Below are 144,179 nucleotides of genomic sequence, written 5' to 3'. Positions count from 1 at the left end.
CTCCTGAAACTATAACTACAACGTCTGCAAGCACTACAGCTTCTACAATAAGTACAACTGAAAGCACCTCCACTGTAGTGCCTACAAGTACCAGAGCAACAACGCCAGCATTAACAACCACATCTTCACCAACTACATCAACCACAGCAACAGTTCAAACTACAACTATGACTACCACTGCTGGATCAAGCACACTTGCATCAACATCTTCTCAAGCTCTAACAACTTCAACTGCTGGAACAACACCAGCAGTATCAACTACGACTCCATCTACTGCTACATCCACGAGAACTCCTGAAACTATAACTACAACGTCTGCAAGCACTACAGCTTCTACAATAAGTACATCTGAAAGCACCTCCACTGTAGTGCCTACAAGTACCAGAGCAACAACGCCAGCATTAACAACCACATCTTCACCAACTGCATCAACCACAGCAACAGTTCAAACTACAACTATGACTACCACTGCTGGATCAAGCACACCTGCAACAACATCTCCTCAAGCTCTAAAAACTTCAAGTGCAGAAACAACACCAGCAGTTTCAACTATGACTCCATCTACTGCTACATCCACAAGAACTCCTGAAACTGTAACTACAACTTCTGCAAGCACTACAGCTTCTTCAACAAGTACAACTGAAAGTACCTCCACTGTAGTGCCTACAAGTACCAAAGCAACAACGCCAGCATTTACAACAACATCTTCACCAACTGGATCAACCACAGCAACAGTTCAAACTACAACTATGGCGACCACTGCTGGATCAAGCACACCTGCATCAACATCTTCTCAAGCTCTAAAATCTTCAACAGCTGGAACAACACCAGCAGTATCAACTACGACTCCATCTACTGCTACATCCACGAGAACTCCTGAAACTGTAACTACAACTTCTGCAAGCACTACAGCTTCTACAACAAGTACAACTGAAAGAACCTCCACTGAAGTGCCTACAAGTACCAGAGCAACAATGCCAGCATTAACAACCACATCTTCACCAACTGGATCAACCACAGCAACAGTTCAAACTACAACTATGACTACCACTGCTGGATCAAGCACACTTGCATCAACATCTTCTCAAGCTCTAACAACTTCAACTGCTGGAACAACACCAGCAGTATCAACTACGACTCCATCTACTGCTACATCCACGAGAACTCCTGAAACTATAACTACAACGTCTGCAAGCACTACAGCTTCTACAATAAGTACAACTGAAAGCACCTCCACTGTAGTGCCTACAAGTACCAGAGCAACAACGCCAGCATTAACAACCACATCTTCACCAACTACATCAACCACAGCAACAGTTCAAACTACAACTATGACTACCACTGCTGGATCAAGCACACTTGCATCAACATCTTCTCAAGCTCTAACAACTTCAACTGCTGGAACAACACCAGCAGTATCAACTACGACTCCATCTACTGCTACATCCACGAGAACTCCTGAAACTATAACTACAACGTCTGCAAGCACTACAGCTTCTACAATAAGTACAACTGAAAGCACCTCCACTGTAGTGCCTACAAGTACCAGAGCAACAACGCCAGCATTAACAACCACATCTTCACCAACTGCATCAACCACAGCAACAGTTCAAACTACAACTATGACTACCACTGCTGGATCAAGCACACTTGCATCAACATCTTCTCAAGCTCTAAAATATTCAACAGCTGGAACAACACCAGCAGTATCAACTATGACTCCAACTACTGCTACATCCACGAGAACTCCTGAAACTGTAACTACAACTTCTGCAAGCACTACAGCTTCTACAACAAGTACAACTGAAAGAACCTCCACTGAAGTGCCTACAAGTACCAGAGCAACAATGCCAGCATTAACAACCACATCTTCACCCACTGCATCAACCACAGCAACAGTTCAAACTACAACAATGGCGACCACTGCTGGATCAAGCACACTTGCATCAACATCTTCTCAAGCTCTAAAATCTTCAACAGCTGGAACAACACCAGCAGTATCAACTCTGACTCCATCTACTGCTACATCCACAAGAACTCCTGAAACTGTATCCTCCACGTCTGCAAGCACTACAGCTTCTCCAACAAGTACAACTGAAAGCACCTCCACTGTAGTGCCTACAAGTACCAGAGCAACAACGCCAGCATTTACAACCACATCTTCACCAACTGGATCAACCACAGCAACAGTTCAAACTACAACTATGACTACCACTGCTGGATCAAGCACACCTGCAACAACATCTCCTCAAGCTCTAACAACTTCAACTGCAGAAACAACACCAGCAGTTTCAACTATGACTCCATCTACTGCTACATCCACAAGAACTCCTGAAACTGTAACTACAACTTCTGCAAGCACTACAGCTTCTTCAACAAGTACAACTGAAAGTACCTCCACTGTAGTGCCTACAAGTACCAGAGCAACAACGCCAGCATTTACAACCACATCTTCACCCACTGCATCAACCACAGCAACAGTTCAAACTACAACTATGACTACCACTGCTGGATCAAGCACACTTGCATCAACATCTTCTCAAGCTCTAAAATCTTCAACAGCTGGAACAACACCAGCAGTATCACCTACGACTCCATCTACTGCTACATCCACAAGAACTCCTGAAACTGTATCTACCACGTCTGCAAGCACTACAGCTTCTCCAACAAGTACAACTGAAAGCACCTCCACTGTAGTGCCTACAAGTACCAGAGCAACAACGCCAGCATTAACAACCACATCTTCACCAACTGCATCAACCACAGCAAAAGCTGAAACGACAACTATGACGACCACTGCTGGATCAAGCACACCTGCAACAACATCTCCTCAAGCTCTAACATCTTCAACTGCAGCAACAACACCAGCAGTATCAACTCTGACTCCATCTACTGCTACATCCACAAGAACTCCTGAAACTGTAACTACCACGTCTGCAAGCACTACAGCTTCTCCACAAAGTACAACTGAAAGCACCTTCACTGTAGTGCCTACAAGTACCAAAGCAACAACGCCAGCATATACAACCACATCTTCACCAACTGGATCAACCACAGCAACAGTTCAAACTACAACTATGACTACCACTGCTGGATCAAGCACACTTGCATCAACATCTTCTCAAGCTCTAACAACTTCAACTGCTGGAACAACACCAGCAGTATCAACTACGACTCCATCTACTGCTACATCCACGAGAACTCCTGAAACTATAACTACAACGTCTGCAAGCACTACAGCTTCTACAATAAGTACAACTGAAAGCACCTCCACTGTAGTGCCTACAAGTACCAGAGCAACAACGCCAGCATTAACAACCACATCTTCACCAACTACATCAACCACAGCAACAGTTCAAACTACAACTTTGACTACCACTGCTGGATCAAGCACACTTGCATCAACATCTTCTCAAGCTCTAACAACTTCAACTGCTGGAACAACACCAGCAGTATCAACTACGACTCCATCTACTGCTACATCCACGAGAACATCTGAAACTATAACTACAACGTCTGCAAGCACTACAGCTTCTACAATAAGTACAACTGAAAGCACCTCCACTGTAGTGCCTACAAGTACCAGAGCAACAACGCCAGCATTAACAACCACATCTTCACAAACTGCATCAACCACAGCAACAGTTCAAACTACAACTATGACTACCACTGCTGGATCAAGCACACCTGCAACAACATCTCCTCAAGCTCTAACAACTTCAACTGCAGAAACAACACCAGCAGTTTCAACTATGACTCCATCTACTGCTACATCCACAAGAACTCCTGAAACTGTAACTACAACTTCTGCAAGCACTACAGCTTCTTCAACAAGTACAACTGAAAGTACCTCCACTGTAGTGCCTACAAGTACCAGAGCAACAACGCCAGCATTTACAACCACATCTTCACCCACTGCATCAACCACAGCAACAGTTCAAACTACAACTATGACTACCACTGCTGGATCAAGCACACTTGCATCAACATCTCTTCAAGCTCTAAAATCTTCAACAGCTGGAACAACACCAGCAGTATCACCTACGACTCCATCTACTGCTACATCCAAGAGAACTCCTGTAACTGTAACTACAACTTCTGAAAGCACTACAGCTTCTGCAACAAGTACAACTGAAAGCACCCCCACTGTAGTGCCTACAAGTACCAGAGCAACAACGCCAGCATTAACAACCACATCTTCACCAACTGCATCAACCACAGCAACAGTTCAAACCACAAATATGACTACCACTGCTGGATCAAGCACACCTGCAACATCTCCTCAAGCTCTAACATCTTCAACTGCTGGAACAACACCAGCAGTATCAACTCTGACTCCATCTACTGCTACATCCACAAGAACTCCTGAATCTGTAACTAGCACGTCTGCAAGCACTACAGCTTCTCCAAAAAGTACAACTGAAAGCACCTCCACTGTAGTGCCTACAAGTACCAAAGCAACAACGCCAGCATTTACAACAACATCTTCACCAACTGGATCAACCACAGCAACAGTTCAAACTACAACTATGGCGACCACTGCTGGATCAAGCACACCTGCATCAACATCTTCTCAAGCTCTAAAATCTTCAACAGCTGGAACAACACCAGCAGTATCAACTACGACTCCATCTACTGCTACATCCACGAGAACTCCTGAAACTGTAACTACAACTTCTGCAAGCACTACAGCTTCTGCAACAAGTACAACTGAAAGCAGCCCTACTGTAGTGCCTACAAGTACCAGAGCAACAACGCCAGCATTTACAACCACATCTTCACCCACTGCATCAACCACAGCAACAGTTCAAACTACAACTATGACTACCACTGCTGGATCAAGCACACTTGCATCAACATCTTCTCAAGCTCTAAAATCTTCAACAGCTGGAACAACACCAGCAGTATCACCTACGACTCCATCTACTGCTACATCCACAAGAACTCCTGAAACTGTATCTACCACGTCTGCAAGCACTACAGCTTCTCCAACAAGTACAACTGAAAGCACCTCCACTGTAGTGCCTACAAGTACCAGAGCAACAACGCCAGCATTAACAACCACATCTTCACCAACTGCATCAACCACAGCAAAAGCTGAAACGACAACTATGACTACCACTGCTGGATCAAGCACACCTGCAACAACATCTCCTCAAGCTCTAACATCTTCAACTGCAGCAACAACACCAGCAGTATCAACTCTGACTCCATCTACTGCTACATCCACAAGAACTCCTGAAACTGTAACTACCACGTCTGCAAGCACTACAGCTTCTCCACAAAGTACAACTGAAAGCACCTTCACTGTAGTGCCTACAAGTACCAGAGCAACAACGCCAGCATTAACAACCACATCTTCACCAACTACATCAACCACAGCAACAGTTCAAACTACAACTATGACTACCACTGCTGGATCAAGCACACTTGCATCAACATCTTCTCAAGCTCTAACAACTTCAACTGCTGGAACAACACCAGCAGTATCAACTACGACTCCATCTACTGCTACATCCACGAGAACTCCTGAAACTATAACTACAACGTCTGCAAGCACTACAGCTTCTACAATAAGTACAACTGAAAGCACCTCCACTGTAGTGCCTACAAGTACCAGAGCAACAACGCCAGCATTAACAACCACATCTTCACCAACTACATCAACCACAGCAACAGTTCAAACTACAAATATGACTACCACTGCTGGATCAAGCACACTTGCATCAACATCTTCTCAAGCTCTAACAACTTCAACTGCTGGAACAACACCAGCAGTATCAACTACGACTCCATCTACTGCTACATCCACGAGAACTCCTGAAACTATAACTACAACGTCTGCAAGCACTACAGCTTCTACAATAAGTACAACTGAAAGCACCTCCACTGTAGTGCCTACAAGTACCAGAGCAACAACGCCAGCATTAACAACCACATCTTCACCAACTGCATCAACCACAGCAACAGTTCAAACTACAACTATGACTACCACTGCTGGATCAAGCACACCTGCAACAACATCTCCTCAAGCTCTAACAACTTCAACTGCAGAAACAACACCAGCAGTTTCAACTATGACTCCATCTACTGCTACATCCACAAGAACTCCTGAAACTGTAACTACAACTTCTGCAAGCACTACAGCTTCTTCAACAAGTACAACTGAAAGTACCTCCACTGTAGTGCCTACAAGTACCAGAGCAACAACGCCAGCATTTACAACCACATCTTCACCCACTGCATCAACCACAGCAACAGTTCAAACTACAACTATGACTACCACTGCTGGATCAAGCACACTTGCATCAACATCTTCTCAAGCTCTAAAATCTTCAACAGCTGGAACAACACCAGCAGTATCACCTACGACTCCATCTACTGCTACATCCACAAGAACTCCTGAAACTGTATCTACCACGTCTGCAAGCACTACAGCTTCTCCAACAAGTACAACTGAAAGCACCTCCACTGTAGTGCCTACAAGTACCAGAGCAACAACGCCAGCATTAACAACCACATCTTCACAAACTGCATCAACCACAGCAAAAGCTGAAACGACAACTATGACGACCACTGCTGGATCAAGCACACCTGCAACAACATCTCCTCAAGCTCTAACATCTTCAACTGCAGCAACAACACCAGCAGTATCAACTCTGACTCCATCTACTGCTACATCCACAAGAACTCCTGAAACTGTAACTACCACGTCTGCAAGCACTACAGCTTCTCCACAAAGTACAACTGAAAGCACCTTCACTGTAGTGCCTACAAGTACCAAAGCAACAACGCCAGCATTTACAACCACATCTTCACCAACTGGATCAACCACAGCAACAGTTCAAACTACAACTATGACTACCACTGCTGGATCAAGCACACTTGCATCAACATCTTCTCAAGCTCTAACAACTTCAACTGCTGGAACAACACCAGCAGTATCAACTACGACTCCATCTACTGCTACATCCACGAGAACTCCTGAAACTATAACTACAACGTCTGCAAGCACTACAGCTTCTACAATAAGTACAACTGAAAGCACCTCCACTGTAGTGCCTACAAGTACCAGAGCAACAACGCCAGCATTAACAACCACATCTTCACCAACTACATCAACCACAGCAACAGTTCAAACTACAACTATGACTACCACTGCTGGATCAAGCACACCTGCATCAACATCTTCTCAAGCTCTAAAATCTTCAACAGCTGGAACAACACCAGCAGTATCAACTACGACTCCATCTACTGCTACATCCACGAGAACTCCTGAAACTGTAACTACAACTTCTGCAAGCACTACAGCTTCTGCAACAAGTACAACTGAAAGCAGCCCTACTGTAGTGCCTACAAGTACCAGAGCTACAACGCCAGCATTTACAACTACATCTTCACCCACTGCATCAACCACAGCAACAGTTCAAACTACAACTATTGCGACCACTGCTGGATCAAGCACACTTGCATCAACATCTTCTCAAGCTCTAACAACTTCAACTGCTGGAACAACACCAGCAATATCAACTACGACTCCATCTACTGCTACATCCACGAGAACTCCTGAAACCATAACTACAACTTCTGCAAGCACTACAGCTTCTACAAAAAGTACAACTGAAAGCACCTACACTGTAGTGCCTACAAGTACCAGAGCAACAACGGCAGCATTTACAACCACATCTTCACCCACTGCATCAACCACAGCAACAGTTCAAACTACAACTATGACTACCACTGCTGGATCAAGCACACTTGCATCAACATCTCCTCAAGCTCTAACATCTTCAACAGCTGGAACAACACTAGCAGTATCAACTACGACTCCAACTACTGCTACATCCACGAGAACTCCTGAAACTGTAACTACAACTTCTGCAAGCACTACAGCTTCTTCAACAAGTACAACTGAAAGCACCTCCACTGTAGTGCCTACAAGTACCAGAGCAACAACGCCAGCATTAACAACCACATCTTCACCAACTGCATCAACCACAGCAACAGTTCAAACTACAACTATGGCGACCACTGCTGGATCAAGCACACTTGCATCAACATCTTCTCAAGCTCTAACAACTTCAACTGCTGGAACAACACCAGCAGTTTCAACTATGACTCCATCTACAGCTACATCCACGAGAACTCCTGAAACTGTAACTACAACGTCTGCAAGCACTATATCTTCTCCAACAAGTACAACTGTAAGCACCTCCACTGTAGTGCCTACAAGTACCAGAGCAACAACGCCAGCATTAACAACCACATCTTCACCAACTGCATCAACCACAGAAACAGTTCAAACTACAACTATGACTACCACTGCTGGATCAAGCACACCTGCAGCAACATCTCCTCAAGCTCTAACATCTTCAACTGCAGCAACAACACCAGCAGTATCAACTCTGACTCCATCTACTGCTACATCCACAAGAACTCCTGAAACTGTAACTACCACGTCTGCAAGCACTACAGCTTCTCCACAAAGTACAACTGAAAGCACCTCCACTGTAGTGCCTACAAGTACCAAAGCAACAACGCCAGCATTTACAACCACATCTTCACCAACTGGATCAACCACAGCAACAGTTCAAACTACAACTATGGCGACCACTGCTGGATCAAGCACACTTGCATCAACATCTTCTCAAGCTCTAAAATCTTCAACAGCTGGAACAACACCAGCAGTATCAACTACGACTCCATCTACTGCTACATCCACGAGAACTCCTGAAACTGTAACTACAACTTCTGCAAGCACTACAGCTTCTCCAACAAGTACAACTGAAAGCAGCCCTACTGTAGTGCCAACAAGTACCAGAGCAACAACGCCAGCATTAACAACCACATCTTCACCCACTGCATCAACCACAGCAACAGTTCAAATTACAACTATGGCGACCACTGCTGGATCAAGCACATTTGCATCAACATCTTCTCAAGCTCTAACAACTTCAACTGCTGGAACAACACCAGCAGTATCAACTACGACTCCATCTACTGCTACATCCACGAGAACTCCTGAAACTATAACTACAACTTCTGCAAGCACTACAGCTTCTACAACAAGTACAACTGAAAGCACCTACACTGTAGTGCCTACAAGTACCAGAGCAACAACGCCAGCATTAACAACCACATCTTCACCAACTGGATCAACCACAGCAACAGTTCAAACTACAACTATGACTACCACTGCTGGATCAAGCACACTTGCAACAACATCTCCTCAAGCTCTAACATCTTCAACTGCTGGAATAACACCAGCAGTATCAACTCTGACTCCATTTACTGCTACATCCACAAGAACTCCTGAATCTGTAACTACCACGTCTGCAAGCACTACAGCTTCTCCAAAAAGTAGAACTGAAAGCACCTCCACTGTAGTGCCTACAAGTACCAAAGCAACAACGCCAGCATTTACAACCACATCTTCACCAACTGGATCAACCACAGTAACAGTTCAAACTACAACTATGGCGAACACTGCTGGATCAAGCACACTTGCATCAACATCTTCTCAAGCTCTAAAATCTTCAACAGCTGGAACAACACCAGCAGTATCAACTACGACTCCATCTACTGCTACGTCCACGAGAGCTCCTGAAACTGTAACTACAACTTCTGCAAGCACTACAGCTTCTCCAACAAGAACAACTGAAAGCAGTCCTACTGTAGTGCCTACAAGTACCAGAGCAACAACGCCAGCATTAACAACCACATCCTCACCAACTGCATCAACCACAGCAACAGTTCAAACTACAACTATGACTACCACTGCTGGATCAAGCACACCTGCAACAACATCTCCTCAAGCTCTAACATCTTCAACTGCAGCAACAACACCAGCAGTATCAACTCTGACTCCATCTACTGCTACGTCCACAAGAACTCCTGAAACTGTATCTACCACGTCTGCAAGCACTACAGCTTCTCCAACAAGTACAACTGAAAGCACCTCCACTGTAGTGCCTACAAGTACCAGAGCAACAACGCCAGCATTAACAACCACATCTTCACCCACTGCATCAACCACAGCAACAGTTCAAACTACAACTATGACTACCACTGCTGGATCAAGCACACTTGCATCAACATCTTCTCAAGCTCTAAAATCTTCAACTGCTGGAAGAACACCAGCAGTATCAACTACGACTCCAACTACTGCTACATCCACGAGAACTCCTGAAACTGTAACTACAACTTCTGCAAGCACTACAGCTTCTTCAACAAGTACAACTGAAAGCACCTCCACTGTAGTGCCTACAAGTACCAGAGCAACAACGCCAGCATTAACAACCACATCTTCACCAACTGCATCAACCACAGCAACAGTTCAAACTACAACTATGGCGACCACTGCTGGATCAAGCACACTTGCATCAACATCTTCTCAAGCTCTAACAACTTCAACTGCTGGAACAACACCAGCAGTTTCAACTATGACTCCATCTACTGCTACATCCACGAGAACTCCTGAAACTGTAACTACAACGTCTGCAAGCACTATATCTTCTCCAACAAGTACAACTGTAAGCACCTCCACTGTAGTGCCTACAAGTACCAGAGCAACAACGCCAGCATTAACAACCACATCTTCACCAACTGCATCAACCACAGAAACAGTTCAAACTACAACTATGACTACCACTGCTGGATCAAGCACACCTGCAGCAACATCTCCTCAAGCTCTAACATCTTCAACTGCAGCAACAACACCAGCAGTATCAACTCTGACTCCATCTACTGCTACATCCACAAGAACTCCTGAAACTGTAACTACCACGTCTGCAAGCACTACAGCTTCTCCACAAAGTACAACTGAAAGCACCTCCACTGTAGTGCCTACAAGTACCAAAGCAACAACGCCAGCATTTACAACCACATCTTCACCAACTGGATCAACCACAGCAACAGTTCAAACTACAACTATGGCGACCACTGCTGGATCAAGCACACTTGCATCAACATCTTCTCAAGCTCTAAAATCTTCAACAGCTGGAACAACACCAGCAGTATCAACTACGACTCCATCTACTGCTACATCCACGAGAACTCCTGAAACTGAAACTACAACTTCTGCAAGCACTACAGCTTCTCCAACAAGTACAACTGAAAGCAGCCCTACTGTAGTGCCAACAAGTACCAGAGCAACAACGCCAGCATTAAAAACCACATCTTCACCCACTGCATCAACCACAGCAACAGTTCAAATTACAACTATGGCGACCACTGCTGGATCAAGCACATTTGCATCAACATCTTCTCAAGCTCTAACAACTTCAACTGCTGGAACAACACCAGCAGTATCAACTACGACTCCATCTACTGCTACATCCACGAGAACTCCTGAAACTATAACTACAACTTCTGCAAGCACTACAGCTTCTACAACAAGTACAACTGAAAGCACCTACACTGTAGTGCCTACAAGTACCAGAGCAACAACGCCAGCATTAACAACCACATCTTCACCAACTGGATCAACCACAGCAACAGTTCAAACTACAACTATGACTACCACTGCTGGATCAAGCACACTTGCAACAACATCTCCTCAAGCTCTAACATCTTCAACTGCTGGAATAACACCAGCAGTATCAACTCTGACTCCATTTACTGCTACATCCACAAGAACTCCTGAATCTGTAACTACCACGTCTGCAAGCACTACAGCTTCTCCACAAAGTACAACTGAAAGCACCTTCACTGTAGTGCCTACAAGTACCAAAGCAACAACGCCAGCATTTACAACCACATCTTCACCAACTGGATCAACCACAGCAACAGTTCAAACTACAACTATGACTACCACTGCTGGATCAAGCACACTTGCATCAACATCTTCTCAAGCTCTAACAACTTCAACTGCTGGAACAACACCAGCAGTATCAACTACGACTCCATCTACTGCTACATCCACGAGAACTCCTGAAACTATAACTACAACGTCTGCAAGCACTACAGCTTCTACAATAAGTACAACTGAAAGCACCTCCACTGTAGTGCCTACAAGTACCAGAGCAACAACGCCAGCATTAACAACCACATCTTCACCAACTACATCAACCACAGCAACAGTTCAAACTACAACTATGACTACCACTGCTGGATCAAGCACACCTGCATCAACATCTTCTCAAGCTCTAAAATCTTCAACAGCTGGAACAACACCAGCAGTATCAACTACGACTCCATCTACTGCTACATCCACGAGAACTCCTGAAACTGTAACTACAACTTCTGCAAGCACTACAGCTTCTGCAACAAGTACAACTGAAAGCAGCCCTACTGTAGTGCCTACAAGTACCAGAGCTACAACGCCAGCATTTACAACTACATCTTCACCCACTGCATCAACCACAGCAACAGTTCAAACTACAACTATTGCGACCACTGCTGGATCAAGCACACTTGCATCAACATCTTCTCAAGCTCTAACAACTTCAACTGCTGGAACAACACCAGCAATATCAACTACGACTCCATCTACTGCTACATCCACGAGAACTCCTGAAACCATAACTACAACTTCTGCAAGCACTACAGCTTCTACAAAAAGTACAACTGAAAGCACCTCCACTGTAGTGCCTACAAGTACCAGAGCAACAACGCCAGCATTAACAACCACATCTTCACCCACTGCATCAACCACAGCAACAGTTCAAACTACAACTATGACTACCACTGCTGGATCAAGCACACTTGCATCAACATCTCCTCAAGCTCTAACATCTTCAACAGCTGGAACAACACTAGCAGTATCAACTACGACTCCAACTACTGCTACATCCACGAGAACTCCTGAAACTGTAACTACAACTTCTGCAAGCACTACAGCTTCTTCAACAAGTACAACTGAAAGCACCTCCACTGTAGTGCCTACAAGTACCAGAGCAACAACGCCAGCATTAACAACCACATCTTCACCAACTGCATCAACCACAGCAACAGTTCAAACTACAACTATGGCGACCACTGCTGGATCAAGCACACTTGCATCAACATCTTCTCAAGCTCTAACAACTTCAACTGCTGGAACAACACCAGCAGTTTCAACTATGACTCCATCTACTGCTACATCCACGAGAACTCCTGAAACTGTAACTACAACGTCTGCAAGCACTATATCTTCTCCAACAAGTACAACTGTAAGCACCTCCACTGTAGTGCCTACAAGTACCAGAGCAACAACGCCAGCATTAACAACCACATCTTCACCAACTGCATCAACCACAGAAACAGTTCAAACTACAACTATGACTACCACTGCTGGATCAAGCACACCTGCAGCAACATCTCCTCAAGCTCTAACATCTTCAACTGCAGCAACAACACCAGCAGTATCAACTCTGACTCCATCTACTGCTACATCCACAAGAACTCCTGAAACTGTAACTACCACGTCTGCAAGCACTACAGCTTCTCCACAAAGTACAACTGAAAGCACCTCCACTGTAGTGCCTACAAGTACCAAAGCAACAACGCCAGCATTTACAACCACATCTTCACCAACTGGATCAACCACAGCAACAGTTCAAACTACAACTATGGCGACCACTGCTGGATCAAGCACACTTGCATCAACATCTTCTCAAGCTCTAAAATCTTCAACAGCTGGAACAACACCAGCAGTATCAACTACGACTCCATCTACTGCTACATCCACGAGAACTCCTGAAACTGAAACTACAACTTCTGCAAGCACTACAGCTTCTCCAACAAGTACAACTGAAAGCAGCCCTACTGTAGTGCCAACAAGTACCAGAGCAACAACGCCAGCATTAACAACCACATCTTCACCCACTGCATCAACCACAGCAACAGTTCAAATTACAACTATGGCGACCACTGCTGGATCAAGCACATTTGCATCAACATCTTCTCAAGCTCTAACAACTTCAACTGCTGGAACAACACCAGCAGTATCAACTACGACTCCATCTACTGCTACATCCACGAGAACTCCTGAAACTATAACTACAACTTCTGCAAGCACTACAGCTTCTACAACAAGTACAACTGAAAGCACCTACACTGTAGTGCCTACAAGTACCAGAGCAACAACGCCAGCATTAACAACCACATCTTCACCAACTGGATCAACCACAGCAACAGTTCAAACTACAACTATGACTACCACTGCTGGATCAAGCACACTTGCAACAACATCTCCTCAAGCTCTAACATCTTCAACTGCTGGAATAACACCAGCAGTATCAACTCTGACTCCATTTACTGCTACATCCACAAGAACTCCTGAATCTGTAACTACCACGTCTGCAAGCACTACAGCTTCTCCAAAAAGTAGAACTGAAAGCACCTCCACTGTAGTGCCTACAAGTACCAAAGCAACAACGCCAGCATTTACAACCACATCTTCACCAACTGGATCAACCACAGTAACAGTTCAAACTACAACTATGGCGAACACTGCTGGATCAAGCACACTTGCATCAACATCTTCTCAAGCTCTAAAATCTTCAACAGCTGGAACAACACCAGCAGTATCAACTACGACTCCATCTACTGCTACGTCCACGAGAGCTCCTGAAACTGTAACTACAACTTCTGCAAGCACTACAGCTTCTCCAACAAGAACAACTGAAAGCAGTCCTACTGTAGTGCCTACAAGTACCAGAGCAACAACGCCAGCATTAACAACCACATCCACACCAACTGCATCAACCACAGCAACAGTTCAAACTACAACTATGACGACCACTGCTGGATCAAGCACACCTGCAACAACATCTCCTCAAGCTCTAACATCTTCAACTGCAGCAACAACACCAGCAGTATCAACTCTGACTCCATCTACTGCTACGTCCACAAGAACTCCTGAAACTGTATCTACCACGTCTGCAAGCACTACAGCTTCTCCAACAAGTACAACTGAAAGCACCTCCACTGTAGTGCCTACAAGTACCAGAGCAACAACGCCAGCATTAACAACCACATCTTCACCCACTGCATCAACCACAGCAACAGTTCAAACTACAACTATGACTACCACTGCTGGATCAAGCACACTTGCATCAACATCTTCTCAAGCTCTAAAATCTTCAACTGCTGGAAGAACACCAGCAGTATCAACTACGACTCCAACTACTGCTACATCCACGAGAACTCCTGAAACTGTAACTACAACTTCTGCAAGCACTACAGCTTCTTCAACAAGTACAACTGAAAGCACCTCCACTGTAGTGCCTACAAGTACCAGAGCAACAACGCCAGCATTAACAACCACATCTTCACCAACTGCATCAACCACAGCAACAGTTCAAACTACAACTATGGCGACCACTGCTGGATCAAGCACACTTGCATCAACATCTTCTCAAGCTCTAACATCTTCAACTGCAGCAACAACACCAGCAGTATCAACTCTGACTCCATCTACTGCTACATCCACAAGAACTCCTGAAACTGTAACTACCACGTCTGCAAGCACTACAGCTTCTCCACAAAGTACAACTGAAAGCACCTCCACTGTAGTGCCTACAAGTACCAAAGCAACAACGCCAGCATTAACAACCACATCTTCACCAACTGGATCAACCACAGCAACAGTTCAAACTACAACTATGGCGACCACTGCTGGATCAAGCACACTTGCATCAACATCTTCTCAAGCTCTAAAATCTTCAACAGCTGGAACAACACCAGCAGTATCAACTACGACTCCATCTACTGCTACATCCACGAGAACTCCTGAAACTGAAACTACAACTTCTGCAAGCACTACAGCTTCTCCAACAAGTACAACTGAAAGCAGCCCTACTGTAGTGCCAACAAGTACCAGAGCAACAACGCCAGCATTAACAACCACATCTTCACCCACTGCATCAACCACAGCAACAGTTCAAATTACAACTATGGCGACCACTGCTGGATCAAGCACATTTGCATCAACATCTTCTCAAGCTCTAACAACTTCAACTGCTGGAACAACACCAGCAGTATCAACTACGACTCCATCTACTGCTACATCCACGAGAACTCCTGAAACTATAACTACAACTTCTGCAAGCACTACAGCTTCTACAACAAGTACAACTGAAAGCACCTACACTGTAGTGCCTACAAGTACCAGAGCAACAACGCCAGCATTAACAACCACATCTTCACCAACTGGATCAACCACAGCAACAGTTCAAACTACAACTATGACTACCACTGCTGGATCAAGCACACTTGCAACAACATCTCCTCAAGCTCTAACATCTTCAACTGCTGGAATAACACCAGCAGTATCAACTCTGACTCCATTTACTGCTACATCCACAAGAACTCCTGAATCTGTAACTACCACGTCTGCAAGCACTACAGCTTCTCCACAAAGTACAACTGAAAGCACCTTCACTGTAGTGCCTACAAGTACCAAAGCAACAACGCCAGCATTTACAACCACATCTTCACCAACTGGATCAACCACAGCAACAGTTCAAACTACAACTATGACTACCACTGCTGGATCAAGCACACTTGCATCAACATCTTCTCAAGCTCTAACAACTTCAACTGCTGGAACAACACCAGCAGTATCAACTACGACTCCATCTACTGCTACATCCACGAGAACTCCTGAAACTATAACTACAACGTCTGCAAGCACTACAGCTTCTACAATAAGTACAACTGAAAGCACCTCCACTGTAGTGCCTACAAGTACCAGAGCAACAACGCCAGCATTAACAACCACATCTTCACCAACTACATCAACCACAGCAACAGTTCAAACTACAACTATGACTACCACTGCTGGATCAAGCACACCTGCATCAACATCTTCTCAAGCTCTAAAATCTTCAACAGCTGGAACAACACCAGCAGTATCAACTACGACTCCATCTACTGCTACATCCACGAGAACTCCTGAAACTGTAACTACAACTTCTGCAAGCACTACAGCTTCTGCAACAAGTACAACTGAAAGCAGCCCTACTGTAGTGCCTACAAGTACCAGAGCTACAACGCCAGCATTTACAACTACATCTTCACCCACTGCATCAACCACAGCAACAGTTCAAACTACAACTATTGCGACCACTGCTGGATCAAGCACACTTGCATCAACATCTTCTCAAGCTCTAACAACTTCAACTGCTGGAACAACACCAGCAATATCAACTACGACTCCATCTACTGCTACATCCACGAGAACTCCTGAAACCATAACTACAACTTCTGCAAGCACTACAGCTTCTACAAAAAGTACAACTGAAAGCACCTACACTGTAGTGCCTACAAGTACCAGAGCAACAACGGCAGCATTTACAACCACATCTTCACCCACTGCATCAACCACAGCAACAGTTCAAACTACAACTATGACTACCACTGCTGGATCAAGCACACTTGCATCAACATCTCCTCAAGCTCTAACATCTTCAACAGCTGGAACAACACTAGCAGTATCAACTACGACTCCAACTACTGCTACATCCACGAGAACTCCTGAAACTGTAACTACAACTTCTGCAAGCACTACAGCTTCTTCAACAAGTACAACTGAAAGCACCTCCACTGTAGTGCCTACAAGTACCAGAGCAACAACGCCAGCATTAACAACCACATCTTCACCAACTGCATCAACCACAGCAACAGTTCAAACTACAACTATGGCGACCACTGCTGGATCAAGCACACTTGCATCAACATCTTCTCAAGCTCTAACAACTTCAACTGCTGGAACAACACCAGCAGTTTCAACTATGACTCCATCTACAGCTACATCCACGAGAACTCCTGAAACTGTAACTACAACGTCTGCAAGCACTATATCTTCTCCAACAAGTACAACTGTAAGCACCTCCACTGTAGTGCCTACAAGTACCAGAGCAACAACGCCAGCATTAACAACCACATCTTCACCAACTGCATCAACCACAGAAACAGTTCAAACTACAACTATGACTACCACTGCTGGATCAAGCACACCTGCAGCAACATCTCCTCAAGCTCTAACATCTTCAACTGCAGCAACAACACCAGCAGTATCAACTCTGACTCCATCTACTGCTACATCCACAAGAACTCCTGAAACTGTAACTACCACGTCTGCAAGCACTACAGCTTCTCCACAAAGTACAACTGAAAGCACCTCCACTGTAGTGCCTACAAGTACCAAAGCAACAACGCCAGCATTTACAACCACATCTTCACCAACTGGATCAACCACAGCAACAGTTCAAACTACAACTATGGCGACCACTGCTGGATCAAGCACACTTGCATCAACATCTTCTCAAGCTCTAAAATCTTCAACAGCTGGAACAACACCAGCAGTATCAACTACGACTCCATCTACTGCTACATCCACGAGAACTCCTGAAACTGTAACTACAACTTCTGCAAGCACTACAGCTTCTCCAACAAGTACAACTGAAAGCAGCCCTACTGTAGTGCCAACAAGTACCAGAGCAACAACGCCAGCATTAACAACCACATCTTCACCCACTGCATCAACCACAGCAACAGTTCAAATTACAACTATGGCGACCACTGCTGGATCAAGCACATTTGCATCAACATCTTCTCAAGCTCTAACAACTTCAACTGCTGGAACAACACCAGCAGTATCAACTACGACTCCATCTACTGCTACATCCACGAGAACTCCTGAAACTATAACTACAACTTCTGCAAGCACTACAGCTTCTACAACAAGTACAACTGAAAGCACCTACACTGTAGTGCCTACAAGTACCAGAGCAACAACGCCAGCATTAACAACCACATCTTCACCAACTGGATCAACCACAGCAACAGTTCAAACTACAACTATGACTACCACTGCTGGATCAAGCACACTTGCAACAACATCTCCTCAAGCTCTAACATCTTCAACTGCTGGAATAACACCAGCAGTATCAACTCTGACTCCATTTACTGCTACATCCACAAGAACTCCTGAATCTGTAACTACCACGTCTGCAAGCACTACAGCTTCTCCAAAAAGTAGAACTGAAAGCACCTCCACTGTAGTGCCTACAAGTACCAAAGCAACAACGCCAGCATTTACAACCACATCTTCACCAACTGGATCAACCACAGTAACAGTTCAAACTACAACTATGGCGAACACTGCTGGATCAAGCACACTTGCATCAACATCTTCTCAAGCTCTAAAATCTTCAACAGCTGGAACAACACCAGCAGTATCAACTACGACTCCATCTACTGCTACGTCCACGAGAGCTCCTGAAACTGTAACTACAACTTCTGCAAGCACTACAGCTTCTCCAACAAGAACAACTGAAAGCAGTCCTACTGTAGTGCCTACAAGTACCAGAGCAACAACGCCAGCATTAACAACCACATCCTCACCAACTGCATCAACCACAGCAACAGTTCAAACTACAACTATGACTACCACTGCTGGATCAAGCACACCTGCAACAACATCTCCTCAAGCTCTAACATCTTCAACTGCAGCAACAACACCAGCAGTATCAACTCTGACTCCATCTACTGCTACGTCCACAAGAACTCCTGAAACTGTATCTACCACGTCTGCAAGCACTACAGCTTCTCCAACAAGTACAACTGAAAGCACCTCCACTGTAGTGCCTACAAGTACCAGAGCAACAACGCCAGCATTAACAACCACATCTTCACCCACTGCATCAACCACAGCAACAGTTCAAACTACAACTATGACTACCACTGCTGGATCAAGCACACTTGCATCAACATCTTCTCAAGCTCTAAAATCTTCAACTGCTGGAAGAACACCAGCAGTATCAACTACGACTCCAACTACTGCTACATCCACGAGAACTCCTGAAACTGTAACTACAACTTCTGCAAGCACTACAGCTTCTTCAACAAGTACAACTGAAAGCACCTCCACTGTAGTGCCTACAAGTACCAGAGCAACAACGCCAGCATTAACAACCACATCTTCACCAACTGCATCAACCACAGCAACAGTTCAAACTACAACTATGGCGACCACTGCTGGATCAAGCACACTTGCATCAACATCTTCTCAAGCTCTAACAACTTCAACTGCTGGAACAACACCAGCAGTTTCAACTATGACTCCATCTACTGCTACATCCACGAGAACTCCTGAAACTGTAACTACAACGTCTGCAAGCACTATATCTTCTCCAACAAGTACAACTGTAAGCACCTCCACTGTAGTGCCTACAAGTACCAGAGCAACAACGCCAGCATTAACAACCACATCTTCACCAACTGCATCAACCACAGAAACAGTTCAAACTACAACTATGACTACCACTGCTGGATCAAGCACACCTGCAGCAACATCTCCTCAAGCTCTAACATCTTCAACTGCAGCAACAACACCAGCAGTATCAACTCTGACTCCATCTACTGCTACATCCACAAGAACTCCTGAAACTGTAACTACCACGTCTGCAAGCACTACAGCTTCTCCACAAAGTACAACTGAAAGCACCTCCACTGTAGTGCCTACAAGTACCAAAGCAACAACGCCAGCATTTACAACCACATCTTCACCAACTGGATCAACCACAGCAACAGTTCAAACTACAACTATGGCGACCACTGCTGGATCAAGCACACTTGCATCAACATCTTCTCAAGCTCTAAAATCTTCAACAGCTGGAACAACACCAGCAGTATCAACTACGACTCCATCTACTGCTACATCCACGAGAACTCCTGAAACTGAAACTACAACTTCTGCAAGCACTACAGCTTCTCCAACAAGTACAACTGAAAGCAGCCCTACTGTAGTGCCAACAAGTACCAGAGCAACAACGCCAGCATTAACAACCACATCTTCACCCACTGCATCAACCACAGCAACAGTTCAAATTACAACTATGGCGACCACTGCTGGATCAAGCACATTTGCATCAACATCTTCTCAAGCTCTAACAACTTCAACTGCTGGAACAACACCAGCAGTATCAACTACGACTCCATCTACTGCTACATCCACGAGAACTCCTGAAACTATAACTACAACTTCTGCAAGCACTACAGCTTCTACAACAAGTACAACTGAAAGCACCTACACTGTAGTGCCTACAAGTACCAGAGCAACAACGCCAGCATTAACAACCACATCTTCACCAACTGGATCAACCACAGCAACAGTTCAAACTACAACTATGACTACCACTGCTGGATCAAGCACACTTGCAACAACATCTCCTCAAGCTCTAACATCTTCAACTGCTGGAATAACACCAGCAGTATCAACTCTGACTCCATTTACTGCTACATCCACAAGAACTCCTGAATCTGTAACTACCACGTCTGCAAGCACTACAGCTTCTCCAAAAAGTAGAACTGAAAGCACCTCCACTGTAGTGCCTACAAGTACCAAAGCAACAACGCCAGCATTTACAACCACATCTTCACCAACTGGATCAACCACAGTAACAGTTCAAACTACAACTATGGCGAACACTGCTGGATCAAGCACACTTGCATCAAAATCTTCTCAAGCTCTAAAATCTTCAACAGCTGGAACAACACCAGCAGTATCAACTACGACTCCATCTACTGCTACGTCCACGAGAGCTCCTGAAACTGTAACTACAACTTCTGCAAGCACTACAGCTTCTCCAACAAGAACAACTGAAAGCAGTCCTACTGTAGTGCCTACAAGTACCAGAGCAACAACGCCAGCATTAACAACCACATCCTCACCAACTGCATCAACCACAGCAACAGTTCAAACTACAACTATGACGACCACTGCTGGATCAAGCACACCTGCAACAACATCTCCTCAAGCTCTAACATCTTCAACTGCAGCAACAACACCAGCAGTATCAACTCTGACTCCATCTACTGCTACGTCCACAAGAACTCCTGAAACTGTATCTACCACGTCTGCAAGCACTACAGCTTCTCCAACAAGTACAACTGAAAGCACCTCCACTGTAGTGCCTACAAGTACCAGAGCAACAACGCCAGCATTAACAACCACATCTTCACCCACTGCATCAACCACAGCAACAGTTCAAACTACAACTATGACTACCACTGCTGGATCAAGCACACTTGCATCAACATCTTCTCAAGCTCTAAAATCTTCAACTGCTGGAAGAACACCAGCAGTATCAACTACGACTCCAACTACTGCTACATCCACGAGAACTCCTGAAACTGTAACTACAACTTCTGCAAGCACTACAGCTTCTTCAACAAGTACAACTGAAAGCACCTCCACTGTAGTGCCTACAAGTACCAGAGCAACAACGCCAGCATTAACAACCACATCTTCACCAACTGCATCAACCACAGCAACAGTTCAAACTACAACTATGGCGACCACTGCTGGATCAAGCACACTTGCATCAACATCTTCTCAAGCTCTAACATCTTCAACTGCAGCAACAACACCAGCAGTATCAACTCTGACTCCATCTACTGCTACATCCACAAGAACTCCTGAAACTGTAACTACCACGTCTGCAAGCACTACAGCTTCTCCACAAAGTACAACTGAAAGCACCTCCACTGTAGTGCCTACAAGTACCAAAGCAACAACGCCAGCATTAACAACCACATCTTCACCAACTGGATCAACCACAGCAACAGTTCAAACTACAACTATGGCGACCACTGCTGGATCAAGCACACTTGCATCAACATCTTCTCAAGCTCTAAAATCTTCAACAGCTGGAACAACACCAGCAGTATCAACTACGACTCCATCTACTGCTACATCCACAAGAACTCCTGAAACTGTAACTACAACTTCTGCAAGCACTACAGCTTCTCCAACAAGTACAACTGAAAGCAGCCCTACTGTAGTGCCAACAAGTACCAGAGCAACAACGCCAGCATTAACAACCACATCTTCACCCACTGCATCAACCACAGCAACAGTTCAAATTACAACTATGGCGACCACTGCTGGATCAAGCACATTTGCATCAACATCTTCTCAAGCTCTAACAACTTCAACTGCTGGAACAACACCAGCAGTATCAACTACGACTCCATCTACTGCTACATCCACGAGAACTCCTGAAACTATAACTACAACTTCTGCAAGCACTACAGCTTCTACAACAAGTACAACTGAAAGCACCTACACTGTAGTGCCTACAAGTACCAGAGCAACAACGCCAGCATTAACAACCACATCTTCACCAACTGGATCAACCACAGCAACAGTTCAAACTACAACTATGACTACCACTGCTGGATCAAGCAGACTTGCATCAACATCTCCTCAAGCTCTAAAATCTTCAACTGCAGCAACAACACCAGCAGTATCAACTCTGACACCATCTACTGCTACATCCACAAGAACTCCTGAAACTGTATCTACCACGTCTGCAAGCACTACAGCTTCTCCAACAAGTACAACTGAAAGCACCTCCACTGTAGTGCCTACAAGTACCAGAGCACCAACGCCAGCATTTACAACCACATCTTCACCCACTGCATCAACCACAGCAAAAGTTCAAACTACAACTATGGCGACCACTGCGGGATCAAGCACACTTGCATCAACATCTTCTCAAGCTCTAACAACTTCAACTGCTGGAACAACACCAGCAGTATCAACTACGACTCCATCTACTGCTACATCCACAAGAACACGTGAAACTGTAACTACAACTTCTGCAAGCACTACAGCTTCTCCAACAAGTACAACTGAAAGCACCTCCACTGTAGTGCCTACAAGTACCAGAGCAACAACGCCAGCATTAGCAACCACATCTTCACCCACTGCATCAACCACAGCAACAGTTCAAACTACAACTATGACTACCACTGCTGGATCAAGCACACTTGCATCAACATCTTCTCAAGCTCTAAAATCTTCAACTGCTGGAAGAACACCAGCAGTATCAACTACGACTCCATCTACTGCTACATCCACAAGAACTCCTGAAACTATAACTACAACTTCTGCAAGCACTACAGTTTCTCCAACAAGTACAACTGAAAGCACCTCCACTGTAGTGCCTAAAAGTACCAGAGCAACAACGGCAGCATTTACAACCACATCTTCACCCACTGCATCAACGACAGCAACAGTTCAAACTACAAATATGACTACCAGTGCTGGATCAAGCACACTTGCAACAACATCTTCTCAAGCTCTAACATCTTCAACAGCCGGAACAAAAGTAGCAGTATCAACTACGACTCCAACTACTGCTACATCCACGAGAACTCCTGAAACTGTAACTACAACTTCTGCAAGCACTACAGCTTCTCCAACAAGTACAACTGAAAGCACCTCCACTGTAGTGCCTACAAGTACCAAAGCAACAACGCCAGCATTAACAACCACATCTTCACCCACTGCATCAACCACAGCAACAGTTCAAACTACAACTATGACTACCACTATTGGATCAAGCACACCTGCAACAACATCTCCTCAAGCTCTAACATCTTCAACTGCAGCAACAACACCAGCAGTATCAACTCTGACTCCATCTACTGCTACATCCACAAAAACTCCTGAAACTGTAACTACCACGTCTGCAAGCACTACAGCTTCTCCAACAAGTACAACTGAAAGCACCCCTACTGTAGTGCCTACAAGTACCAGAGCTACAACGCCAGCATTTACAACCACATCTTCACCCACTGCATCAACCACAGCAACAGTTCAAACTACAACTATTGCGACCACTGCTGGATCAAGCACACTTGCATCAACATCTTCTCAAGCTCTAACAACTTCAACTGCTGGAACAACACCAGCAGTTTCAACTATGACTCCATCTACTGCTACATCCACGAGAACTCCTGAAACTGTAACTACAACGTCTGCAAGCACTATATCTTCTCCAACAAGTACAACTGTAAGCACCTACACTGTAGTGCCTACAAGTACCAGAGCAACAACGCCAGCATTAACAACCACATCTTCACCAACTGCATCAACCACAGAAACAGTTCAAACTACAACTATGACTACCACTGCTGGATCAAGCACACCTGCAGCAACATCTCCTCAAGCTCTAACATCTTCAACTGCAGCAACAACACCAGCAGTATCAACTCTGACTCCATCTACTGCTACATCCACAAGAACTCCTGAAACTGTAACTACCATGTCTGCAAGCACTACAGCTTCTCCACAAAGTACAACTGAAAGCACCTCCACTGTAGTGCCTACAAGTACCAAAGCAACAACGCCAGCATTTACAACCACATCTTCACCAACTGGATCAACCACAGCAACAGTTCAAACTACAACTATGGCGACCACTGCTGGATCAAGCACACTTGCATCAACATCTTCTCAAGCTCTAAAATCTTCAACAGCTGGAACAACACCAGCAGTATCAACTACGACTCCATCTACTGCTACATCCACGAGAACTCCTGAAACTGTAACTACAACTTCTGCAAGCACTACAGCTTCTCCAACAAGTACAACTGAAAGCAGCCGTACTGTAGTGCCAACAAGTACCAGAGCAACAACGCCAGCATTAACAACCACATCTTCACCCACTGCATCAACCACAGCAACAGTTCAAATTACAACTATGGCGACCACTGCTGGATCAAGCACATTTGCATCAACATCTTCTCAAGCTCTAACAACTTCAACTGCTGGAACAACACCAGCAGTATCAACTACGACTCCATCTACTGCTACATCCACGAGAACTCCTGAAACTATAACTACAACTTCTGCAAGCACTACAGCTTCTACAACAAGTACAACTGAAAGCACCTACACTGTAGTGCCTACAAGTACCAGAGCAACAACGCCAGCATTAACAACCACATCTTCACCAACTGGATCAACCACAGCAACAGTTCAAACTACAACTATGACTACCACTGCTGGATCAAGCACACTTGCAACAACATCTCCTCAAGCTCTAACATCTTCAACTGCTGGAATAACACCAGCAGTATCAACTCTGACTCCATTTACTGCTACATCCACAAGAACTCCTGAAACTGTAACTACAACTTCTGCAAGCACTACAGCTTCTTCAACAAGTACAACTGAAAGCACCTCCACTGTAGTGCCTACAAGTACCAGAGCAACAACGCCAGCATTAACAACCACATCTTCACCAACTGCATCAACCACAGCAACAGTTCAAACTACAACTATGACTACCACTGCTGGATCAAGCACACTTGCATCAACATCTCCTCAAGCTCTAACAACTTCAACTGCTGGAACAACACCAGCAGTATCAACTACGACTCCATCTACTGCTACATCCACGAGAACTCCTGAAACTGTAACTACAACTTCTGCAAGCACTACAGCTTCTCCAAGAAGTTCAACTGAAAGCAGTCCTACTGTAGTGCCTACAAGTACCAGAGCAACAACGCCAGGATTAACAACCACATCCTCACCAACTGCATCAACCACAGCAACAGTTCAAACTACAACTATGGTGACCACTGCTGGATCAAGCACACTTGCATCAACATCTTCTCAAGCTCTAAAATCTTCAACAGCTGGAACAACACCAGCAGTATCAACTACGACTCCATCTACTGCTACATCCATGAGAACTCCTGAAACTGTAACTACAACTTCTGCAAGCACTACAGCTTCTCCAACAAGTACAACTGAAAGCAGCCCTACTGTAGTGCCAACAAGTACCAGAGCAACAATGCCAGCATTAACAACCACATCTTCACCAACTGCATCAACCACAGCAACAGTTCAAACTACAACTATGACTACCACTGCTGGATCAAGCACACCTGCAACAACATCTCCTCAAGCTCTAACATCTTCAACTGCTGGAACAACACCAGCAGTATCAACTACGACTCCATCTACTGCTACATCCACGAGAACTCCTGAAACTGTAACTACAACTTCTGCAAGCACTACAGCTTCTCCAACAAGTACAACTGAAAGCACCTCCACTGTAGTGCCTACAAGTACCAGAGCAACAACGCCAGCATTAACAACCACATCTTCATCCACTGCATCAACCACAGCAACAGTTCAAACTACAACTATGACTACCACTACCACTGCTGGATCAAGCACACCTGCAACAACATCTCCTCAAGCTCTAACATCTTCAACTGCTGGAACAACACCAGCAGTATCAACTACGACTCCATCTACTGCTACATCCACAAGAACTCTTGAAACTGTATCTACCACGTCTGCAAGCACTACAGATTCTCCAACAAGTACAACTGAAAGCACCTCCACTGTAGTGCCTACAAGTACCAGAGCAACAACGCTAGCATTTACAACCACATCTTCACCCACTGCATCAACCACAGCAACAGTTCAAACTACAACTATGGCGAACACTGCTGGATCAAGCACACTTGCAACAACATCTTCTCAAGCTCTAAAATCTTCAACAGCTGGAACAACACCAGCAGTATCACCTACGACTCCATCTACTGCTACATCCACGAGAACTCCTGAAACTGTAACTACAACTTCTGCAAGCACTACAGCTTCTGCAACAAGTACAACTGAAAGCACCTCCACTGTAGTGCCTACAAGTACCAGAGCAACAACGCCAGCATTAACAACCACATCTTCACCAACTGCATCAACCACAGCAACAGTTCAAACTACAACTATGACTACCACTGCTGGATCAAGCACACCTGCAACATCTCCTCAAGCTCTAACATCTTCAACTGCTGGAACAACACCAGCAGTATCAACTCTGACTCCATCTACTGCTACATCCACAAGAACTCCTGAATCTTTAACTAGCACGTCTGCAAGCACTACAGCTTCTCCAAAAAGTACAACTGAAAGCACCTCCACTGTAGTGCCTACAAGTACCAAAGCAACAACGCCAGCATTTACAACCACATCTTCACCAACTGGATCAACCACAGCAACAGTTCAAACTACAACTATGGCGACCACTGCTGGATCAAGCACACCTGCATCAACATCTTCTCAAGCTCTAAAATCTTCAACAGCTGGAACAACACCAGCAGTATCAACTACGACTCCATGTACTGCTACATCCACGAGAACTCCTGAAACTGTAACTACAAGTTCTGCAAGCACTACAGCTTCTACAACAAGTACAATTGAAAGCACCTCCACTTTAGTGCCTACAAGTACCAGAGCAACAACGCCAGCATTAACAACCACATCTTCACCAACTGCATCAACCACAGCAACAGTTCAAACTACAACTATGGCGACCACTGCGGGATCAAGCACACTTGCATCAACATCTTCTCAAGCTCTAACAACTTCAACTGCTGGAACAACACCAGCAGTATCAACTACGACTCCATCTACTGCTACATCCACAAGAACAACTGAAACTGTAACTACAACTTCTGCAAGCACTACAGCTTCTCCAACAAGTACAACTGAAAGCACCTCCACTGTAGTGCCTACAAGTACCAGAGCAACAACGCCAGCATTAACAACCACATCTTCACCCACTGCATCAACCACAGCAACAGTTCAAACTACAACTATGACTACCACTGCTGGATCAAGCACACTTGCATCAACATCTTCTCAAGCTCTAAAATCTTCAACTGCTGGAAGAAAACCAGCAGTATCAACTACGACTCCATCTACTGCTACATCCACAAGAACTCCTGAAACTATAACTACAACTTCTGCAAGCACTACAGCTTCTCCAACAAGTACAACTGAAAGCACCTCCACTGTAGTGCCTACAAGTACCAGAGCAACAACGGCAGCATTTACAACCACATCTTCACCCACTGCATCAACCACAGCAACAGTTCAAACTACAACTATGGTGACCACTGCTGGATCAAGCACACTTGCATCAACATCTCCTCAAGCTCTAACATCTTCAACTGCAGCAACAACACCAGCAGTATCAACTCTGACTCCATCTACTGCTACATCCACAAGAACTCCTGAAACTGTATCTACCACGTCTGCAAGCACTACAGCTTCTCCAACAAGTACAACTGAAAGCACCTCCACTGTAGTGCCTACAAGTACCAGAGCAACAACGCCAGCATTTACAACCACATCTTCACCCACTGCATCAACCACAGCAACAGTTCAAACTACAACTATGGCGACCACTGCTGGATCAAGGACACTTGCATCAACATCTTCTCAAGCTCTAAAATCTTCAACAGCTGGAACAACACCAGCAGTATCAACTACGACTCCAACTACTGCTACATCCACGAGAACTCCTGAAACTGTAACTACAACTTCTGCAAGCACTACAGCTTCTACAACAAGTACAACTGAAAGCACCTCCACTGTAGTGCCTACAAGTACCAGAGCAACAACGCCAGCATTAACAACCACATCTTCACCAACTGCATCAACCACAGCAACAGTTCAAACTACAACTATGACTACCACTGCTGGATCAAGCACACTTGCATCAACATCTCCTCAAGCTCTAACAACTTCAACTGCTGGAACAACACCAGCAGTATCAACTACGACTCCATCTACTGCTACATCCACAAGAACTCCTGAAACTGTAACTACAACTTCTGCAAGCACTACAGCTTCTCCAAGAAGTACAACTGAAAGCAGTCCTACTGTAGTGCCTACAAGTACCAGAGCAACAACGCCAGGATTAACAACCACATCCTCACCAACTGCATCAACCACAGCAACAGTTCAAACTACAACTATGACGACCACTGCTGGATCAAGCACACCTGCAACAACATCTCCTCAAGCTCTAACATCTTCAACTGCAGCAACAACACCAGCAGTATCAACTCTGACTCCATCTACTGCTAAATCCACAAGAACTCCTGAAACTGTAACTACCACGTCTGCAAGCACTACAGCTTCTCCACAAAGTACAACTGAAAGCACCTCCACTGTAGTGCCTACAAGTACCAAAGCAACAACGCCAGCATTTACAACCACATCTTCACCCACTGGATCAACCACAGCAACAGTTCAAACTACAACTATGGTGACCACTGCTGGATCAAGCACACTTGCATCAACATCTTCTCAAGCTCTAAAATCTTCAACAGCTGGAACAACACCAGCAGTATCAACTACGACTCCATCTACTGCTACATCCATGAGAACTCCTGAAACTGTAACTACAACTTCTGCAAGCACTACAGCTTCTCCAACAAGTACAACTGAAAGCAGCCCTACTGTAGTGCCAACAAGTACCAGAGCAACAATGCCAGCATTAACAACCACATCTTCACCAACTGCATCAACCACAGCAACAGTTCAAACTACAACTATGACTACCACTGCTGGATCAAGCACACCTGCAACAACATCTCCTCAAGCTCTAACATCTTCAACTGCTGGAACAACACCAGCAGTATCAACTATGACTCCATCTACTGCTACATCCACGAGAACTCCTGAAACTGTAACTACAACTTCTGCAAGCACTACAGCTTCTCCAACAAGTACAACTGAAAGCACCTCCACTGTAGTGCCTACAAGTACCAGAGCAACAACGCCAGCATTAACAACCACATCTTCATCCACTGCATCAACCACAGCAACAGTTCAAACTACAACTATGACTACCACTGCTGGATCAAGCACACCTGCAACAACATCTCCTCAAGCTCTAATATCTTCAACTGCAGCAACAACACCAGCAGTATCAACTCTGACTCCATCTACTGCTACATCCACAAGAACTCTTGAAACTGTATCTACCACGTCTGCAAGCACTACAGATTCTCCAACAAGTACAACTGAAAGCACCTCCACTGTAGTGCCTACAAGTACCAGAGCACCAACGCCAGCATTTACAACCACATCTTCACCCACTGCATCAACCACAGCAACAGTTCAAACTACAACTATGGCGACCACTGCTGGATCAAGCACACTTGCATCAACATCTTCTCAAGCTCTAAAATCTTCAACAGCTGGAACAACACCAGCAGTATCAACTATGACTCCAACTACTGCTACATCCACGAGAACTCCTGAAACTGTAACTACAACTTCTGCAAGCACTACAGCTTCTACAACAAGTACAACTGAAAGAACCTCCATTGAAGTGCCTACAAGTACCAGAGCAACAACGCCAGCATTAACAACCACATCTTCACCCACTGCATCAACCACAGCAACAGTTCAAACTACAACAATGGCGACCACTGCTGGATCAAGCACACTTGCATCAACATCTTCTCAAGCTCTAAAATCTTCAACAGCTGGAACAACACCAGCAGTATCAACTCTGACTCCATCTACTGCTACATCCACAAGAACTCCTGAAACTGTATCTACCACGTCTGCAAGCACTACAGCTTCTCCAACAAGTACAACTGAAAGCACCTCCACTGTAGTGCCTACAAGTACCAGAGCAAAAACGCCAGCATTTACAAACACATCTTCACCAACTGCATCAACCACAGCAACAGTTCAAACTACAACTAAGGCGACCACTGCTGGATCAAGCACACTTGCATCAACATCTCCTCAAGCTCTAACATCTTCAACTGCAGCAACAACACCAGCAGTATCAACTCTGACTCCATCTACTGCTACATCCACAAGAACTCCTGAAACTGTAACTACCACGTCTGCAAGCACTACAGCTTCTCCACAAAGTACAACTGAGAGCACCTCCATTGTAGTGCCTACAAGTACCAAAGCAACAACGCCAGCATTTACAACCACATCTTCACCCACTGCATCAACCACAGCAACAGTTCAAACTACAACTATGGCGACCACTGCTGGATCAAGCACACTTGCATCAACATCTTCTCAAGCTCTAACAACTTCAACTGCTGGAACAACACCAGCAGTATCAACTACGACTCCATCTACTGCTACGTCCACGAGAACTCCTGAAACTGTAACTACAACTTCTGCAAGCACTACAGCTTCTCCAACAAGAACAACTGAAAGCAGTCCTACTGTAGTGCCTACAAGTACCAGAGCAACAATGCCAGCATTAACAACCACATCCTCACCACCTGCATCAACCACAGCAACAGTTCAAACTACAACTATGACGACCACTGCTGGATCAAGCACACCTGCAACAACATCTCCTCAAGCTCTAAAATCTCCAACTGCTGGAACAACACCAGCAGTATCACCTACGACTCCATCTACTGCTACATCCACAAGAACTCCTGAAACTGTAACTACAACTTCTGAAAGCACTACAGCTTCTCCAACAAGTACAACTGAAAGCACCTCCACTGTAGTGCCTACAAGTACCAAAGCAACAACGCCAGTATTTACAACCACATCTTCACCAACTGGATCAACCACAGCAACAGTTCAAACTACAACTATGGCGACCACTGCTGGATCAAGCACACTTGCATCAACATCTCCTCAAGCTCTAACATCTTCAACTGCAGCAACAACACCAGCAGTATCAACCACGACTCCATCTACTGCTACATCCACAAGAACTCCTGAAACTGTATCTACCACGTCTGCAAGCACTACAGCTTCTCCAACAAGTACAACTGAAAGCACCTCCACTGTAGTGCCTACAAGTACCAGAGCAACAACGCCAGCATTTAAAACCACATCTTCACCCACTGCATCAACCACAGCAACAGTTCAAACTACAACTATGGCGACCACTGCTGGATCAAGGACACTTGCATCAACATCTTCTCAAGCTCTAAAATCTTCAACAACTGGAACAACACCAGCAGTATCAACTACGACTCCAACTACTGCTACATCCACGAGAACTCCTGAAACTGTAACTACAACTTCTGCAAGCACTACAGCTTCTTCAACAAGTACAACTGAAAGCACCTCCACTGTAGTGCCTACAAGTACCAGAGCAACAACGCCAGCATTAACAACCACATCTTCACCAACTGCATCAACCACAGCAACAGTTCAAACTACAACTATGACTACCACTGCTGGATCAAGCACACTTGCATCAACATCTCCTCAAGCTCTAACAACTTCAACAGCTGGAACAACACCAGCAGTATCAACTACGACTCCATCTACTGCTACATCCACGAGAACTCCTGAAACTGTAACTACAACTTCTGCAAGCACTACAGCTTCTCCAAGAAGTACAACTGAAAGCAGTCCTACTGTAGTGCCTACAAGTACCAGAGCAACAACGCCAGGATTAACAACCACATCCTCACCAACTGCATCAACCACAGCAACAGTTCAAACTACAACTATGACGACCACTGCTGGATCAAGCACACCTGCAACAACATCTCCTCAAGCTCTAACATCTTCAACTGCAGCAACAACACCAGCAGTATCAACTCTGACTCCATCTACTGCTAAATCCACAAGAACTCCTGAAACTGTAACTAACACGTCTGCAAGCACTACAGCTTCTCCACAAAGTACAACTGAAAGCACCTCCACTGTAGTGCCTACAAGTACCAAAGCAACAACGCCAGCATTTACAACCACATCTTTACCAACTGGATCAACCACAGCAACAGTTCAAACTACAACTATGGTGACCACTGCTGGATCAAGCACACTTGCATCAACATCTTCTCAAGCTCTAAAATCTTCAACAGCTGGAACAACACCAGCAGTATCAACTACGACTCCATCTACTGCTACATCCATGAGAACTCCTGAAACTGTAACTACAACTTCTGCAAGCACTACAGCTTCTCCAACAAGTACAACTGAAAGCAGCCCTACTGTAGTGCCAACAAGTACCAGAGCAACAACGCCAGCATTAACAACCACATCTTCATCCACTGCATCAACCACAGCAACAGTTCAAACTACAACTATGACTACCACTGCTGGATCAAGCACACCTGCAACAACATCTCCTCAAGCTCTAATATCTTCAACTGCAGCAACAACACCAGCAGTATCAACTCTGACTCCATCTACTGCTACATCCACAAGATCTCTTGAAACTGTATCTACCACGTCTGCAAGCACTACAGATTCTCCAACAAGTACAACTGAAAGCACCTCCACTGTAGTGCCTACAAGTACCAGAGCACCAACGCCAGCATTTACAACCACATCTTCACCCACTGCATCAACCACAGCAACAGTTCAAACTACAACTATGGCGACCACTGCTGGATCAAGCACACTTGCATCAACATCTTCTCAAGCTCTAAAATCTTCAACAGCTGGAACAACACCAGCAGTATCAACTCTGACTCCATCTACTGCTACATCCACAAGAACTCCTGAAACTGTATCTACCACGTCTGCAAGCACTACAGCTTCTCCAACAAGTACAACTGAAAGCACCTCCACTGTAGTGCCTACAAGTACCAGAGCAAAAACGCCAGCATTTACAAACACATCTTCACCCACTGCATCAACCACAGCAACAGTTCAAACTACAACTATGGCGACCACTGCTGGATCAAGCACACTTGCATCAACATCTTCTCAAGCTCTAAAATCTTCAACAGCTGGAACAACACCAGCAGTATCAACTCTGACTCCATCTACTGCTACATCCACAAGAACTCCTGAAACTGTATCTACCACGTCTGCAAGCACTACAGCTTCTCCAACAAGTACAACTGAAAGCACCTCCACTGTAGTGCCTACAAGTACCACAGCAAAAACGCCAGCATTTACAAACACATCTTCACCCACTGCATCAACCACAGCAACAGTTCAAACTACAACTATGGCGACCACTGCTGGATCAAGCACACTTGCATCAACATCTTCTCAAGCTCAAAAATCTTCAACAGCTGGAACAACACCAGCAGTATCAACTATGACTCCAACTACTGCTACATCCACGAGAACTCCTGAAACTGTATCTACAAGTTCTGCAAGCACTACAGCTTCTGCAACAAGTACAACTGAAAGCACCTCCACTTTAGTGCCTATAAGTACCAGAGCAACAACGCCAGCATTAACAACCACATCTTCACCAACTGCATCAACCACAGCAACAGTTCAAACTACAACTATGACTACCACTGCTGGATCAAGCACACCTACAACAACATCTCCTCAAGCTCTAATATCTTCAACTGCAGCAACAACACCAGCAGTATCAACTCTGACTCCATCTACTGCTACATCCACAAGAACTCCTGAAACTGTATCTACCACGTCTGCAAGCACTACAGCTTCTCCAACAAGTACAACTGAAAGCACCTCCACTGTAGTGCCTACAAGTACCAGAGCACCAACGCCAGCATTTACAACCACATCTTCACCCACTGCATCAACCACAGCAACAGTTCAAACTACAACTATGGCGACCACTGCTGGATCAAGCACACTTGCATCAACATCTTCTCAATCTCTAAAATCTTCAACAGCTGGAACAACACCAGCAGTATCAACTACGACTCCAACTACTGCTACATCCACGAGAACTCCTGAAACTGTAACTACAACTTCTGCAAGCACTACAGCTTCTCCAACAAGTACAACTGTAAGCACCTCCACTGTAGTGCCTACAAGTACCAAAGCAACAACGCCAGCATTAACAACCACATCTTCACCCACTGCATCAACCACAGCAACAGTTCAAACTACAACTATGACTACCACTATTGGATCAAGCACACCTGCAACAACATCTCCTCAAGCTCTAACATCTTCAACTGCAGCAACAACACCAGCAGTATCAACTCTGACTCCATCAACTGCTACATCCACAAAAACTCCTGAAACTGTAACTACCACGTCTGCAAGCACTACAGCTTCTCCAACAAGTACAACTGAAAGCACCCCTACTGTAGTGCCTACAAGTACCAGAGCTACAACGCCAGCATTTACAACCACATCTTCACCCACTGCATCAACCACAGCAACAGTTCAAACTACAACTATTGCGACCACTGCTGGATCAAGCACACTTGCATCAACATCTTCTCAAGCTCTAACAACTTCAACTGCTGGAACAACACCAGCAATATCAACTACGACTCCATCTACTGCTACATCCACGAGAACTCCTGAAACTATAACTACAACTTCTGCAAGCACTACAGCTTCTACAAAAAGTACAACTGAAAGCACCTACACTGTAGTGCCTACAAGTACCAGAGCAACAACGCCAGCATTTACAACCACATCTTCACCCACTGCATCAACCACAGCAACAGTTCAAACTACAACTATGACTACCACTGCTGGATCAAGCACACTTGCATCAACATCTCCTCAAGCTCTAACATCTTCAACAGCTGGAACAACACTAGCAGTATCAACTACGACTCCAACTACTGCTACATCCATGAGAACTCCTGAAACTGTAACTACAACTTCTGCAAGCACTACAGCTTCTTCAACAAGTACAACTGAAAGCACCTCCACTGTAGTGCCTACAAGTACCAGAGCAACAACGCCAGCATTAACAACCACATCTTCACCAACTGCATCAACCACAGCAAAAGTTCAAACTACAACTATGGCGACCACTGCTGGATCAAGCACACTTGCATTAACATCTTCTCAAGCTCTAACAACTTCAACTGCTGGAACAACACCAGCAGTTTCAACTATGACTCCATCTACTGCTACATCCACGAGAACTCCTGAAACTGTAACTACAACGTCTGCAAGCACTATATCTTCTCCAACAAGTACAACTGTAAGCACCTCCACTGTAGTGCCTACAAGTACCAGAGCAACAACGCCAGCATTAACAACCACATCTTCACCAACTGCATCAACCACAGAAACAGTTCAAACTACAACTATGACTACCACTGCTGGATCAAGCACACCTGCAGCAACATCTCCTCAAGCTCTAACCTCTTTAACTGCAGCAACAACACCAGCAGTATCAACTCTGACTCCATCTACTGCTACATCCACAAGAACTCCTGAAACTGTAACTACCACGTCTGCAAGCACTACAGCTTCTCCACAAAGTACAACTGAAAGCACCTCCACTGTAGTGCCTACAAGTACCAAAGCAACAACGCCAGCATTTACAACCACATCTTCACCAACTGGATCAACCACAGCAACAGTTCAAACTACAACTATGGCGTCCACTGCTGGATCAAGCACACTTGCATCAACATCTTCTCAAGCTCTAAAATCTTCAACAGCTGGAACAACACCAGCAGTATCAACTACGACTCCATCTACTGCTACATCCACGAGAACTCCTGAAACTGTAACTACAACTTCTGCAAGCACTACAGCTTCTCCAACAAGTACAACTGAAAGCAGCCCTACTGTAGTGCCAACAAGTACCAGAGCAACAACGCCAGCATTAACAACCACATCTTCACCCACTGCATCAACCACAGCAACAGTTCAAATTACAACTATGGCGACCACTGCTGGATCAAGCACATTTGCATCAACATCTTCTCAAGCTCTAACAACTTCAACTGCTGGAACAACACCAGCAGTATCAACTACGACTCCATCTACTGCTACATCCACGAGAACTCCTGAAACTATAACTACAACTTCTGCAAGCACTACAGCTTCTACAACAAGTACAACTGAAAGCACCTACACTGTAGTGCCTACAAGTACCAGAGCAACAACGCCAGCATTAACAACCACATCTTCACCAACTGGATCAACCACAGCAACAGTTCAAACTACAACTATGACTACCACTGCTGGATCAAGCACACTTGCAACAACATCTCCTCAAGCTCTAACATCTTCAACTGCTGGAATAACACCAGCAGTATCAACTCTGACTCCATTTACTGCTACATCCACAAGAACTCCTGAATCTGTAACTACCACGTCTGCAAGCACTACAGCTTCTCCAAAAAGTAGAACTGAAAGCACCTCCACTGTAGTGCCTACAAGTACCAGAGCAACAACGCCAGCATTAACAACCACATCTTCACCAACTGCATCAACCACAGCAACAGTTCAAACTACAACTATGGCGACCACTGCTGGATCAAGCACACTTGCATTAACATCTTCTCAAGCTCTAACAACTTCAACTGCTGGAACAACACCAGCAGTTTCAACTATGACTCCATCTACTGCTACATCCACGAGAACTCCTGAAACTGTAACTACAACGTCTGCAAGCACTATATCTTCTCCAACAAGTACAACTGTAAGCACCTCCACTGTAGTGCCTACAAGTACCAGAGCAACAACGCCAGCATTAACAACCACATCTTCACCAACTGCATCAACCAAAGAAACAGTTCAAACTAAAACTATGACTAGCACTGCTGGATCAAGCACACCTGCAGCAACATCTCCTCAAGCTCTAACCTCTTTAACTGCAGCAACAACACCAGCAGTATCAACTCTGACTCCATCTACTGCTACATCCACAAGAACTCCTGAAACTGTAACTACCACGTCTGCAAGCACTACAGCTTCTCCACAAAGTACAACTGAAAGCACCTCCACTGTAGTGCCTACAAGTACCAAAGCAACAACGCCAGCATTTACAACCACATCTTCACCAACTGGATCAACCACAGCAACAGTTCAAACTACAACTATGGCGTCCACTGCTGGATCAAGCACACTTGCATCAACATCTTCTCAAGCTCTAAAATCTTCAACAGCTGGAACAACACCAGCAGTATCAACTACGACTCCATCTACTGCTACATCCACGAGAACTCCTGAAACTGTAACTACAACTTCTGCAAGCACTACAGCTTCTCCAACAAGTACAACTGAAAGCAGCCCTACTGTAGTGCCAACAAGTACCAGAGCAACAACGCCAGCATTAACAACCACATCTTCACCCACTGCATCAACCACAGCAACAGTTCAAATTACAACTATGGCGACCACTGCTGGATCAAGCACATTTGCATCAACATCTTCTCAAGCTCTAACAACTTCAACTGCTGGAACAACACCAGCAGTATCAACTACGACTCCATCTACTGCTACATCCACGAGAACTCCTGAAACTATAACTACAACTTCTGCAAGCACTACAGCTTCTACAACAAGTACAACTGAAAGCACCTACACTGTAGTGCCTACAAGTACCAGAGCAACAACGCCAGCATTAACAACCACATCTTCACCAACTGGATCAACCACAGCAACAGTTCAAACTACAACTATGACTACCACTGCTGGATCAAGCACACTTGCAACAACATCTCCTCAAGCTCTAACATCTTCAACTGCTGGAATAACACCAGCAGTATCAACTCTGACTCCATCTACTGCTACATCCACAAGAACTCCTGAATCTGTAACTACCACGTCTGCAAGCACTACAGCTTCTCCAAAAAGTAGAACTGAAAGCACCTCCACTGTAGTGCCTACAAGTACCAAAGCAACAACGCCAGCATTTACAACCACATCTTCACCAACTGGATCAACCACAGCAACAGTTCAAACTACAACTATGGCGAACACTGCTGGATCAAGCACACTTGCATCAACATCTTCTCAAGCTCTAAAATCTTCAACAGCTGGAACAACACCAGCAGTATCAACTACGACTCCATCTACTGCTACGTCCACGAGAGCTCCTGAAACTGTAACTACAACTTCTGCAAGCACTACAGCTTCTCCAACAAGAACAACTGAAAGCAGTCCTACTGTAGTGCCTACAAGTACCAGAGCAACAACGCCAGCATTAACAACCACATCCTCACCAACTGCATCAACCACAGCAACAGTTCAAACTACAACTATGACGACCACTGCTGGATCAAGCACACCTGCAACAACATCTCCTCAAGCTCTAACATCTTCAACTGCAGCAACAACACCAGCAGTATCAACTCTGACTCCATCTACTGCTACATCCACAAGAACTCCTGAAACTATAACTACCACGTCTGCAAGCACTACAGCTTCTACAACAAGTACAACTGAAAGCACCTACACTGTAGTGCCTACAAGTACCAGAGCAACAACGCCAGCATTAACAACCACATCTTCACCCACTGCATCAATCACAGCAACAGTTCAAACTACAACTATGACTACCACTATTGAATCAAGCACACCTGCAACAACATCTCCTCAAGCTCTAACATCTTCAACTGCAGCAACAACACCAGCAGTATCAACTCTGACTCCATCTACTGCTACATCCACAAAATCTCCTGAAACTGTAACTACCACATCTGCAAGCACTACAGCTTCTCCAACAAGTACAACTGAAAGCACCTCCACTGTAGTGCCTACAAGTACCAAAGCAACAACGCCAGCATTAACAACCACATCTTCACCCACTGCATCAACCACAGCAACAGTTCACACTACAACTATGACTACCACTGCTGGATCAAGCACACTTGCATCAACATCTTCTCAAGCTCTAAAATCTTCAACTGCTGGAAGAACACCAGCAGTATCAACTACGACTCCATCTACTGCTACATCCACAAGAACTCCTGAAACTATAACTACAACTTCTGCAAGCACTACAGCTTCTCCAACAAGTACAACTGAAAGCACCTCCACTGTAGTGCCTATAACTACCAGAGAAACAACGGCAGCATTTACAACCACATCTTCACCCACTGCATCAACGACAGCAACAGTTCAAACTACAAATATGACTACCAGTGCTGGATCAAGCACACTTGCAACAACATCTTCTCAAGCTCTAACATCTTCAACAGCTGGAACAACACTAGCAGTATCAACTACGACTACAACTACTGCTACATCCACGAGAACTCCTGAAACTGTAACTACAACTTCTGCAAGCACTACAGCTTCTCCAACAAGTACAACTGAAAGCACCTCCACTGTAGTGCCTACAAGTACCAAAGCAACAACGCCAGCATTAACAACCACATCTTCACCCACTGCATCAACCACAGCAACAGTTCAAACTACAACTATGACTACCACTATTGGATCAAGCACACCTGCAACAACATCTCCTCAAGCTCTAACATCTTCAACTGCAGCAACAACACCAGCAGTATCAACTCTGACTCCATCTACTGCTACATCCACAAAAACTCCTGAAACTGTAACTACCACGTCTGCAAGCACTACAGCTTCTCCAACAAGTACAACTGAAAGCACCTCCACTGTAGTGCCTACAAGTACCAAAGCAACAACGCCAGCATTAACAACCACATCTTCACCAACTGCATCAACCACAGCAACAGTTCAAACTACAACTATGGCGACCACTGCTGGATCAAGCACACTTGCATCAACATCTCCTCAAGCTCTAACATCTTCAACTGCAGCAACAACACCAGCAGTATCAACTCTGACTCCATCTACTGCTACATCCACAAGAACTCCTGAAACTGTAACTACCACGTCTGCAAGCACTACAGCTTCTCCACAAAGTACAACTGAGAGCACCTCCATTGTAGTGCCTACAAGTACCAAAGCAACAACGCCAGCATTTACAACCACATCTTCACCCACTGCATCAACCACAGCAACAGTTCAAACTACAACTATGACTACCACTGCTGGATCAAGCACACTTGCATCAACATCTTCTCAAGCTCTAACAACTTCAACTGCTGGAACAACACCAGCAGTATCAACTACGACTCCATCTACTGCTACGTCCACGAGAGCTCCTGAAACTGTAACTACAACTTCTGCAAGCACTACAGCTTCTCCAACAAGAACAACTGAAAGCAGTCCTACTGTAGTGCCTACAAGTACCAGAGCAACAACACCAGCATTAACAACCACATCTTCACCAACTGGATCAACCACAGCAACAGTTCAAATTACAACTATGGCGACCACTGCTGGATCAAGCACATTTGCATCAACATCTTCTCAAGCTCTAACAACTTCAACTGCTGGAACAACACCAGCAGTATCAACTACGACTCCATCTACTGCTACATCCACGAGAACTCCTGAAACTATAACTACAACTTCTGCAAGCACTACAGCTTCTACAACAAGTACAACTGAAAGCACCTACACTGTAGTGCCTACAAGTACCAGAGCAACAACGCCAGCATTAACAACCACATCTTCACCAACTGGATCAACCACAGCAACAGTTCAAACTACAACTATGACTACCACTGCTGGATCAAGCACACTTGCAACAACATCTCCTCAAGCTCTAACATCTTCAACTGCTGGAATAACACCAGCAGTATCAACTCTGACTCCATTTACTGCTACATCCACAAGAACTCCTGAATCTGTAACTACCACGTCTGCAAGCACTACAGCTTCTCCAAAAAGTAGAACTGAAAGCACCTCCACTGTAGTGCCTACAAGTACCAAAGCAACAACGCCAGCATTTACAACCACATCTTCACCAACTGGATCAACCACAGCAACAGTTCAAACTACAACTATGGCGAACACTGCTGGATCAAGCACACTTGCATCAACATCTTCTCAAGCTCTAAAATCTTCAACAGCTGGAACAACACCAGCAGTATCAACTACGACTCCATCTACTGCTACGTCCACGAGAGCTCCTGAAACTGTAACTACAACTTCTGCAAGCACTACAGCTTCTCCAACAAGAACAACTGAAAGCAGTCCTACTGTAGTGCCTACAAGTACCAGAGCAACAACGCCAGCATTAACAACCACATCCTCACCAACTGCATCAACCACAGCAACAGTTCAAACTACAACTATGACGACCACTGCTGGATCAAGCACACCTGCAACAACATCTCCTCAAGCTCTAACATCTTCAACTGCAGCAACAACACCAGCAGTATCAACTCTGACTCCATCTACTGCTACATCCACAAGAACTCCTGAAACTATAACTACCACGTCTGCAAGCACTACAGCTTCTACAACAAGTACAACTGAAAGCACCTACACTGTAGTGCCTACAAGTACCAGAGCAACAACGCCAGCATTAACAACCACATCTTCACCCACTGCATCAATCACAGCAACAGTTCAAACTACAACTATGACTACCACTATTGAATCAAGCACACCTGCAACAACATCTCCTCAAGCTCTAACATCTTCAACTGCAGCAACAACACCAGCAGTATCAACTCTGACTCCATCTACTGCTACATCCACAAAATCTCCTGAAACTGTAACTACCACATCTGCAAGCACTACAGCTTCTCCAACAAGTACAACTGAAAGCACCTCCACTGTAGTGCCTACAAGTACCAAAGCAACAACGCCAGCATTAACAACCACATCTTCACCCACTGCATCAACCACAGCAACAGTTCACACTACAACTATGACTACCACTGCTGGATCAAGCACACTTGCATCAACATCTTCTCAAGCTCTAAAATCTTCAACTGCTGGAAGAACACCAGCAGTATCAACTACGACTCCATCTACTGCTACATCCACAAGAACTCCTGAAACTATAACTACAACTTCTGCAAGCACTACAGCTTCTCCAACAAGTACAACTGAAAGCACCTCCACTGTAGTGCCTATAACTACCAGAGAAACAACGGCAGCATTTACAACCACATCTTCACCCACTGCATCAACGACAGCAACAGTTCAAACTACAAATATGACTACCAGTGCTGGATCAAGCACACTTGCAACAACATCTTCTCAAGCTCTAACATCTTCAACAGCTGGAACAACACTAGCAGTATCAACTACGACTACAACTACTGCTACATCCACGAGAACTCCTGAAACTGTAACTACAACTTCTGCAAGCACTACAGCTTCTCCAACAAGTACAACTGAAAGCACCTCCACTGTAGTGCCTACAAGTACCAAAGCAACAACGCCAGCATTAACAACCACATCTTCACCCACTGCATCAACCACAGCAACAGTTCAAACTACAACTATGACTACCACTATTGGATCAAGCACACCTGCAACAACATCTCCTCAAGCTCTAACATCTTCAACTGCAGCAACAACACCAGCAGTATCAACTCTGACTCCATCTACTGCTACATCCACAAAAACTCCTGAAACTGTAACTACCACGTCTGCAAGCACTACAGCTTCTCCAACAAGTACAACTGAAAGCACCTCCACTGTAGTGCCTACAAGTACCAAAGCAACAACGCCAGCATTAACAACCACATCTTCACCAACTGCATCAACCACAGCAACAGTTCAAACTACAACTATGGCGACCACTGCTGGATCAAGCACACTTGCATCAACATCTCCTCAAGCTCTAACATCTTCAACTGCAGCAACAACACCAGCAGTATCAACTCTGACTCCATCTACTGCTACATCCACAAGAACTCCTGAAACTGTAACTACCACGTCTGCAAGCACTACAGCTTCTCCACAAAGTACAACTGAGAGCACCTCCATTGTAGTGCCTACAAGTACCAAAGCAACAACGCCAGCATTTACAACCACATCTTCACCCACTGCATCAACCACAGCAACAGTTCAAACTACAACTATGACTACCACTGCTGGATCAAGCACACTTGCATCAACATCTTCTCAAGCTCTAACAACTTCAACTGCTGGAACAACACCAGCAGTATCAACTACGACTCCATCTACTGCTACGTCCACGAGAGCTCCTGAAACTGTAACTACAACTTCTGCAAGCACTACAGCTTCTCCAACAAGAACAACTGAAAGCAGTCCTACTGTAGTGCCTACAAGTACCAGAGCAACAACACCAGCATTAACAACCACATCTTCACCAACTGGATCAACCACAGCAACAGTTCAAATTACAACTATGGCGACCACTGCTGGATCAAGCACATTTGCATCAACATCTTCTCAAGCTCTAACAACTTCAACTGCTGGAACAACACCAGCAGTATCAACTACGACTCCATCTACTGCTACATCCACGAGAACTCCTGAAACTATAACTACAACTTCTGCAAGCACTACAGCTTCTACAACAAGTACAACTGAAAGCACCTACACTGTAGTGCCTACAAGTACCAGAGCAACAACGCCAGCATTAACAACCACATCTTCACCAACTGGATCAACCACAGCAACAGTTCAAACTACAACTATGACTACCACTGCTGGATCAAGCACACTTGCAACAACATCTCCTCAAGCTCTAACATCTTCAACTGCTGGAATAACACCAGCAGTATCAACTCTGACTCCATTTACTGCTACATCCACAAGAACTCCTGAATCTGTAACTACCACGTCTGCAAGCACTACAGCTTCTCCAAAAAGTAGAACTGAAAGCACCTCCACTGTAGTGCCTACAAGTACCAAAGCAACAACGCCAGCATTTACAACCACATCTTCACCAACTGGATCAACCACAGCAACAGTTCAAACTACAACTATGGCGAACACTGCTGGATCAAGCACACTTGCATCAACATCTTCTCAAGCTCTAAAATCTTCAACAGCTGGAACAACACCAGCAGTATCAACTACGACTCCATCTACTGCTACGTCCACGAGAGCTCCTGAAACTGTAACTACAACTTCTGCAAGCACTACAGCTTCTCCAACAAGAACAACTGAAAGCAGTCCTACTGTAGTGCCTACAAGTACCAGAGCAACAACGCCAGCATTAACAACCACATCCTCACCAACTGCATCAACCACAGCAACAGTTCAAACTACAACTATGACGACCACTGCTGGATCAAGCACACCTGCAACAACATCTCCTCAAGCTCTAACATCTTCAACTGCAGCAACAACACCAGCAGTATCAACTCTGACTCCATCTACTGCTACATCCACAAGAACTCCTGAAACTATAACTACCACGTCTGCAAGCACTACAGCTTCTACAACAAGTACAACTGAAAGCACCTACACTGTAGTGCCTACAAGTACCAGAGCAACAACGCCAGCATTAACAACCACATCTTCACCCACTGCATCAATCACAGCAACAGTTCAAACTACAACTATGACTACCACTATTGAATCAAGCACACCTGCAACAACATCTCCTCAAGCTCTAACATCTTCAACTGCAGCAACAACACCAGCAGTATCAACTCTGACTCCATCTACTGCTACATCCACAAAATCTCCTGAAACTGTAACTACCACATCTGCAAGCACTACAGCTTCTCCAACAAGTACAACTGAAAGCACCTCCACTGTAGTGCCTACAAGTACCAAAGCAACAACGCCAGCATTAACAACCACATCTTCACCCACTGCATCAACCACAGCAACAGTTCACACTACAACTATGACTACCACTGCTGGATCAAGCACACTTGCATCAACATCTTCTCAAGCTCTAAAATCTTCAACTGCTGGAAGAACACCAGCAGTATCAACTACGACTCCATCTACTGCTACATCCACAAGAACTCCTGAAACTATAACTACAACTTCTGCAAGCACTACAGCTTCTCCAACAAGTACAACTGAAAGCACCTCCACTGTAGTGCCTATAACTACCAGAGAAACAACGGCAGCATTTACAACCACATCTTCACCCACTGCATCAACGACAGCAACAGTTCAAACTACAAATATGACTACCAGTGCTGGATCAAGCACACTTGCAACAACATCTTCTCAAGCTCTAACATCTTCAACAGCTGGAACAACACTAGCAGTATCAACTACGACTACAACTACTGCTACATCCACGAGAACTCCTGAAACTGTAACTACAACTTCTGCAAGCACTACAGCTTCTCCAACAAGTACAACTGAAAGCACCTCCACTGTAGTGCCTACAAGTACCAAAGCAACAACGCCAGCATTAACAACCACATCTTCACCCACTGCATCAACCACAGCAACAGTTCAAACTACAACTATGACTACCACTATTGGATCAAGCACACCTGCAACAACATCTCCTCAAGCTCTAACATCTTCAACTGCAGCAACAACACCAGCAGTATCAACTCTGACTCCATCTACTGCTACATCCACAAAAACTCCTGAAACTGTAACTACCACGTCTGCAAGCACTACAGCTTCTCCAACAAGTACAACTGAAAGCACCTCCACTGTAGTGCCTACAAGTACCAAAGCAACAACGCCAGCATTAACAACCACATCTTCACCAACTGCATCAACCACAGCAACAGTTCAAACTACAACTATGGCGACCACTGCTGGATCAAGCACACTTGCATCAACATCTCCTCAAGCTCTAACATCTTCAACTGCAGCAACAACACCAGCAGTATCAACTCTGACTCCATCTACTGCTACATCCACAAGAACTCCTGAAACTGTATCTACCACGTCTGCAAGCACTACAGCTTCTCCACAAAGTACAACTGAGAGCACCTCCATTGTAGTGCCTACAAGTACCAAAGCAACAACGCCAGCATTTACAACCACATCTTCACCCACTGCATCAACCACAGCAACAGTTCAAACTACAACTATGACTACCACTGCTGGATCAAGCACACTTGCATCAACATCTTCTCAAGCTCTAACAACTTCAACTGCTGGAACAACACCAGCAGTATCAACTACGACTCCATCTACTGCTACGTCCACGAGAGCTCCTGAAACTGTAACTACAACTTCTGCAAGCACTACAGCTTCTCCAACAAGAACAACTGAAAGCAGTCCTACTGTAGTGCCTACAAGTACCAGAGCAACAACACCAGCATTAACAACCACATCCTCACCAACTGCATCAACCACAGCAACAGTTCAAACTACAACTATGACGACCACTGCTGGATCAAGCACACCTGCAACAACATCTCCTCAAGCTCTAACATCTTCAACTGCAGCAACAACACCAGCAGTATCAACTCTGACTCCATCTACTGCTACATCCACAAGAACTCCTGAAACTGTAACTACCACGTCTGCAAGCACTACAGCTTCTCCACAAAGTACAACTGAAAGCACCTCCACTGTAGTGCCTACAAGTACCAGAGCAACAACGCCAGCATTTACAACCACATCTTCACCCACTGCATCAACCACAGCAACAGTTCAAACTACAACTATGGCGACCACTGCTGGATCAAGGACACTTGCATCAACATCTTCTCAAGCTCTAAAATCTTCAACAGCTGGAACAACACCAGCAGTATCAACTACGACTCCAAGTACTGCTACATCCACGAGAACTCCTGAAACTGTAACTACAACTTCTGCAAGCACTACAGCTTCTACAACAAGTACAACTGAAAGCACCTCCACTGAAGTGCCTACAAGTATCAGAGCAACAACGCCAGCATTAACAACCACATCTTCACCCAGTGCATCAACCACAGCAACAGTTCAAACTACAACTATGGCGACCACTGCTGAATCAAGCACACTTGCATCAACATCTTCTCAAGCTCTAAAATCTTCAACAGCTGGAACAACACCAGCAGTATCAACTACGACTCCATCTACTGCTACATCCACGAGAACTCCTGAAACTGTAACTACAGCTTCTGCAAGCACTACAGCTTCTACAACAAGTACAACTGAAAGCACCTACACTGTAGTGCCTACAAGTACCAGAGCAACAACGGCAGCATTTACAACCACATCTTCACCCACTGCATCAACCACAGCAACAGTTCAAACTACAACTATGACTACCACTGCTGGATCAAGCACACTTGCATCAACATCTCCTCAAGCTCTAACATCTTCAACTGCTGGAACAACACCAGCAGTATCAACTACGACTCCATCTACTGCTACATCCACGAGAACTCCTGAAACTATAACTACAACTTCTGCAAGCACTACAGCTTCTACAACAAGTACAACTGAAAGCACCTACACTGTAGTGCCTACAAGTACCAGAGCAACAACGCCAGCATTAATAACCACATCTTCACCAACTGGATCAACCACAGCAACAGTTCAAACTACAACTATGACTACCACTGCTGGATCAAGCACACTTGAATCAACATCTTCTCAAGCTCTAAAATCTTCAACAGCTGGAACAACACCAGCAGTATCAACTACGACTCCATCTACTGCTACATCCACGAGAACTCCTGAAACTGTAACTACAACTTCTGAAAGCACTACAGCTTCTCCAACAAGTACAACTGAAAGCACCTCCACTGTAGTGCCTACAAGTACCAAAGCAACAATGCCTGCATTTACAACCACATCTTCACCAACTGGATCAACCACAGCAACAGTTCAAACTACAACTATGGCGACCACTGCTGGATCAAGCACGCCTGCATCAACATCATCTCAAGCTCTAAAATCTTCAACAGCTGGAACATCACCAGCAGTATCAACTACGACTCCATCTACTGCTACATCCACGAGAACTCCTGAAACTGTAACTACAACTTCTGCAAGCACTACAGCTTCTCCAACAAGTTCAACTGAAAGCAGCCCTACTGTAGTGCCAACAAGTACCAGAGCAACAACGCCAGCATTAACAACCAAATCTTCATCCACTGCATCAACCACAGCAATAGTTCAAACTACAACTATGGCGACCACTGCTGGATCAAGCACACTTGCATCAACATCTTCTCAAGCTCTAAAATCTTCAACAGCTGGAACAACACCAGCAGTATCAACTACGACTCCATCTACTGCTACATCCACGAGAACTCCTGAAACTGTAACTACAGCTTCTGCAAGCACTACAGCTTCTACAACAAGTACAACTGAAAGCACCTACACTGTAGTGCCTACAAGTACCAGAGCAACAACGGCAGCATTTACAACCACATCTTCACCCACTGCATCAACCACAGCAACAGTTCAAACTACAACTATGACTACCACTGCTGGATCAAGCACACTTGCATCAACATCTCCTCAAGCTCTAATATCTTCAACAGCTGGAACAACACTAGCAGTATCAACTACGACTCCAACTACTGCTACATCCACGAGAACTCCTGAAACTGTAACTACAACTTCTGCAAGCACTACAGCTTCTTCAACAAGTACAACTGAAAGCACCTCCACTGTAGTGCCTACAAGTACCAGAGCAACAACGCCAGCATTAACAACCACATCTTCACCAACTGCATCAACCACAGCAACAGTTCAAACTACAACTATGACTACCACTATTGGATCAAGCACACCTGCAACAACATCTCCTCAAGCTCTAACATCTTCAACTGCAGCAACAACACCAGCAGTATCAACTCTGACTCCATCTACTGCTACATCCACAAGAACTCCTGAAACTGAATCTACCACGTCTGCAAGCACTACAGCTTCTCCAACAAGTACAACTGAAAGCACCTCCACTGTAGTGCCTACAAGTACCAGAGCAACAACGCCAGCATTTACAACCACATCATCACCCACTGCATCAATCACAGCAACAGTTCAAACTACAACTATGGCGACCACTGCTGGATCAAGCACACTTGCATCAACATCTGCTCAAGCTCTAAAATCTTCAACAGCTGGAACAACACCAGCAGTATCAACTACAACTCCATCTACTGCTACATCCACAAGAACTCCTGAAACTGTAACTACAACTTCTGCAAGCACTACAGCTTCTACAACAAGTACAACTGAAAGCACCTCCACTGTAGTGCCTACAAGTACCAGAGCAACAACGGCAGCATTTACAACCACATCTTCACCCACTGCATCAACCACAGCAACAGTTCAAACTACAACTATGACTACCACTGCTGGATCAAGCACACATGCATCAACATCTCCTCAAGCTCTAACATCTTCAATAGCTGGAACAACACTAGCAGTATCAACTACGACTCCAACTACTGCTACATCCACGAGAACTCCTGAAACTGTAACTACAACTTCTGCAAGCACTACAGCTTCTTCAACAAGTACAACTGAAAGCACCTCCACTGTAGTGCCTACAAGTAACAGAGCAACAACGCCAGCAGTAACAACCACATCTTCACCAACTGCATCAACCACAGCAACAGTTCAAACTACAACTATGACTACCACTATTGGATCAAGCACACCTGCAACAACATCTCCTCAAGCTCTAACATCTTCAACTGCAGCAACAACACCAGCAGTATCAACTCTGACTCCATCTACTGCTACATCCACAAGAACTCCTGAAACTGAATCTACCACGTCTGCAAGCACTACAGCTTCTCCAACAAGTACAACTGAAAGCACCTCCACTGTAGTGCCTACAAGTACCAGAGCAACAACGCCAGCATTTACAACCACATCTTCACCCACTGCATCAACCACAGCAACAGTTCAAACTACAACTATGACTACCACTGCTGGATCAAGCACACATGCATCAACATCTCCTCAAGCTCTAACATCTTCAATAGCTGGAACAACACTAGCAGTATCAACTACGACTCCAACTACTGCTACATCCACGAGAACTCCTGAAACTGTAACTACAACTTCTGAAAGCACTACAGCTTCTCCAACAAGTACAACTGAAAGCACCTCCACTGTAGTGCCTACAAGTACCAAAGCAACAACGCCAGTATTTACAACCACATCTTCACCAACTGGATCAACCACAGCAACAGTTCAAACTACAACTATGGCGACCACTGCTGGATCATGCACACTTGCATCAACATCTTCTCAAGCTCTAACAACTTCAACTGCTGGAACAACACCAGCAGTATCAACCACGACTCCATCTACTGCTACATCCACAAGAACTCCTGAAACTGTAACTACAACTTCTGCAAGCACTACAGCTTCTACAACAAGTACAACTGAAAGCACCTCCACTGAAGTGCCTACAAGTATCAGAGCAACAACGCCAGCATTAACAACCACATCTTCACCCAGTGCATCAACCACAGCAACAGTTCAAACTACAACTATGGCGACCACTGCTGGATCAAGCACGCCTGCATCAACATCATCTCAAGCTCTAAAATCTTCAACAGCTGGAACATCACCAGCAGTATCAACTACGACTCCATCTACTGCTACATCCACGAGAACTCCTGAAACTGTAACTACAACTTCTGCAAGCACTACAGCTTCTCCAACAAGTTCAACTGAAAGCAGCCCTACTGTAGTGCCAACAAGTACCAGAGCAACAACGCCAGCATTTACAACCACATCTTCACCCACTGCATCAACCACAGCAACAGTTCAAACTACAACTATGGCGACCACTGCTGGATCAAGCACACTTGCATCAACATCTTCTCAAGCTCTAAAATCTTCAACAGCTGGAACAACACCAGCAGTATCAACTACGACTCCATCTACTGCTACATCCACGAGAACTCCTGAAACTGTAACTACAGCTTCTGCAAGCACTACAGCTTCTACAACAAGTACAACTGAAAGCACCTACACTGTAGTGCCTACAAGTACCAGAGCAACAACGGCAGCATTTACAACCACATCTTCACCCACTGCATCAACCACAGCAACAGTTCAAACTACAACTATGACTACCACTGCTGGATCAAGCACACTTGCATCAACATCTCCTCAAGCTCTAACATCTTCAACAGCTGGAACAACACTAGCAGTATCAACTACGACTCCAACTACTGCTACATCCACGAGAACTCCTGAAACTGTAACTACAACTTCTGCAAGCACTACAGCTTCTTCAACAAGTACAACTGAAAGCACCTCCACTGTAGTGCCTACAAGTACCAAAGCAACAACGCCAGCATTAACAACCACATCTTCACCAACTGCATCAACCACAGCAACAGTTCAAACTACAACTATGACTACCACTATTGGATCAAGCACACCTGCAACAACATCTCCTCAAGCTCTAACATCTTCAACTGCAGCAACAACACCAGCAGTATCAACTCTGACTCCATCTACTGCTACATCCACAAGAACTCCTGAAACTGAATCTACCACGTCTGCAAGCACTACAGCTTCTCCAACAAGTACAACTGAAAGCACCTCCACTGTAGTGCCTACAAGTACCAAAGCAACAACGCCAGCATTAACAACCACATCTTCATCCACTGCATCAACCACAGCAACAGTTCACACTACAACTATGACTACCACTGCTGGATCAAGCACACTTGCATCAACATCTTCTCAAGCTCTAAAATCTTCAACTGCTGGAAGAACACCAGCAGTATCAACTACGACTCCATCTACTGCTACATCCACAAGAACTCCTGAAACTATAACTACAACTTCTGCAAGCACTACAGCTTCTCCAACAAGTACAACTGAAAGCACCTCCACTGTAGTGCCTATAACTACCAGAGAAACAACGGCAGCATTTACAACCACATCTTCACCCACTGCATCAACGACAGCAACAGTTCAAACTACAAATATGACTACCAGTGCTGGATCAAGCACACTTGCAACAACATCTTCTCAAGCTCTAACATCTTCAACTGCAGCAACAACACCAGCAGTATCAACTCTGACTCCATCTACTGCTACATCCACAAAAACTCCTGAAACTGTAACTACCACGTCTGCAAGCACTACAGCTTCTCCAACAAGTACAACTGAAAGCACCTCCACTGTAGTGCCTACAAGTACCAAAGCAACAACGCCAGCATTAACAACCACATCTTCACCAACTGCATCAACCACAGCAACAGTTCAAACTACAACTATGGCGACCACTGCTGGATCAAGCACACTTGCATCAACATCTCCTCAAGCTCTAACATCTTCAACTGCAGCAACAACACCAGCAGTATCAACTCTGACTCCATCTACTGCTACATCCACAAGAACTCCTGAAACTGTAACTACCACGTCTGCAAGCACTACAGCTTCTCCACAAAGTACAACTGAGAGCACCTCCATTGTAGTGCCTACAAGTACCAAAGCAACAACGCCAGCATTTACAACCACATCTTCACCCACTGCATCAACCACAGCAACAGTTCAAACTACAACTATGGCAACCACTGCTGGATCAAGCACACTTGCATCAACATCTTCTCAAGCTCTAACAACTTCAACTGCTGGAACAACACCAGCAGTATCAACTACGACTCCATCTACTGCTACGTCCACGAGAGCTCCTGAAACTGTAACTACAACTTCTGCAAGCACTACAGCTTCTCCAACAAGAACAACTGAAAGCAGTCCTACTGTAGTGCCTACAAGTACCAGAGCAACAACACCAGCATTAACAACCACATCCTCACCAACTGCATCAACCACAGCAACAGTTCAAACTACAACTATGACGACCACTGCTGGATCAAGCACACCTGCAACAACATCTCCTCAAGCTCTAACATCTTCAACTGCAGCAACAACACCAGCAGTATCAACTCTGACTCCATCTACTGCTACATCCACAAGAACTCCTGAAACTGTAACTACCACGTCTGCAAGCACTACAGCTTCTCCACAAAGTACAACTGAAAGCACCTCCACTGTAGTGCCTACAAGTACCAGAGCAACAACGCCAGCATTTACAACCACATCTTCACCCACTGCATCAACCACAGCAACAGTTCAAACTACAACTATGGCGACCACTGCTGGATCAAGGACACTTGCATCAACATCTTCTCAAGCTCTAAAATCTTCAACAGCTGGAACAACACCAGCAGTATCAACTACGACTCCAAGTACTGCTACATACACGAGAACTCCTGAAACTGTAACTACAACTTCTGCAAGCACTACAGCTTCTACAACAAGTACAACTGAAAGCACCTCCACTGAAGTGCCTACAAGTATCAGAGCAACAACGCCAGCATTAACAACCACATCTTCACCCAGTGCATCAACCACAGCAACAGTTCAAACTACAACTATGGCGACCACTGCTGAATCAAGCACACTTGCATCAACATCTTCTCAAGCTCTAAAATCTTCAACAGCTGGAACAACACCAGCAGTATCAACTACGACTCCATCTACTGCTACATCCACGAGAACTCCTGAAACTGTAACTACAGCTTCTGCAAGCACTACAGCTTCTACAACAAGTACAACTGAAAGCACCTACACTGTAGTGCCTACAAGTACCAGAGCAACAACGGCAGCATTTACAACCACATCTTCACCCACTGCATCAACCACAGCAACAGTTCAAACTACAACTATGACTACCACTGCTGGATCAAGCACACTTGCATCAACATCTCCTCAAGCTCTAACATCTTCAACTGCTGGAACAACACCAGCAGTATCAACTACGACTCCATCTACTGCTACATCCACGAGAACTCCTGAAACTATAACTACAACTTCTGCAAGCACTACAGCTTCTACAACAAGTACAACTGAAAGCACCTACACTGTAGTGCCTACAAGTACCAGAGCAACAACGCCAGCATTAATAACCACATCTTCACCAACTGGATCAACCACAGCAACAGTTCAAACTACAACTATGACTACCACTGCTGGATCAAGCACACTTGAATCAACATCTTCTCAAGCTCTAAAATCTTCAACAGCTGGAACAACACCAGCAGTATCAACTACGACTCCATCTACTGCTACATCCACGAGAACTCCTGAAACTGTAACTACAACTTCTGCAAGCACTACAGCTTCTACAACAAGTACAACTGAAAGCACCTCCACTGAAGTGCCTACAAGTATCAGAGCAACAACGCCAGCATTAACAACCACATCTTCACCCAGTGCATCAACCACAGCAACAGTTCAAACTACAACTATGGCGACCACTGCTGAATCAAGCACACTTGCATCAACATCTTCTCAAGCTCTAAAATCTTCAACAGCTGGAACAACACCAGCAGTATCAACTACGACTCCATCTACTGCTACATCCACGAGAACTCCTGAAACTGTAACTACAGCTTCTGCAAGCACTACAGCTTCTACAACAAGTACAACTGAAAGCACCTACACTGTAGTGCCTACAAGTACCAGAGCAACAACGGCAGCATTTACAACCACATCTTCACCCACTGCATCAACCACAGCAACAGTTCAAACTACAACTATGACTACCACTGCTGGATCAAGCACACTTGCATCAACATCTCCTCAAGCTCTAACATCTTCAACTGCTGGAACAACACCAGCAGTATCAACTACGACTCCATCTACTGCTACATCCACGAGAACTCCTGAAACTATAACTACAACTTCTGCAAGCACTACAGCTTCTACAACAAGTACAACTGAAAGCACCTACACTGTAGTGCCTACAAGTACCAGAGCAACAACGCCAGCATTAATAACCACATCTTCACCAACTGGATCAACCACAGCAACAGTTCAAACTACAACTATGACTACCACTGCTGGATCAAGCACACTTGAATCAACATCTTCTCAAGCTCTAAAATCTTCAACAGCTGGAACAACACCAGCAGTATCAACTACGACTCCATCTACTGCTACATCCACGAGAACTCCTGAAACTGTAACTACAACTTCTGAAAGCACTACAGCTTCTCCAACAAGTACAACTGAAAGCACCTCCACTGTAGTGCCTACAAGTACCAAAGCAACAATGCCTGCATTTACAACCACATCTTCACCAACTGCATCAACCACAGCAACAGTTCAAACTACAACTATGGCGACCACTGCTGGATCAAGCACGCCTGCATCAACATCATCTCAAGCTCTAAAATCTTCAACAGCTGGAACATCACCAGCAGTATCAACTACGACTCCATCTACTGCTACATCCACGAGAACTCCTGAAACTGTAACTACAACTTCTGCAAGCACTACAGCTTCTCCAACAAGTTCAACTGAAAGCAGCCCTACTGTAGTGCCAACAAGTACCAGAGCAACAACGCCAGCATTAACAACCAAATCTTCATCCACTGCATCAACCACAGCAACAGTTCAAACTACAACTATGGCGACCACTGCTGGATCAAGCACACTTGCATCAACATCTTCTCAAGCTCTAAAATCTTCAACAGCTGGAACAACACCAGCAGTATCAACTACGACTCCATCTACTGCTACATCCACGAGAACTCCTGAAACTGTAACTACAGCTTCTGCAAGCACTACAGCTTCTACAACAAGTACAACTGAAAGCACCTACACTGTAGTGCCTTCAAGTACCAGAGCAACAACGGCAGCATTTACAACCACATCTTCACCCACTGCATCAACCACAGCAACAGTTCAAACTACAACTATGACTACCACTGCTGGATCAAGCACACTTGCATCAACATCTCCTCAAGCTCTAACATCTTCAACAGCTGGAACAACACTAGCAGTATCAACTACGACTCCAACTACTGCTACATCCACGAGAACTCCTGAAACTGTAACTACAACTTCTGCAAGCACTACAGCTTCTTCAACAAGTACAACTGAAAGCACCTCCACTGTAGTGCCTACAAGTACCAGAGCAACAACGCCAGCATTAACAACCACATCTTCACCAACTGCATCAACCACAGCAACAGTTCAAACTACAACTATGACTACCACTATTGGATCAAGCACACCTGCAACAACATCTCCTCAAGCTCTAACATCTTCAACTGCAGCAACAACACCAGCAGTATCAACTCTGACTCCATCTACTGCTACATCCACAAGAACTCCTGAAACTGAATCTACCACGTCTGCAAGCACTACAGCTTCTCCAACAAGTACAACTGAAAGCACCTCCACTGTAGTGCCTACAAGTACCAGAGCAACAACGCCAGCATTTACAACCACATCATCACCCACTGCATCAACCACAGCAACAGTTCAAACTACAACTATGGCGACCACTGCTGGATCAAGCACACTTGCATCAACATCTGCTCAAGCTCTAAAATCTTCAACAGCTGGAACAACACCAGCAGTATCAACTACAACTCCATCTACTGCTACATCCACAAGAACTCCTGAAACTGTAACTACAACTTCTGCAAGCACTACAGCTTCTACAACAAGTACAACTGAAAGCACCTCCACTGTAGTGCCTACAAGTACCAGAGCAACAACGGCAGCATTTACAACCACATCTTCACCCACTGCATCAACCACAGCAACAGTTCAAACTACAACTATGACTACCACTGCTGGATCAAGCACACATGCATCAACATCTCCTCAAGCTCTAACATCTTCAATAGCTGGAACAACACTAGCAGTATCAACTACGACTCCAACTACTGCTACATCCACGAGAACTCCTGAAACTGTAACTACAACTTCTGAAAGCACTACAGCTTCTCCAACAAGTACAACTGAAAGCACCTCCACTGAAGTGCCTACAAGTACCAAAGCAACAACGCCAGTATTTACAACCACATCTTCACCAACTGGATCAACCACAGCAACAGTTCAAACTACAACTATGGCGACCACTGCTGGATCAAGCACACTTGCATCAACATCTTCTCAAGCTCTAACAACTTCAACTGCTGGAACAACACCAGCAGTATCAACCACGACTCCATCTACTGCTACATCCACAAGAACACCTGAAACTGTAACTACAACTTCTGCAAGCACTACAGCTTCTCCAACAAGTACAACTGAAAGCACCTCCACTGTAGTGCCTACAAGTACCAAAGCAACAACGCCAGCATTAACAACCACATCTTCATCCACTGCATCAACCACAGCAACAGTTCACACTACAACTATGACTACCACTGCTGGATCAAGCACACTTGCATCAACATCTTCTCAAGCTCTAAAATCTTCAACTGCTGGAAGAACACCAGCAGTATCAACTACGACTCCATCTACTGCTACATCCACAAGAACTCCTGAAACTATAACTACAACTTCTGCAAGCACTACAGCTTCTCCAACAAGTACAACTGAAAGCACCTCCACTGTAGTGCCTATAACTACCAGAGAAACAACGGCAGCATTTACAACCACATCTTCACCCACTGCATCAACGACAGCAACAGTTCAAACTACAAATATGACTACCAGTGCTGGATCAAGCACACTTGCAACAACATCTTCTCAAGCTCTAACATCTTCAACAGCTGGAACAACACTAGCAGTATCAACTACGACTACAACTACTGCTACATCCACGAGAACTCCTGAAACTGTAACTACAACTTCTGCAAGCACTACAGCTAATCCAACAAGTACAACTGAAAGCACCTCCACTGTAGTGCCTACAAGTACCAAAGCAACAACGCCAGCATTAACAACCACATCTTCACCCACTGCATCAACCACAGCAACAGTTCAAACTACAACTATGACTACCACTATTGGATCAAGCACACCTGCAACAACATCTCCTCAAGCTCTAACATCTTCAACTGCAGCAACAACACCAGCAGTATCAACTCTGACTCCATCTACTGCTACATCCACAAAAACTCCTGAAACTGTAACTACCACGTCTGCAAGCACTACAGCTTCTCCAACAAGTACAACTGAAAGCACCTCCACTGTAGTGCCTACAAGTACCAAAGCAACAACGCCAGCATTAACAACCACATCTTCACCAACTGCATCAACCACAGCAACAGTTCAAACTACAACTATGGCGACCACTGCTGGATCAAGCACACTTGCATCAACATCTCCTCAAGCTCTAACATCTTCAACTGCAGCAACAACACCAGCAGTATCAACTCTGACTCCATCTACTGCTACATCCACAAGAACTCCTGAAACTGTAACTACCACGTCTGCAAGCACTACAGCTTCTCCACAAAGTACAACTGAGAGCACCTCCATTGTAGTGCCTACAAGTACCAAAGCAACAACGCCAGCATTTACAACCACATCTTCACCCACTGCATCAACCACAGCAACAGTTCAAACTACAACTATGGCGACCACTGCTGGATCAAGCACACTTGCATCAACATCTTCTCAAGCTCTAACAACTTCAACTGCTGGAACAACACCAGCAGTATCAACTCTGACTCCATCTACTGCTACGTCCACGAGAGCTCCTGAAACTGTAACTACAACTTCTGCAAGCACTACAGCTTCTCCAACAAGAACAACTGAAAGCAGTCCTACTGTAGTGCCTACAAGTACCAGAGCAACAACGCCAGCATTAACAACCACATCCTCACCAACTGCATCAACCACAGCAACAGTTCAAACTACAACTATGACGACCACTGCTGGATCAAGCACACCTGCAACAACATCTCCTCAAGCTCTAACATCTTCAACTGCAGCAACAACACCAGCAGTATCAACTCTGACTCCATCTACTGCTACATCCACAAGAACTCCTGAAACTATAACTACCACGTCTGCAAGCACTACAGCTTCTCCACAAAGTACAACTGAAAGCACCTCCACTGTAGTGCCTACAAGTACCAGAGCAACAACGCCAGCATTTACAACCACATCTTCACCCACTGCATCAACCACAGCAACAGTTCAAACTACAACTATGGCGACCACTGCTGGATCAAGGACACTTGCATCAACATCTTCTCAAGCTCTAAAATCTTCAACAGCTGGAACAACACCAGCAGTATCAACTACGACTCCAAGTACTGCTACATCCACGAGAACTCCTGAAACTGTAACTACAACTTCTGCAAGCACTACAGCTTCTACAACAAGTACAACTGAAAGCACCTCCACTGAAGTGCCTACAAGTATCAGAGCAACAACGCCAGCATTAACAACCACATCTTCACCCACTGCATCAACCACAGCAACAGTTCAAACTACAACTATGACTACCACTATTGGATCAAGCACACCTGCAACAACATCTCCTCAAGCTCTAACATCTTCAACTGCAGCAACAACACCAGCAGTATCAACTCTGACTCCATCTACTGCTACATCCACAAAAACTCCTGAAACTGTAACTACCACGTCTGCAAGCACTACAGCTTCTCCAACAAGTACAACTGAAAGCACCTCCACTGTAGTGCCTACAAGTACCAAAGCAACAACGCCAGCATTAACAACCACATCTTCACCAACTGCATCAACCACAGCAACAGTTCAAACTACAACTATGGCGACCACTGCTGGATCAAGCACACTTGCATCAACATCTCCTCAAGCTCTAACATCTTCAACTGCAGCAACAACACCAGCAGTATCAACTCTGACTCCATCTACTGCTACATCCACAAGAACTCCTGAAACTGTAACTACCACGTCTGCAAGCACTACAGCTTCTCCACAAAGTACAACTGAGAGCACCTCCATTGTAGTGCCTACAAGTACCAAAGCAACAACGCCAGCATTTACAACCACATCTTCACCCACTGCATCAACCACAGCAACAGTTCAAACTACAACTATGGCGACCACTGCTGGATCAAGCACACTTGCATCAACATCTTCTCAAGCTCTAACAACTTCAACTGCTGGAACAACACCAGCAGTATCAACTCTGACTCCATCTACTGCTACGTCCACGAGAGCTCCTGAAACTGTAACTACAACTTCTGCAAGCACTACAGCTTCTCCAACAAGAACAACTGAAAGCAGTCCTACTGTAGTGCCTACAAGTACCAGAGCAACAACGCCAGCATTAACAACCACATCCTCACCAACTGCATCAACCACAGCAACAGTTCAAACTACAACTATGACGACCACTGCTGGATCAAGCACACCTGCAACAACATCTCCTCAAGCTCTAACATCTTCAACTGCAGCAACAACACCAGCAGTATCAACTCTGACTCCATCTACTGCTACATCCACAAGAACTCCTGAAACTATAACTACCACGTCTGCAAGCACTACAGCTTCTCCACAAAGTACAACTGAAAGCACCTCCACTGTAGTGCCTACAAGTACCAGAGCAACAACGCCAGCATTTACAACCACATCTTCACCCACTGCATCAACCACAGCAACAGTTCAAACTACAACTATGGCGACCACTGCTGGATCAAGGACACTTGCATCAACATCTTCTCAAGCTCTAAAATCTTCAACAGCTGGAACAACACCAGCAGTATCAACTACGACTCCAAGTACTGCTACATCCACGAGAACTCCTGAAACTGTAACTACAACTTCTGCAAGCACTACAGCTTCTACAACAAGTACAACTGAAAGCACCTCCACTGAAGTGCCTACAAGTATCAGAGCAACAACGCCAGCATTAACAACCACATCTTCACCCAGTGCATCAACCACAGCAACAGTTCAAACTACAACTATGGCGACCACTGCTGAATCAAGCACACTTGCATCAACATCTTCTCAAGCTCTAAAATCTTCAACAGCTGGAACAACACCAGCAGTATCAACTACGACTCCATCTACTGCTACATCCACGAGAACTCCTGAAACTGTAACTACAGCTTCTGCAAGCACTACAGCTTCTACAACAAGTACAACTGAAAGCACCTACACTGTAGTGCCTACAAGTACCAGAGCAACAACGGCAGCATTTACAACCACATCTTCACCCACTGCATCAACCACAGCAACAGTTCAAACTACAACTATGACTACCACTGCTGGATCAAGCACACTTGCATCAACATCTCCTCAAGCTCTAACATCTTCAACTGCTGGAACAACACCAGCAGAATCAACTACGACTCCATCTACTGCTACATCCACGAGAACTCCTGAAACTATAACTACAACTTCTGCAAGCACTACAGCTTCTCCAACAAGTTCAACTGAAAGCAGCCCTACTGTAGTGCCAACAAGTACCAGAGCAACAACGCCAGCATTAACAACCAAATCTTCATCCACTGCATCAACCACAGCAATAGTTCAAACTACAACTATGGCGACCACTGCTGGATCAAGCACACTTGCATCAACATCTTCTCAAGCTCTAAAATCTTCAACAGCTGGAACAACACCAGCAGTATCAACTACGACTCCATCTACTGCTACATCCACGAGAACTCCTGAAACTGTAACTACAGCTTCTGCAAGCACTACAGCTTCTACAACAAGTACAACTGAAAGCACCTACACTGTAGTGCCTACAAGTACCAGAGCAACAACGGCAGCATTTACAACCACATCTTCACCCACTGCATCAACCACAGCAACAGTTCAAACTACAACTATGACTACCACTGCTGGATCAAGCACACTTGCATCAACATCTCCTCAAGCTCTAATATCTTCAACAGCTGGAACAACACTAGCAGTATCAACTACGACTCCAACTACTGCTACATCCACGAGAACTCCTGAAACTGTAACTACAACTTCTGCAAGCACTACAGCTTCTTCAACAAGTACAACTGAAAGCACCTCCACTGTAGTGCCTACAAGTACCAGAGCAACAACGCCAGCATTAACAACCACATCTTCACCAACTGCATCAACCACAGCAACAGTTCAAACTACAACTATGACTACCACTATTGGATCAAGCACACCTGCAACAACATCTCCTCAAGCTCTAACATCTTCAACTGCAGCAACAACACCAGCAGTATCAACTCTGACTCCATCTACTGCTACATCCACAAGAACTCCTGAAACTGAATCTACCACGTCTGCAAGCACTACAGCTTCTCCAACAAGTACAACTGAAAGCACCTCCACTGTAGTGCCTACAAGTACCAGAGCAACAACGCCAGCATTTACAACCACATCATCACCCACTGCATCAATCACAGCAACAGTTCAAACTACAACTATGGCGACCACTGCTGGATCAAGCACACTTGCATCAACATCTGCTCAAGCTCTAAAATCTTCAACAGCTGGAACAACACCAGCAGTATCAACTACAACTCCATCTACTGCTACATCCACAAGAACTCCTGAAACTGTAACTACAACTTCCGCAAGCACTACAGCTTCTACAACAAGTACAACTGAAAGCACCTCCACTGTAGTGCCTACAAGTACCAGAGCAACAACGGCAGCATTTACAACCACATCTTCACCCACTGCATCAACCACAGCAACAGTTCAAACTACAACTATGACTACCACTGCTGGATCAAGCACACATGCATCAACATCTCCTCAAGCTCTAACATCTTCAATAGCTGGAACAACACTAGCAGTATCAACTACGACTCCAACTACTGCTACATCCACGAGAACTCCTGAAACTGTAACTACAACTTCTGCAAGCACTACAGCTTCTTCAACAAGTACAACTGAAAGCACCTCCACTGTAGTGCCTACAAGTAACAGAGCAACAACGCCAGCAGTAACAACCACATCTTCACCAACTGCATCAACCACAGCAACAGTTCAAACTACAACTATGACTACCACTATTGGATCAAGCACACCTGCAACAACATCTCCTCAAGCTCTAACATCTTCAACTGCAGCAACAACACCAGCAGTATCAACTCTGACTCCATCTACTGCTACATCCACAAAAAGTCCTGAAACTATAACTACCACGTCTGCAAGCACTACAGCTTCTCCAACAAGTACAACTGAAAGCACCCCTACTGTAGTGCCTACAAGTACCAGAGCAACAACGCCAGCATTTACAACCACATCTTCACCCACTGCATCAACCACAGCAACAGTTCAAACTACAACTATGGCGACCACTGCTGGATCAAGCACACTTGCATCAACATCTTCTCAAGCTCTAACAACTTCAACTGCTGGAACAACACCAGCAGTATCAACTACGACTCCATCTACTGCTACATCCACGAGAACTCCTGAAACTGTAACTACAACTTCTGCAAGCACTACAGCTTCTTCAACAAGTACAACTGAAAGTACCTCCACTGTAGTGCCTACAAGTACCAGAGCAACAACGCCAGCATTTACAACCACATCTTCACCCACTGCATCAACCACAGCAACAGTTCAAACTACAACTATGACTACCACTGCTGGATCAAGCACACTTGCATCAACATCTTCTCAAGCTCTAACAACTTCAACTGCTGGAACAACACCAGCAGTTTCAACTATGACTCCATCTACTGCTACATCCATGAGAACTCCTGAAACTGTAACTACAACGTCTGCAAGCACTATATCTTCTCCAACAAGTACAACTGTAAGCACCTCCACTGTAGTGCCTACAAGTACCAGAGCAACAACGCCAGCATTAACAACCACATCTTCACCAACTGCATCAACCACAGAAACAGTTCAAACTACAACTATGACTACCACTGCTGGATCAAGCACACCTGCAGCAACATCTCCTCAAGCTCTAACCTCTTTAACTGCAGCAACAACACCAGCAGTATCAACTCTGACTCCATCTACTGCTACATCCACAAGAACTCCTGAAACTGTAACTACCACGTCTGCAAGCACTACAGCTTCTCCACAAAGTACAACTGAAAGCACCTCCACTGTAGTGCCTACAAGTACCAAAGCAACAACGCCAGCATTTACAACCACATCTTCACCAACTGGATCAACCACAGCAACAGTTCAAACTACAACTATGGCGACCACTGCTGGATCAAGCACACTTGCATCAACATCTTCTCAAGCTCTAAAATCTTCAACAGCTGGAACAACACCAGCAGTATCAACTACGACTCCATCTACTGCTACATCCACGAGAACTCCTGAAACTGTAACTACAACTTCTGCAAGCACTACAGCTTCTCCAACAAGTACAACTGAAAGCACCTCCACTGTAGTGCCTACAAGTAACAGAGCAACAACGCCAGCAGTAACAACCACATCTTCACCAACTGCATCAACCACAGCAACAGTTCAAACTACAACTATGACTACCACTATTGGATCAAGCACACTTGCAACAACATCTCCTCAAGCTCTAACATCTTCAACTGCAGCAACAACACCAGCAGTATCAACTCTGACTCCATCTACTGCTACATCCACAAAAAGTCCTGAAACTATAACTACCACGTCTGCAAGCACTACAGCTTCTCCAACAAGTACAACTGAAAGCCCCCCTACTGTAGTGCCTACAAGTACCAGAGCAACAACGCCAGCATTTACAACCACATCTTCACCCACTGCATCAACCACAGCAACAGTTCAAACTACAACTATGGCGACCACTGCTGGATCAAGCACACTTGCATCAACATCTTCTCAAGCTCTAACAACTTCAACTGCTGGAACAACACCAGCAGTATCAACTACGACTCCATCTACTGCTACATCCATGAGAACTCCTGAAACTGTAACTACAACTTCTGCAAGCACTACAGCTTCTTCAACAAGTACAACTGAAAGTACCTCCACTGTAGTGCCTACAAGTACCAGAGCAACAACGCCAGCATTTACAACCACATCTTCACCCACTGCATCAACCACAGCAACAGTTCAAACTACAACTATGACTACCACTGCTGGATCAAGCACACTTGCATCAACATCTTCTCAAGCTCTAACAACTTCAACTGCTGGAACAACACCAGCAGTTTCAACTATGACTCCATCTACTGCTACATCCACGAGAACTCCTGAAACTGTAACTACAACGTCTGCAAGCACTATATCTTCTCCAACAAGTACAACTGTAAGCACCTCCACTGTAGTGCCTACAAGTACCAGAGCAACAACGCCAGCATTAACAACCACATCTTCACCAACTGCATCAACCACAGAAACAGTTCAAACTACAACTATGACTACCACTGCTGGATCAAGCACACTTGCAGCAACATCTCCTCAAGCTCTAACCTCTTTAACTGCAGCAACAACACCAGCAGTATCAACTCTGACTCCATCTACTGCTACATCCACAAGAACTCCTGAAACTGTAACTACCACGTCTGCAAGCACTACAGCTTCTCCACAAAGTACAACTGAAAGCACCTCCACTGTAGTGCCTACAAGTACCAAAGCAACAACGCCAGCATTTACAACCACATCTTCACCAACTGGATCAACCACAGCAACAGTTCAAACTACAACTATGGCGACCACTGCTGGATCAAGCACACTTGCATCAACATCTTCTCAAGCTCTAAAATCTTCAACAGCTGGAACAACACCAGCAGTATCAACTACGACTCCATCTACTGCTACATCCACGAGAACTCCTGAAACTGTAACTACAACTTCTGCAAGCACTACAGCTTCTCCAACAAGTACAACTGAAAGCAGCCCTCCTGTAGTGCCAACAAGTACCAGAGCAACAACGCCAGCATTAACAACCACATCTTCACCCACTGCATCAACCACAGCAACAGTTCAAATTACAACTATGGCGACCACTGCTGGATCAAGCACATTTGCATCAACATCTTCTCAAGCTCTAACAACTTCAACTGCTGGAACAACACCAGCAGTATCAACTACGACTCCATCTACTGCTACATCCACGAGAACTCCTGAAACTATAACTACAACTTCTGCAAGCACTACAGCTTCTACAACAAGTACAACTGAAAGCACCTACACTGTAGTGCCTACAAGTACCAGAGCAACAACGCCAGCATTAACAACCACATCTTCACCAACTGGATCAACCACAGCAACAGTTCAAACTACAACTATGACTACCACTGCTGGATCAAGCACACTTGCAACAACATCTCCTCAAGCTCTAACATCTTCAACTGCTGGAATAACACCAGCAGTATCAACTCTGACTCCATTTACTGCTACATCCACAAGAACTCCTGAATCTGTAACTACCACGTCTGCAAGCACTACAGCTTCTCCAAAAAGTAGAACTGAAAGCACCTCCACTGTAGTGCCTACAAGTACCAAAGCAACAACGCCAGCATTTACAACCACATCTTCACCAACTGGATCAACCACAGCAACAGTTCAAACTACAACTATGACTACCACTGCTGGATCAAGCACACATGCATCAACATCTCCTCAAGCTCTAACATCTTCAATAGCTGGAACAACACTAGCAGTATCAACTACGACTCCAACTACTGCTACATCCACGAGAACTCCTGAAACTGTAACTACAACTTCTGCAAGCACTACAGCTTCTTCAACAAGTACAACTGAAAGCACCTCCACTGTAGTGCCTACAAGTAACAGAGCAACAACGCCAGCAGTAACAACCACATCTTCACCAACTGCATCAACCACAGCAACAGTTCAAACTACAACTATGACTACCACTATTGGATCAAGCACACCTGCAACAACATCTCCTCAAGCTCTAACATCTTCAACTGCAGCAACAACACCAGCAGTATCAACTCTGACTCCATCTACTGCTACATCCACAAAAAGTCCTGAAACTAAAACTACCACGTCTGCAAGCACTACAGCTTCTCCAACAAGTACAACTGAAAGCACCCCTACTGTAGTGCCTACAAGTACCAGAGCAACAACGCCAGCATTTACAACCACATCTTCACCCACTGCATCAACCACAGCAACAGTTCAAACTACAACTATGGCGACCACTGCTGGATCAAGCACACTTGCATCAACATCTTCTCAAGCTCTAACAACTTCAACTGCTGGAACAACACCAGCAGTATCAACTACGACTCCATCTACTGCTACATCCACGAGAACTCCTGAAACTGTAACTACAACTTCTGCAAGCACTACAGCTTCTTCAACAAGTACAACTGAAAGTACCTCCACTGTAGTGCCTACAAGTACCAGAGCAACAATGCCAGCATTTACAACCACATCTTCACCCACTGCATCAACCACAGCAACAGTTCAAACTACAACTATGACTACCACTGCTGGATCAAGCACACTTGCATCAACATCTTCTCAAGCTCTAACAACTTCAACTGCTGGAGCAACACCAGCAGTTTCAACTATGACTCCATCTACTGCTACATCCACGAGAACTCCTGAAACTGTAACTACAACGTCTGCAAGCACTATATCTTCTCCAACAAGTACAACTGTAAGCACCTCCACTGTAGTGCCTACAAGTACCAGAGCAACAACGCCAGCATTAACAACCACATCTTCACCAACTGCATCAACCACAGAAACAGTTCAAACTACAACTATGACTACCACTGCTGGATCAAGCACACCTGCAGCAACATCTCCTCAAGCTCTAACCTCTTTAACTGCAGCAACAACACCAGCAGTATCAACTCTGACTCCATCTACTGCTACATCCACAAGAACTCCTGAAACTGTAACTACCACGTCTGCAAGCACTACAGCTTCTCCACAAAGTACAACTGAAAGCACCTCCACTGTAGTGCCTACAAGTACCAAAGCAACAACGCCAGCATTTACAACCACATCTTCACCAACTGGATCAACCACAGCAACAGTTCAAACTACAACTATGGCGACCACTGCTGGATCAAGCACACTTGCATCAACATCTTCTCAAGCTCTAAAATCTTCAACAGCTGGAACAACACCAGCAGTATCAACTACGACTCCATCTACTGCTACATCCACGAGAACTCCTGAAACTGTAACTACAACTTCTGCGAGCACTACAGCTTCTCCAACAAGTACAACTGAAAGCAGCCCTACTGTAGTGCCAACAAGTACCAGAGCAACAACGCCAGCATTAACAACCACATCTTCACCCACTGCATCAACCACAGCAACAGTTCAAATTACAACTATGGCGACCACTGCTGGATCAAGCACATTTGCATCAACATCTTCTCAAGCTCTAACAACTTCAACTAATGGAACAACACCAGCAGTATCAACTACGACTCCATCTACTGCTACATCCACGAGAACTCCTGAAACTATAACTACAACTTCTGCAAGCACTACAGCTTCTACAACAAGTACAACTGAAAGCACCTACACTGTAGTGCCTACAAGTACCAGAGCAACAACGCCAGCATTAACAACCACATCTTCACCAACTGGATCAACCACAGCAACAGTTCAAACTACAACTATGACTACCACTGCTGGATCAAGCACACTTGCAACAACATCTCCTCAAGCTCTAACATCTTCAACTGCTGGAATAACACCAGCAGTATCAACTCTGACTCCATTTACTGCTACATCCACAAGAACTCCTGAATCTGTAACTACCACGTCTGCAAGCACTACAGCTTCTCCAAAAAGTAGAACTGAAAGCACCTCCACTGTAGTGCCTACAAGTACCAAAGCAACAACGCCAGCATTTACAACCACATCTTCACCAACTGGATCAACCACAGCAACAGTTCAAACTATAACTATGGCGAACACTGCTGGATCAAGCACACTTGCATCAACATCTTCTCAAGCTCTAAAATCTTCAACAGCTGGAACAACACCAGCAGTATCAACTACGACTCCATCTACTGCTACGTCCACGAGAGCTCCTGAAACTGTAACTACAACTTCTGCAAGCACTACAGCTTCTCCAACAAGAACAACTGAAAGCAGTCCTACTGTAGTGCCTACAAGTACCAGAGCAACAACGCCAGCATTAACAACCACATCCTCACCAACTGCATCAACCACAGCAACAGTTCAAACTACAACTATGACGACCACTGCTGGATCAAGCACACCTGCAACAACATCTCCTCAAGCTCTAACATCTTCAACTGCAGCAACAACACCAGCAGTATCAACTCTGACTCCATCTACTGCTACATCCACAAGAACTCCTGAAACTATAACTACCACGTCTGCAAGCACTACAGCTTCTACAACAAGTACAACTGAAAGCACCTACACTGTAGTGCCTACAAGTACCAGAGCAACAACGCCAGCATTAACAACCACATCTTCACCCACTGCATCAATCACAGCAACAGTTCAAACTACAACTATGACTACCACTATTGGATCAAGCACACCTGCAACAACATCTCCTCAAGCTCTAACATCTTCAACTGCAGCAACAACACCAGCAGTATCAACTCTGACTCCATCTACTGCTACATCCACAAAATCTCCTGAAACTGTAACTACCACGTCTGCAAGCACTACAGCTTCTCCAACAAGTACAACTGAAAGCACCTCCACTGTAGTGCCTACAAGTACCAGAGCAACAACGCCAGCATTAACAACCACATCTTCACCAACTGCATCAACCACAGCAACAGTTCAAACTACAACTATGGCGACCACTGCTGGATCAAGCACACTTGCATCAACATCTCCTCAAGCTCTAACATCTTCAACTGCAGCAACAACACCAGCAGTATCAACTCTGACTCCATCTACTGCTACATCCACAAGAACTCCTGAAACTGTAACTACCACGTCTGCAAGCACTACAGCTTCTCCACAAAGTACAACTGAGAGCACCTCCATTGTAGTGCCTACAAGTACCAAAGCAACAACGCCAGCATTTACAACCACATCTTCACCCACTGCATCAACCACAGCAACAGTTCAAACTACAACTATGGCGACCACTGCTGGATCAAGCACACTTGCATCAACATCTTCTCAAGCTCTAACAACTTCAACTGCTGGAACAACACCAGCAGTATCAACTACAACTCCATCTACTGCTACATCCACAAGAACTCCTGAAACTGTAACTACAACTTCCGCAAGCACTACAGCTTCTACAACAAGTACAACTGAAAGCACCTCCACTGTAGTGCCTACAAGTACCAGAGCAACAACGGCAGCATTTACAACCACATCTTCACCCACTGCATCAACCACAGCAACAGTTCAAACTACAACTATGACTACCACTGCTGGATCAAGCACACATGCATCAACATCTCCTCAAGCTCTAACATCTTCAATAGCTGGAACAACACTAGCAGTATCAACTACGACTCCAACTACTGCTACATCCACGAGAACTCCTGAAACTGTAACTACAACTTCTGCAAGCACTACAGCTTCTTCAACAAGTACAACTGAAAGCACCTCCACTGTAGTGCCTACAAGTAACAGAGCAACAACGCCAGCAGTAACAACCACATCTTCACCAACTGCATCAACCACAGCAACAGTTCAAACTACAACTATGACTACCACTATTGGATCAAGCACACCTGCAACAACATCTCCTCAAGCTCTAACATCTTCAACTGCAGCAACAACACCAGCAGTATCAACTCTGACTCCATCTACTGCTACATCCACAAAAAGTCCTGAAACTATAACTACCACGTCTGCAAGCACTACAGCTTCTCCAACAAGTACAACTGAAAGCACCCCTACTGTAGTGCCTACAAGTACCAGAGCAACAACGCCAGCATTTACAACCACATCTTCACCCACTGCATCAACCACAGCAACAGTTCAAACTACAACTATGGCGACCACTGCTGGATCAAGCACACTTGCATCAACATCTTCTCAAGCTCTAACAACTTCAACTGCTGGAACAACACCAGCAGTATCAACTACGACTCCATCTACTGCTACATCCACGAGAACTCCTGAAACTGTAACTACAACTTCTGCAAGCACTACAGCTTCTTCAACAAGTACAACTGAAAGTACCTCCACTGTAGTGCCTACAAGTACCAGAGCAACAACGCCAGCATTTACAACCACATCTTCACCCACTGCATCAACCACAGCAACAGTTCAAACTACAACTATGACTACCACTGCTGGATCAAGCACACTTGCATCAACATCTTCTCAAGCTCTAACAACTTCAACTGCTGGAACAACACCAGCAGTTTCAACTATGACTCCATCTACTGCTACATCCATGAGAACTCCTGAAACTGTAACTACAACGTCTGCAAGCACTATATCTTCTCCAACAAGTACAACTGTAAGCACCTCCACTGTAGTGCCTACAAGTACCAGAGCAACAACGCCAGCATTAACAACCACATCTTCACCAACTGCATCAACCACAGAAACAGTTCAAACTACAACTATGACTACCACTGCTGGATCAAGCACACCTGCAGCAACATCTCCTCAAGCTCTAACCTCTTTAACTGCAGCAACAACACCAGCAGTATCAACTCTGACTCCATCTACTGCTACATCCACAAGAACTCCTGAAACTGTAACTACCACGTCTGCAAGCACTACAGCTTCTCCACAAAGTACAACTGAAAGCACCTCCACTGTAGTGCCTACAAGTACCAAAGCAACAACGCCAGCATTTACAACCACATCTTCACCAACTGGATCAACCACAGCAACAGTTCAAACTACAACTATGGCGACCACTGCTGGATCAAGCACACTTGCATCAACATCTTCTCAAGCTCTAAAATCTTCAACAGCTGGAACAACACCAGCAGTATCAACTACGACTCCATCTACTGCTACATCCACGAGAACTCCTGAAACTGTAACTACAACTTCTGCAAGCACTACAGCTTCTCCAACAAGTACAACTGAAAGCACCTCCACTGTAGTGCCTACAAGTAACAGAGCAACAACGCCAGCAGTAACAACCACATCTTCACCAACTGCATCAACCACAGCAACAGTTCAAACTACAACTATGACTACCACTATTGGATCAAGCACACTTGCAACAACATCTCCTCAAGCTCTAACATCTTCAACTGCAGCAACAACACCAGCAGTATCAACTCTGACTCCATCTACTGCTACATCCACAAAAAGTCCTGAAACTATAACTACCACGTCTGCAAGCACTACAGCTTCTCCAACAAGTACAACTGAAAGCACCCCTACTGTAGTGCCTACAAGTACCAGAGCAACAACGCCAGCATTTACAACCACATCTTCACCCACTGCATCAACCACAGCAACAGTTCAAACTACAACTATGGCGACCACTGCTGGATCAAGCACACTTGCATCAACATCTTCTCAAGCTCTAACAACTTCAACTGCTGGAACAACACCAGCAGTATCAACTACGACTCCATCTACTGCTACATCCATGAGAACTCCTGAAACTGTAACTACAACTTCTGCAAGCACTACAGCTTCTTCAACAAGTACAACTGAAAGTACCTCCACTGTAGTGCCTACAAGTACCAGAGCAACAACGCCAGCATTTACAACCACATCTTCACTCACTGCATCAACCACAGCAATAGTTCAAACTACAACTATGACTACCACTGCTGGATCAAGCACACTTGCATCAACATCTTCTCAAGCTCTAACAACTTCAACTGCTGGAACAACACCAGCAGTTTCAACTATGACTCCATCTACTGCTACATCCACGAGAACTCCTGAAACTGTAACTACAACGTCTGCAAGCACTATATCTTCTCCAACAAGTACAACTGTAAGCACCTCCACTGTAGTGCCTACAAGTACCAGAGCAACAACGCCAGCATTAACAACCACATCTTCACCAACTGCATCAACCACAGAAACAGTTCAAACTACAACTATGACTACCACTGCTGGATCAAGCACACTTGCAGCAACATCTCCTCAAGCTCTAACCTCTTTAACTGCAGCAACAACACCAGCAGTATCAACTCTGACTCCATCTACTGCTACATCCACAAGAACTCCTGAAACTGTAACTACCACGTCTGCAAGCACTACAGCTTCTCCACAAAGTACAACTGAAAGCACCTCCACTGTAGTGCCTACAAGTACCAAAGCAACAACGCCAGCATTTACAACCACATCTTCACCAACTGGATCAACCACAGCAACAGTTCAAACTACAACTATGGCGACCACTGCTGGATCAAGCACACTTGCATCAACATCTTCTCAAGCTCTAAAATCTTCAACAGCTGGAACAACACCAGCAGTATCAACTACGACTCCATCTACTGCTACATCCACGAGAACTCCTGAAACTGTAACTACAACTTCTGCAAGCACTACAGCTTCTCCAACAAGTACAACTGAAAGCAGCCCTCCTGTAGTGCCAACAAGTACCAGAGCAACAACGCCAGCATTAACAACCACATCTTCACCCACTGCATCAACCACAGCAACAGTTCAAATTACAACTATGGCGACCACTGCTGGATCAAGCACATTTGCATCAACATCTTCTCAAGCTCTAACAACTTCAACTGCTGGAACAACACCAGCAGTATCAACTACGACTCCATCTACTGCTACATCCACGAGAACTCCTGAAACTATAACTACAACTTCTGCAAGCACTACAGCTTCTACAACAAGTACAACTGAAAGCACCTACACTGTAGTGCCTACAAGTACCAGAGCAACAACGCCAGCATTAACAACCACATCTTCACCAACTGGATCAACCACAGCAACAGTTCAAACTACAACTATGACTACCACTGCTGGATCAAGCACACTTGCAACAACATCTCCTCAAGCTCTAACATCTTCAACTGCTGGAATAACACCAGCAGTATCAACTCTGACTCCATTTACTGCTACATCCACAAGAACTCCTGAATCTGTAACTACCACGTCTGCAAGCACTACAGCTTCTCCAAAAAGTAGAACTGAAAGCACCTCCACTGTAGTGCCTACAAGTACCAAAGCAACAACGCCAGCATTTACAACCACATCTTCACCAACTGGATCAACCACAGCAACAGTTCAAACTACAACTATGACTACCACTGCTGGATCAAGCACACATGCATCAACATCTCCTCAAGCTCTAACATCTTCAATAGCTGGAACAACACTAGCAGTATCAACTACGACTCCAACTACTGCTACATCCACGAGAACTCCTGAAACTGTAACTACAACTTCTGCAAGCACTACAGCTTCTTCAACAAGTACAACTGAAAGCACCTCCACTGTAGTGCCTACAAGTAACAGAGCAACAACGCCAGCAGTAACAACCACATCTTCACCAACTGCATCAACCACAGCAACAGTTCAAACTACAACTATGACTACCACTATTGGATCAAGCACACCTGCAACAACAACTCCTCAAGCTCTAACATCTTCAACTGCAGCAACAACACCAGCAGTATCAACTCTGACTCCATCTACTGCTACATCCACAAAAAGTCCTGAAACTAAAACTACCACGTCTGCAAGCACTACAGCTTCTCCAACAAGTACAACTGAAAGCACCCCTACTGTAGTGCCTACAAGTACCAGAGCAACAACGCCAGCATTTACAACCACATCTTCACCCACTGCATCAACCACAGCAACAGTTCAAACTACAACTATGGCGACCACTGCTGGATCAAGCACACTTGCATCAACATCTTCTCAAGCTCTAACAACTTCAACTGCTGGAACAACACCAGCAGTATCAACTACGACTCCATCTACTGCTACATCCACGAGAACTCCTGAAACTGTAACTACAACTTCTGCAAGCACTACAGCTTCTTCAACAAGTACAACTGAAAGTACCTCCACTGTAGTGCCTACAAGTACCAGAGCAACAATGCCAGCATTTACAACCACATCTTCACCCACTGCATCAACCACAGCAACAGTTCAAACTACAACTATGACTACCACTGCTGGATCAAGCACACTTGCATCAACATCTTCTCAAGCTCTAACAACTTCAACTGCTGGAGCAACACCAGCAGTTTCAACTATGACTCCATCTACTGCTACATCCACGAGAACTCCTGAAACTGTAACTACAACGTCTGCAAGCACTATATCTTCTCCAACAAGTACAACTGTAAGCACCTCCACTGTAGTGCCTACAAGTACCAGAGCAACAACGCCAGCATTAACAACCACATCTTCACCAACTGCATCAACCACAGAAACAGTTCAAACTACAACTATGACTACCACTGCTGGATCAAGCACACCTGCAGCAACATCTCCTCAAGCTCTAACCTCTTTAACTGCAGCAACAACACCAGCAGTATCAACTCTGACTCCATCTACTGCTACATCCACAAGAACTCCTGAAACTGTAACTACCACGTCTGCAAGCACTACAGCTTCTCCACAAAGTACAACTGAAAGCACCTCCACTGTAGTGCCTACAAGTACCAAAGCAACAACGCCAGCATTTACAACCACATCTTCACCAACTGGATCAACCACAGCAACAGTTCAAACTACAACTATGGCGACCACTGCTGGATCAAGCACACTTGCATCAACATCTTCTCAAGCTCTAAAATCTTCAACAGCTGGAACAACACCAGCAGTATCAACTACGACTCCATCTACTGCTACATCCACGAGAACTCCTGAAACTGTAACTACAACTTCTGCGAGCACTACAGCTTCTCCAACAAGTACAACTGAAAGCAGCCCTACTGTAGTGCCAACAAGTACCAGAGCAACAACGCCAGCATTAACAACCACATCTTCACCCACTGCATCAACCACAGCAACAGTTCAAATTACAACTATGGCGACCACTGCTGGATCAAGCACATTTGCATCAACATCTTCTCAAGCTCTAACAACTTCAACTAATGGAACAACACCAGCAGTATCAACTACGACTCCATCTACTGCTACATCCACGAGAACTCCTGAAACTATAACTACAACTTCTGCAAGCACTACAGCTTCTACAACAAGTACAACTGAAAGCACCTACACTGTAGTGCCTACAAGTACCAGAGCAACAACGCCAGCATTAACAACCACATCTTCACCAACTGGATCAACCACAGCAACAGTTCAAACTACAACTATGACTACCACTGCTGGATCAAGCACACTTGCAACAACATCTCCTCAAGCTCTAACATCTTCAACTGCTGGAATAACACCAGCAGTATCAACTCTGACTCCATTTACTGCTACATCCACAAGAACTCCTGAATCTGTAACTACCACGTCTGCAAGCACTACAGCTTCTCCAAAAAGTAGAACTGAAAGCACCTCCACTGTAGTGCCTACAAGTACCAAAGCAACAACGCCAGCATTTACAACCACATCTTCACCAACTGGATCAACCACAGCAACAGTTCAAACTATAACTATGGCGAACACTGCTGGATCAAGCACACTTGCATCAACATCTTCTCAAGCTCTAAAATCTTCAACAGCTGGAACAACACCAGCAGTATCAACTACGACTCCATCTACTGCTACGTCCACGAGAGCTCCTGAAACTGTAACTACAACTTCTGCAAGCACTACAGCTTCTCCAACAAGAACAACTGAAAGCAGTCCTACTGTAGTGCCTACAAGTACCAGAGCAACAACGCCAGCATTAACAACCACATCCTCACCAACTGCATCAACCACAGCAACAGTTCAAACTACAACTATGACGACCACTGCTGGATCAAGCACACCTGCAACAACATCTCCTCAAGCTCTAACATCTTCAACTGCAGCAACAACACCAGCAGTATCAACTCTGACTCCATCTACTGCTACATCCACAAGAACTCCTGAAACTATAACTACCACGTCTGCAAGCACTACAGCTTCTACAACAAGTACAACTGAAAGCACCTACACTGTAGTGCCTACAAGTACCAGAGCAACAACGCCAGCATTAACAACCACATCTTCACCCACTGCATCAATCACAGCAACAGTTCAAACTACAACTATGACTACCACTATTGGATCAAGCACACCTGCAACAACATCTCCTCAAGCTCTAACATCTTCAACTGCAGCAACAACACCAGCAGTATCAACTCTGACTCCATCTACTGCTACATCCACAAAATCTCCTGAAACTGTAACTACCACGTCTGCAAGCACTACAGCTTCTCCAACAAGTACAACTGAAAGCACCTCCACTGTAGTGCCTACAAGTACCAGAGCAACAACGCCAGCATTAACAACCACATCTTCACCAACTGCATCAACCACAGCAACAGTTCAAACTACAACTATGGCGACCACTGCTGGATCAAGCACACTTGCATCAACATCTCCTCAAGCTCTAACATCTTCAACTGCAGCAACAACACCAGCAGTATCAACTCTGACTCCATCTACTGCTACATCCACAAGAACTCCTGAAACTGTAACTACCACGTCTGCAAGCACTACAGCTTCTCCACAAAGTACAACTGAGAGCACCTCCATTGTAGTGCCTACAAGTACCAAAGCAACAACGCCAGCATTTACAACCACATCTTCACCCACTGCATCAACCACAGCAACAGTTCAAACTACAACTATGGCGACCACTGCTGGATCAAGCACACTTGCATCAACATCTTCTCAAGCTCTAACAACTTCAACTGCTGGAACAACACCAGCAGTATCAACTACGACTCCATCTACTGCTACGTCCACGAGAGCTCATGAAACTGTAACTACAACTTCTGCAAGCACTACAGCTTCTACAACAAGAACAACTGAAAGCAGTCCCACTGTAGTGCCTACAAGTACCAGAGCAACAACGCCAGCATTAACAACCACATCCTCACCAACTGCATCAACCACAGCAACAGTTCAAACTACAACTATGACGACCACTGCTGGATCAAGCACACCTGCAACAACATCTCCTCAAGCTCTAAAATCTTCAACTGCTGGAACAACACCAGCAGTATCACCTACGACTCCATCTACTGCTACATCCACGAGAACTCCTGAAACTGTAACTACAACTTCTGAAAGCACTACAGCTTCTCCAACAAGTACAACTGAAAGCACCTCCACTGTAGTGCCTACAAGTACCAAAGCAACAACGCCAGTATTTACAACCACATCTTCACCAACTGGATCAACCACAGCAACAGTTCAAACTACAACTATGGCGACCACTGCTGGATCAAGCACACTTGCATCAACATCTTCTCAAGCTCTAACAATTTCAACTGCTGGAACAACACCAGCAGTATCAACCACGACTCCATCTACTGCTACATCCACAAGAACACCTGAAACTGTAACTACAACTTCTGCAAGCACTACAGCTTCTCCAACAAGTACAACTGAAAGCACCTCCACTGTAGTGCCTACAAGTACCAAAGCAACAACGCCAGCATTAACAACCACATCTTCACCCACTGCATCAACCACAGCAACAGTTCACACTACAACTATGACTACCACTGCTGGATCAAGCACACTTGCATCAACATCTTCTCAAGCTCTAAAATCTTCAACTGCTGGAAGAACACCAGCAGTATCAACTACGACTCCATCTACTGCTACATCCACAAGAACTCCTGAAACTATAACTACAACTTCTGCAAGCACTATAGCTTCTCCAACAAGTACAACTGAAAGCACCTCCACTGTAGTGCCTATAACTACCAGAGAAACAACGGCAGCATTTACAACCACATCTTCACCCACTGCATCAACGACAGCAACAGTTCAAACTACAAATATGACTACCAGTGCTGGATCAAGCACACTTGCAACAACATCTTCTCAAGCTCTAACATCTTCAACAGCTGGAACAACACTAGCAGTATCAACTACGACTACAACTACTGCTACATCCACGAGAACTCCTGAAACTGTAACTACAACTTCTGCAAGCACTACAGCTTCTCCAACAAGTACAACTGAAAGCACCTCCACTGTAGTGCCTACAAGTACCAAAGCAACAACGCCAGCATTAACAACCACATCTTCACCAACTGCATCAACCACAGCAACAGTTCAAACTACAACTATGGCAACCACTGCTGGATCAAGCACACTTGCATCAACATCTCCTCAAGCTCTAACATCTTCAACTGCAGCAACAACACCAGCAGTTTCAACTCTGACTCCATCTACTGCTACATCCACAAGAACTCCTGAAACTGTAACTACCACGTCTGCAAGCACTACAGCTTCTCCACAAAGTACAACTGAGAGCACCTCCATTGTAGTGCCTACAAGTACCAAAGCAACAACGCCAGCATTTACAACCACATCTTCACCCACTGCATCAACCACAGCAACAGTTCAAACTACAACTATGGCGACCACTGCTGGATCAAGCACACTTGCATCAACATCTTCTCAAGCTCTAACAACTTCAACTGCTGGAACAACACCAGCAGTATCAACTACGACTCCATCTACTGCTACGTCCACGAGAGCTCCTGAAACTGTAACTACAACTTCTGCAAGCACTACAGCTTCACCAACAAGAACAACTAAAAGCAGTCCCACTGTAGTGCCTACAAGTACCAGAGCAACAACGCCAGCATTAACAACCACATCCTCACCAACTGCATCAACCACAGCAACAGTTCAAACTACAACTATGACGACCACTGCTGGATCAAGCACACCTGCAACAACATCTCCTCAAGCTCTAACATCTTCAACTGCAGCAACAACACCAGCAGTATCAACTCTGACTCCATCTACTGCTACATCCACAAGAACTCCTGAAACTGTAACTACCACGTCTGCAAGCACTACAGCTTCTCCACAAAGTACAATTGAAAGCACCTCCACTGTAGTGCCTACAAGTACCAGAGCAACAACGCCAGCATTTACAACCACATCTTCACCCACTGCATCAACCACAGCAACAGTTCAAACTACAACTATGGCGACCACTGCTGGATCAAGGACAGTTGCATCAACATCTTCTCAAGCTCTAAAATCTTCAACAGCTGGAACAACACCAGCAGTATCAACTACGACTCCAAGTACTGCTACATCCACGAGAACTCCTGAAACTGTAACTACAACTTCTGCAAGCACTACAGCTTCTACAACAAGTACAACTGAAAGCACCTCCACTGAAGTGCCTACAAGTATCAGAGCAACAACGCCAGCATTAACAACCACATCTTCACCCAGTGCATCAACCACAGCAACAGTTCAAACTACAACTATGGCGACCACTGCTGAATCAAGCACACTTGCATCAACATCTTCTCAAGCTCTAAAATCTTCAACAGCTGGAACAACACCAGCAGTATCAACTACGACTCCATCTACTGCTACATCCACGAGAACTCCTGAAACTGTAACTACAGCTTCTGCAAGCACTACAGCTTCTACAACAAGTACAACTGAAAGCACCTACACTGTAGTGCCTACAAGTACCAGAGCAACAACGGCAGCATTTACAACCACATCTTCACCCACTGCATCAACCACAGCAACAGTTCAAACTACAACTATGACTACCACTGCTGGATCAAGCACACTTGCATCAACATCTCCTCAAGCTCTAACATCTTCAACTGCTGGAACAACACCAGCAGTATCAACTACGACTCCATCTACTGCTACATCCACGAGAACTCCTGAAACTATAACTACAACTTCTGCAAGCACTACAGCTTCTACAACAAGTACAACTGAAAGCACCTACACTGTAGTGCCTACAAGTACCAGAGCAACAACGCCAGCATTAATAACCACATCTTCACCAACTGGATCAACCACAGCAACAGTTCAAACTACAACTATGACTACCACTGCTGGATCAAGCACACTTGAATCAACATCTTCTCAAGCTCTAAAATCTTCAACAGCTGGAACAACACCAGCAGTATCAACTACGACTCCATCTACTGCTACATCCACGAGAACTCCTGAAACTGTAACTACAACTTCTGAAAGCACTACAGCTTCTCCAACAAGTACAACTGAAAGCACCTCCACTGTAGTGCCTACAAGTACCAAAGCAACAATGCCTGCATTTACAACCACATCTTCACCAACTGGATCAACCACAGCAACAGTTCAAACTACAACTATGGCGACCACTGCTGGATCAAGCACGCCTGCATCAACATCATCTCAAGCTCTAAAATCTTCAACAGCTGGAACATCACCAGCAGTATCAACTACGACTCCATCTACTGCTACATCCACGAGAACTCCTGAAACTGTAACTACAACTTCTGCAAGCACTACAGCTTCTCCAACAAGTTCAACTGAAAGCAGCCCTACTGTGGTGCCAACAAGTACCAGAGCAACAACGCCAGCATTAACAACCAAATCTTCATCCACTGCATCAACCACAGCAACAGTTCAAACTACAACTATGGCGACCACTGCTGGATCAAGCACACTTGCATCAACATCTTCTCAAGCTCTAAAATCTTCAACAGCTGGAACAACACCAGCAGTATCAACTACGACTCCATCTACTGCTACATCCACGAGAACTCCTGAAACTGTAACTACAGCTTCTGCAAGCACTACAGCTTCTACAACAAGTACAACTGAAAGCACCTACACTGTAGTGCCTACAAGTACCAGAGCAACAACGGCAGCATTTACAACCACATCTTCACCCACTGCATCAACCACAGCAACAGTTCAAACTACAACTATGACTACCACTGCTGGATCAAGCACACTTGCATCAACATCTCCTCAAGCTCTAACATCTTCAACAGCTGGAACAACACTAGCAGTATCAACTACGACTCCAACTACTGCTACATCCACGAGAACTCCTGAAACTGTAACTACAACTTCTGCAAGCACTACAGCTTCTTCAACAAGTACAACTGAAAGCACCTCCACTGTAGTGCCTACAAGTACCAGAGCAACAACGCCAGCATTAACAACCACATCTTCACCAACTGCATCAACCACAGCAACAGTTCAAACTACAACTATGACTACCACTATTGGATCAAGCACACCTGCAACAACATCTCCTCAAGCTCTAACATCTTCAACTGCAGCAACAACACCAGCAGTATCAACTCTGACTCCATCTACTGCTACATCCACAAGAACTCCTGAAACTGAATCTACCACGTCTGCAAGCACTACAGCTTCTCCAACAAGTACAACTGAAAGCACCTCCACTGTAGTGCCTACAAGTACCAGAGCAACAACGCCAGCATTTACAACCACATCATCACCCACTGCATCAACCACAGCAACAGTTCAAACTACAACTATGGCGACCACTGCTGGATCAAGCACACTTGCATCAACATCTGCTCAAGCTCTAAAATCTTCAACAGCTGGAACAACACCAGCAGTATCAACTACAACTCCATCTACTGCTACATCCACAAGAACTCCTGAAACTGTAACTACAACTTCTGCAAGCACTACAGCTTCTACAACAAGTACAACTGAAAGCACCTCCACTGTAGTGCCTACAAGTACCAGAGCAACAACGGCAGCATTTACAACCACATCTTCACCCACTGCATCAACCACAGCAACAGTTCAAACTACAACTATGACTACCACTGCTGGATCAAGCACACATGCATCAACATCTCCTCAAGCTCTAACTTCTTCAATAGCTGGAACAACACTAGCAGTATCAACTACGACTCCAACTACTGCTACATCCACGAGAACTCCTGAAACTGTAACTACAACTTCTGCAAGCACTACAGCTTCTTCAACAAGTACAACTGAAAGCACCTCCACTGTAGTGCCTACAAGTAACAGAGCAACAACGCCAGCAGTAACAACCACATCTTCACCAACTGCATCAACCACAGCAACAGTTCAAACTACAACTATGACTACCACTATTGGATCAAGCACACCTGCAACAACATCTCCTCAAGCTCTAACATCTTCAACTGCAGCAACAACACCAGCAGTATCAACTCTGACTCCATCTACTGCTACATCCACAAGAACTCCTGAAACTGAATCTACCACGTCTGCAAGCACTACAGCTTCTCCAACAAGTACAACTGAAAGCACCTCCACTGTAGTGCCTACAAGTACCAGAGCAACAACGCCAGCATTTACAACCACATCATCACCCACTGCATCAACCACAGCAACAGTTCAAACTACAACTATGGCGACCACTGCTGGATCAAGCACACTTGCATCAACATCTGCTCAAGCTCTAAAATCTTCAACAGCTGGAACAACACCAGCAGTATCAACTACAACTCCATCTACTGCTACATACACAAGAACTCCTGAAACTGTAACTACAACTTCTGCAAGCACTACAGCTTCTACAACAAGTACAACTGAAAGCACCTCCACTGTAGTGCCTACAAGTACCAGAGCAACAACGGCAGCATTTACAACCACATCTTCACCCACTGCATCAACCACAGCAACAGTTCAAACTACAACTATGGCGACCACTGCTGGATCAAGGACACTTGCATCAACATCTTCTCAAGCTCTAAAATCTTCAACAGCTGGAACAACACCAGCAGTATCAACTACGACTCCAAGTACTGCTACATCCACGAGAACTCCTGAAACTGTAACTACAACTTCTGCAAGCACTACAGCTTCTACAACAAGTACAACTGAAAGCACCTCCACTGAAGTGCCTACAAGTATCAGAGCAACAACGCCAGCATTAACAACCACATCTTCACCCAGTGCATCAACCACAGCAACAGTTCAAACTACAACTATGGCGACCACTGCTGAATCAAGCACACTTGCATCAACATCTTCTCTAGCTCTAAAATCTTCAACAGCTGGAACAACACCAGCAGTATCAACTACGACTCCATCTACTGCTACATCCACGAGAACTCCTGAAACTGTAACTACAGCTTCTGCAAGCACTACAGCTTCTACAACAAGTACAACTGAAAGCACCTACACTGTAGTGCCTACAAGTACCAGAGCAACAACGGCAGCATTTACAACCACATCTTCACCCACTGCATCAACCACAGCAACAGTTCAAACTACAACTATGACTACCACTGCTGGATCAAGCACACTTGCATCAACATCTCCTCAAGCTCTAACATCTTCAACTGCTGGAACAACACCAGCAGTATCAACTACGACTCCATCTACTGCTACATCCACGAGAACTCCTGAAACTATAACTACAACTTCTGCAAGCACTACAGCTTCTACAACAAGTACAACTGAAAGCACCTACACTATAGTGCCTACAAGTACCAGAGCAACAACGCCAGCATTAATAACCACATCTTCACCAACTGGATCAACCACAGCAACAGTTCAAACTACAACTATGACTACCACTGCTGGATCAAGCACACTTGAATCAACATCTTCTCAAGCTCTAAAATCTTCAACAGCTGGAACAACACCAGCAGTATCAACTACGACTCCATCTACTGCTACATCCACGAGAACTCCTGAAACTGTAACTACAACTTCTGCAAGCACTACAGCTTCTGCAACAAGTACAACTGAAAGCACCTCCACTGTAGTGCCTACAAGTACCAGAGCAACAACGCCAGCATTAACAACCACATCTTCACCAACTGCATCAACCACAGCAACAGTTCAAATGACAACTATGACTACCACTGCTGGATCAAGCACACCTGCAACATCTCCTCAAGCTCTAACATCTTCAACTGCTGGAACAACACCAGCAGTATCAACTCTGACTCCATCTACTGCTACATCCACAAGAACTCCTGAAACTGTAACTACAACTTCTGCAAGCACTACAGCTTCTCCAACAAGTACAACTGAAAGCACCTACACTGTAGTGCCTACAAGTACCAGAGCAACAACGCCAGCATTAACAACCACATCTTCACCAACTGGATCAACCACAGCAACAGGTCAAACTACAACTATGACTACCACTGCTGGATCAAGCACACTTGCAACAACATCTTCTCAAGCTCTAAAATCTTCAACAGCTGGAACAACACCAGCAGTATCACCTACGACTCCATCTACTGCTACATCCACGAGAACTCCTGAAACTGTAACTACAACTTCTGCAAGCACTACAGCTTCTGCAACAAGTACAACTGAAAGCACCTCCACTGTAGTGCCTACAAGTACCAGAGCAACAACGCCAGCATTAACAACCACATCTTCACCAAAGGCATCAACCACAGCAACAGTTCAAACGACAACTATGACTACCACTGCTGGATCAAGCACACCTGCAACATCTCCTCAAGCTCTAACAACTTCAACTGCAGAAACAACACCAGCAGTTTCAAATATGACTCCATCTACTGCTACATCCACAAGAACTCCTGAAACTGTAACTACAACTTCTGCAAGCACTACAGCTTCTTCAACAAGTACAACTGAAAGTACCTCCACTGTAGTGCCTACAAGTACCAGAGCAACAACGCCAGCATTTACAACCACATCTTCACCCACTGCATCAACCACAGCAACAGTTCAAACTACAACTATGACTACCACTGCTGGATCAAGCACACTTGCAACAACATCTTCTCAAGCTCTAAAATCTTCAACAGCTGGAACAACACCAGCAGTATCAACTACGACTCCATCTACTGCTACATCCACGAGAACTCCTGAAACTGTAACTACAACTTCTGCAAGCACTACAGCTTCTGCAACAAGTACAACTGAAAGCACCTCCACTGTAGTGCCTACAAGTACCAGAGCAACAACGCCAGCATTAACAACCACATCTTCACCAAAGGCATCAACCACAGCAACAGTTCAAACGACAACTATGACTACCACTGCTGGATCAAGCACACCTGCAACATCTCCTCAAGCTCTAACATCTTCAACTGCTGGAACAACACCAGCAGTATCAACTCTGACTCCATCTACTGCTACATCCACAAGAACTCCTGAATCTTTAACTAGCACGTCTGCAAGCACTACAGCTTCTCCAAAAAGTACAACTGAAAGCACCTCCACTGTAGTGCCTACAAGTACCAAAGCAACAACGCCAGCATTTACAACCACATCTTCACCAACTGGATCAACCACAGAAACAGTTCAAACTACAACTATGGCGACCACTGCTGGATCAAGCACACTTGCATCAACATCTTCTCAAGCTCTAAAATCTTCAACAGCAGGAGCAACACCAGCAGTATCAACTACGACTCCATCTACTGCCACATCCACGAGAACTCCTGAAACTGTAACTACAACTTCTGCAAGCACTACAGCTTCTACAACAAGTACAACTGAAAGCACCTCCACTTTAGTGCCTACAAGTACCAGAGCAACAACGCCAGCATTAACAACCACATCTTCACCAACTGCATCAACCACAGCAACAGTTCAAACTACAACTATGGCGACCACTGCGGGATCAAGCACACTTGCATCAACATCTTCTCAAGCTCTAACAACTTCAACTGCTGGAACAACACCAGCAGTATCAACTACGACTCCATCTACTGCTACATCCACAAGAACAACTGAAACTGTAACTACAACTTCTGCAAGCACTACAGCTTCTCCAAGAAGTACAACTGAAAGCAGTCCTACTGTAGTGCCTACAAGTACCAGAGCAACAACGCCAGCATTAACAACCACATCCTCACCAACTGCATCAACCACAGCAACAGTTCAAACTACAACTATGACGACCACTGCTGGATCAAGCACACCTGCAACAACATCTTCTCAAGCTCTAACATCTTCAACTGCAGCAACAACACCAGCAGTATCAACTCTGACTCCATCTACTGCTAAATCCACAAGAACTCCTGAAACTGTAACTACCACGTCTGCAAGCACTACAGCTTCTCCACAAAGTACAACTGAAAGCACCTCCACTGTAGTGCCTACAAGTACCAAAGCAACAACGCCAGCATTTACAACCACATCTTTACCAACTGGATCAACCACAGCAACAGTTCAAACTACAACTATGGTGACCACTGCTGGATCAAGCACACTTGCATCAATATCTTCTCAAGCTCTAAAATCTTCAACAGCTGGAACAACACCAGCAGTATCAACTACGACTCCATCTACTGCTACATCCATGAGAACTCCTGAAACTGTAACTACAACTTCTGCAAGCACTACAGCTTCTCCAACAAGTACAACTGAAAGCAGCCCTACTGTAGTGCCAACAAGTACCAGAGCAACAATGCCAGCATTAACAACCACATCTTCACCAAAGGCATCAACCACAGCAACAGTTCAAACGACAACTATGACTACCACTGCTGGATCAAGCACACCTGCAACATCTCATCAAGCTCTAACATCTTCAACTGCTGGAACAACACCAGCAGTATCAACTCTGACTCCATCTACTGCTACATCCACAAGAACTCCTGAATCTTTAACTATCACGTCTGCAAGCACTACAGCTTCTCCAAAAAGTACAACTGAAAGCACCTCCACTGTAGTGCCTACAAGTACCAAAGCAACAACGCCAGCATTTACAACCACATCTTCACCAACTGGATCAACCACAGCAACAGTTCAAACTACAACTATGGCGACCACTGCTGGATCAAGCACACTTGCATCAACATCTTCTCAAGCTCTAAAATCTTCAACAGCAGGAGCAACACCAGCAGTATCAACTACGACTCCATCTACTGCCACATCCACGAGAACTCCTGAAACTGTAACTACAACTTCTGTAAGCACTACAGCTTCTACAACAAGTACAACTGAAAGCACCTCCACTTTAGTGCCTACAAGTACCAGAGTAACAACGGCAGCATTTACAACCACATCTTCACCCACTGCATCAACCACAGCAACAGTTCAAACTACAACTATGACTACCACTGCTGGATCAAGCACACATGCATCAACATCTCCTCAAGCTCTAACTTCTTCAATAGCTGGAACAACACTAGCAGTATCAACTACAACTCCAACTACTGCTACATCCACGAGAACTCCTGAAACTGTAACTACAACTTCTGCAAGCACTACAGCTTCTTCAACAAGTACAACTGAAAGCACCTCCACTGTAGTGCCTACAAGTAACAGAGCAACAACGCCAGCAGTAACAACCACATCTTCACCAACTGCATCAACCACAGCAACAGTTCAAACTACAACTATGACTACCACTATTGGATCAAGCACACCTGCAACAACATCTCCTCAAGCTCTAACATCTTCAACTGCAGCAACAACACCAGCAGTATCAACTCTGACTCCATCTACTGCTACATCCACAAAAAGTCCTGAAACTGTAACTACCACGTCTGCAAGCACTACAGCTTCTCCAACAAGTACAACTGAAAGCACCCCTACTGTAGTGCCTACAAGTACCAGAGCAACAACGCCAGCATTTACAACCACATCTTCACCCACTGCATCAACCACAGCAACAGTTCAAACTACAACTATGGCGACCACTGCTGGATCAAGCACACTTGCATCAACATCTTCTCAAGCTCTAACAACTTCAACTGCTGGAACAACACCAGCAGTATCAACTACGACTCCATCTACTGCTACATCCACGAGAACCCCTGAAACTGTAACTACAACTTCTGCAAGCACTACAGCTTCTTCAACAAGTACAACTGAAAGTACCTCCACTGTAGTGCCTACAAGTACCAGAGCAACAACGCCAGCATTTACAACCACATCTTCACCCACTGCATCAACCACAGCAACAGTTCAAACTACAACTATGACTACCACTGCTGGATCAAGCACACTTGCAACAACATCTTCTCAAGCTCTAAAATCTTCAACAGCTGGAACAACACCAGCAGTATCACCTACGACTCCATCTACTGCTACATCCACGAGAACTCCTGAAACTGTAACTACAACTTCTGCAAGCACTACAGCTTCTGCAACAAGTACAACTGAAAGCACCTCCACTGTAGTGCCTACAAGTACCAGAGCAACAACGCCAGCATTAACAACCACATCTTCACCAACTGCATCAACCACAGCAACAGTTCAAATGACAACTATGACTACCACTGCTGGATCAAGCACACCTGCAACATCTCCTCAAGCTCTAACATCTTCAACTGCTGGAACAACACCAGCAGTATCAACTCTGACTCCATCTACTGCTACATCCACAAGAACTCCTGAAACTGTAACTACAACTTCTGCAAGCACTACAGCTTCTCCAACAAGTACAACTGAAAGCACCTACACTGTAGTGCCTACAAGTACCAGAGCAACAACGCCAGTATTAACAACCACATCTTCACCAACTGGATCAACCACAGCAACAGGTCAAACTACAACTATGACTACCACTGCTGGATCAAGCACACTTGCAACAACATCTTCTCAAGCTCTAAAATCTTCAACAGCTGGAACAACACCAGCAGTATCAACTACGACTCCATCTACTGCTACATCCACGAGAACTCCTGAAACTGTAACTACAAGTTCTGCAAGCACTACAGCTTCTGCAACAAGTACAACTGAAAGCAGCCCTACTGTAGTGCCTACAAGTACCAGAGCAACAACGCCAGCATTAACAACCACATCTTCACCAACTGCATCAACCACAGCAACAGTTCAAACTACAACTATGACTACCACTGCTGGATCAAGCACACCTGCATCAACATCTTCTCAAGCTCTAACATCTTCAACTGCAGGAACAACACCAGCAGTATCAACTATGACTCCATCTACTGCTACATCCACAAGAACTCCTGAAACTGTAACTACAACTTCTGCAAGCACTACAGCTTCTCCAACAAGTACAACTGAAAGCACCTCCACTGTAGTGCCTACAAGTACCAGAGCAACAACGCCAGCATTTACAACCACATCTTCACCAACTGGATCAACCACAGCAACAGTTCAAACTACAACTATGACTACCACTGCTGGATCAAGCACACCTGCAACAACATCTCCTCAAGCTCTAACAACTTCAACTGCAGAAACAACACTAGCAGTTTCAACTATGACTCCATCTACTGCTACATCCACAAGAACTCCTGAAACTGTATCTACCACGTCTGCAAGTACTACAGCTTCTCCAACAAGTACAACTGCAAGCACCTCCACTGTAGTGCCTACAAGTACCAGAGCAACAACGCCAGCATTTACAACCACATCTTCACCAACTGGATCAACCACAGCAACAGTTCAAACTACAACTATGACGACCACTGCTGGATCAAGCACACCTGCAACAACATCTCCTCAAGCTCTAACAACTTCAACTGCAGAAACAACACCAGCAGTTTCAAATATGACTCCATCTACTGCTACATCCACAAGAACTCCTGAAACTGTAACTACAACTTCTGCAAGCACTACAGCTTCTTTAACAAGTACAACTGAAAGTATCTCCACTGTAGTGCCTACAAGTACCAGAGCAACAACGCCAGCATTTACAACCACATCTTCACCCACTGCATCAACCACAGCAACAGTTCAAACTACAACTATGACTACCACTGCTGGATCAAGCACACTTGCAACAACATCTTCTCAAGCTCTAAAATCTTCAACAGCTGGAACAACACCAGCAGTATCACCTACGACTCCATCTACTGCTACATCCACGAGAACTCCTGAAACTGTAACTACAACTTCTGCAAGCACTACAGCTTCTGCAACAAGTACAACTGAAAGCACCTCCACTGTAGTGCCTACAAGTACCAGAGCAACAACGCCAGCATTAACAACCACATCTTCACCAACTGGATCAACCACAGCAACAGTTCAAACTACAACTATGGCGACCACTGCTGGATCAAGCACACTTGCATCAACATCTTCTCAAGCTCTAAAATCTTCAACAGCAGGAGCAACACCAGCAGTATCAACTACGACTCCATCTACTGCCACATCCACGAGAACTCCTGAAACTGTAACTACAACTTCTGTAAGCACTACAGCTTCTACAACAAGTACAACTGAAAGCACCTCCACTTTAGTGCCTACAAGTACCAGAGTAACAACGGCAGCATTTACAACCACATCTTCACCCACTGCATCAACCACAGCAACAGTTCAAACTACAACTATGACTACCACTGCTGGATCAAGCACACATGCATCAACATCTCCTCAAGCTCTAACTTCTTCAATAGCTGGAACAACACTAGCAGTATCAACTACAACTCCAACTACTGCTACATCCACGAGAACTCCTGAAACTGTAACTACAACTTCTGCAAGCACTACAGCTTCTTCAACAAGTAGAACTGAAAGCACCTCCACTGTAGTGCCTACAAGTAACAGAGCAACAACGCCAGCAGTAACAACCACATCTTCACCAACTGCATCAACCACAGCAACAGTTCAAACTACAACTATGACTACCACTATTGGATCAAGCACACCTGCAACAACATCTCCTCAAGCTCTAACATCTTCAACTGCAGCAACAACACCAGCAGTATCAACTCTGACTCCATCTACTGCTACATCCACAAAAAGTCCTGAAACTGTAACTACCACGTCTGCAAGCACTACAGCTTCTCCAACAAGTACAACTGAAAGCACCCCTACTGTAGTGCCTACAAGTACCAGAGCAACAACGCCAGCATTTACAACCACATCTTCACCCACTGCATCAACCACAGCAACAGTTCAAACTACAACTATGGCGACCACTGCTGGATCAAGCACACTTGCATCAACATCTTCTCAAGCTCTAACAACTTCAACTGCTGGAACAACACCAGCAGTATCAACTACGACTCCATCTACTGCTACATCCACGAGAACCCCTGAAACTGTAACTACAACTTCTGCAAGCACTACAGCTTCTTCAACAAGTACAACTGAAAGTACCTCCACTGTAGTGCCTACAAGTACCAGAGCAACAACGCCAGCATTTACAACCACATCTTCACCCACTGCATCAACCACAGCAACAGTTCAAACTACAACTATGACTACCACTGCTGGATCAAGCACACTTGCAACAACATCTTCTCAAGCTCTAAAATCTTCAACAGCTGGAACAACACCAGCAGTATCACCTACGACTCCATCTACTGCTACATCCACGAGAACTCCTGAAACTGTAACTACAACTTCTGCAAGCACTACAGCTTCTGCAACAAGTACAACTGAAAGCACCTCCACTGTAGTGCCTACAAGTACCAGAGCAACAACGCCAGCATTAACAACCACATCTTCACCAACTGCATCAACCACAGCAACAGTTCAAATGACAACTATGACTACCACTGCTGGATCAAGCACACCTGCAACATCTCCTCAAGCTCTAACATCTTCAACTGCTGGAACAACACCAGCAGTATCAACTCTGACTCCATCTACTGCTACATCCACAAGAACTCCTGAAACTGTAACTACAACTTCTGCAAGCACTACAGCTTCTCCAACAAGTACAACTGAAAGCACCTACACTGTAGTGCCTACAAGTACCAGAGCAACAACGCCAGCATTAACAACCACATCTTCACCAACTGGATCAACCACAGCAACAGGTCAAACTACAACTATGACTACCACTGCTGGATCAAGCACACTTGCAACAACATCTTCTCAAGCTCTAAAATCTTCAACAGCTGGAACAACACCAGCAGTATCAACTACGACTCCATCTACTGCTACATCCACGAGAACTCCTGAAACTGTAACTACAAGTTCTGCAAGCACTACAGCTTCTGCAACAAGTACAACTGAAAGCAGCCCTACTGTAGTGCCTACAAGTACCAGAGCAACAACGCCAGCATTAACAACCACATCTTCACCAACTGCATCAACCACAGCAACAGTTCAAACTACAACTATGACTACCACTGCTGGATCAAGCACACCTGCATCAACATCTTCTCAAGCTCTAACATCTTCAACTGCAGGAACAACACCAGCAGTATCAACTATGACTCCATCTACTGCTACATCCACAAGAACTCCTGAAACTGTAACTACAACTTCTGCAAGCACTACAGCTTCTCCAACAAGTACAACTGAAAGCACCTCCACTGTAGTGCCTACAAGTACCAGAGCAACAACGCCAGCATTTACAACCACATCTTCACCAACTGGATCAACCACAGCAACAGTTCAAACTACAACTATGACTACCACTGCTGGATCAAGCACACCTGCAACAACATCTCCTCAAGCTCTAACAACTTCAACTGCAGAAACAACACTAGCAGTTTCAACTATGACTCCATCTACTGCTACATCCACAAGAACTCCTGAAACTGTATCTACCACGTCTGCAAGTACTACAGCTTCTCCAACAAGTACAACTGCAAGCACCTCCACTGTAGTGCCTACAAGTACCAGAGCAACAACGCCAGCATTTACAACCACATCTTCACCAACTGGATCAACCACAGCAACAGTTCAAACTACAACTATGACGACCACTGCTGGATCAAGCACACCTGCAACAACATCTCCTCAAGCTCTAACAACTTCAACTGCAGAAACAACACCAGCAGTTTCAAATATGACTCCATCTACTGCTACATCCACAAGAACTCTTGAAACTGTAACTACAACTTCTGCAAGCACTACAGCTTCTTTAACAAGTACAACTGAAAGTATCTCCACTGTAGTGCCTACAAGTACCAGAGCAACAACGCCAGCATTTACAACCACATCTTCACCCACTGCATCAACCACAGCAACAGTTCAAACTACAACTATGACTACCACTGCTGGATCAAGCACACTTGCAACAACATCTTCTCAAGCTCTAAAATCTTCAACAGCTGGAACAACACCAGCAGTATCACCTACGACTCCATCTACTGCTACATCCACGAGAACTCCTGAAACTGTAACTACAACTTCTGCAAGCACTACAGCTTCTGCAACAAGTACAACTGAAAGCACCTCCACTGTAGTGCCTACAAGTACCAGAGCAACAACGCCAGCATTAACAACCACATCTTCACCAAAGGCATCAACCACAGCAACAGTTCAAACGACAACTATGACTACCACTGCTGGATCAAGCACACCTGCAACATCTCCTCAAGCTCTAACAACTTCAACTGCAGAAACAACACCAGCAGTTTCAAATATGACTCCATCTACTGCTACATCCACAAGAACTCCTGAAACTGTAACTACAACTTCTGCAAGCACTACAGCTTCTTCAACAAGTACAACTGAAAGTACCTCCACTGTAGTGCCTACAAGTACCAGAGCAACAACGCCAGCATTTACAACCACATCTTCACCCACTGCATCAACCACAGCAACAGTTCAAACTACAACTATGACTACCACTGCTGGATCAAGCACACTTGCAACAACATCTTCTCAAGCTCTAAAATCTTCAACAGCTGGAACAACACCAGCAGTATCACCTACGACTCCATCTACTGCTACATCCACGAGAACTCCTGAAACTGTAACTACAACTTCTGCAAGCACTACAGCTTCTGCAACAAGTACAACTGAAAGCACCTCCACTGTAGTGCCTACAAGTACCAGAGCAACAACGCCAGCATTAACAACCACATCTTCACCAAAGGCATCAACCACAGCAACAGTTCAAACGACAACTATGACGACCACTGCTGGATCAAGCACACCTGCAACATCTCATCAAGCTCTAACATCTTCAACTGCTGGAACAACACCAGCAGTATCAACTCTGACTCCATCTACTGCTACATCCACAAGAACTCCTGAATCTTTAACTAGCACGTCTGCAAGCACTACAGCTTCTCCAAAAAGTACAACTGAAAGCACCTCCACTGTAGTGCCTACAAGTACCAGAGCAACAACGCCAGCATTAACAACCACATCTTCACCAACTGCATCAACCACAGCAACAGTTCAAACTACAACTATGGCGACCACTGCTGGATCAAGCACACTTGCATCAACATCTTCTCAAGCTCTAAAATCTTCAACAGCAGGAGCAACACCAGCAGTATCAACTACGACTCCATCTACTGCCACATCCACGAGAACTCCTGAAACTGTAACTACAACTTCTGCAAGCACTACAGCTTCTACAACAAGTACAACTGAAAGCACCTCCACTTTAGTGCCTACAAGTACCAGAGCAACAACGCCAGCATTAACAACCACATCTTCACCAACTGCATCAACCACAGCAACAGTTCAAACTACAACTATGGCGACCACTGCGGGATCAAGCACACTTGCATCAACATCTTCTCAAGCTCTAACAACTTCAACTGCTGGAACAACACCAGCAGTATCAACTACGACTCCATCTACTGCTACATCCACAAGAACAACTGAAACTGTAACTACAACTTCTGCAAGCACTACAGCTTCTCCAAGAAGTACAACTGAAAGCAGTCCTACTGTAGTGCCTACAAGTACCAGAGCAACAACGCCAGCATTAAAAACCACATCCTCACCAACTGCATCAACCACAGCAACAGTTCAAACTACAACTATGACGACCACTGCTGGATCAAGCACACCTGCAACAACATCTCCTCAAGCTCTAACATCTTCAACTGCAGCAACAACACCAGCAGTATCAACTCTGACTCCATCTACTGCTAAATCCACAAGAACTCCTGAAACTGTAACTACCACGTCTGCAAGCACTACAGCTTCTCCACAAAGTACAACTGAAAGCACCTCCACTGTAGTGCCTACAAGTACCAAAGCAACAACGCCAGCATTTACAACCACATCTTTACCAACTGGATCAACCACAGCAACAGTTCAAACTACAACTATGGTGACCACTGCTGGATCAAGCACACTTGCATCAACATCTTCTCAAGCTCTAAAATCTTCAACAGCTGGAACAACACCAGCAGTATCAACTACGACTCCATCTACTGCTACATCCATGAGAACTCCTGAAACTGTAACTACAACTTCTGCAAGCACTACAGCTTCTCCAACAAGTACAACTGAAAGCAGCCCTACTGTAGTGCCAACAAGTACCAGAGCAACAATGCCAGCATTAACAACCACATCTTCACCAAAGGCATCAACCACAGCAACAGTTCAAACGACAACTATGACTACCACTGCTGGATCAAGCACACCTGCAACATCTCATAAAGCTCTAACATCTTCAACTGCTGGAACAACACCAGCAGTATCAACTCTGACTCCATCTACTGCTACATCCACAAGAACTCCTGAATTTTTAACTAGCACGTCTGCAAGCACTACAGCTTCTCCAAAAAGTACAACTGAAAGCACCTCCACTGTAGTGCCTACAAGTACCAAAGCAACAACGCCAGCATTTACAACCACATCTTCACCAACTGGATCAACCACAGCAACAGTTCAAACTACAACTATGGCGACCACTGCTGGATCAAGCACATTTGCATCAACATCTTCTCAAGCTCTAAAATCTTCAACAGCAGGAGCAACACCAGCAGTATCAACTACGACTCCATCTACTGCCACATCCACGAGAACTCCTGAAACTGTAACTACAACTTCTGCAAGCACTACAGCTTCTACAACAAGTACAACTGAAAGCACCTCCACTTTAGTGCCTACAAGTACCAGAGCAACAACGCCAGCATTTACAACCACATCTTCACCCACTGCATCAACCACAGCAACAGTTCAAACTACAACTATGACTACCACTGCTGGATCAAGCACACTTGCAACAACATCTTCTCAAGCTCTAAAATCTTCAACAGCTGGAACAACACCAGCAGTATCACCTACGACTCCATCTACTGCTACATCCACGAGAACTCCTGAAACTGTAACTACAACTTCTGCAAGCACTACAGCTTCTGCAACAAGTACAACTGAAAGCACCTCCACTGTAGTGCCTACAAGTACCAAAGCAACAACGCCAGCATTAACAACCACATCTTCACCAAAGGCATCAACCACAGCAACAGTTCAAACTACAACTATGACTACCACTGCTGGATCAAGCACACCTGCAACAACATCTCCTCAAGCTCTAACATCTTCAACTGCTGGAACAACACCAGCAGTATCAACTCTGACTCCATCTACTGCTACATCCACAAGAACTCCTGAAACTGTAACTACAACTTCTGCAAGCACTACAGCTTCTCCAACAAGTACAACTGAAAGCACCTACACTGTAGTGCCTACAAGTACCAGAGCAACAACGCCAGCATTAACAACCACATCTTCACCAACTGGATCAACCACAGCAACAGGTCAAACTACAACTATGACTACCACTGCTGGATCAAGCACACTTGCAACAACATCTTCTCAAGCTCTAAAATCTTCAACAGCTGGAACAACACCAGCAGTATCACCTACGACTCCATCTACTGCTACATCCACGAGAACTCCTGAAACTGTAACTACAACTTCTGCAAGCACTACAGCTTCTGCAACAAGTACAACTGAAAGCACCTCCACTGTAGTGCCTACAAGTACCAGAGCAACAACGCCAGCATTAACAACCACATCTTCACCAAAGGCATCAACCACAGCAACAGTTCAAACGACAACTATGACTACCACTGCTGGATCAAGCACACCTGCAACATCTCCTCAAGCTCTAACAACTTCAACTGCAGAAACAACACCAGCAGTTTCAAATATGACTCCATCTACTGCTACATCCACAAGAACTCCTGAAACTGTAACTACAACTTCTGCAAGCACTACAGCTTCTTCAACAAGTACAACTGAAAGTACCTCCACTGTAGTGCCTACAAGTACCAGAGCAACAACGCCAGCATTTACAACCACATCTTCACCCACTGCATCAACCACAGCAACAGTTCAAACTACAACTATGACTACCACTGCTGGATCAAGCACACTTGCAACAACATCTTCTCAAGCTCTAAAATCTTCAACAGCTGGAACAACACCAGCAGTATCAACTACGACTCCATCTACTGCTACATCCACGAGAACTCCTGAAACTGTAACTACAACTTCTGCAAGCACTACAGCTTCTGCAACAAGTACAACTGAAAGCACCTCCACTGTAGTGCCTACAAGTACCAGAGCAACAACGCCAGCATTAACAACCACATCTTCACCAAAGGCATCAACCACAGCAACAGTTCAAACGACAACTATGACTACCACTGCTGGATCAAGCACACCTGCAACATCTCCTCAAGCTCTAACATCTTCAACTGCTGGAACAACACCAGCAGTATCAACTCTGACTCCATCTACTGCTACATCCACAAGAACTCCTGAATCTTTAACTAGCACGTCTGCAAGCACTACAGCTTCTCCAAAAAGTACAACTGAAAGCACCTCCACTGTAGTGCCTACAAGTACCAAAGCAACAACGCCAGCATTTACAACCACATCTTCACCAACTGGATCAACCACAGCAACAGTTCAAACTACAACTATGGCGACCACTGCTGGATCAAGCACACTTGCATCAACATCTTCTCAAGCTCTAAAATCTTCAACAGCAGGAGCAACACCAGCAGTATCAACTACGACTCCATCTACTGCCACATCCACGAGAACTCCTGAAACTGTAACTACAACTTCTGCAAGCACTACAGCTTCTACAACAAGTACAACTGAAAGCACCTCCACTTTAGTGCCTACAAGTACCAGAGCAACAACGCCAGCATTAACAACCACATCTTCACCAACTGCATCAACCACAGCAACAGTTCAAACTACAACTATGGCGACCACTGCGGGATCAAGCACACTTGCATCAACATCTTCTCAAGCTCTAACAACTTCAACTGCTGGAACAACACCAGCAGTATCAACTACGACTCCATCTACTGCTACATCCACAAGAACAACTGAAACTGTAACTACAACTTCTGCAAGCACTACAGCTTCTCCAAGAAGTACAACTGAAAGCAGTCCTACTGTAGTGCCTACAAGTACCAGAGCAACAACGCCAGCATTAACAACCACATCCTCACCAACTGCATCAACCACAGCAACAGTTCAAACTACAACTATGACGACCACTGCTGGATCAAGCACACCTGCAACAACATCTCCTCAAGCTCTAACATCTTCAACTGCAGCAACAACACCAGCAGTATCAACTCTGACTCCATCTACTGCTAAATCCACAAGAACTCCTGAAACTGTAACTACCACGTCTGCAAGCACTACAGCTTCTCCACAAAGTACAACTGAAAGCACCTCCACTGTAGTGCCTACAAGTACCAAAGCAACAACGCCAGCATTTACAACCACATCTTTACCAACTGGATCAACCACAGCAACAGTTCAAACTACAACTATGGTGACCACTGCTGGATCAAGCACACTTGCATCAATATCTTCTCAAGCTCTAAAATCTTCAACAGCTGGAACAACACCAGCAGTATCAACTACGACTCCATCTACTGCTACATCCATGAGAACTCCTGAAACTGTAACTACAACTTCTGCAAGCACTACAGCTTCTCCAACAAGTACAACTGAAAGCAGCCCTACTGTAGTGCCAACAAGTACCAGAGCAACAATGCCAGCATTAACAACCACATCTTCACCAAAGGCATCAACCACAGCAACAGTTCAAACGACAACTATGACTACCACTGCTGGATCAAGCACACCTGCAACATCTCATCAAGCTCTAACATCTTCAACTGCTGGAACAACACCAGCAGTATCAACTCTGACTCCATCTACTGCTACATCCACAAGAACTCCTGAATCTTTAACTATCACGTCTGCAAGCACTACAGCTTCTCCAAAAAGTACAACTGAAAGCACCTCCACTGTAGTGCCTACAAGTACCAAAGCAACAACGCCAGCATTTACAACCACATCTTCACCAACTGGATCAACCACAGCAACAGTTCAAACTACAACTATGGCGACCACTGCTGGATCAAGCACACTTGCATCAACATCTTCTCAAGCTCTAAAATCTTCAACAGCAGGAGCAACACCAGCAGTATCAACTACGACTCCATCTACTGCCACATCCACGAGAACTCCTGAAACTGTAACTACAACTTCTGTAAGCACTACAGCTTCTACAACAAGTACAACTGAAAGCACCTCCACTTTAGTGCCTACAAGTACCAGAGTAACAACGGCAGCATTTACAACCACATCTTCACCCACTGCATCAACCACAGCAACAGTTCAAACTACAACTATGACTACCACTGCTGGATCAAGCACACATGCATCAACATCTCCTCAAGCTCTAACTTCTTCAATAGCTGGAACAACACTAGCAGTATCAACTACAACTCCAACTACTGCTACATCCACGAGAACTCCTGAAACTGTAACTACAACTTCTGCAAGCACTACAGCTTCTTCAACAAGTACAACTGAAAGCACCTCCACTGTAGTGCCTACAAGTAACAGAGCAACAACGCCAGCAGTAACAACCACATCTTCACCAACTGCATCAACCACAGCAACAGTTCAAACTACAACTATGACTACCACTATTGGATCAAGCACACCTGCAACAACATCTCCTCAAGCTCTAACATCTTCAACTGCAGCAACAACACCAGCAGTATCAACTCTGACTCCATCTACTGCTACATCCACAAAAAGTCCTGAAACTGTAACTACCACGTCTGCAAGCACTACAGCTTCTCCAACAAGTACAACTGAAAGCACCCCTACTGTAGTGCCTACAAGTACCAGAGCAACAACGCCAGCATTTACAACCACATCTTCACCCACTGCATCAACCACAGCAACAGTTCAAACTACAACTATGGCGACCACTGCTGGATCAAGCACACTTGCATCAACATCTTCTCAAGCTCTAACAACTTCAACTGCTGGAACAACACCAGCAGTATCAACTACGACTCCATCTACTGCTACATCCACGAGAACCCCTGAAACTGTAACTACAACTTCTGCAAGCACTACAGCTTCTTCAACAAGTACAACTGAAAGTACCTCCACTGTAGTGCCTACAAGTACCAGAGCAACAACGCCAGCATTTACAACCACATCTTCACCCACTGCATCAACCACAGCAACAGTTCAAACTACAACTATGACTACCACTGCTGGATCAAGCACACTTGCAACAACATCTTCTCAAGCTCTAAAATCTTCAACAGCTGGAACAACACCAGCAGTATCACCTACGACTCCATCTACTGCTACATCCACGAGAACTCCTGAAACTGTAACTACAACTTCTGCAAGCACTACAGCTTCTGCAACAAGTACAACTGAAAGCACCTCCACTGTAGTGCCTACAAGTACCAGAGCAACAACGCCAGCATTAACAACCACATCTTCACCAACTGCATCAACCACAGCAACAGTTCAAATGACAACTATGACTACCACTGCTGGATCAAGCACACCTGCAACATCTCCTCAAGCTCTAACATCTTCAACTGCTGGAACAACACCAGCAGTATCAACTCTGACTCCATCTACTGCTACATCCACAAGAACTCCTGAAACTGTAACTACAACTTCTGCAAGCACTACAGCTTCTCCAACAAGTACAACTGAAAGCACCTACACTGTAGTGCCTACAAGTACCAGAGCAACAACGCCAGTATTAACAACCACATCTTCACCAACTGGATCAACCACAGCAACAGGTCAAACTACAACTATGACTACCACTGCTGGATCAAGCACACTTGCAACAACATCTTCTCAAGCTCTAAAATCTTCAACAGCTGGAACAACACCAGCAGTATCAACTACGACTCCATCTACTGCTACATCCACGAGAACTCCTGAAACTGTAACTACAAGTTCTGCAAGCACTACAGCTTCTGCAACAAGTACAACTGAAAGCAGCCCTACTGTAGTGCCTACAAGTACCAGAGCAACAACGCCAGCATTAACAACCACATCTTCACCAACTGCATCAACCACAGCAACAGTTCAAACTACAACTATGACTACCACTGCTGGATCAAGCACACCTGCATCAACATCTTCTCAAGCTCTAACATCTTCAACTGCAGGAACAACACCAGCAGTATCAACTATGACTCCATCTACTGCTACATCCACAAGAACTCCTGAAACTGTAACTACAACTTCTGCAAGCACTACAGCTTCTCCAACAAGTACAACTGAAAGCACCTCCACTGTAGTGCCTACAAGTACCAGAGCAACAACGCCAGCATTTACAACCACATCTTCACCAACTGGATCAACCACAGCAACAGTTCAAACTACAACTATGACTACCACTGCTGGATCAAGCACACCTGCAACAACATCTCCTCAAGCTCTAACAACTTCAACTGCAGAAACAACACTAGCAGTTTCAACTATGACTCCATCTACTGCTACATCCACAAGAACTCCTGAAACTGTATCTACCACGTCTGCAAGTACTACAGCTTCTCCAACAAGTACAACTGCAAGCACCTCCACTGTAGTGCCTACAAGTACCAGAGCAACAACGCCAGCATTTACAACCACATCTTCACCAACTGGATCAACCACAGCAACAGTTCAAACTACAACTATGACGACCACTGCTGGATCAAGCACACCTGCAACAACATCTCCTCAAGCTCTAACAACTTCAACTGCAGAAACAACACCAGCAGTTTCAAATATGACTCCATCTACTGCTACATCCACAAGAACTCCTGAAACTGTAACTACAACTTCTGCAAGCACTACAGCTTCTTTAACAAGTACAACTGAAAGTATCTCCACTGTAGTGCCTACAAGTACCAGAGCAACAACGCCAGCATTTACAACCACATCTTCACCCACTGCATCAACCACAGCAACAGTTCAAACTACAACTATGACTACCACTGCTGGATCAAGCACACTTGCAACAACATCTTCTCAAGCTCTAAAATCTTCAACAGCTGGAACAACACCAGCAGTATCACCTACGACTCCATCTACTGCTACATCCACGAGAACTCCTGAAACTGTAACTACAACTTCTGCAAGCACTACAGCTTCTGCAACAAGTACAACTGAAAGCACCTCCACTGTAGTGCCTACAAGTACCAGAGCAACAACGCCAGCATTAACAACCACATCTTCACCAACTGGATCAACCACAGCAACAGTTCAAACTACAACTATGGCGACCACTGCTGGATCAAGCACACTTGCATCAACATCTTCTCAAGCTCTAAAATCTTCAACAGCAGGAGCAACACCAGCAGTATCAACTACGACTCCATCTACTGCCACATCCACGAGAACTCCTGAAACTGTAACTACAACTTCTGTAAGCACTACAGCTTCTACAACAAGTACAACTGAAAGCACCTCCACTTTAGTGCCTACAAGTACCAGAGTAACAACGGCAGCATTTACAACCACATCTTCACCCACTGCATCAACCACAGCAACAGTTCAAACTACAACTATGACTACCACTGCTGGATCAAGCACACATGCATCAACATCTCCTCAAGCTCTAACTTCTTCAATAGCTGGAACAACACTAGCAGTATCAACTACAACTCCAACTACTGCTACATCCACGAGAACTCCTGAAACTGTAACTACAACTTCTGCAAGCACTACAGCTTCTTCAACAAGTAGAACTGAAAGCACCTCCACTGTAGTGCCTACAAGTAACAGAGCAACAACGCCAGCAGTAACAACCACATCTTCACCAACTGCATCAACCACAGCAACAGTTCAAACTACAACTATGACTACCACTATTGGATCAAGCACACCTGCAACAACATCTCCTCAAGCTCTAACATCTTCAACTGCAGCAACAACACCAGCAGTATCAACTCTGACTCCATCTACTGCTACATCCACAAAAAGTCCTGAAACTGTAACTACCACGTCTGCAAGCACTACAGCTTCTCCAACAAGTACAACTGAAAGCACCCCTACTGTAGTGCCTACAAGTACCAGAGCAACAACGCCAGCATTTACAACCACATCTTCACCCACTGCATCAACCACAGCAACAGTTCAAACTACAACTATGGCGACCACTGCTGGATCAAGCACACTTGCATCAACATCTTCTCAAGCTCTAACAACTTCAACTGCTGGAACAACACCAGCAGTATCAACTACGACTCCATCTACTGCTACATCCACGAGAACCCCTGAAACTGTAACTACAACTTCTGCAAGCACTACAGCTTCTTCAACAAGTACAACTGAAAGTACCTCCACTGTAGTGCCTACAAGTACCAGAGCAACAACGCCAGCATTTACAACCACATCTTCACCCACTGCATCAACCACAGCAACAGTTCAAACTACAACTATGACTACCACTGCTGGATCAAGCACACTTGCAACAACATCTTCTCAAGCTCTAAAATCTTCAACAGCTGGAACAACACCAGCAGTATCACCTACGACTCCATCTACTGCTACATCCACGAGAACTCCTGAAACTGTAACTACAACTTCTGCAAGCACTACAGCTTCTGCAACAAGTACAACTGAAAGCACCTCCACTGTAGTGCCTACAAGTACCAGAGCAACAACGCCAGCATTAACAACCACATCTTCACCAAAGGCATCAACCACAGCAACAGTTCAAACGACAACTATGACTACCACTGCTGGATCAAGCACACCTGCAACATCTCCTCAAGCTCTAACAACTTCAACTGCAGAAACAACACCAGCAGTTTCAAATATGACTCCATCTACTGCTACATCCACAAGAACTCCTGAAACTGTAACTACAACTTCTGCAAGCACTACAGCTTCTTCAACAAGTACAACTGAAAGTACCTCCACTGTAGTGCCTACAAGTACCAGAGCAACAACGCCAGCATTTACAACCACATCTTCACCCACTGCATCAACCACAGCAACAGTTCAAACTACAACTATGACTACCACTGCTGGATCAAGCACACTTGCAACAACATCTTCTCAAGCTCTAAAATCTTCAACAGCTGGAACAACACCAGCAGTATCACCTACGACTCCATCTACTGCTACATCCACGAGAACTCCTGAAACTGTAACTACAACTTCTGCAAGCACTACAGCTTCTGCAACAAGTACAACTGAAAGCACCTCCACTGTAGTGCCTACAAGTACCAGAGCAACAACGCCAGCATTAACAACCACATCTTCACCAAAGGCATCAACCACAGCAACAGTTCAAACGACAACTATGACGACCACTGCTGGATCAAGCACACCTGCAACATCTCATCAAGCTCTAACATCTTCAACTGCTGGAACAACACCAGCAGTATCAACTCTGACTCCATCTACTGCTACATCCACAAGAACTCCTGAATCTTTAACTAGCACGTCTGCAAGCACTACAGCTTCTCCAAAAAGTACAACTGAAAGCACCTCCACTGTAGTGCCTACAAGTACCAGAGCAACAACGCCAGCATTAACAACCACATCTTCACCAACTGCATCAACCACAGCAACAGTTCAAACTACAACTATGGCGACCACTGCTGGATCAAGCACACTTGCATCAACATCTTCTCAAGCTCTAAAATCTTCAACAGCAGGAGCAACACCAGCAGTATCAACTACGACTCCATCTACTGCCACATCCACGAGAACTCCTGAAACTGTAACTACAACTTCTGCAAGCACTACAGCTTCTACAACAAGTACAACTGAAAGCACCTCCACTTTAGTGCCTACAAGTACCAGAGCAACAACGCCAGCATTAACAACCACATCTTCACCAACTGCATCAACCACAGCAACAGTTCAAACTACAACTATGGCGACCACTGCGGGATCAAGCACACTTGCATCAACATCTTCTCAAGCTCTAACAACTTCAACTGCTGGAACAACACCAGCAGTATCAACTACGACTCCATCTACTGCTACATCCACAAGAACAACTGAAACTGTAACTACAACTTCTGCAAGCACTACAGCTTCTCCAAGAAGTACAACTGAAAGCAGTCCTACTGTAGTGCCTACAAGTACCAGAGCAACAACGCCAGCATTAAAAACCACATCCTCACCAACTGCATCAACCACAGCAACAGTTCAAACTACAACTATGACGACCACTGCTGGATCAAGCACACCTGCAACAACATCTCCTCAAGCTCTAACATCTTCAACTGCAGCAACAACACCAGCAGTATCAACTCTGACTCCATCTACTGCTAAATCCACAAGAACTCCTGAAACTGTAACTACCACGTCTGCAAGCACTACAGCTTCTCCACAAAGTACAACTGAAAGCACCTCCACTGTAGTGCCTACAAGTACCAAAGCAACAACGCCAGCATTTACAACCACATCTTTACCAACTGGATCAACCACAGCAACAGTTCAAACTACAACTATGGTGACCACTGCTGGATCAAGCACACTTGCATCAACATCTTCTCAAGCTCTAAAATCTTCAACAGCTGGAACAACACCAGCAGTATCAACTACGACTCCATCTACTGCTACATCCATGAGAACTCCTGAAACTGTAACTACAACTTCTGCAAGCACTACAGCTTCTCCAACAAGTACAACTGAAAGCAGCCCTACTGTAGTGCCAACAAGTACCAGAGCAACAATGCCAGCATTAACAACCACATCTTCACCAAAGGCATCAACCACAGCAACAGTTCAAACGACAACTATGACTACCACTGCTGGATCAAGCACACCTGCAACATCTCATAAAGCTCTAACATCTTCAACTGCTGGAACAACACCAGCAGTATCAACTCTGACTCCATCTACTGCTACATCCACAAGAACTCCTGAATTTTTAACTAGCACGTCTGCAAGCACTACAGCTTCTCCAAAAAGTACAACTGAAAGCACCTCCACTGTAGTGCCTACAAGTACCAAAGCAACAACGCCAGCATTTACAACCACATCTTCACCAACTGGATCAACCACAGCAACAGTTCAAACTACAACTATGGCGACCACTGCTGGATCAAGCACATTTGCATCAACATCTTCTCAAGCTCTAAAATCTTCAACAGCAGGAGCAACACCAGCAGTATCAACTACGACTCCATCTACTGCCACATCCACGAGAACTCCTGAAACTGTAACTACAACTTCTGCAAGCACTACAGCTTCTACAACAAGTACAACTGAAAGCACCTCCACTTTAGTGCCTACAAGTACCAGAGCAACAACGCCAGCATTTACAACCACATCTTCACCCACTGCATCAACCACAGCAACAGTTCAAACTACAACTATGACTACCACTGCTGGATCAAGCACACTTGCAACAACATCTTCTCAAGCTCTAAAATCTTCAACAGCTGGAACAACACCAGCAGTATCACCTACGACTCCATCTACTGCTACATCCACGAGAACTCCTGAAACTGTAACTACAACTTCTGCAAGCACTACAGCTTCTGCAACAAGTACAACTGAAAGCACCTCCACTGTAGTGCCTACAAGTACCAAAGCAACAACGCCAGCATTAACAACCACATCTTCACCAAAGGCATCAACCACAGCAACAGTTCAAACTACAACTATGACTACCACTGCTGGATCAAGCACACCTGCAACAACATCTCCTCAAGCTCTAACATCTTCAACTGCTGGAACAACACCAGCAGTATCAACTACGACTCCATCTACTGCTACATCCACAAGAACTCCTGAAACTGTAACTACAACTTCTGCAAGCACTACAGCTTCTTCAACAAGTACAACTGAAAGTACCTCCACTGTAGTGCCTACAAGTACCAGAGCAACAACGCCAGCATTTACAACCACATCTTCACCCACTGCATCAATCACAGCAACAGTTCAAACTACAACTATGACGACCACTGCTGGATCAAGCACACCTGCAACAACATCTCCTCAAGCTCTAACAACTTCAACTGCAGAAACAACACCAGCAGTTTCAAATATGACTCCATCTACTGCTACATCCACAAGAACTCCTGAAACTGTAACTACAACTTCTGCAAGCACTACAGCTTCTTCAACAAGTACAACTGAAAGCACCTCCACTGTAGTGCCTACAAGTACCAGAGCAACAACGCCAGCATTTACAACCACATCTTCACCCACTGCATCAACCACAGCAACAGATCAAACTACAACTATGACTACCACTGCTGGATCAAGCACACTTGCAACAACATCTTCTCAACCTCTAAAATCGTCAACAGCTGGAACAACACCAGCAGTATCACCTACGACTCCATCTACTGCTACATCCACGAGAACTCCTGAAACTGTAACTACAACTTCTGCAAGCACTACAGCTTCTGCAACAAGTACAACTGAAAGCACCTCCACTGTAGTGCCTACAAGTACCAGAGCAACAACGCCAGCATTAACAACCACATCTTCACCAAAGGCATCAACCACAGCAACAGTTCAAACTACAACTATGGTGACCACTGCTGGATCAAGCACACTTGCATCAACATCTCCTCAAGCTCTAACATCTTCAACTGCAGCAACAACACCAGCAGTATCAACTCTGACTCCATCTACTGCTACATCCACAAGAACTCCTGAAACTGTATCTACCACGTCTGCAAGCACTACAGCTTCTCCAAGAAGTACAACTGAAAGCACCTCCACTGTAGTGCCTACAAGTACCAGAGCAACAACGCCAGCATTTACAACCACATCTTCACCCACTGCATCAACCACAGCAACAGTTCAAACTACAACTATGGCGACCACTGCTGGATCAAGGACACTTGCATCAACATCTTCTCAAGCTCTAAAATCTTCAACAGCTGGAACAACACCAGCAGTATCAACTACGACTCCAACTACTGCTACATCCACGAGAACTCCTGAAACTGTAACTACAACTTCTGCAAGCACTACAGCTTCTTCAACAAGTACAACTGAAAGCACCTCAACTGTAGTGCCTACAAGTACCAGAGCAACAACGCCAGCATTAACAACCACATCTTCACCAACTGCATCAACCACAGCAACAGTTCAAACTACAACTATGACTACCACTGCTGGATCAAGCACACTTGCATCAACATCTCCTCAAGCTCTAACAACTTCAACTGCTGGAACAACACCAGCAGTATCAACTACGACTCCATCTACTGCTACATCCACGAGAACTCCTGAAACTGTAACTACAACTTCTGCAAGCACTACAGCTTCTCCAAGAAGTACAACTGAAAGCAGTCCTACTGTAGTGCCTACAAGTACCAGAGCAACAACGCCAGCATTAACAACCACATCCTCACCAACTGCATCAACCACAGCAACAGTTCAAACTACAACTATGACGACCACTGCTGGATCAAGCACACCTGCAACAACATCTCCTCAAGCTCTAACATCTTCAACTGCAGCAACAACACCAGCAGTATCAACTCTGACTCCATCTACTGCTACATCCACAAGAACTCCTGAAACTGTATCTACCACGTCTGCAAGCACTACAGCTTCTCCAACAAGTACAACTGAAAGCACCTCCACTGTAGTGCCTACAAGTACCAGAGCACCAACGCCAGCATTTACAACCACATCTTCACCCACTGCATCAACCACAGCAACAGTTCAAACTACAACTATGGTGACCACTGCTGGATCAAGCACACTTGCATCAACATCTTCTCAAGCTCTAAAATCTTCAACAGCTGGAACAACACCAGCAGTATCAACTATGACTCCAACTACTGCTACATCCACGAGAACTCCTGAAACTGTAACTACAACTTCTGCAAGCACTACAGCTTCTACAACAAGTACAACTGAAAGAACCTCCACTGAAGTGCCTACAAGTACCAGAGCAACAACGCCAGCATTAACAACCACATCTTCACCCACTGCATCAACCACAGCAACAGTTCAAACTACAACAATGGCGACCACTGCTGGATCAAGCACACTTGCATCAACATCTTCTCAAGCTCTAAAATCTTCAACAGCTGGAACAACACCAGCAGTATCAACTCTGACTCCATCTACTGCTACATCCACAAAAACTCCTGAAACTGTATCTACCACGTCTGCAAGCACTACAGCTTCTCCAACAAGTACAACTGAAAACACCTCCACTGTAGTGCCTACAAGTACCAGAGCAAAAACGCCAGCATTTACAAACACATCTTCACCAACTACATCAACCACAGCAACAGTTCAAACTACAACTATGGCGACCACTGCTGGATCAAGCACACTTGCATCAACATCTTCTCAAGCTCTAACAACTTCAACTGCTGGAACAACACCAGCAGTATCAACTACGACTCCATCTACTGCTACATCCACAAGAACACGTGAAACTGTAACTACAACTTCTGCAAGCACTACAGCTTCTCCAACAAGTACAACTGAAAGCACCTCCACTGCAGTGCCTACAAGTACCAGAGCAACAACGCCAGCATTAACAACCACATCTTCACCCACTGCATCAACCACAGCAACAGTTCAAACTACAACTATGACTACCACTGCTGGATCAAGCACACTTGCATCAACATCTTCTCAAGCTCTAAAATCTTCAACTGCTGGAAGAACACCAGCAGTATCAACTACGACTCCATCTACTGCTACATCCACAAGAACTCCTGAAACTATAACTACAACTTCTGCAAGCACTACAGCTTCTCCAACAAGTACAACTGAAAGCACCTCCACTGTAGTGCCTACAAGTACCAGAGCAACAACGCCAGCATTAACAACCACATCTTCACCCACTGCATCAACCACAGCAACAGTTCAAACTACAACTATGACTACCACTGCTGGATCAAGCACACTTGCATCAACATCTTCTCAAGCTCTAAAATCTTCAACTGCTGGAAGAACACCAGCAGTATCAACTACGACTCCATCTACTGCTACATCCACAAGAACACGTGAAACTGTAACTACAACTTCTGCAAGCACTACAGCTTCTCCAACAAGTACAACTGAAAGCACCTCCACTGTAGTGCCTACAAGTACCAGAGCAACAACGCCAGCATTAACAACCACATCTTCACCCACTGCATCAACCACAGCAACAGTTCAAACTACAACTATGACTACCACTGCTGGATCAAGCACACTTGCATCAACATCTTCTCAAGCTCTAAAATCTTCAACTGCTGGAAGAACACCAGCAGTATCAACTACGACTCCATCTACTGCTACATCCACAAGAACTCCTGAAACTATAACTACAACTTCTGCAAGCACTACAGCTTCTCCAACAAGTACAACTGAAAGCACCTCCACTGTAGTGCCTACAAGTACCAGAGCAACAACGCCAGCATTAACAACCACATCTTCACCCACTGCATCAACCACAGCAACAGTTCAAACTACAACTATGACTACCACTGCTGGATCAAGCACACTTGCATCAACATCTTCTCAAGCTCTAAAATCTTCAACTGCTGGAAGAACACCAGCAGTATCAACTACGACTCCATCTACTGCTACATCCACAAGAACTCCTGAAACTATAACTACAACTTCTGCAAGCACTACAGCTTCTCCAACAAGTACAACTGAAAGCACCTCCACTGTAGTGCCTAAAAGTACCAGAGCAACAACGGCAGCATTTACAACCACATCTTCACCCACTGCATCAACGACAGCAACAGTTCAAACTACAAATATGACTACCAGTGCTGGATCAAGCACACTTGCAACAACATCTTCTCAAGCTCTAACATCTTCAACAGCTGGAACAACAGTAGCAGTATCAACTACGACTCCAACTACTGCTACATCCACGAGAACTCCTGAAACTGTAACTACCACGTCTGCAAGCACTACAGCTTCTCCAACAAGTACAACTGAAAGCAACCCTACTGTAGTGCCTACAAGTACCAGAGCTACAATGCCAGCATTTACAACCACATCTTCACCCACTGCATCAACCACAGCAACAGTTCAAACTACAACTATTGCGACCACTGCTGGATCAAGCACACTTGCATCAACATCTTCTCAAGCTCTAACAACTTCAACTGCTGGAACAACACCAGCAATATCAACTACGACTCCATCTACTGCTACATCCACGAGAACTCCTGAAACTATAACTACAACTTCTGCAAGCACTACAGCTTCTACAAAAAGTACAACTGAAAGCACCTACACTGTAGTGCCTACAAGTACCAGAGCAACAACGGCAGCATTTACAACCACATCTTCACCCACTGCATCAACCACAGCAACAGTTCAAACTACAACTACGACTACCACTGCTGGATCAAGCACACTTGCATCAACATCTCCTCAAGCTCTAACATCTTCAACAGCTGGAACAACACAAGCAGTATCAACTACGACTCCAACTACTGCTACATCCACGAGAACTCCTGAAACTGTAACTACAACTTCTGCAAGCACTACAGCTTCTTCAACAAGTACAACTGAAAGCACCTCCACTGTAGTGCCTACAAGTACCAGAGCAACAACGCCAGCATTAACAACCACATCTTCACCAACTGCATCAACCACAGCAACAGTTCAAACTACAACTATGGCGACCACTGCTGGATCAAGCACACTTGCATCAACATCTTCTCAAGCTCTAAAATCTTCAACAGCTGGAACAACACCAGCAGTATCAACTACGACTCCATCTACTGCTACATCCACGAGAACTCCTGAAACTGTAACTACAACTTCTGCAAGCACTACAGCTTCTCCAACAAGTACAACTGAAAGCAGCCCTACTGTAGTGCCAACAAGTACCAGAGCAACAACGCCAGCATTAACAACCACATCTTCACCCACTGCATCAACCACAGCAACAGTTCAAATTACAACTATGGCGACCACTGCTGGATCAAGCACACTTGCATCAACATCTTCTCAAGCTCTAACAACTTCAACTGCTGGAACAACACCAGCAGTATCAACTACGACTCCATCTACTGCTACATCCACGAGAACTCCTGAAACTATACCTACAACTTCTGAAAGCACTACAGCTTCTACAACAAGTACAACTGAAAGCACCTACACTGTAGTGCCTACAAGTACCAGAGCAACAACGCCAGCATTAACAACCACATCTTCACCAACTGGATCAACCACAGCAACAGTTCAAACTACAACTATGACTACCACTGCTGGATCAAGCACACTTGCAACAACATCTCCTCAAGCTCTAACATCTTCAACTGCTGGAATAACACCAGCAGTATCAACTCTGACTCCATTTACTGCTACATCCACAAGAACTCCTGAATCTGTAACTACCACGTCTGCAAGCACTACAGCTTCTCCAAAAAGTACAACTGAAAGCACCTCCACTGTAGTGCCTACAAGTACCAAAGCAACAATGCCAGCATTTACAACCACATCTTCACCAACTGGATCAACCACAGCAACAGTTCAAACTACAACTATGGCGAACACTGCTGGATCAAGCACACTTGCATCAACATCTTCTCAAGCTCTAAAATCTTCAACAGCTGGAACAACACCAGCAGTATCAACTACGACTCGATCTACTGCTACGTCCACGAGAGCTCCTGAAACTGTAACTACAACTTCTGCAAGCACTACAGCTTCTCCAACAAGAACAACTGAAAGCAGTCCTACTGTAGTGCCTACAAGTACCAGAGCAACAACGCCAGCATTAACAACCACATCCTCACCAACTGCATCAACCACAGCAACAGTTCAAACTACAACTATGACGACCACTGCTGGATCAAGCACACCTGCAACAACATCTCCTCAAGCTCTAACATCTTCAACTGCAGCAACAACACCAGCAGTATCAACTCTGACTCCATCTACTGCTACATCCACAAGAACTCTTGAAACTGTAACTACCACGTCTGCAAGCACTACAGCTTCTACAACAAGTACAACTGAAAGCACCTACACTGTAGTGCCTACAAGTACCAGAGCAACAACGCCAGCATTAACAACCACATCTTCACCAACTGGATCAACCACAGCAACAGTTCAAACTACAACTATGACTACCACTGCAGGATCAAGCACACGTGCAACAACATCTTCTCAAGCTCTAAAATCTTCAACAGCTGGAACAACACCAGCAGTATCACCTACGACTCCATCTACTGCTACATCCACGAGAACTCCTGAAACTGTAACTACAACTTCTGAAAGCACTACAGCTTCTCCAACAAGTACAACTGAAAGCACCTCCACTGTAGTGCCTACAAGTACCAAAGCAACAACGCCAGCATTTACAACCACATCTTCACCAACTGGATCAACCACAGCAACAGTTCAAACTACAACTATGGCGACCACTGCTGGATCAAGCACACTTGCATCAACATCTTCTCAAGCTCTAACAACTTCAACTGCTGGAACAACACCAGCAGTATCAACTCTGACTCCATCTACTGCTACATCCAAAAGAACACCTGAAACTGTAACTACAACTTCTGCAAGCACTACAGCTTCTCCAACAAGTACAACTGAAAGCACCTCCACTGTAGTGCCTACAAGTACCAGAGCAACAACGCCAGCAATAACAACCACATCTTCACCCACTGCATCAACCACAGCAACAGTTCACACTACAACTATGACTACCACTGCTGGATCAAGCACACTTGCATCAACATCTTCTCAAGCTCTAAAATCTTCAACTGCTGGAAGAACACCAGCAGTATCAACTAAGACTCCATCTACTGCTACATCCACAAGAACTCCTGAAACTATAACTACAACTTCTGCAAGCACTACAGCTTCTCCAACAAGTACAACTGAAAGCACCTCCACTGTAGTGCCTATAACTACCAGAGCAACAACGGCAGCATTTATAACCACATCTTCACCCACTGCATCAACGACAGCAACAGTTCAAACTACAAATATGACTACCAGTGCTGGATCAAGCACACTTGCAACAACATCTTCTCAAGCTCTAACATCTTCAACAGCTGGAACAACAGTAGCAGTATCAACTACGACTCCAACTACTGCTACATCCACGAGAACTCCTGAAACTGTAACTACAACTTCTGCAAGCACTACAGCTTCTCCAACAAGTTCAACTGAAAGCACCTCCACTGTAGTGCCTACAAGTACCAAAGCAACAACGCCAGCATTAACAACCACATCTTCACCCACTGCATCAACCACAGCAACAGTTCAAACTACAACTATGACTACCACTATTGGATCAAGCACACCTGCAACAACATCTCCTCAAGCTCTAACATCTTCAACTGCAGCAACAACACCAGCAGTATCAACTCTGACTCCATCTACTGCTACATCCACAAAAACTCCTGAAACTGTAACTACCATGTCTGCAAGCACTACAGCTTCTCCAACAAGAACAACTGAAAGCACCCCTACTGTAGTGCCTACAAGTACCAGAGCAACAACGCCAGCATTTACAACCACATCTTCACCCACTGCATCAACCACAGCAACAGTTCAAACTACAACTATGGCGACCACTGCTGGATCAAGCACACTTGCATCAACATCTTTTCAAGCTCTAACAACTTCAACTGCTGGAACAACACCAGCAGTATCAACTACGACTCCATCTACTGCTACATCCACGAGAACTCCTGAAACTGTAACTACAACTTCTGCAAGCACTACAGCTTCTATAACAAGTACAACTGAAAGCACCTACACTGTAGTGCCTACAAGCACCAGAGCAACAACGGCAGCAATTACAACCACATCTTCACCCACTGCATCAACCACAGCAACAGTTCAAACTACAACTATGACTACCACTGCTGGATCAAGCACACTTGCATCAACATCTCCTCAAGCCCTAACATCTTCAACAGCTGGAACAACACTAGCAGTATCAACTACGACTCCAACTACTGCTACATCCACGAGAACTCCTGAAACTGTAACTACAACTTCTGCAAGCACTACAGCTTCTTCAACAAGTACAACTGAAAGCACCTCCACTGTAGTGCCTGCAAGTACCAGAGCAACAACGCCAGCATTAACAACCACATCTTCACCAACTGCATCAACCACAGCAACAGTTCAAACTACAACTATGGCGACCACTGCTGGATCAAGCACACTTGCATCAACATCTCCTCAAGCTCTAACATCTTCAACTGCAGCAACAACACCAGCAGTATCAACTCTGACTCCATCTACTGCTACATCCACAAGAACTCCTGAAACTGTAACTACCACGTCTGCAAGCACTAAAGCTTCTCCACAAAGTACAACTGAGAGCACCTCCATTGTAGTGCCTACAAGTACCAAAGCAACAACGCCAGCATTTACAACCACATCTTCACCCACTGCATCAACCACAGCAACAGTTCAAACTACAACTATGGCGACCACTGCTGGATCAAGCACACTTGCATCAACATCTTCTCAAGCTCTAACAACTTCAACTGCTGGAACAACACCAGCAGTATCAACTACGACTCCATCTACTGCTACGTCCACGAGAGCTCCTGAAACTGTAACTACAACTTCTGCAAGCACTACAGCTTCTCCAACAAGAACAACTGAAAGCAGTCCTACTGTAGTGCCTACAAGTACCAGAGCAACAACGCCAGCATTAACAACCACATCCTCACCAACTGCATCAACCACAGCAACAGTTCAAACTACAACTATGACGACCACTGCTGGATCAAGCACACCTGCAACAACATCTCCTCAAGCTCTAACATCTTCAACTGCAGCAACAACACCAGCAGTATCAACTCTGACTCCATCTACTGCTACATCCACAAGAACTCCTGAAACTGTAACTACCACGTCTGCAAGCACTACAGCTTCTCCACAAAGTACAACTGAAAGCACCTCCACTGTAGTGCCTACAAGTACCAAAGCAACAATGCCAGCATTTACAACCACATCTTCACCAACTGGATCAACCACAGCAACAGTTCAAACTACAAGTATGGCGACCACTGCTGGATCAAGCACACTTGCATCAACATCTTCTCAAGCTCTAAAATCTTCAACAGCTGGAACAACACCAGCAGTATCAACTACGACTCCATCTACTGCTACATCCACGAGAACTCCTGAAACTGTAACTACAACTTCTGCAAGCACTACAGCTTCTCCAACAAGTACAACTGAAAGCACCTCCACTGTAGTGCCTACAAGTACCAGAGCAACAACGCCAGAATTAACAACCACATCTTCACCAACTGGATCAACCACAGCAACAGTTCAAACTACAACTATGACTACCAATGCAGGATCAAGCACACGTGCAACAACATCTTCTCAAGCTCTAAAATCTTCAACAGCTGGAACAACACCAGCAGTATCAACTACGACTCCATCTACTGCTACATCCACGAGAACTCCTGAAACTGTAACTACAACTTCTGCAAGCACTACAGCTTCTCCAACAAGTTCAACTGAAAGCACCTCCACTGTAGTGCCTACAAGTACCAGAGCAACAACGCCAGCATTAACAACCACATCTTCATCTACTGCATCAACCACAGCAACAGTTCAAACTACAACTATGACTACCACTGCTGTATCAAGCACACCTGCAACAACATCTCCTCAAGCTCTAACATCTTCAACTAGAGCAACAACACCAGCAGTATCAACTCTGACTCCATCTACTGCTACATCCACAAGAACTCCTGAAACTGTATCTACCACGTCTGCAAGCACTACAGCTTCTCCAACAAGTACAACTGAAAGCACCTCCACTGTAGTGCCTACAAGTACCAGAGCAACAACGCCAGCATTTACAACCACATCTTCACCCACTGCATCAACCACAGCAATAGTTCAAACTACAACTATGGCGACCACTGCTGGATCAAGGACACTTGCATCAACATCTTCTCAAGCTCTAAAATCTTCAACAGCTGGAACAACACCAGCAGTATCAACTAAGACTCCAACAGCTGCTACATCCACGAGAACTGCCGAAACTGTAACTACAACTTCTGCAAGCACTACAGCTTCTACAACAAGTACAACTGAAAGCACCTCCACTGAAGTGTCTACAAGTATCAGAGCAACAACGCCAGCATTAACAACCACATCTTCACCCACTGCATCAACCACAGCAACAGTTCAAACTACAACTATGGCGACCACTGCTGGATCAAGCACACTTGCATCAACATTTTCTCAAGCTCTAAAATCTTCAACAGCTGGAACAACACCAGCAGTATCAACTACGACTCCATCTACTGCTACATCCACGAGAACTCCTGAAACTGTAACTACAACTTCTGCAAGCACTACAGCTTCTCCAACAAGTACAACTGAAAGCAGTCCTACTGCAGTGCCTACAAGTACCAGAGCAACAACGCCAGCATTAACAACCACATCCTCACCAACTGCATCAACCACAGCAACAGTTCAAACTACAACTATCATGACCACTGCTGGATCAAGCACACCTGCAACAACATCTCCTCAAGCTCTAACATCTTCAACTGCAGCAACAACACCAGCAGTATCAACTCTGACTCCATCTACTGCTACATCCACAAGAACTCCTGAAACTGTAACTACCACGTCTGCAAGCACTACAGCTTCTCCACAAAGTACAACTGAAAGCACCTCCACTGTAGTGCCTACAAGTACCAAAGCAACAACGCCAGCATTTACAACCACATCTTCACCAACTGGATCAACCACAGCAACAGTTCAAACTACAACTATGGCGAACACTGCTGGATCAAGCACACTTGCATCAACATCTTCTCAAGTTCTAAAATCTTCAACAGCTGGAACAACACCAGCAGTATCAACTACGACTCCATCTACTGCTACATCCACGAGAACTCCTGAAACTGTAACTACAACTTCTGCAAGCACTACAGCTTCTACAACAAGTACAACTGAAAGCACCTACACTGTAGTGCCTACAAGTACCAGAGCAACAACGCCAGCATTAACAACCACATCTTCACCAACTGGATCAACCACAGCAACAGTTCAAACTACAACTATGACTACCACTGCTGGATCAAGCACACATGCAACAACATCTTCTCAAGCTCTAAAATCTTCAACAGCTGGAACAACACCAGCAGTATCAACTACGACTCCATCTACTGCTACATCCACGAGAACTCCTGAAACTGTAACTACAACTTCTGAAAGCACTACAGCTTCTCCAACAAGTACAACTGAAAGCACCTCCACTGTAGTGCCTACAAGTACCAAAGCAACAATGCCAGCATTTACAACCACTTCTTCACCAACTGGATCAACCACAGCAACAGTTCAAACTACAACTATGGCGACCACTGCTGGATCAAGCACACCTGCATCAACATCTTCTCAAGCTCTAAAATCTTCAACAGCTGGAACATCACCAGCAGTATCAACTACGACTCCATCTACTGCTACATCCACGAGAACTCCTGAAACTGTAACTACAACTTCTGCAAGCACTACAGCTTCTCCACAAAGTACAACTGAAAGCACCTCCACTGTAGTGCCTACAAGTACCAAAGCAACAACACCAGCATTTACAACCACATCTTCACCAACTGGATCAACCACAGCAACAGTTCAAACTACAACTATGGCGAACACTGCTGGATCAAGCACACTTGCATCAACATCTTCTCAAGCTCTAAAATCTTCAACAGCTGGAACAACACCAGCAGTATCAACTACGACTCCATCTACTGCTACATCCACGAGAACTCCTGAAACTGTAACTACAACTTCTGCAAGCACTACAGCTTCTACAACAAGTACAACTGAAAGCACCTACACTGTAGTGCCTACAAGTACCAGAGCAACAACGCCAGCATTAACAACCACATCTTCACCAACTGGATCAACCACAGCAACAGTTCAAACTACAACTATGACTACCACTGCTGGATCAAGCACACATGCAACAACATCTTCTCAAGCTCTAAAATCTTCAACAGCTGGAACAACACCAGCAGTATCAACTACGACTCCATCTACTGCTACATCCACGAGAACTCCTGAAACTGTAACTACAACTTCTGAAAGCACTACAGCTTCTCCAACAAGTACAACTGAAAGCACCTCCACTGTAGTGCCTACAAGTACCAAAGCAACAATACCAGCATTTACAACCACTTCTTCACCAACTGGATCAACCACAACAACAGTTCAAACTACAACTATGGCGACTACTGCTGGATCAAGCACACCTGCATCAACATCTTCTCAAGCTCTAAAATCTTCAACAGCTGGAACATCACCAGCAGTATCAACTACGACTCCATCTACTGCTACATCCACGAGAACTCCTGAAACTGTAACTACAGCTTCTGCAAGCACTACAGCTTCTCCAACAAGTTCAACTGAAAGCACCTCCACTGTAGTGCCTACAAGTACCAGAGCAACAACGCCAGCATTAACAACCACATCTTCATCCACTGCATCAACCACAGCAACAGTTCAAACTACAACTATGACTACCACTGCTGGATCAAGCACACCTGCAACAACATCTCCTCAAGCTCTAACATCTTCAACTAGAGCAACAACACCAGCAGTATCAACTACGACTCCAACTACTGCTACATCAACGAGAACTCCTGAAACTGTAACTACAACTTCTGCAAGCACTACAGCTTCTACAACAAGTACAACTGAAAGCACCTCCACTGAAGTGCCTACAAGTATCAGAGCAACAACGCCAACATTAACAACCACATCTTCACCCACTGCATCAACAACAGCAACAGTTCAAACTACAACTATGGCGACCACTGCTGGATCAAGCACACTTGCATCAACATCTTCTCAAGCTCTAAAATCTTCAACAGCTGGAACAACACCAGCAGTATCAACTACGACTCCATCTACTGCTACATCCACGAGAACTCCTGAAACTGTAACTACAGCTTCTGCAAGCACTACAGCTTCTACAACAAGTACAACTGAAAGCACCTACACTGTAGTGCCTACAAGTACCAGAGCAACAACGGCAGCATTTACAACCACATCTTCACCCACTGCATCAACCACAGCAACAGTTCAAACTACAACTATGACTACCACTGCTGGATCAAGCACACTTGCATCAACATCTCCTCAAGCTCTAACATCTTCAACAGCTGGAACAACACTAGCAGTATCAACTACGACTCCAACTACTGCTACATCCACGAGAACTCCTGAAACTGTAACTACAACTTCTGCAAGCACTACAGCTTCTACAACAAGTACAACTGAAAGCACCTCCACTGAAGTGTCTACAAGTATCAGAGCAACAACGCCAGCATTAACAACCACATCTTCACCCACTGCATCAACCACAGCAACAGTTCAAACTACAACTATGGCGACCACTGCTGGATCAAGCACACTTGCATCAACATCTGCTCAAGCTCTAAAATCTTCAACAGCTGGAACAACACCAGCAGTATCAACTACAACTCCATCTACTGCTACATCCACAAGAACTCCTGAAACTGTAACTACAACTTCTGCAAGCACTACAGCTTCTACAACAAGTACAACTGAAAGCACCTCCACTGTAGTGCCTACAAGTACCAGAGCAACAACGGCAGCATTTACAACCACATCTTCACCCAATGCATCAACCACAGCAACAGTTCAAACTACAACTATGACTACCACTGCTGGATCAAGCACACTTGCATCAACATCTCCTCAAGCTCTAACATCTTCAATAGCTGGAACAACACTAGCAGTATCAACTACGACTCCAACTACTGCTACATCCACGAGAACTCCTGAAACTGTAACTACAACTTCTGCAAGCACTACAGCTTCTTCAACAAGTACAACTGAAAGCACCTCCACTGTAGTGCCTACAAGTAACAGAGCAACAACGCCAGCATTAACAACCACATCTTCACGAACTGCATCAACCACAGCAACAGTTCAAACTACAACTATGACTACCACTATTGGATCAAGCACACCTGCAACAACATCTCCTCAAGCTCTAACATCTTCAACTGCAGCAACAACACCAGCAGTATCAACTCTGACTCCATCAACTGCTACATCCACAAAAAGTCCTGAAACTATAACTACCACGTCTGCAAGCACTACAGCTTCTCCAACAAGTACAACTGAAAGCACCCCTACTGTAGTGCCTACAAGTACCAGAGCAACAACGCCAGCATTTACAACCACATCTTCACCCACTGCATCAACCACAGCAACAGTTCAAACTACAACTATGGCGACCACTGCTGGATCAAGCACACTTGCATCAACATCTTCTCAAGCTCTAACAACTTCAACTGCTGGAACAACACCAGCAGTATCAACTACGACTCCATCTACTGCTACATCCACGAGAACTCCTGAAACTATAACTACAACGTCTGCAAGCACTACATCTTCTCCAACAAGTACAACTGAAAGCACCTCCACTGTAGTGCCTACAAGTACCAGAGCAACAACGCCAGCATTAACAACCACATCTTCACCAACTGGATCAACCACAGCAACAGTTCAAACTACAACTATGACTACCACTGCAGGATCAAGCACACGTGCAACAACATCTCCTCAAGCTCTAACATCTTCAACTGCAGCAACAACACCAACAGTATTAACTCTGACTCCATCTACTGCTACATCCACAAGAACTCCTGAAACTGTAACTACAACTTCTGCAAGCACTACAGCTTCTACAACAAGTACAACTGAAAGCACCTCCACTGTAGTGCCTACAAGTACCAAAGCAACAACGCCAGCATTTACAACCACATCTTCACCAACTGGATCAACCACAGCAACAGTTCAAACTACAACTATGGCGAACACTGCTGGATCAAGCACACTTGCATCAACATCTTCTCAAGCTCTAAAATCTTCAACAGCTGGAACAACACCAGCAGTATCAACTACGACTCCATCTACTGCTACGTCCACGAGAGCTCCTGAAACTGTAACTACAACTTCTGCAAGCACTACAGCTTCTCCAACAAGAACAACTGAAAGCAGTCCTACTGTAGTGCCTACAAGTACCAAAGCATCAACGCCAGCATTAACAACCACATCCTCACCAACTGCATCAACCACAGCAACAGTTCAAACTACAACTATGATGACCACTGCTGGATCAAGCACACCTGCAACAACATCTCCTCAAGCTCTAACATCTTCAACTGCAGCAACAACACCAGCAGTATCAACTCTGACTCCAACTACTGCTACATCAACGAGAACTCCTGAAACTGTAACTACAACTTCTGCAAGCACTACAGCTTCTACAACAAGTACAACTGAAAGCACCTCCACTGAAGTGCCTACAAGTATCAGAGCAACAACGCCAACATTAACAACCACATCTTCACCCACTGCATCAACAACAGCAACAGTTCAAACTACAACTATGGCGACCACTGCTGGATCAAGCACACTTGCATCAACATCTTCTCAAGCTCTAAAATCTTCAACAGCTGGAACAACACCAGCAGTATCAACTACGACTCCATCTACTGCTACATCCACGAGAACTCCTGAAACTGTAACTACAGCTTCTGCAAGCACTACAGCTTCTACAACAAGTACAACTGAAAGCACCTACACTGTAGTGCCTACAAGTACCAGAGCAACAACGGCAGCATTTACAACCACATCTTCACCCACTGCATCAACCACAGCAACAGTTCAAACTACAACTATGACTACCACTGCTGGATCAAGCACACTTGCATCAACATCTCCTCAAGCTCTAACATCTTCAACAGCTGGAACAACACTAGCAGTATCAACTACGACTCCAACTACTGCTACATCCACGAGAACTCCTGAAACTGTAACTACAACTTCTGCAAGCACTACAGCTTCTACAACAAGTACAACTGAAAGCACCTCCACTGAAGTGTCTACAAGTATCAGAGCAACAACGCCAGCATTAACAACCACATCTTCACCCACTGCATCAACCACAGCAACAGTTCAAACTACAACTATGATGACCACTGCTGGATCAAGCACACCTGCAACAACATCTCCTCAAGCTCTAACATCTTCAACTGCAGCAACAACACCAGCAGTATCAACTCTGACTCCATCTACTGCTACATCCACAAGAACTCCTGAAACTGTAACTACCACGTCTGCAAGCACTACAGCTTCTCCACAAAGTACAACTGAAAGCACCTCCACTGTAGTGCCTACAAGTACCAAAGCAACAACGCCAGCATTTACAACCACATCTTCACCAACTGGATCAACCACAGCAACAGTTCAAACTACAACTATGGCGACCACTGCTGGATCAAGCACACTTGCATCAACATCTTCTCAAGCTCTAAAATCTTCAACAGCTGGAACAACACCAGCAGTATCAACTACGACTCCATCTACTGCTACATCCACGAGAACTCCTGAAACTGTAACTACAACTTCTGCAAGCACTACAGCTTCTACAACAAGTACAACTGAAAGCACCTACACTGTAGTGCCTACAAGTACCAGAGCAACAACGCCAGCATTAACAACCACATCTTCACCAACTGGATCAACCACAGCAACAGTTCAAACTACAACTATGACTACCACTGCTGGATCAAGCACACGTGCAACAACATCTTCTCAAGCTCTAAAATCTTCAACAGCTGGAACAACACCAGCAGTATCAACTACGACTCCATCTACTGCTACATCCACGAGAACTCCTGAAACTGTAACTACAACTTCTGAAAGCACTACAGCATCTCCAACAAGTACAACTGAAAGCACCTCCACTGTAGTGCCTACAAGTACCAAAGCAACAATGCCAGCATTTACAACCACATCTTCACCAACTGGATCAACCACAGCAACAGTTCAAACTACAACTATGGCGACGACTGCTGGATCAAGCACACCTGCATCAACATCTTCTCAAGCTCTAAAATCTTCAACAGCTGGAACATCACCAGCAGTATCAACTACGACTCCATCTACTGCTACATCCACGAGAACTCCTGAAACTGTAACTACAACTTCTGCAAGCACTACAGCTTCTCCAACAAGTACAACTGAAAGCAGCCCTACTGTAGTGCCAACAAGTACCAGAGCAACAACGCCAGCATTAACAATCACATCTTCAACCACTGCATCAACCACAGCAACAGTTCAAACTACAACTATGACTACCACTGCTGGATCAAGCACATTTGCAACAACATCTCCTCAAGCTCTAACAACTTCAACTGCTGGAACAACACCAGCAGTATCAACTACGACTCCATCTACTGCTACATCCACGAGAACTCCTGAAACTGTAACTACAACTTCTGCAAGCACTACAGCTTCTCCAACAAGTTCAACTGAAAGCACCTCCACTGTAGTGCCTACAAGTACCAGAGCAACAACGCCAGCATTAACAACCACATCTTCATCCACTGCATCAACCACAGCAACAGTTCAAACTACAAGTATGACTACCACTGCTGGATCAAGCACACCTGCAACAACATCTCCTCAAGCTCTAACATCTTCAACTAGAGCAACAACACCAGCAGTATCAACTCTGACTCCATCTACTGCTACATCCACAAGAACTCCTGAAACTGTATCTACCACGTCTGCAAGCACTACAACTTCTCCAACAAGTACAACTAAAAGCACCTACACTGTAGTGCCTACAAGTACCAGAGCAACAACGCCAGCATTTACAACCACATCTTCACCAACTGCATCAACCACAGCAACAGTTCAAACTACAACTATGGCGACCACTGCTGGATCAAGGACACTTGCATCAACATCTTCTCAAGCTCTAAAATCTTCAACAGCTGGAACAACACCAGCAGTATCAACTACGACTCCATCTACTGCTACATCCACGAGAACTCCTGAAACTGTATCTACAACTTCTGAAAGCACTACAGCTTCTCCAACAAGTACAACTGAAAGCACCTCCACTGTAGTGCCTACAAGTACCAAAGCAACAATGCCAGCATTTACAACCACATCTTCACCAACTGGATCAACCACAGCAACAGTTCAAACTACAACTATGGCGACCACTGCTGGATTAAGCACACCTGCATCAACATCTTCTCAAGCTCTAAAATCTTCAACAGCTGGAACATCACCAGCAGTATCAACTACGACTCCATCTACTGCTACATCCACGAGAACTCCTGAAACTGTAACTACAACTTCTGCGAGCACTACAGCTTCTCCATCAAGTACAACTGAAAGCAGCCCTACTGTAGTGCCAACAAGTACCAGAGCAACAACGCCAGCATTAACAATCACATCTTCAACCACTGCATCAACCACAGCAACAGTTCAAACTACAACTATGACTACCACTGCTGGATCAAGCACATTTGCAACAACATCTCCTCAAGCTCTAACAACTTCAACTGCTGGAACAACACCAGCAGTATCAACTACGACTCCATCTACTGCTACATCCACGAGAACTCCTGAAACTGTAACTACAACTTCTGCAAGCACTACAGCTTCTCCAACAAGTTCAACTGAAAGCACCTCCACTGTAGTGCCTACAAGTACCAGAGCAACAACGCCAGCATTAACAACCACATCTTCATCCACTGCATCAACCACAGCAACAGTTCAAACTACAAGTATGACTACCACTGCTGGATCAAGCACACCTGCAACAACATCTCCTCAAGCTCTAACATCTTCAACTAGAGCAACAACACCAGCAGTATCAACTCTGACTCCATCTACTGCTACATCCACAAGAACTCCTGAAACTGTATCTACCACGTCTGCAAGCACTACAGCTTCTCCAACAAGTACAACTGAAAGCACCTCCACTGTAGTGCCTACAAGTACCAGAGCAACAACGCCAGCATTTACAACCACATCTTCACCCACTGCATCAACCACAGCAACAGTTCAAACTACAACTATGGCGACCACTGCTGGATCAAGGACACTTGCATCAACATCTTCTCAAGCTCTAAAATCTTCAACAGCTGGAACAACACCAGCAGTATCAACTACGACTCCAACTACTGCTACATCAACGAGAACTCCTGAAACTGTAACTACAACTTCTGCAAGCACTACAGCTTCTACAACAAGTACAACTGAAAGCACCTACACTGAAGTGCCTACAAGTATCAGAGCAACAACGCCAGCATTAACAACCACATCTTCACCCACTGCATCAACCACAGCAACAGTTCAAACTACAACTATGGCGACCACTGCTGGATCAAGCACACTTGCATCAACATCTTCTCAAGCTCTAAAATCTTCAACAGCTGGAACAACACCAGCAGTATCAACTACGACTCCATCTACTGCTACATCCACGAGAACTCCTGAAACTGTAACTACAGCTTCTGCAAGCACTACAGCTTCTACAACAAGTACAACTGAAAGCACCTACACTGTAGTGCCTACAAGAACCAGAGCAACAACGGCAGCATTTACAACCACATCTTCACCCACTGCATCAACCACAGCAACAGTTCAAACTACAACTATGACTACCACTGCTGGATCAAGCACACTTGCATCAACATCTCCTCAAGCTCTAACATCTTCAACAGCTGGAACAACACTAGCAGTATCAACTACGACTCCAACTACTGCTACATCCACGAGAACTCCTGAAACTGTAACTACAACTTCTGCAAGCACTACAGCTTCTTCAACAAGTACAACTGAAAGCACCTCCACTGTAGTGCCTACAAGTACCAGAGCAACAACGCAAGCATTAACAACCACATCTTCACCAACTGCATCAACCACAGCAACAGTTCAAACTACAACTATGACTACCACTATTGGATCAAGCACACCTGCAACAACATCTCCTCAAGCTCTAACATCTTCAACTGCAGCAACAACACCAGCAGTATCAACTCTGACTCCATCTACTGCTACATCCACAAGAACTCCTGAAACTGAATCTACCATGTCTGCAAGCACTACAGCTTCTCCAACAAGTACAACTGAAAGCACCTCCACTGTAGTGCCTACAAGTACCAGAGCAACAACGCCAGCATTTACAACCACATCATCACCCACTGCATCAACCACAGTAACAGTTCAAACTACAACTATGGCGACCACTGCTGGATCAAGGACACTTGCATCAACATCTTCTCAAGCTCTAAAATCTTCAACAGCTGGAACAACACCAGCAGTATCAACTACGACTCCAACTACTGCTACATCAACGAGAACTCCTGAAACTGTAACTACAACTTCTGCAAGCACTACAGCTTCTACAACAAGTACAACTGAAAGCACCTCCACTGTAGTGCCTACAAGTACCAGAGCAACAACGCCAGCATTAACAACCACATCTTCACCCACTGCATCAACCACAGCAACAGTTCAAACTACAACTATGGCGACCACTGCAGGATCAAGCACACTTGCATCAACATCTGCTCAAGCTCTAAAATCTTCAACAGCTGGAACAACACCAGCAGTATCAACTACAACTCCATCTACTGCTACATCCACAAGAACTCCTGAAACTGTAACTACAACTTCTGCAAGCACTACAGCTTCTACAACAAGTACAACTGAAAGCACCTCCACTGTAGTGCCTACAAGTACCAGAGCAACAACGGCAGCATTTACAACCACATCTTCACCCACTGCATCAACCACAGCAACAGTTCAAACTACAACTATGACTACCACTGCTGGATCAAGCACACTTGCATCAACATCTCCTCAAGCTCTAACATCTTCAATAGCTGGAACAACACTAGCAGTATCAACTACGACTCCAACTACTGCTACATCCACGAGAACTCCTGAAACTGTAACTACAACTTCCGCAAGCACTACAGCTTCTTCAACAAGTACAACTGAAAGCACCTCCACTGTAGTGCCTACAAGTAACAGAGCAACAACGCCAGCATTAACAACCACATCTTCACGAACTGCATCAACCACAGCAACAGTTCAAACTACAACTATGACTACCACTATTGGATCAAGCACACCTGCAACAACATCTCCTCAAGCTCTAACATCTTCAACTGCAGCAACAACACCAGCAGTATCAACTCTGACTCCATCAACTCCTACATCCACAAAAAGTCCTGAAACTATAACTACCACGTCTGCAAGCACTACAGCTTCTCCAACAAGTACAACTGAAAGCACCCCTACTGTAGTGCCTACAAGTACCAGAGCAACAACGCCAGCATTTACAACCACATCTTCACCCACTGCATCAACCACAGCAACAGTTCAAACTAAAACTATGGCGACCACTGCTGGATCAAGCACACTTGCATCAACATCTTCTCAAGCTCTAAAATCTTCAACTGCTGGAAGAACACCAGCAGTATCAACTACGACTCCATCTACTGCTACATCCACAAGAACTCCTGAAACTGTAACTACCACGTCTGCAAGCACTACAGCTTCTCCAACAAGTACAACTGAAATCAGACCTACTGTAGTGCCAACAAGTACCAGAGCAACAACGCCAGCATTAACAACCACATCTTCACCCACTGCATCAACCACAGCAACAGTTCAAACTACAACTATGGCGACCACTGCTGGATCAAGCACACTTGCATCAACATCTTCTCAAGCTCTAACAACTTCAACTGCTGGAACACCAGCAGTATCAACTACGACTCCAACTACTGCTACATCAACGAGAACTCCTGAAACTGTAACTACAACTTCTGCAAGCACTACAGCTTCTACAACAAGTACAACTGAAAGCACCTCCACTGAAGTGCCTACAAGTATCAGAGCAACAACGCCAGCATTAACAACCACATCTTCACCCACTGCATCAACCACAGCAACAGTTCAAACTACAACTATGGCGACCACTGCTGGATCAAGCACACTTGCATCAACATCTTCTCAAGCTCTAAAATCTTCAACAGCTGGAACAACACCAGCAGTATCAACTACGACTCCATCTATTGCTACATCCACGAGAACTCCTGAAACTGTAACTACAGCTTCTGCAAGCACTACAGCTTCTACAACAAGTACAACTGAAAGCACCTACACTGTAGTGCCTACAAGAACCAGAGCAACAACGGCAGCATTTACAACCACATCTTCACCCACTGCATCAACCACAGCAACAGTTCAAACTACAACTATGACTACCACTGCTGGATCAAGCACACTTGCATCAACATCTCCTCAAGCTCTAACATCTTCAACAGCTGGAACAACACTAGCAGTATCAACTACGACTCCAACTACTGCTACATCCACGAGAACTCCTGAAACTGTAACTACAACTTCTGCAAGCACTACAGCTTCTTCAACAAGTACAACTGAAAGCACCTCCACTGTAGTGCCTACAAGTACCAGAGCAACAACGCAAGCATTAACAACCACATCTTCACCAACTGCATCAACCACAGCAACAGTTCAAACTACAACTATGACTACCACTATTGGATCAAGCACACCTGCAACAACATCTCCTCAAGCTCTAACATCTTCAACTGCAGCAACAACACCAGCAGTATCAACTCTGACTCCATCTACTGCTACATCCACAAGAACTCCTGAAACTGAATCTACCATGTCTGCAAGCACTACAGCTTCTCCAACAAGTACAACTGAAAGCACCTCCACTGTAGTGCCTACAAGTACCAGAGCAACAACGCCAGCATTTACAACCACATCATCACCCACTGCATCAACCACAGTAACAGTTCAAACTACAACTATGGCGACCACTGCTGGATCAAGGACACTTGCATCAACATCTTCTCAAGCTCTAAAATCTTCAACAGCTGGAACAACACCAGCAGTATCAACTACGACTCCAACTACTGCTACATCAACGAGAACTCCTGAAACTGTAACTACAACTTCTGCAAGCACTACAGCTTCTACAACAAGTACAACTGAAAGCACCTCCACTGTAGTGCCTACAAGTACCAGAGCAACAACGCCAGCATTAACAACCACATCTTCACCCACTGCATCAACCACAGCAACAGTTCAAACTACAACTATGGCGACCACTGCAGGATCAAGCACACTTGCATCAACATCTGCTCAAGCTCTAAAATCTTCAACAGCTGGAACAACACCAGCAGTATCAACTACAACTCCATCTACTGCTACATCCACAAGAACTCCTGAAACTGTAACTACAACTTCTGCAAGCACTACAGCTTCTACAACAAGTACAACTGAAAGCACCTCCACTGTAGTGCCTACAAGTACCAGAGCAACAACGGCAGCATTTACAACCACATCTTCACCCACTGCATCAACCACAGCAACAGTTCAAACTACAACTATGACTACCACTGCTGGATCAAGCACACTTGCATCAACATCTCCTCAAGCTCTAACATCTTCAATAGCTGGAACAACACTAGCAGTATCAACTACGACTCCAACTACTGCTACATCCACGAGAACTCCTGAAACTGTAACTACAACTTCCGCAAGCACTACAGCTTCTGTAACAAGTACAACTGAAAGCACCTCCACTGTAGTGCCTACAAGTAACAGAGCAACAACGCCAGCATTAACAACCACATCTTCACGAACTGCATCAACCACAGCAACAGTTCAAACTACAACTATGACTACCACTATTGGATCAAGCACACCTGCAACAACATCTCCTCAAGCTCTAACATCTTCAACTGCAGCAACAACACCAGCAGTATCAACTCTGACTCCATCAACTCCTACATCCACAAAAAGTCCTGAAACTATAACTACCACGTCTGCAAGCACTACAGCTTCTCCAACAAGTACAACTGAAAGCACCCCTACTGTAGTGCCTACAAGTACCAGAGCAACAACGCCAGCATTTACAACCACATCTTCACCCACTGCATCAACCACAGCAACAGTTCAAACTAAAACTATGGCGACCACTGCTGGATCAAGCACACTTGCATCAACATCTTCTCAAGCTCTAAAATCTTCAACTGCTGGAAGAACACCAGCAGTATCAACTATGACTCCATCTACTGCTACATCCACAAGAACTCCTGAAACTGTAACTACCACGTCTGCAAGCACTACAGCTTCTCCAACAAGTACAACTGAAATCAGACCTACTGTAGTGCCAACAAGTACCAGAGCAACAACGCCAGCATTAACAACCACATCTTCACCCACTGCATCAACCACAGCAACAGTTCAAACTACAACTATGGCGACCACTGCTGGATCAAGCACACTTGCATCAACATCTTCTCAAGCTCTAACAACTTCAACTGCTGGAACACCAGCAGTATCAACTACGACTCCATCTACTGCTACATCCACGAGAACTCCTGAAACTATAACTACAACTTCTGCAAGCACTACAGCTTCTCCAACAAGTACAACTGAAAGCAGCCCTACTGTAGTGCCAACAAGTACCAGAGCAACAACGCCGGCATTAACAACCACATCTTCACCCACTGCATCAACCACAGCAACAGTTCAAACTACAACTATGACTACCACTGCTGGATCAAGCACACTTGCAACAACATCTCCTCAAGCTCTAACATCTTCAACTGCTGGAATAACACCAGCAGTATCAACTCTGACTCCATTTACTGCTACATCCACAAGAACTCCTGAATCTGTAACTACAACTTCTGCAAGCACTACAGCTTCTCCAAAAAGTACAATTGAAAGCACCTCCAGTGTAGTGCCTACAAGTACCAAAGCAACAACGCCAGCATTTACAACCACATCTTCACCAACTGGATCAACCACAGCAACAGTTCAAACTACAACTATGACGAACACTGCTGGATCAAGCACACTTGCATCAACATCTTCTCAAGCTCTAAAATCTTCAACAGCTGGAACAACACCAGCAGTATCAACTACGACTCCATCTACTGCTACGTCCACGAGAGCTCCTAAAACTGTAACTACAACTTCTGCAAGCACTACAGCTTCTCCAACAAGTACAACTGAAAGCAGTCCTACTGCAGTGCCTACAAGTACCAGAGCAACAACGCCAGCATTAACAACCACATCCTCACCAACTGCATCAACCACAGCAACAGTTCAAACTACAACTATGACGACCACTGCTGGATCAAGCACACCTGCAACAACATCTCCTCAAGCTCTAACATCTTCAACTGCAGCAACAACACCAGCAGTATCAACTCTGACTCCATCTACTGCTACATCCACAAGAACTCCTGAAACTGTAACTACCACGTCTGCAAGCACTACAGCTTCTCCACAAAGTACAACTGAAAGCACCTCCACTGTAGTGCCTACAAGTACCAAAGCAACAACGCCAGCATTTACAACCACATCTTCACCAACTGTATCAACCACAGCAACAGTTCAAACTACAACTATGGCGACCACTGCTGGATCAAGCACACTTGCATCAACATCTTCTCAATCTCTAAAATCTTCAACAGCTGGAACAACACCAGCAGTATCAACTACGACTCCATCTACTGCTACATCCACGAGAACTCCTGAAACTGTAACTACAACTTCTGCAAGCACTACAGCTTCTCCAACAAGTACAACTGAAAGCACCTACACTGTAGTGCCTACAAGTACCAGAGCAACAATGCCAGCATTAACAACCACATCTTCACCAACTGGATCAACCACAGCAACAGTTCAAACTACAACTATGACGACCACTGCTGGATCAAGCACACTTGCAACAACATCTTCTCAAGCTCTAAAATCTTCAATAGCTGGAACAACACCAGAAGTATCACCTACGACTCCATCTACTGCTACATCCAAGAGAACTCCTGAAACTGTAACTACAACTTCTGCAAGCACTACAGCTTCTGTAACAAGTACAACTGAAAGCACCTCCACTTTAGTGCCTACAAGTACCAGTGCAACAACGCCAGCATTAACAACCACATCTTCACCCACTGCATCAACCACAGCAACAGTTCAAACTACAACTATGACTACCACTGCTGGATCAAGCACACCTGCAACATCTCCTCAAGCTCTAACATCTTCAACAGCTGGAACAACACCAGCAGTATCAACTACGACTCCATCTACTGCTACATCCACGAGAACTCCTGAAACTGTAACTACAACTTCTGCAAGCACTACAGCTTCTCCAACAAGTACAACTGAAAGCAGCCCTACTGTAGTGCCAACAAGTACCAGAGCAACAACGCCGGCATTAACAACCACATCTTCACCCACTGCATCAACCACAGCAACAGTTCAAACTACAACTATGACTACCACTGCTGGATCAAGCACATTTGCAACAACATCTCCTCAAGCTCTAAAATCTTCAACAGCTGGAACAACACCAGCAGTATCAACTCTGACTCCATCTCTTGCTACATCCAAGAGAACTCCTGAAACTGTAACTACAACTTCTGCAAGCACTACAGCTTCTCCAAAAAGTACAATTGAAAGCACCTCCAGTGTAGTGCCTACAAGTACCAAAGCAACAACGCCAGCATTTACAACCACATCTTCACCAACTGGATCAACCACAGCAACAGTTCAAACTACAACTATGACGAACACTGCTGGATCAAGCACACTTGTATCAACATCTTCTCAAGCTCTAAAATCTTCAACAGCTGGAACAACACCAGCAGTATCAACTACGACTCCATCTACTGCTACGTCCACGAGAGCTCCTGAAACTGTAACTACAACTTCTGCAAGCACTACAGCTTCTCCAACAAGTACAACTGAAAGCAGTCCTACTGCAGTGCCTACAAGTACCAGACCAACAACGCCAGCATTAACAACCACATCCTCACCAACTGCATCAACCCCAGCAACAGTTCAAACTACAACTATGACGACCACTGCTGGATCAAGCACACCTGCAACAACATCTCCTCAAGCTCTAACATCTTCAACTGCAGCAACAACACCAGCAGTATCAACTCTGACTCCATCTACTGCTACATCCACAAGAACTCCTGAAACTGTAACTATCACGTCTGCAAGCACTACAGCTTCTCCACAAAGTACAACTGAAAGCACCTCCACTGTAGTGCCTACAAGTACCAAAGCAACAACGCCAGCATTTACAACCACATCTTCACCAACTGTATCAACCACAGCAACAGTTCAAACTACAACTATGGCGACCACTGCTGGATCAAGCACACTTGCATCAACATCTTCTCAATCTCTACAATCTTCAACAGCTGGAACAACACCAGCAGTATCAACTACGACTCCATCTACTGCTACATCCACGAGAACTCCTGAAACTGTAACTACAACTTCTGCAAGCACTACAGCTTCTCCAACAAGTACAACTGAAAGCACCTACACTGTAGTGCCTACAAGTACCAGAGCAACAACGCCAGCATTAACAACCACATCTTCACCAACTGGATCAACCACAGCAGCAGTTCAAACTACAACTATGACTACCACTGCTGGATCAAGCACACTTGCAACAACATCTTCTCAAGCTCTAAAATCTTCAATAGCTGGAACAACACCAGAAGTATCACCTACGACTCCATCTACTGCTACATCCACGAGAACTCCTGAAACTGTAACTACAACTTCTGCAAGCACTACAGCTTCTGTAACAAGTACAACTGAAAGCACCTCCACTTTAGTGCCTACAAGTACCAGTGCAACAACGCCAGCATTAACAACCACATCTTCACCCACTGCATCAACCCCAGCAACAGTTCAAACTACAACTATGACTACAACTGCTGGATCAAGCACACCTGCAACATCTCCTCAAGCTCTAACATCTTCAACAGCTGGAACAACACCAGCAGTATCAACTACGACTCCATCTACTGCTACATCCACGAGAACTTCTGAAACTGTAACTACAACTTCTGCAAGCACTACAGCTTCTCCAACAAGTACAACTGAAAGCAGCCCTACTGTAGTGCCAACAAGTACCAGAGCAACAACGCCGGCATTAACAACCACATCTTCACCCACTGCATCAACCACAGCAACAGTTCAAACTACAACTATGACTACCACTGCTGGATCAAGCACACTTGCAACAACATCTCCTCAAGCTCTAACATCTTCAACTGCTGGAATAACACCAGCAGTATCAACTCTGACTCCATTTACTGCTACATCCACAAGAACTCCTGAATCTGTAACTACAACTTCTGCAAGCACTACAGCTTCTCCAAAACGTACAATTGAAAGCACCTCCAGTGTAGTGCCTACAAGTACCAGAGCAACAACGCCAGCATTTACAACCACATCTTCACCCACTGCATCAACCACAGCAACAGTTCAAACTACAACTATGGCGAACACTGCTGGATCAAGCACACTTGCATCAACATCTTCTCAAGCTCTAAAATCTTCAACAGCTGGAACAACACCAGCAGTATCAACTACGACTCCATCTACTGCTACGTCCACGAGAGCTCCTGAAACTGTAACTACAACTTCTGCAAGCACTACAGCTTCTCCAACAAGTACAACTGAAAGCAGTCCTACTTCAGTGCCTACAAGTACCAGAGCAACAACGCCAGCATTAACAACCACATCCTCACCAACTGCATCAACCACAGCAACAGTTCAAACTACAACTATGACGACCACTGCTGGATCAAGCACACCTGCAACAACATCTCCTCAAGCTCTAACATCTTCAACTGCAGCAACAACACCAGCAGTATCAACTCTGACTCCATCTACTGCTACATCCACGAGAACTCCTGAAACTGTAACTACAACTTCTGCAAGCACTACAGCTTCTGTAACAAGTACAACTGAAAGCACCTCCACTTTAGTGCCTACAAGTACCAGTGCAACAACGCCAGCATTAACAACCACATCTTCACCCACTGCATCAACCACAGCAACAGTTCAAACTACAACTATGACTACCACTGCTGGATCAAGCACATCTGCAACATCTCCTCAAGCTCTAACATCTTCAACAGCTGGAACAACACCAGCAGTATCAACTACGACTCCATCTACTGCTACATCCACGAGAACTTCTGAAACTGTAACTACAACTTCTGCGAGCACTACAGCTTCTCCAACAAGTACAACTGAAAGCAGCCCTACTGTAGTGCCAACAAGTACCAGAGCAACAACGCCAGCATTAACAACCACATCTTCAACCACTGCATCAACCACAGCAACAGTTCAAACTACAACTATGACTACCACTGCTGGATCAAGCACACTTGCAACAACATCTCCTCAAGCTCTAACAACTTCAACTGCTGGAACAACACCAGCAGTATCAACTACGACTCCATCTACTGCTACATCCACGAGAACTGCTGAAACTGTAACTACAACTTCTGCAAGCACTACAGCTTCTCCAACAAGTACAACTGAAAGCAGCCCTACTGTAGTGCCAACAAGTACCAGAGCAACAACGCCGGCATTAACAACCACATCTTCACCCACTGCATCAACCACAGCAACAGTTCAAACTACAACTATGACTACCACTGCTGGATCAAGCACACTTGCAACAACATCTCCTCAAGCTCTAACATCTTCAACTGCTGGAATAACACCAGCAGTATCAACTCTGACTCCATTTACTGCTACATCCACAAGAACTCCTGAATCTGTAACTACAACTTCTGCAAGCACTACAGCTTCTCCAAAAAGTACAATTGAAAGCACATCCAGTGTAGTGCCTACAAGTACCAAAGCAACAACGCCAGCATTTACAACCACATCTTCACCAACTGGATCAACCACAGCAACAGTTCAAACTACAACTATGGCGAACCCTGCTGGATCAAGCACACTTGCATCAACATCTTCTCAAGCTTTAAAATCTTCAACAGCTGGAACAACACCAGCAGTATCAACTACGACTCCATCTACTGCTACGTCCACGAGAGCTCCTGAAACTGTAACTACAACTTCTGCAAGCACTACAGCTTCTCCAACAAGTACAACTGAAAGCAGTCCTACTGCAGTGCCTACAAGTACCAGAGCAACAACGCCAGCATTAACAACCACATCCTCACCAACTGCATCAACCACAGCAACAGTTCAAATTACAACTATGACGACCACTGCTGGATCAAGCACACCTGCAACAACATCTCCTCAAGCTCTAACATCTTCAACTGCAGCAACAACACCAGCAGTATCAACTCTGACTCCATCTACTGCTACATCCACAAGAACTCCTGAAACTGTAACTACTACGTCTGCAAGCACTACAGCTTCTCCAACAAGTACAACTGAAAGCACCTACACTGTAGTGCCTACAAGTACCAGAGCAACAACGCCAGCATTAACAACCACATCTTCACCAACTGGATCAACCACAGCAACAGTTCAAACTACAACTATGACTACCACTGCTGGATCAAGCACACTTGCAACAACATCTTCTCAAGCTCTAAAATCTTCAATAGCTGGAACAACACCAGAAGTATCACCTACGACTCCATCTACTGCTACATCCAAGAGAACTCCTGAAACTGTAACTACAACTTCTGCAAGCACTACAGCTTCTGTAACAAGTACAACTGAAAGCACCTCCACTTTAGTGCCTACAAGTACCAGTGCAACAACGCCAGCATTAACAACCACATCTTCACCCACTGCATCAACCACAGCAACAGTTCAAACTACAACTATGACTACCACTGCTGGATCAAGCACACCTGCAACATCTCCTCAAGCTCTAACATCTTCAACAGCTGGAACAACACCAGCAGTATTAACTACGACTCCATCTACTGCTACATCCACGAGAACTTCTGAAACTGTAACTACAACTTCTGCGAGCACTACAGCTTCTCCAAGAAGTACAACTGAAAGCAGCCCTACTGTAGTGCCAACAAGTACCAGAGCAACAACGCCAGCATTAACAACCACATCTTCAACCACTGCATCAACCACAGCAACAGTTCAAACTACAACTATGACTACCACTGCTGGATCAACCACACCTGCAACAACATCTCCACAAGCTCTAACATCTTCAACAGCTGGAACAACACTAGCAGTATCAACTACGACTACAACTACTGCTACATCCACGAGAACTCCTGAAACTGTAATTACAACTTCTGCAAGCACTATAGCTTCTCCAACAAGTAAAACTGAAAGCACCTCCACTGTAATGTCTACAAGTACCAGAGCAACAACGCCAGCATTAACAACCACAACTTCACCCACTGCATCAACCACAGCAACAGTTCAAACTACAACTATGACTACCACTGCTGGATCAACCACACATGCATCAACATCTTCTCAAGCTCTAACAACTTCAACTGCTGGAACAACACCAGCAGTATCAACTACGACTACAACTACTGCTACATCCACGAGAACTCCTGAAACTGTGACTACAACTTCTGCAAGCACTACAGCTTCTCCAAGAAGTAAAACTGAAAGTACCTCCACTGTAGTGCCTACAAGTACCAGAGCAACAACGCCAGCATTTACAACCACATCTTCACCCACTGCATCAACCACAGCAACAGTTCAAACTACAACTATGACTACCACTATTGGATCAAGCACACCTGCAACAACATCTCCTCAAGCTCTAACATCTTCAACTGCTGGAACAACACCAGCAGTATCAACTACGACTCCATCTACTGCTACATCCACGAGAACTCCTGAAACTGTAACTACAACTTCTGCAAGCACTACAGCTTCTCCAACAAGTAAAACTGAAAGCACCTCCACTGTAATGCCTAAAAGTACCAGAGCAAGAACGCCAGCATTAACAACCACATCTTCACCCACTGCATCAACCACAGCAACAGTTCAAACTACAACTATGACTACCACTGCTGGATCAACCACACTTGCATCAACATCTTCTCAAGCTCTAACAACTTTAACTGCTGGAACAACACCAGCAGTATCAACTACTACTCCATCTACTGCTACATCCACGAGAACTCCTGAAACTGTAACTACAACTTCTGCAAGCACTACAGCTTCTCCAACAAGTACAACTGAAAGCACCTCCACTGTAGTGCCTACAAGTACCAGAGCAACAACGCCAGCATTAACAACCACATCTTCACCCACTGCATCAACCACAGCAACAGTTCAAACTACAAATATGACTACAACTATTGGATCAAGCACACCTGCAACAACATCTCCTCAAGCTCTAACATCTTCAACTGCAGCAACAACACCAGCAGTATCAACTCTGACTCCATCTACAGCTACATCCACAAAAACTCCTGAAACTGTAACTACCACGTCTGCAAGCACTACAGCTTCTCCAACAAGTATAACTGACAGCACCCCTACTGTAGTGCCTACAAGTACCAGAGCAACAACGCCAGCATTAACAACCACATCTTCCCCCACTGCATCAACCACAGCAACAGTTCAAACTACAACTATGGCGACCACTGCTGGATCAAGCACACTTGCATTAACATCTTCTCAAGCTCTAAAATCTTCAACTGCTGGAACAACACCAGCAGTATCAACTACGACTCCATCTACTGCTACATCCACGAGAACTCCTGAAACTGTAACTACAACTTCTGCAAGCACTACAGCTTCTCCAACAAGTACAACTGAAAGCAGTCCTACTGTAGTGCCTACAAGTACCAGAGCAACAACGCCAGCATTTACAACCAAATCTTCACCGACTGCATCAACCACAGCAACAGTTCAAACTACAACTATGGCGACCACTGCTGGATCAAGCACACTTGCATCAACATCTTCTCAAGCTCTAAAATCTTTAACAGCTGGAACAACACCAGCAGTATCAACTACGACTCCATCTACTACTACATCCACGAGAACTCCTGAAACTGTAACTACAACTTCTGGAAGCACTACAGCTTCTCCAACAAGTACAACTGAAAGCACCTCCACTGTAGTGCCTACAAGTACCAGAGCAACAACGCCAGTATTAACAACTACATCTTCACCCACGGCATCAACCACAGCAACAATTCAAACTACAACTATGACTACCACTATTGGATCAAGCACACCTGCAACAACATCTCCTAAAGCTCTAACATCTTCAACTGCAGCAACAACACCAGCAGTATTAACTCTGACTCCATCTACTGCTACATCCACAAGAACTCCTGATACTGTAACTACCACGTCTGCAAGCACTACAGCTTCTCCACAAAGTACAACTGAAAGCACCTCCACTGTAGTGCCTACAAGTACCAAAGCAACAACGCCAGCATTTACAACCACATCTTCACCAACTGGATCAACCACAGCAACAGTTCAAACTACAACTATGGCGACCACTGCTGGATCAAGCACACTTGCATCAACATCTTCTCAAGCTCTAAAATCTTCAACAGCTGGAACAACACCAGCAGTATCAACTACGACTCCATCTACTGCTATATCCATGAGAACTCCTGAAACTGTAACTACAACTTCTGCAAGCACTACAGCTTCTCCAACAAGTACAACTGAAAGCACCTCTACTGTAGTACCTACAAGTACCAGAGCAACAACGCCAGCATTAACAACCACATCTTCACCCACTGCATCAACCACAGCAACAGTTCAAACTACAACTATGACTACCACTGCTGGATCAAGCACACTTGCAACAACATCTCCTCAAGCTCTAACAACTTCAACAGCTGGACCAACACCAGCAGTATCAACTACGACTCCATCTACTGCTACATCCACGAGAACTCCTGACACTGTAACTACAACTTCTGCAAGCAGTACAGCTTCGCCAACAAGTACAACTGACAGCACCTCCACTGTAGTGCCTACAAGTACCAGAGCAACAACGCCAGCATTAACAACCACATCTTCACCAACTGCGTCAACCACAGCAACAGTTCAAACTACAACTATGACTACCACTGCTGGATCAAGCACACCTGCAACAACATCTCCTCAAGCTCTAAAATCTTCAACAGCTGGAACAACACCAGCAGTATCAACTACGACTCCATCTACTGCTACATCCACGAGAACTCCTGAAACTGTAACTACAACTTCTGCAAGCACTACAGCTTCTCCAACAAGTACAACTGAAAGCACCTCTACTGTAGTACCTACAAGTACCAGAGCAACAATGCCAGCATTAACAACCACATCTTCACCCACTGCATCAACCACAGCAACAGTTCAAACTACAACTATGACTACCACTGCTGGATCAAGCACACTTGCAACAACATCTCCTCAAGCTCTAACAACTTCAACAGCTGGAACAACACCAGCAGTATCAACTACGACTCCATCTACTGCTACATCCACGAGAACTCCTGAAACTGTAACTACAACTTCTGCAAGCACTACAGCTTCGCCAACAAGTACAACTGAAAGCACCTCCACTATAGTGCCTACAAGTACCAGAGCAACAACGCCAGCATTAACAACCACATCTTCACCAACTGCGTCAACCACAGCAACAGTTCAAACTACAACTATGACTACCACTGCTGGATCAAGCACACCTGCAACAACATCTCCTCAAGCTCTAACAACTTCAACTGCAGAAACAACACCAGCAGTTTCAACTATGACTCCATCTACTGCTACATCCACAAGAATTCCTGAAACTGTAACTACAACTTCTGCAAGCACTACAGCTTCTTCAACAAGTAAAACTGAAAGCACCTCTACTGTAGTGCCTACAAGTACTGGAGCAACAACGCCAGCATTTACAACCACAACTTCACCGACTGCATCAACCACAGCAACAGTTCAAACTACAACTATGGCGACCACTGCTGGATCAACCACACTTGCATCAACATCTTCTCAAGCTCTAACAACTTCAAGTGCTGGAACAACACCAGCAGTATCAACTACGACTCCATCTACTGCTACATCCACAAGAACTCCTGAAACTGTAACTACAACTTCTGCAAGCACATTAGCTTCTCCAACAAGTACAACTGAAAGGACCTCCACTGTAGTGCCTACAAGTACCAAAGCAACAACGCCAGCATTAACAACCACATCTTCACCCACTGCATCAACCACAGCAACAGTTGAAACTATAACTATGACTACCACTGCTGGATCAAGCACACCTGCAACAACATCTCCTCAAGCTCTAACATCTTCAACTGCAGCAACAACACCAGCAGTATCAACTCTGACTCCATCAACTGCTACATCCACAAGAACTCCTGAAACTGTATCTACCACGTCTGCAAGCACTACAGCTTCTCCAACAAGTACAACTGAAAGCACCTCCACTGTAGTGCCTACAAGTACCAGAGCAAAAACGCCAGCATTTACAACCACATCTGCACCCACTGCATCAACCACAGCAACAGTTCAAACTACAACTATGACTACCACTGCTGGATCAAGCACACCTGCAACAACATCTCCTCAAGCTCTAACATCTTCAACAGCTGGAACAACACCAGCAGTATCAAATATGATTCGATCTACTGCTACATCCACAAGAACTCCTGAGTCTGTAACTAGCACGTCTGCAAGCACTATAGCTTCTCCAAAAAGTACAACTGAAAGCACCTCCACTGTAGTGCCTACAAGTACCAAAGCAACAACGCCAGCATTTACAACCACATCTTCACCAACTGGATCAACCACAGCAACAGTTCAAACTACAACTATGGCGACCACTGCTGGATCAAGCACACTTGCATCAACATCTTCTCAAGCTCTAAAATCTTCAACAGCTGGAACAACACCAGCAGTATCAACTACGACTCCATCTACTGCTACATCCACGAGAACTCCTGAAACTATAACTACAACTTCTGCAAGCACTACAGCTTCTCCAACAAGTACAACTGAAAGCAGCCCTACTGTAGTGCCAACAAGTACCAGAGCAACAACGCCGGCATTAACAACCACATCTTCACCCACTGCATCAACCACAGCAACAGTTCAAACTACAACTATGACTACCACTGCTGGATCAAGCACACTTACAACAACATCTCCTCAAGCTCTAACATCTTCAACTGCTGGAACAACACCAGCAGTATCAACTCTGACTCCATCTACTGCTACATGCACAAGAACTCCTGAATCTGTAACTACAACTTCTGCAAGCACTACAGCTTCTCCAAAAAGTACAATTGAAAGCACCTCCAGTGTAGTGCCTACAAGTACCAGAGCAACAACGCCAGCATTAACAACCACATCCTCACCAACTGCATCAACCACAGCAACAGTTCAAACTACAACTATGATGACCACTGCTGGATCAAGCACACCTGCA

Source organism: Salminus brasiliensis, chromosome 2, assembly GCF_030463535.1.
Source record: "Salminus brasiliensis chromosome 2, fSalBra1.hap2, whole genome shotgun sequence".
In the NCBI taxonomy this organism is placed as follows: domain Eukaryota; kingdom Metazoa; phylum Chordata; class Actinopteri; order Characiformes; family Bryconidae; genus Salminus; species Salminus brasiliensis.
The sequence above is the reverse complement of the archived record's forward strand: the minus strand, read 5'-3'. Positions refer to the sequence as shown.